The sequence below is a fragment of the Gigantopelta aegis genome, chromosome 15, assembly GCF_016097555.1.
Source record: "Gigantopelta aegis isolate Gae_Host chromosome 15, Gae_host_genome, whole genome shotgun sequence".
In the NCBI taxonomy this organism is placed as follows: domain Eukaryota; kingdom Metazoa; phylum Mollusca; class Gastropoda; order Neomphalida; family Peltospiridae; genus Gigantopelta; species Gigantopelta aegis.
In genome coordinates, this window is record NC_054713.1 from 111785 (window position 1) to 228225 (window position 116441).

Genomic DNA, 116441 nt, shown 5'->3' on the forward strand with positions numbered 1-116441 from the left:
GTTTAAGTTCGATTAGCTTTAGTTAGGTAGACGATACACCCAGTGACGTGTGTAAGTTCTATTAGCTTTAGTTAGGTAGACTATACACCCAGTGACGTGTGTAAGTTATATTAGCTTTAGTTAGGTAGACGATACACCCAGCGTCTTGTGTAAGTTCTATTAGCTTTAGTTAGGTAGACGATACACCCAGTGACGTGTGTAAGTTCTATTAGCTTTAGTTAGGTAGACGATACACCCAGTGACGTGTGTAAGTTTGATTAGCTTTAGTTAGGTAGACTATACACCCAGTGACGTGTGTAAGTTCTATTAGCTTTAGTTAGGTTTACACCCAGTGTGTAAGTTCTATTAGCTTTAGTTAGGTATACGATACACCCAGTGTCTTGTGTAAGTTCTATTAGCTTTAGTTAGGTAGACGATACACCCAGTGACGTGTGTAAGTTCTATTAGCTTTAGTTAGGTAGACGATACACCCAGTGTCTTGTGTAAGTTCGATTAGCTTTAGTTAGGTAGACGATACACCCAGTGACGTGTGTAAGTTTGATTAGCTTTAATTAGGTAGACGATATTTAATGGTGATGTCGTATATGATTTATATGTATATATCGGCCTACTACAACCATCTACTGTAATAATCTGTATCTATAGAATGCTAAGTAATCCTACTTCAACTATCTACTGTAATAATCTGTATCTGTAGAAAGCTAAGTAATCCTACTTCAACTATCTACTGTAATAATCTGTATCTATAGAAAGCTAAGTACGATTATGTTGCTATATCGACGATCAAGTCATCAAGTCTAATCTGTATTTATATACACGCTAACACGAATATTTCCAGATGCACCGACTATACATTTACCAAGCCGGCGGGTCATTGAAGAATTGTCTACCCTAAATATTTCTTGTTCTATCACCGGAAATCCGTATGTGACTTCCAGACGCTACTCGTGGCGCGGACCTCGAGGTTTCACTTCCGCCAAACAACAGCTTGTGATCGACGCCATTCGGCGAGACGAGTCGGGGAACTACACATGCCTGGCGGAGGAATACGTCGACTCTAATGACGTCACACATCATCACTCACTGACAGCTGAGAAGACGGTTTACGTTGACGTCCAGTGTAAGATTTCACAATTTACCTTCCACAAGATCATGGTATGTGTTGTCATGTTTCTTGGAACGTACCCATGCTATTGAGTTGTTTTTTCCCCACTGTCTAAACTGTGTCACGTCTCCTAGTTTAACACGTGCCTTCCTTTCCTTCACTGTCTAACCTGTGTCACGTCTCCTAGTTTAACACGTGCCTTCCTTTCCTTCACTGTCTAAACTGTGTCACGTCTCCTAGACACGTGCCTTCCTTTCCTTCACTGTCTAAACTGTGTCACGTCTCCTAGACACGTGCCTTCCTTTCCTTCACTGTCTAAACTGTGTCACGTCTCCTAGTTTAGCACGTGTCTTCCTTTCCTTCACTGTCTAAACTGTCACATCTCCTAGTTTAACATGTGCCTTCTTTTCCTTCACTGTCTAACCTGTGTCACGTGTCCTAGTTTAACACGTGCCTTCCTCTCCTTCACTGTCTAAACTGTCACATCTCCTAGTTTAACATGTGCCTTCTTTTCCTTCACTGTCTAACCTGTGTCACGTCTCCTAGACACGTGTCTTCCTTTCCTTCACTGTCTAAACTGTGTCACGTCTCCTAGTTTAACACGTGCCTTCCTTTCCTTCACTGTCTAACCTGTGTCACGTCTCCTAGTTTAGCACGTGTCTTCCTTTCCTTCACTGTCTAACCTGTGTCACGTCTCCTTCACTGTCTAAATTGTGTTACGTCTCCTAGTTTAACACGCACCTTCCGTTCCTTCACTGTCTAAACTGTGTCATGTCTCCTAGTTTAACACGTGCCTTCCTTTCCTTCACTGTCTAAATTGTGTTACGTCTCCTAGTTTAACACGTGCCTTCCTTTCCTTCACTGTCTAAACTGTGTCATGTCTCCTAGTTTAACACGTGCCTTCCTTTCCTTCACTGTCTAAACTGTGTTACGTCTCCTAGTTTAACACGTGCCTTCCTTTCCTTCACTGTCTAAATTGTGTTACGTCTCCTAGTTTAACACGTGCCTTCCCCTTCACTGTCTAAACTGTCCTTTCCTTCACTGTCTAAACTGTGTCATGTCTCCTAGTTTAACACGCACCTTCCGTTCCTTCACTGTCTAAACTGTGTCATGTCTCCTAGTTTAACACGTGCCTTCCTTTCCTTCACTGTCTAAATTGTGTTACGTCTCCTAGTTTAACACGTGCCTTCCTTTCCTTCACTGTCTAAACTGTGTCACGTCTCCTAGTTTAACACGTGCCTTCCTTTCCTTCACTGTCTAAATTGTGTTACGTCTCCTAGTTTAACACGTGCCTTCCTTTCCTTCACTGTCTAAACTGTGTCATGTCTCCTAGTTTAACACGCACCTTCCGTTCCTTCACTGTCTAAACTGTGTCATGTCTCCTAGTTTAACACGTGCCTTCCTTTCCTTCACTGTCTAAATTGTGTTACGTCTCCTAGTTTAACACGCACCTTCCGTTCCTTCACTGTCTAAACTGTGTCATGTCTCCTAGTTTAACACGTGCCTTCCTTTCCTTCACTGTCTAAACTGTGTCATGTCTCCTAGTTTAACACGTGCCTTCCTTTCCTTCACTGTCTAAATTGTGTTACGTCTCCTAGTTTAACACGTGCCTTCCTTTCCTTCACTGTCTAAACTGTGTCACGTCTCCTAGACACGTGCCTTCCTTTCCTTCACTGTCTAAACTGTGTCATGTCTCCTAGTTTAACACGTGCCTTCCTTTCCTTCACTGTCTAAATTGTGTTACGTCTCCTAGTTTAACACGTGCCTTCCTTTCCTTCACTGTCTAAACTATGTCATGTCTCCTAGACACGTGCCTTCCTTTCCTTCACTGTCTAAACTGTGTCATGTCTCCTAGTTTAACACGTGCCTTCCGTTCCTTCACTGTCTAAACTGTGTCATGTCTCCTAGTTTAACACGTGCCTTCCGTTCCTTCACTGTCTAAACTGTGTCATGTCTCCTAGTTTAACACGTGCCTTCCTTTCCTTCACTGTCTAAACTGTGTCATGTCTCCTAGTTTAACACGTGCCTTCCTTTCCTTCACTGTCTAAACTGTGTCATGTCTCCTAGTTTAACACGTGCCTTCCGTTCCTTCACTGTCTAAACTGTGTCATGTCTCCTAGTTTAACACGTGCCTTCCTTTCCTTCACTGTCTAAACTGTGTCATGTCTCCTAGTTTAACACGTGCCTTCCTTTCCTTCACTGTCTAACCTGTGTCACGTCTCCTAGTTTAACACGTGCCTTCCTTTCCTTCACTGTCTAACTTGTGTCACGTCTCCTAGTTTAACACGTGCCTTCCTTTCCTTCACTGTCTAACCTGTGTCACGTCTCCTTCACTGTCTAAATTGTGTTACGTTTCCTAGTTTAACACGCACCTTCCGTTCCTTCACTGTCTAAACTGTGTCATGTCTCCTAGTTTAACACGTGCCTTCCTTTCCTTTCTTGATTTCTGTAATTAGTCTATTTAAAAGTATCTCTGTAAATTGTGTGTGCATATTATTGACAGTATGATAATTTTTCAGGGGTTACTATTTTGTTTTAGTCGGTGTAGTGACCTATTGAGCTGTTAAAACCCACTCTTAGTCATTGATATTTCTATTAATTGATAAACCTTAATGAAAGCCATTTTTTTATCGATGATATGGTTGGTCCCGACTAAGATATCATAGAGCCCAATATGGACCGGGGCAGGGGGGGGGGGGGGGGGGGGATTTATTATATTATGTTAGACCAAATTAATTTTTGTAAACTTGACAAAGCAGTAAGTTATGCAGAGGGGAGGTCTAGACTGTGGCAAGTAGAAATTTGCTTTGAAAGGGGGTGTTTAGACCACGCCACCCCACCCCACACCCATGTACACGCGCCTGCAACGTGATTGACAAAAAGGCACTAACGTAAAATATAAAATAACAAGATAATTTATATAACACAAATATTACATTTTTATAGTTGAATTATCATTATTATTATTATTATTATTATTATTATTATTATCGAATACCAGTACATAGTGTTTAACAAACAATTTTGTTGGTATATCAAATGGGCAAGTTACACTTATTTGCGAGTAACATGCTTTTAATTATGGAAAACGTTTTCGAGTTTTCAAACATTACTTTTAAATGTTTAAGCATTTATTAGCTGGAACAACACGCAATGAATAAAGACCTTGGTTCTGCTCATGTAATACGATCAACAAAATGTGTACATACTCTTGAAAATTATATAAATAAAAAAAATTGGAATAAATAAAAATTTAAATAAAGAGAGGCGCCAGTATCCTAAGTTAATTAAATAAACCAGAAATAAAACTGCTTTTCGTTTTGTTTACATTATAATTTAATTCTTATGTGTATCACCACACTTTAATTTTGATTGTCCAGGAATGCATGTCCGGCCCGGACTTGATATTCTGGCAGTCACACCAGTATTCCCAAGGAACGTAAGTCCTAGGACTTACATTCCTAGGTATATTAGACCTAGGACCTGCATTTCTAGGAGATTAAGTCCGGACAGACAACTGTTCCTACGGACTTGTATTCCGTTTACACCGGTACCGGGCTGCGAATCATGTACCTACCAGCCTGTATTTTATGTGGCCTCATGGATGTAAACAATATAATATACAAACCTGTGTCCACACCATCGCCATGTTAAAAGACTGGATTACCGCCCTCGACTGTCCACACCATCGCCATGTTAAAAGACTGGATTACCGCCTTCGACTGTCCACACCATCGCCATGTTAAAAGACTGGATTACCGCCCTCGACTGTCTACACCATCGCCATGTTAAAAGTCTGGATTACCACCCTCGACTGGCCACACCATCGCCATGTTAAAAGACTGGATTACCGCCCTCGACTGGCCACACCATCCGCACTCGACTGGCCACACCATCGCCATGTTAAAAGACTGGATTACCGCCCTCGACTGTCCACACCATCGCCATGTTAAAAGATTGGATTAGCGCCCTCGACTGTCCACACCATCGCCATGTTAAAAGACTAGATTACCGCCCTCGACTGTCCACACCATCGCCATGTTAAAAGACTGGATTACCGCCCTCGACTGTCCACACCATCGCCATGTTAAAAGACTGGATTACCGCCCTCGACTGTCCACACCATCGCCATGTTAAAAGACTAGATTACCGCCCTCGACTGTCCACACCATCGCCATGTTAAAAGATTGGATTAGCGCCCTCGACTGTCCACACCATCGCCATGTTAAAAGACTGGATTACCGCCCTCGACTGTCCACACCATCGCCATGTTAAAAGACTGGATTACCGTCCTCGACTGTCCACACCGTCCTCGACTGTCCACACCATCGCCATGTTAAAAGACTGGATTACCGCCCTCGACTGTCCACACCATCGCCATATTAAAAGACTGGATTACCACCCTCGACTGTCCACACTATCGCCATGTTAAAAGTCTGGATTACCGCTCTCGACTGTCCACACCATCGCCATGTTAAAAGTCTGGATTACCGCCCTCGACTGTCCACACCATCGCCATGTTAAAAGTCTGGATTACCGCCCTCGACTGTCCACACCATCGCCATGTTAAAAGTCTGGATTACCGCCCACGACTGTCCACATCATCGCCATGTTAAAAGACTAGATTACCGCCCTCGACTGTCCACACCATCGCCATGTTAAAAGACTAGATTACCGTCCTCGACTGTCCACACCATCGCCATGTTAAAAGACTAGATTACCGTCCTCGACTGTTCACACCATCGCCATGTTAAAAGACTAGATTACCGTCCTCGACTGTCCACACCATCGCCATGTTAAAAGACTAGATTACCGCCCTCGACTGTCCACACCATCGCCATGTTAAAAGACTGGATTACCGCCCTCGACTGTCCACACCATCGCCATGTTAAAAGACTAGATTACCGTCCTCGACTGTCCACACCATCGCCATGTTAAAAGACTGGATTACCGCCCTCGACTGTCCACACCATCGCCATGTTAAAAGTCTGGATTACCGCCCTCGACTGTCCACACCATCGCCATGTTAAAAGACTAGATTACCGTCCTCGACTGTCCACACCATCACCATGTTAAAAGACTAGATTACCGTCCTCGACTGTTATTGTTACTGACTTTCACTTTGACACTGTTTGCACGTGCCATACACCACGAAGGTTTCAGGCACGCCCATCACGGGATTAGCCTCTGACTTCGCCAGTGACTAAGTCCGGGACAGGAGGGGGGGGGGGGGTGCAGTTTGAGGTGGGCGGAATTTTGAATACCAAAATTAAAACTTAGGTCTGGAACCTAAAGCCAAAATAGAACCTACATTTTACTCATATTTGGAAAAATTAAAAGTCAAAACAAAACTTAGACTGCTCGACCGAAAAACATTCAGGTGATTTGAGCAATTTTGACGAGCTGCCAAAAGTAAAGTACCTCGGACTATTTATATAAAAAAAATAAACATAAGTTAGTGAACACAGCAGCCAAAAAAGTTAAAAGTCAACTAAGCCCTGGATCTGGAATTATATTAACGTGCCCCTATCCACAGAGGTTCAGGCACGCCCACTACGGATTTGGCCTCTGACTTCGCCAGTGACCAACTCCGGAGCAGGGGGGGGGGGGGGGGAGGTAAGTTTGAAGTGGGCAGATTTTGGAAAAAAGCCATTTAGTGAAGTCAACGCGAGCGCGGACCGAATAGCAGACACTTCGCAAACTTGAAGTAACACCGAGTGGGAGCCGTGTTCTGATTGGCTGAATTTCAATTCCTCGGTGAAGCCTGTAATTTACCTAAGTCTACGGAGAGTAACTGCGCCTAACATCATGTCCGGACTAAGAGTTTAAACCCAAAAGTAAGTTTGACTGCTCGGCCGAAACGGTTTTAAGGTGATTTGAGCAATTGAACGGGCGCCAAAGTAAAATGCGTTGGACTATTTATAAAAAAAATAAACATAAGAATTTTGAGACTCGGTCGAAAATTTTAAAGTCCAACTAGCCCAAAAGGAGGTTGTTACCTGTCCTAGCAAAGGTTGGCGTTTAGGGTGAGCCGATGAAGTTGGAGGAGTCAATATCCGTGAAGAAGTGCCGGTATGGGCTGACTGCTAATTGCCTGACCAATGGACGGTAGTTGGCCCCCGTTTATCGTCTTCACGATGCGATGTATTGTCGGGTTGTCCATTTCTTTCAGCAGCATTCCCTGGTGGTATATTCCGGCTTGGTGTATGGTCAGTATACACACCACCTCATTATCACTCAGAAGGGATCTGCTGATGGCGAACTCTCCTTCCGGGCTCCTTGGAAGCTTGACCCAGGTTTTTTGACTAGGGGTCATGTATCGTTTGGTAACGTCCTCTATGTTCATCCGGATGAGGTTGGCATACCGCTGTTGTAGTTTACCCGCCTGCAGAGTCCACTGTTGGGTTTGTGGCTCGTGGGGTTTCGGCGGTTGAAACGGTTGGCTTGGCTTGTCTGGTTGGCCACTCGGGGGAGTGGTTGCCTTCCGTTTCACAATAGCCAATTTTCGGGCCTGCGCCTCAACGGGTGCCGCCTGTATAATCGGCGGCACAACCGGAGGCGCTGAAGTCATGGCCTGTGGAGTTGGTCCAACTGGTTCCATCGTAGAAGACGGGATGTCCGGGGCTGGTGCCTCTTCTGGTCCAGTCTTCTTACGGGGGGCGGCGATGGGTGGCGAAGCAGAAGGAGCCGCTGCCGACGGTTTAGCCGCCGGTTTTGTCTCCCCCTGAACCTTCCCTGGTGCACGTCTCCTCTTCCTCCACCTTCCTTTCTTCGGTGGTACCGGGTCTCCGTACACCAAGGTCACGGTTGCCCGTGACCCGGTGTACGTAATCCGGTACTCTAGCAAAGCTCCATAAGAGACCATCAGTCCCCCCAGGTGGGGGGGTAACTCGAGAGAACATGGACACACGTCTTGTCTCATCGTGATCTATTTGCAACTGCAAGAATGAATGAACTAAGCCCTTACCTGGAAGCAAATGTTAGTTGAGTTCAAATAGTATTAGAGATTGCTATTATTATTATTATTATTATTATCATCATCATTATTATATCATCATCATCATCATCATCATCATCATCATTATTATTATTATTATTATTATTATCATCATCATTATCATTATTATTATTATTAGCATCATCATCATTATCATTATTATTATTATTATCATTATTATCATTATTATTATTATTATGTTATCTTAATGCATGTATCACTGTAATCTGGAGTTAGTAATTAACGTGGCAGTTATAAATAACTATCTAGAAAACAACTGTAAACCATTTGCAAACCCATGTACTCTGCCGTTCGAGAACTAGACGAACACCATCATAACTGTCCAAATGTCAGTCTAGCTCTCGAACGGCAGAGTACTCGGGACACAAACAGGATAGCACTTACCGGCCTCGCTGGTGTCGTGGTTACGCTTCGGACTTAAGGCTGGTAGGTACAGGGTTCGCAGCTCGGTACCGGCTCCCATCCAGAGCGAGTTTTAACGACTCGATGGGTAGGTGTAAGACCACTACACCCTCTTCTCTCTCACTAACCACTAACAACTAACCCACTGTCCTGGACAAACAGCCCAGATAGCTGAGGTGTGTGTGCCCAGGACAGCGTGCTTGAACCTAATTTGGATATAACAACAAAAATAAGCTGAAATGTTTGGGGGGGGGGGGGGGGATCATGAAGTTACGTTTTAGAAATAGAATTTAAATGCAACATGTGACTTAAGAGGACCTTTAGATCTTTCTGTACGTGCCCGTCACTTCGTTCTGTGCGTGTGTCCGTCGCGCCATACGGATGAAATAAGAGCACCTTTACATGTTTCTGTGCGTGTATCCGTCGCGCCATACGGATGACATAAGAGCACCTTTACATGTTTCTGTACGTGTATCCGTCGCGCCATACGGGTGACATAAGAGCACCTTTACATGTTTCTGTACGTGTGTCCGTCGCGCCATACGGGTGACATAAGAGGACCTTTACATGTTTCTGTACGTGTATCCGTCGCGCCATACGGGTGACATAAGAGGACCTTTACATGTTTCTGTGCGTGTATCCGTCGCGCCATACGGGTGACATAAGAGCACCTTTACATGTTTCTGTGCGTGTATCCGTCGCGCCATACGGGTTACATAAGAGGACCTTTACATGTTTCTGTACGTGTGTCCGTCGCGCCATACGGATGAAATAAGAGCACCTTTACATGTTTCTGTGCGTGTATCCGTCGCGCCATACGGATGAAATAAGAGCACCTTTACATGTTTCTGTACGTGTGTCTGTCGCGCCATAGGGGTGACATAAGAGCACCTTTACATGTTTCTGTACGTGTGTCCGTCGTTTCAGACTCGCCGTCCATAGACCTCCCCAACTCCACTCTAGAGGTGAGAGAACACAGCGACCTCAGAGTTACCTGCCTTGTACACTCAAACCCGCAGCCTCGTTCTGTGAGGTGGGTTTCACCAGGTGGCGCCACAATTCCTAGCGCTCGCCTGGTCCTCCCGCACATTGAGCGGCGTCAAGGCGGCGCCTACTCGTGCGAGGCCGTCAATAGACTGGAGGCGCCTGGCTCAAAAGAGAGGAGAACTTCAAAATCAGTCTGGGTTGTCGTTCTGCGTGAGTCTTCATTCACTTTTAATATTAAAACGTCTGGAATCCAATACTATAATATTAATGTACAATACTATATATATATATTACACAATGTATAGATATAATTAATATTTAACTGTCTAGAATACAATACTATATATATTACACAACGTATAGATATAATTAATATTTAACCATCTAGAATACAATACTATATATATATATATATATATATATATATATATATATATATATATATATATATATTACACAATGTGTAGATATAATAATATTTAACTGTCTAGAATACATTACCTATATATAATATACAACATATAGATATAATTAGTATTTAACAGTTTAGAATGCAGTACCTATATATAATACACAACATATAAATATAATTAATATTTAACAGTTTAGAATGCATTACCTATATATAATACATAACATATAGATATAATTAATATTTAACAATTTAGAATGCATTACCTATATATAATACACAACATACAGATATAATTAATATTTAACAGTTTAGAATACATTTCCTATACATAATACACAATGTATAGATATAATTAATATTCAACCGCCTTGACTATTTTAAATTACCTATTATTCTGTATTATTCATCTGTATAATATCTATTATAGATTACAGATTATAGTTCATATAGTAGACATGTATATAACACTATATTACATAGATAGATATTACATATATGCACGTTCATGTATCATAATACAGTGTTATGTACATGCATAATATATGAACTATACTCTATACATGTATATCTATAACAGATATTATATATAGATGTGTATATACATAGTACATGTTTATATTTCTGCGCTTTATTGTACAGCAGCTGAAGGTCATTCAACTGCGGAAATGACGTCATCGGCGTACACTGGAGTGGGTGTCGTGATCGGCGCCGTTCTCGCCTTGATCGTCGTCGCTGCCGTCGTCGTGTACCGCAGGAGGAGGACGTATCTCAGCCCACGTGGTTGGTCATTCTGTGTTACAGACTTCATTGTTTAAAAGTAGAAATATCAATCAAATGTCTTACTATATTGAGTCATGGCGTCTATTGTGTTCTGTGGTATTCTGTCGTGTTGTGTCGTATTGTGTTATGTGCTGTGGTATTATGTCATGTTGTGTCGTATTGTGTCATGTGCTGTGGTATTCTGTCGTGTTGTGTCATATTGTGCCATGTGTTGTGGTATTCTGTCGTGTTGTGTCATGTGATATGGTATTATGTCATGTTGTGTTGTATTGTGTCATGTGTTGTGGTATTATGTCGTGTTGTGTCATGCGGTGTGGTATTATGTCGTCTTGTGTCGTATTGTGCCATGTGTTGTGGTATTCTGTCGTGTTGTGTCATGTGTTGTGGTATTATGTCGTGTTGTGTCGTATTGTGTCATGTGCTGTGGTATTCTGTCGTGTTGTGTAGTCTTATGTCATGTGCTGTGGTATTCTATCGTGTTGTGTCGTGTTGTGTCATATTGTGCCATGTGTTGTGGTATTATGTCGTATTGTGTCATGTGCTGTGGTATTATGTTGTGTTGTGTCGTATTGTGTCATGTGTTGTGGTATTATGTCGTGTTGTGTCATGCGGTGTGGTATGCTGTCGTGTTGTGTCATGTTCTGTGGTATTCTGTTGTGTTGTGTCGTATTGTGCCATGTATTGTGGTATTCTGTCGTGTTGTGTCATGCGGTGTGGTATTCTGCTGTGTTGTGTCATGTGCTGTGGTATTCGGTTGTGTTGTGTCGTATTGTGTCATGTGCTGTCGTATTCTGTCGTGTTGTGTCATACTGTGTCATATTGAGTCGTATTGTGTCTTGTTGTGTCCTATTATGTCGTGCTGTGTCACACTGATGTAGAGGATTTCATTTTTGTAGGGGTAGGGGGTGTTTGAGGCTGATTTTTGCCCGAATTAAACAAACATGCCCGAATCTGGATACTTTATTCTTATTAGCATTATGTGTAACAGAACAATCAACCTCCACTGAGGGGATTCGAACCACGGGGTCTCAGTATGAGAGTCCAGCGCACTACCAACTGAGCTAATAGGGAAATCTCCACTAGCTACTGCTAGTAAGAGCACTTTATACCAACACTACTACATACTCCCCCACCCCACCCCTCAAAAGTGAAGCTACGTCCCGGAGTTGTGGGCCACGGGCAATTGAACTGTTACGGGTCCTGACTGGGTTATAATTGTATTTTTGTGTTAAGAACATGTGGGCTTCAAATGTAACAGAAAAATCAACCTCCACTGAGAGGATTCGAACCACGGACTCAGTACGAGAGTCCAGCGCTCTACCAACTCGACTATTAGGAAATTTCCCACCGCCGAGCAGCTATACAGGGTTGCAAACGAATCACTGCGCATTTTACATGGATTACAACTAACATTGTGGGTAATATTTCATGCCGGCTCATTTTGTCCGTATATCTCTTTCGTTTGTGCCCAAATTTGTGGATTGCCTCCAGGATTGTGGGAGGGGGCAACTGCCCTGCCTCTGTCTCATACACTTATGTTGTGTTGTATTATGTCTTCTTGTACGATATTATGGTGTGCTGTATCATATTATGTCATGTCGTATCGTATTATGTCATGTTGTATTATGTCGTGTTGTGTTATATTATATCGTGTTGTGTCGTGTTCTATCATATTGTATTGTTATATCGTATTATGTCGTGTTGTATTGTATTGTCATATTGTGTTGTGTTGTGCAGTGTTTTGTCGTGTTGTGTTGTGTTGTATCGTATTAGGTCGTGTTGTGCGGTATTATGCCATGTGTTATATTGTGTCGTGTTGTTTCGTATTTTGTCGTGTTGTGTCGTATTATGTCGTGTTCTGCTAATCGTCGACACAAGCATCAGTCGTATACCTATTAAAGTGACATAATAGTAACACACAAATAATATGCATTCGTATGATCACTAAAAATATATATTATTTATAATTTACCATATCATTTAAAGTGTTGACTCTCTTTTCTTATATAGGACAGAGAAACCCATCTTTGGCGGCAAAGGTTATCCGTTACGAACCTACGGCCTCCTTGCGGTCACACGATGACGTCATTTATATGAGTGGCAGACAACACAACTCGTATGCGGATATTGTTTACGTGGACGGGGGTTATATAAACCCAGCTCATGACGTCATTGATGACCACAGGCAACAAAACATGTATGTTGATGTCCCTGATGGTGGATATTCACAACCCAATCATGACGTCACTTCCTTTAGTGAAAGCGCTACCCTGAATCCTCACGTGACGATCGCTGCTTCTCACGGAGGTTATCTGAGTCCAACTCATGACATCACCAATGCCTCTGACGGAGGATATCTACATCCAACTCATGACGTCACTTCCTTTACTGAATGCCCCACGTCAAGTGAAGCAAGCATGGGTGACGGTGACAAGCTGAGCATGGAGTCAACGGTAGAAGTGGGATATCACCAGGACGACCATCCGTCTCTCGATACACAGGACCTCAGCTTGAACCAACATCACCATTACGAAGACCTTGACCTTCATCAAAGTGTGAAGGGAAATAACAGCACTGTTCCAACTGCTGAAAACCACTACAGCGAACCAACAATGTAACAATGTTTTGAACAGTGAATGGTTTAAATATCGATAGACAACCACTACAGCGAACTAACAAGTAACAATGTTTGGAACAGTGAATGGTTTTAATATCAATAGACAATGTCCATGCAACAAACTCAGAAACCAGGCTGCCGAAACACGCAATGCCAAAGCACGTGTTTTTATCTTGGAGTTGAAATCTCCACGCCACAATATCATAACATAATTAATTTTACTAATACAAACTACAAATAGGAGTTTTATTACACTTGTGTGCGATAAATATTGATGTCAAACAATGTACATGTTCGCCATGTTTTTAAAGAATATTCCCTCGCACAAACCAGTAAAACGGCTGCCCGCCTCTCGGTATTACGGTTTGCGTGTCACGTAGACAGCGAGTACACGAGTGTCCAAACAATATCGAAGAATGGTGCGCGCGCTGCTATGAATATGTTTTTGGTCTATTTTAAATTATACCAATTCACTGACACAGCAGTTTTAAGCGTATAGGATCTGCTGTCAAACGCGTCAATCTGGATTAACAGAAAGTGGCCAGCTTTAGGTCAGATCAGGTCAGGTGAGAGGGTTTTACATACACATTCAGAGCAAGCTGTTGTAGCACACGCTTGCCATGGGCGCAGGTGTTGACTCTCGGCGGCTCCTCCGTCCAGGGCAGGAAAGGGTTTGGGGTGGGTGGGAGATGGGGTCGTTACCGGGTGAGGGGTTGGTTTTGGTGCTATTGAATTTGCAAATGTCTCGTAGGATTAAAGCCAACTAAACATTGTTGCGTATTTTCTTGAGGGTAATTTGATGCTTAATTTAGAATGGTTCGCCGAAATTGAAATGGAGCTAATTTGGATGATTCGACTTTGTTGATCGAAAGGTAGCTCGTTGCTGGAACCTTGCCTCCATGGAGGCTGTGGTGGTTTGACTCCTAATACGTGGCCTGTGCCAGCTTTCCTGTGGTCCGGCTCCATATCGTGTGTCTGTGTGTTGATTATATCATCTTCGCTCGCTAAGGTTTCTATTCCGTATGCCCCGTGCTGTGTGTGCGCGTGTATACATACGTCTGTGTATACATGTGCATGTGTATCTTTCTGTGTGTATGCGCGCGAACGCATTTGTGAGTGTTGTGTTCCGGTGTATTGTATGGTGGCCTCAGATCACAGTTATCTTCCCATTTGGAAATATTTCCGCGCAAGTAGTCTGCTGTTTGACTGTGATTAGGCAGACAGCTTTGAAGTAGCAACTAACAGACTGAAGTTGACGGGGAGTGCACGTAACTTGTTCACATTGAAGATTGTTTGGTGGTAATTCCGGCCCATGTAAAAGTAGTGGGGTTTTTATGTAAAACGGGTGTACTCCGGCCAGGTTAGTGGGTGTGTTTGTTTCAACCAAGCTGGGTTGTCCTAATCAGAGTATGTTGCTCTCAGACAGCCAAAGGGGCATACCAAAATGCAAGGGCCTACTGATATTAATAAAAGGGCTATAGCCACTGACGCTATATAGAAACATACAGCGTGAATAATTGTGGTCTGTTTCCATGGTACTCGGTGTTTTCGCATAATAAATGATTAACGATAATGTTCGTTGAATTGATATTGCATAATATACTTATTAAATATAATGTTCATGGAGCTGGCATTATATAATAAATTATTAAAGATAATTCTCGTTGAATTGGTATTGCATAATAACATATTAAAGATAGTGTTCATGGAGTTGACATTATATAATAAATGATTAAAGATAATGTTCGATGACATGGGTTGGTTTTGTGTTTTTTCACGCGTGCTCCACGACTGGTATATAGATGACCATGGTACATAATGATATAAAAAAAAAAAACCTGTCTTCGTGAAGATATACATCGTCATATTCATCTCTCTCTCTCTCTCTCTCTCTCTCTCTCTCTCTCTCTCTCTCTCTCTCTCTCTCTCTCTCTCTCTCTCTCTGACACACAAACGCTCTCTCTATAAACTATCTATTTCTCCTCTCTCTCTCTCTCTCTCTCTCTCTCTCTCTCTCTCTCTCTCTCTCTCTCTCTCTCTCTCTCTCTCTCTGACACACACGCTGTCTATAAACTGTCTCTCTCTCTCTCTCTCTCTCTCTCTCTCTCTCTCTCTCTCTCTCTCTCTCTCTCTCTCTCTCTCTCTCTCTCTCTCTCTCTGTGTCTCTCTCCCTATCTCTCTTTATATATCTCTCTCTCTCTCTCTTTCTCTCTCTCACACACACAGATAGATAGATAGATTATATATATATATATATATATATATATATATATATATATATATGTATATATATATATATATATATATATATATATACTCAACCAAAAATGAAAGTATGCATGTTGAAATCTTGAATTATTTTTTTTACTGTGCCATTTCACCATAATCGAAAACCACTGTGCGTACGTACCACACTATACCACGCATTACACGTGCATATCATTTTGGATTGCCGCATGTCACGTGCTGGAGTGCTGTCACGATCGATTTTGTTGTTCGGCATGCATACACCCGATATTTCACTTGGGTTTCCTCGTGAGTGCACACCTTCGAAAAAACAATAAATAAAGCCTATAAAATACCGTTTGATAATGCCACGCCTATCACAACATGAACGTCAAAGAGCAGTTGGGATGCTTGATGCTGGGCGCATTGTCATTGACGTGGCCAGACGTTTTGGTGGAACCAGAAAGAAAGAAATGTTTTATTTAACGACGCACTCAACACATTTTATTTACGGATATATGGCGTCAGACATATGGTTAAGGACCACACAGATATTGAGAGAGGAAACCCGCTGTCGCCACTTCATGGGTTACTCTTTTTCGATTAGCAGCAAGTGATCTTTTATATGCACCATCCCACAGACAGGATAACACATACCACGGCCTTTGAAATACCAGTCGTGGTACACTGGCTGGAACGAGCGCAATGGGGCCACTGAGGGGGATCGATCTCACACCGACCGCGCATCGAGCGAGCGTTGTACTACTGGGCTACGTTCCGCCCCTGGTGTAACCAGTGTCACTGCACAGATACTGAACAATCGTTTGCAGGCTACTGGATACACCATAGCCCGAGTACTCCGACTGTAAGAGAGCTAGACGGACATTTGGACATAAATACGCTCTCATTACAAGAGAGCGTATTTATGTCCAAATGTCTGTCTAGCTCTCTTACAGTCCTAGTACTCGGGCTAGATACACCAATGACCGCCCTCGGAGCGGCCCTCCACGAGTTACGTCGACTGTGCAGGACCGGTATATCCGAACCACCACTCTCCGGTACCGGTTTCAAGGTTGGACTATACCAATTAAAATCTCATGGCCTAAAATTACTATACACAACGTATCAACCAAGATATGAACCATAGATTTGAATACTACAACACCTCACTCAAAGTAGTGACTGAGTTAAATGGCACCTTTCGTGACTCATTTTCGAGATAACAGGATGTTGTTACAAGCCCCGTCAATTCCGCACAAAATGGTAGTGCTTAGTTTTACAGGCACCCCGTGTATGTTTCAAGCACAAGTGTACCTGACACACTGGTACTGCACAAAATAAAATTGCATGCATTTATTACCAACATAAAACTGTACTTGATGCAAAGCAACCACTGTCACATTTATCACCAATTGCAGGACTCACGGCTTTAACTCCTCCATTAAAGGCGGGTCACTTCGAACTTTGACCCAGCCGAGATGCTATTTGGTGGAGTACTACCTATAAGCAGAACTGCACTGTTTCAGAAAGTGTCGAATCACCTGTTTTTGGTGAATAGCAGGTTCACATGTTTTATAACATAAAGTATTAAGTTGACTGCAATGTCCTATTTGGAGTCCAGCGCTTATGAAAGTGCATATGACAATGTTCGTAACTACATAATAAAATAATATGAAATGTAATGTTGTGTGGGGGGGGGGGGGGGGGGGGGGTTGTGTTCAAGGAGTACAGTTGAAGATAATAATCTGTGTTTGATTATGCATATTATGTGTGATGTGCTTGTTAATCCCAGCACTATGAATGCACCATGTCACCTACATACAGAGACTAGTGAACTATTTTCTCTCGTAACCTAAAAATTAGAAAATTCTGCTACGGGCAGGTCTCATTAACCAACATTTATCAGAAATTGGTCCAGTGTCATGGGTCTTTTCAAATGTGCCAAGATGTACAAGACCAAGCATTGCAGGAATGTAAAAAAGTTAAGAAACAAGGTTTATCACACCTCTAGGTCAGAGATTACTGTTGTGAGGAGTCAAACTGTCAAACAATTAGCTCACAGATGGGTGTCCCTCTCAACATCAATTTAAATCACTGGTAATTAGCTCATCTGCTTAAACTATACTAAAAGCAAGCATGTTGGTACAGTCATTTCACAATTGTTACTTGACTAAAAAATAATCACCTATTGCCATTAGAATATTTAACAAATTTTAAAATGCCGCCAGTGAGAAAAAGTTCAAAATGTGGATTTAAGAAAGGGGACATTCCACACAATATCCAGGAAGTGTGTGAAAGTGGTTACAGGTGTCTACGAAATGAAACGGGCGTCCAGACTGACCAAGTCCGTGACTAAAAACGTTTTGGACATTGAGGCTCATGGTGTCCAAGTTGGACAATTGCCGACGACAGCGCCATACCGAATACTGCGATCTGTGGCAGACCCACTGACTGAAACTGAGCAGTGTTTGAACAGCACCATAGGTTCAAGATAAATGATGCTAATGTACTTAATCTGAATACCCTACATATTCCAACTGACTTCTTACAATAGTTCTTACATGCATGTATCAGGGCAGACATAGGTTGGAAAGGGGAAAAAATAAGAAAAAAGCAATTAAATTATACCTTTTATATGAAAGTTACACATTACATACCTTGTAGCATTCAAATCACATTTTTGTTGGATAAATACACTATTTATGTGATTACAAACACAATCACAAAGAGTCAGATTTGAAAAATATGGCTTGCAAACAATATCAATTTGGCATGGTAGCACTGGTGAAAACAGTCCAACAGTCCAAGGGAGATAATCTATCATGGGCTTATATTTGGGTTTTATCAATAGATCAGAGGCCGACAGATACAGGGTCCTCCACATGGGTAAACTGGAGCAAATGATGAACAGTACGTACAACGACCACCGCACGTTGTCTGCAGAATGTCACGGTCAATTGATGTGGGACTTCCCGGCCGAAGAAGCGTTTGTGCTGTAACATTTGTACATGCCACTCTGGTATGTACAACTTGTACACAGAGGTGGTTAATCCAAAGCGAAAGTGTCCAGGTCGTAAGGCAGCTCAACCAAATGTGTCAGTGCAGATCGGTCTAACGAAAAGCCCATTGGGGTTCAAAACTTCCGGCTTCTGTGACTCTGCATGAACATGTCAGCGCCGTCTGTTGCGGGGTGTCAAAAAACTGCAAACAAAGTATGTGACAAACAGTAACAAAACCGACATGCAGGCTAGGAGAAACAATCTTAAAACAATAAACACTATCAGGGGTTGTCAACCAAATGTAGTAAATTTATAATGTGATGGCATGTACAACAATCCATTATATTCTTGGGTTGGAAAGACAGCAACAGAACACAACACATCACAGAAGCAAGTGTTGGCTATTGCTACAAAAAACAAATTATGCTCCAAACGTCACAGCATTAGTCAATCACATACATGTCTGAATTATCCAACATGCTCTCACAATATCCCAATGACAATGTCCATTGGAGATTAAAAAAAATTGGGCTAAGGACTGTTTAACTGATTTTTAAAATGACGGTCTTGACGTACATTACATGACGACAGACCCGGATGCTAAAGGTTTTAAAGGTGCTGAAGAGTTATACCAGCAAAATGTTACCGACATCGAACCACTAATGTTAATCGACATACGACATGTTTCGGAAAATCATAGCAAGTTTGTTAAAGGTGCCAAATTTGTTGAAAAATATGATGCCAGGACGGACAATATCTGACAAAAAGAAATTACAGATCAAATTATCCAATGACATTGCTTTTATGTGCCAGGCCGAGTATGAACAGGCTTATAGAATACACGCAGGAAACATTCCGAAATTCATGCATGCACTGTCATACGCATCCGATGCCATCGCAGCCTGTTATCAAGGCAATCACAACAAATGTATAAAACATTCATTTGTCTGCAAATCTGCAAGTAAAGATTGGCTGGTTAAGAGTACCTTTCTCGATTAGCATTTCAAAATTGCCACTAACAATGACATCGACTTTAGGAAGTGCATAGACTTTCGTCTCGGACCCAAAATGTTACAAATGACTAAATTTAATACAAACACAAAAAAATCTGGGGCTGTCAATAAAAGCATTAGAAAATCATTACGAAGACACACAACAACGTTCAGCAGATACTTCTCAGGGAGACCACACAGTGCAGTGCACAGCATCAATAATGGGCCTGTAGAGTCATTAGTTAAGTTGTCAAGGGATATGGGATGTTCATTCTCATTGGGTAGTAAGGTCATTTCAGCTTTGCACAAAGTCGAACACAACAGAATTCTGCAACTAAATAGAAAATAATATTATTAAGAAAAGTAGGGGAACCTGAAATATTAATGTTAATATTAACTATTAGACCGAACATACGTTTTGACCACATACATCCTAGTAAAGAATAATATTATTCTTTACTAGGATGTCTGTGGTCAAAACGTATGTATAACCCCTTGCCAAACAATGTGATGACGCCGGTTACACTCGAGAATAATACACTAACTTTTGTTGAGAAATATACGTAAACAAGTTGCATTAAGTTGTGGTATGCATGTAAAATGGCCTGGTCATTTTCAGTCATATCAATGTATTTATAATAAACGATACATGGCAAACATTGTAACACATTTAAGCCTATTGGAACACATTACTAATCAGCGGTCATTGGATGGCAATCGCACAGTTATATCGACACTTGGTCACAGATGAAATTCGCTGTCGCCACATGGCTACTCTTTCCAAATAACAGCAAGGAATCTTTATGTGCACTTTCCACAATCCACAAACAGGATAGCACACACGACGTCCTTTGATGGACCAGTTATGGATCATTGGTTAGGACGGGAAATAATCAAACGGGCCCACTGAGGAGGATCGAACCTTCAGCAAATGGAACCTCAGACAGACGTTCTTTTTACGTTATCGCGGTCATTTGGAGACAAGGACTTTTATATGTAAAATCCGATTTTGTTTTTCTATTTGAACGGAATTCTCAATCCTGCGGGAGGGTCGTCCGACCCCCCCCCCCCCCCCGATCCCCCCGGGCTACGGGTCTGGTTTCAAGTTGACGATAGTCATTAAGGAGCCTAGCATGGTATGGACATACATTGACGTCCATGAGGATGAAACCAGGATCGGGCCTGGTGTTTATAAAACTTTTAAAGTCTAGACTCGAGACTAATAGAGTCTGGGACATGAATGTCATGTCAACGCCATACAAATTGTATGCATGTGACGTCATTAGAGATTGAGTCTGGACTTTAAGGGCCGATTTCATATGTCTGGGTTATCGGTGGGTTTTGGAAACATATGGTTTAAACCTAGGTTAAACCCTGGGTCATGTTTACTGTGCATTTCACATGTCTGTTTTTCAGTAATCCTAGTTTAACACTGGATTACAATTGTATAACTTGTTTAAACCTTCCCTTGAGGTGGTTTTTCGCTGGGTTTGCTCAAAGTAACTTTTCTTCATGGATAATTTAGGCAGCAAAATCGTGTTTTACATCAGTATTGCAGAGCCATGAAATGTGAACGTATTTTAGAGATCATTTGAAGGCACCACAGAAACAGTGGTGTAGCCGGGGGGGGGGGCAGGGGGCCATGCCCCCCCCCCCCCACAATCCCGGCAAAATTAGGGGTGATCAGTGGCGTACTCAACAGCATTGTGTACTTGGCTGCCAGGTGCCACCCCCCCCCCATACAAAATCCTGCCTACGCCACTGTACAGAAACGAATACAGGGTGGGGTAGGGGAGTTCGAACCCCCTCCCCCTTTATACAAGATGCCCGTTTGCCTGGGTTTTTTGTTTAGCACGACTGTATAATTAGATCCACCCCGTCACCATGTTCGTGGCGAATGAAAAACAAAGCGCCTGAGATATATAGAGGATAATAAACAAAATACCAGTTATTATCAAAATTATGTCCCGAATCAAATTATTTTAAGTGTCGCCAGCTTTAGCCAGTGACAAATGAAAAGTATTTCACTCGGGACATACATTGATAATAACTGGTACCGAGTTTGCTGTTCTATTTATTACCTCAGCTATGTTTTCTCTAAACGCCTTTATTTTAGGCGCACATGCACGTACATGTAGGCTATAGAAACAATGTAAACCACTTTACACACTGTTCTGGGTATTGCTATAACTTTGCATTTTAATCACGTTCACAGATAATTTTCAAAAACAAAAGTTATTGTTATTCTGCTAAAAATATAAATAATGATTTGCGTTAAAATGACATATTGTTATAAATTTAATATTAAAACAGTCGTGAACGCAAACTCATTAAAGTACATGACGTCATTTTGTGTGTTTGCCAAATCGCGATGATGTTATATTTAGTACCGACAAAGTTATTGGTTTGTAAGCGTCAAATCATCCAGTAATATTGTATGTCACAACACTGCATACTATTTCTCATTGAGAAAATACGGAAAATATTTTCCCTGTCATGAGTGGTTACTGGCGGTAATAAATATAGTTATTTATTAAATTAGTAAAAAATAAACATTTTCTTCATGGTGTATGAACTGCACGAAAACAGGAAGTACTAGTAATAAAAGTTGATCGGTTACCACCGGTATCAAAGCAATAAACGTCTATCATAGACTGCAGTCTTATAATGACATACTTCCGTGTTTGTCTCGTCTTAATAAAGGGGGAACAAGGCGGTACAGGCCCACAGTTTTGAAAATTTGACCATACGTTATCTCGGTGCCCTCAGGCGTACGCGTCTCATTTTTTTTTTTTAATATTATGTTAGAATTAAAGGGAAATGTATTATTCATATTTGCATTATTACCAACAGCTATGTAGGGTTCTTTAAGCATGTTTGCATTATTACCAACAGCTATGAAGGGTTCTGTAAGCATTTGACATGGATTATAACTGATATTGTGAGTAAAATGATGGAAATACATGATGAAACGTTTTCAGGCCAGCCCATTTTCCCAAATATGTCCATCATTTTCAACAAAATGTGAAGGTTTGCTCCACATTTGGGGGGGGGGGGGGGGGGAGGTAGCTAATCCTCCATCTCGAACACGAATGCTAATAATATACCGGTAACGAGTTTCAACTACTAAGTGATAAAATGTAAGCTATTCCTCGCTTATGTCCCTTTCCAAATCTGCGGGTAACCCATGTAAAAAGCGTGGTTTTGTAAACACGGGTAAAACACACACATGTGAAATACACCACGGGTGTATGTCTTGGTCAGGTTTTTCAGCGTTTTACGTAAACCAGTGTTAAATCTAGGTTTTGATATAACCCGGTGTTTCAAAACCCAGACATATGAAATTGGTCCATAGAATCTGGGACATGAATGTCATGTCAATGCCATACAAATTGTATGCATGTGACGTCATTAGAGATTGAGTCTGGACTTTAAGGGCCGATTTCATATGTCTTTTGACATGAATTTTTAATATTTTAATATCTAGTGATTTCTTCAGATATTTTGAACTATATATAAATTGCTTTGTCAAAAGAGCAATAATGTCAATTATGATATTGTTCTTTGGGTGGCCAAGAAGAAAACTGGTACGAGAGAAGCTAACTATAATGTCTGCAGCTTCTTTTATCCATTGCTTGACTTGTTTAATTAAATTTTGGACGTGTACACAATCAATAATTAAATGCATATACGTTTCAATAGACGCATTACAAAAGCTACAATTTGGGCTGCTTATCACTTTAATATTATAGAGAAACTTGTTTGTAGGGAGAATTCTTTGGATTATTCTATATTGGAACCATCTTAATTTGGTATCCTTAGATATACTGAACACATTGCTGTTGATACTTTTCCACCAAAATTTAATTCTCTTTCCCATTTAGATATATTTTTTGGTGGAGAAAAAGACGACTTTATATAGGTGTTATATATATGTTTTGACCCCTGTTTGTTTTGTATTATGGTATTTATATACTTTGGCCAAAATAGAAAGTCAGCTGAAAGTGATTTGGTGGATAAAAATGTCCATGTATGTAATATTGCAGCCTTTAGCCCTTCAAATGTAGTAAATGGTGGATGAAAGCCATAAAATTCACAAAATCCATCATATTTAAATAAGTTGCCATCTGGGTCATACATATCATGTACGTTTGTTATACCTATTATATTCCAATTCGGGTAATAAACAGGGTTTTTTACCAATTTTAATTAGGGAATTGAACCACAGTGGTTCAGAACTTACATCATTTTTGTTAAGTTCCACTTTCTTTTTGAATAATGCTAGTATATTGAATACCTGTTTCCAGAACATATTTGTAAAACTTTTCCCCACACAGTTTATGGTAATCATCTCCTATATTAGTAAATAAAATATTTTTGTTTGGGAGGTAACATCTAAGGATATGATACCATAATGAATCATGTCCATTTATTGCTCTTCTAATCCATGTTAATTTTAAGGAATTCATAAAATATTCTAAGTTTACCATTTTTAAACCACCATTTTCTATATCCTGCATTAGCGAATTCCGAGAAATTCTATCTATGGAACTCTTCCAAATATATGAATAAAAGATCTTGTTGATTGTTTTTATTATGCCATTATCTGGATTGGGGATACTGAGAATAAGGTGAACAAGTTTAGATAGAGCCAAGGATTTGACAACGGTAATTCTACCCAGCATAGTAAGATGACGTTTAGACCAGGTATTCAGTAACTTTGAAATCTCTTCAATTTTGTCAGTATAATTTAATTGTACAATTTGAATTAACTGGACACTAAATTTGATTCCCAAGAAGGTAAAATTCTTTTGTGACCATTTTAAGATTTTATCTTTACATAGATTATGAGTATTATTTGAATTTGATCCGACACAAATAGCAATAGTTTTTTCAATATTTGGTTTCAATCCTGAGAATTTAGAAAATTGATCTATTAAATTTAATGTGTTCCTTAGTGAAGCTTCTGTCCCATCGAGTGTTATAGCTGTATCGTCTGCATACTGCATTATTTTATATTCTCTTTTTTCTATTACTATTCCTTTAATTGACTCCTCCTTTCTAAACAAATTTCCCATGATCTCAGCGCACAATATAAAAAGATATGGTGCTATTGGATCCCCCTGTCTACATCCCCTCCCTACCGGAATTTTTTTAGTAAAAACACCATTTTGAATTACAGTTAACATACAGTCCTTATTTAATATATTGACCCATTTTATAATGTCCTCGCCACAGTTAAAAAAAATTAAGGTTTTGTTAATAAATCCCCAAGATACTGAATCAAAAGCTTTCTCAAAATCTACTAACAAAAGGAGTGCCGGAATATTATGTTCACTAGTGTAATGCATCAGGTCATATAATAATCTGGTATTTTCGGCTATACACCTGCCTGCTAGAAAACCCTTTTGATTTTCATGAATTAATTTATCTATAGATTGTTTTATTCTATTGGCTATACAGCCAGAAATTATTTTATAAGTGGTATTTAGTAAAGATATTGGTCTCCAGTTTTTTAGAACATCGCGGGGTTTATTTCCTTTTGTTAACAGAATAATAATACCTTGTTTTTGAGTTACTGACAGCTCGCCAATTTCAAACGAATAGTTAATGCTTCGAAGTAAATATTTTCCAACGTCCTGCCAAAAGAATTTAAAAAATTCGACTGTGAACCCATCTGGCCCCGGCGTTTTATTATTTTTCATATTGTTTAATACATACAATGCCTCACTTGCTGTTATTTGACCTACATATTCGCTAACATTTTCAACTTTGGGAATATTTGTATTTCTAAAAACCTCATTTAAATCAATATCTATTAGATATTCTTCCTGTGACATATATAGTTTCAAGTAGTACGATCCGGCTTCTTCCAATATTTGATTTTGTTCAATAATAATGTTACTATCCTCACAAACAAGTTGGCTTATTGTTTTATTTACATAGTTTCTTTTTTCTAGATTTAAAAAATATTTCGATGGCTTTTCTCCGTATTCTATCCACCTAGCTCGGCTTCTTAAAATTAAACCCTTCATATATTCTTTTCTATCTAATTCCTCCTGTTTTTTTTTTTCTTCCAACCATTCAATAAATATCTTTGATTCAGGATTTTTATCGACTAACTCAGTTAAAAAATTAATTCGATTTTCCAGTTGTTTTCTTTTTAATTCCTTTTCCTTTTTAAGAGCTGCACTAAAACTGATTGACATGCCTCTTATTTTTGTAAGGAGGATTTCCAAAAATAGATGGTCACTTATCATAAAGGATATAAGATATGGGTCTGCAGACAACAGGTAATTTCTATCATAGGGAAGTAAAGCATACTCTTCTATTACTGTATAAATAACCGATTTCACGCGTTCGACATACTGAGTATTATTTAATAGGGAGTTGTTAAATTTCCAAAAACCTTTGCCTTTAGTAAATTTAGAAAGTTTTATAAAGATCTCTATGGTCAAGGTCAAAGGGTTTTACGTGCACGTTCAGAGCAAGCTGTTGTAGCGCACGCCTGTCGTGGGCACAGTTGCCGGCCTTGGCCGGCCTCTCTGTCCAAGACAGGAAAGGTGGGGGGGGGGGGGAGGAGAAGGGACCGTCTGCACTGGCAGGTGCAAGGGAGCACCAGCAGTCCGATTGAATCGGTAGCAGGCGGATGGGTTTTGGGTGCTATGGAATTTTGAGTGGAGCGATTTATCAAAAGAGAAAAGGTGCGCAGTTTTGTTGAGTGATTAGGCGCAATTTTTGAACGGTCGGTCGAATGGTAAAATGAGCTAGTATAGATTTTGGAATTCGAGTGTAACTCGTTAGTGGTTCGAGAGTAGCTCGTTATTTCTAGACCTTCATGATGCTGGTTGTCTCCCTAGGCTGTCCATGGGGTCCTTAGAAGGACCTGACCTACTCAGGTCGTGGCATGACAGCTCAGAGGAGACTCGTGCAATTGTGTAGACACTGGTAGGCAAGGCAGTTGTTCCGGGGTGGTAGAAGCGCAGGTGTTGATTTGGTCTTCAGTTTGCTCCTCAGTGACACCAAGTACATTCCAGCAGCGAGTATTTTGGTTTATTGGGGTGGGGGCGGCCGGTATTCTTTTGTTCGGCCTACCCCGGGTGTTTGCAATTGTGTACTCGGAACCGGTTTCTTTTGTCCGGTTCCTTATTTGAGCACGTGCTGGCCATTTTAGTGTTGGGCGGATGCATTGTTATCATTAGTCAATGCATCCTGTGTGCTGTTTGCGGTGAGCATGCTGTCTGTGTGTAGTCCTAGTTTGGTGTTTAGGTTGTACCTATTGTCTTACGTCCCTATTCTAGTGTATCCAACGGTCATCATGACCACCCTTCCCCCCCATGCCTCTGTGTTGGTTGATTAACACAGTGGCTTGGGGGGGGATTAGTCTATTCTGGTTATCTAATTTGAAGGGCACGCCCTTGTAGTGTGTGTATTGGTTAAAAAAGCCTAGTGCCTAGCATATTATTTAACATACAATGAAAGAGAGAGAGAAGAGAGAGTTAGTTGGTTAGTAATGAATAGTCACATACATCACAGTCGTCCTTTTTTGGCGTGCTAGGTAAAAGTGATTTTGTTTGATTTGGTTTCCCTCCCCCGTAATTCAAGTAATTATCGCTATCTATCTATTGGTAACTGTATATTACTTTGTTTGTGGCTAGCGCCATTAACTATATTGATCTTACTTGGCCGGTCTTCTATATTCTGTTCTCTGGTTGTCTTTCAGTACCCTAGTTGACTTACCGCGTCTGCTAGTGTTATTCATTACTAAGTGCATGGTGCAAAATACATAATGTGCGATATATATATAGGTAGGTTTTGTGGCTGGCTGGCTTGGACCCATGGCGGCTGAAAAGGGAGAAGTTGATAATTAGTAGTCCTACCCTGATTGGTACATAGGTTTGGGGTGGCTGGTTACTTTCTTGTTCAGCTGTATTACTGTGGTCACATACGGAATGGTATGCATGATTTTACCAAGTTGTTTTTAGAAGCATAGTTAGTAACCTGTTGTATTGATATATTCGCTACCTCCCCACCTTTGACCACCTATAGTAGAGTGCATCGTTTCCTAGTTCTAAGTGGTAGCAGCTCGTACATAAGGGCTTACAAGCGGGTGGTTTTGAACATTCTTTATGTATAGTTTAGTTAACAGTTTAGTATAATGTTTTGGTTTAGAGGGCCGGGTTGATTGTCAAACCTACTAATAATTTGATAATTTAATATGTACATCAATCTATACTGAAATTTTTTTTTTTTTTTTTTTTTTTTTTTTTTTTTTTTTTTTTTTTTTTTTTTTTTTTTTTTAATTACAACTCTTGTGTAGGGGTGTACAGGTGGTTAGTTTTGAAGATTATTTTATTTATTTATAACTCTGGTTTGGTGGACTGGACGAACCGATAAACTGCTTTGAAAGTTTTATGCTTTAGGCATTTATCCGGGTTTAGTAGAAAGTTAGGCGTTATATGTTTGTTATGGTTATCGGTGATTGATTTTAACATTAGTTGTCTCTGGGTGGTATGTAGCGTGCAATCCAGGAGATAGTGTTTCATATCTTCCCGGGTGCCACAATCACATTCTGGGTTTAATTTAGTAAAGGAGCAGCTGTTTAGTTTTGACGATTGTCCTAGGCGTAGTTTAGTGATTAGCTTATCTACATACGTGTTTTTGTGTTTAGGTCTTATAGAGTTAACTAGAGGCTTGATGTTATAGTGCCATGTGTTTTTAGTTAGGTCCCAGCTAGCTTGCCATTGGTTTAGGTAGTGTTTTTTTGCTTTTGACATGAGCTCTGTTATTCCTAAGGGTAGGTTGGTAATTGTGCTGGTAATTGCAAGTGCTGTTTTTGCTCCATAGTCGGCTACTTCGTTACCAATTATTCCTACGTGGGCTGGGACCCATTCGAAGACTACTGTTAATTTAAGTTGGTTTATCTCGTTAAGTACTTTGTGGATGGCTGCTAAGATGTCAGGCCTAGTAGATTTATTAGTTTGTAGCGATTGGATTGAGCTAAGGCTATCAGAGAAAATGACGCTTTTAGGGTATTGTTTATTTTTAATCCAGATTAGTGCTTCGTAGATGGCTGTCAGTTCTGCTGTGTAGACTGATAAGTTGTCTGACAGCCTGGCGTATTTAACTATTTTAGAGTGTTTAGATATTTTTTCTTCTGCCACTGCAAAGCCAACCCTGCCATTGTCCGGGTTTTTTGATCCATCTGTGTAGACGTGGACGTGTTCTGGGTAATTTTCATTGGCTGCTGCTTCAAACAGGACTTTTTTGAATGGCGGAAACGGTGTTTCGTCAGTGGCTTTTTTAATAAGGTATGGAGTGTGATCTCTATGGCATTATGGTCTGTTTTATACCCTGGAACAATACTAGTTTTTAAGATACAAGATAATAATTCTTCTGTTATCAGGAAAAAATCCAGCCTTGCTTTTTTTAATGGTGATTTCCTTGACCATGTGTATCGTCTACTTTCTGGGTTATTTATTCTCCATGGATCACATAAATTAAATTTATTCATAATTTTTAATATCTCATTACGGGCCTGAGGGTTATTTCTGTGTTTATAGTTATAAGTATCAAACTCTTGGTCAAGTACAAGATTGAAATCCCCACAGACAATATTAAATTCATTATCAAATTCTTCAATCGATTCAGAAACAGTTTTATAGAAATCAGGAGTGTCTTTGTTTGGGCCATATATATTTACAATAGTTATTTTGTAGAAGCTCGTTTCTATTTCAATAACTAGTAAATTGCCCTTATCGTCACATTTTGTTCTACCCAATTTATATTCAAAGTTAGACTTAAAAAGAATTGCTACTCCCCTGGAGTTGCTATTAAACAAATTAGTAAGGCATTCATAACCCCATTGTGCTCTGATATATGCTTTTTGACTGTTTTCGAAATGTGTATCTTGTAAACAAAAAATGGAACAGTCCAATTTTCTAAGATAATTAAAAACATCTCAACGTGTATCCAGGTCACCAAGTCCCTGACAGTTCATTGAAAGGATTTTAAGAGCCATGACTAACTTTATCTAGAGACATGGATACAGAGTCTTTACCTGAAGATAGGCTATACTTGTAAAAGTGAGGTAGTGTTTCAGTGAACAGTGTGTGTATGACCATTTTGATTTTGAAGTCACATGAGATCTCAGACGTGTTGGCATGAAATACTACTATGTGTACATAAATAAAATATTCGTTTATGTGAAAATGGGGAAACCCCCAGCATAAATGCATAAATCAAGCTAATTCTCACCCAGTGTCTGGAGAATTAAACAATACCGTATTTTGGTATTATGAATTACCGCTATCCTTGTTAAAGGACACACAAAGAATAAGAAATATTGTAATAAATAAATACCAAATTGGCTATTATAAATTACTACATATTTTGTAAGGATTACAAGTCACTGTCAAAAGACATCGATAAATAAGGTCCAGCGACAATTGAAATACACCTACACTCACAACTTCGTTGTTACAGTTACAGCGAGCACACAAAAAAAAAAAAAATAATAATAATAATAAAATAAAATTTAAAAAAAAATAATAATAATAATAATAATAAATAAAAAAAAAATTATAAAAATAATAATAATAATAAAATAAAATAAAATTTTAAAAAAATAAAATAATAATAATAATAATAAATAAAAAAATAATACAAAAATAAATAAATAAATAAAAATAATAATAATAATAATAAAATTATAAATAAATAAATTTAAAACAAAAAAATTACAGGACTACCTTTGCAGATGTTATTACAACCCCCCCCCCCCCCCCCCCCCCAAAAAAAAAAAAAATACCCACCAAAACAACAACAAAAACAAACAAACCAACAAAAAAATAAAAAATAAAAAAAATAAAAATAAAAACATAACACCCCCCCAAAAAAAAAATAAAAAAAATTTAAATTTAAAAAATTTAAAAAAATCTAGTGAACAGGTGTCAGATTAATTAACCAAAACAAAATAATAAGCATAAAACAAAACAATAATACATTAATATTACTTATTCTTATGGATGTGTGGCTTTGCCTTGTTCCCCCTTTATTAAGACGAGACAAACACGAAAGTATGTCATTATAAGACTGCAGTCTATGATAGACGTTTATTGCTTTGATACCGGTGGTAACCGATCAACTTTCATTACTAGTACTTCCTGTTTTCGTGCAGTTCATACACCATGAAGAAAATGTTTATTTTTACTAATTTAATAAATAACTATATTTATTACCCCCAGTGACCACTCATAACAGGGAAAATATTTTCCGTATTTTCTCAATGAGAAATATTATGCAGTGTTTGATTTGACGCTTACAAACCAATGACTTTGTCGGTAGGCCCTACTAAATATAACATCATCGCGAATTGGCAGACACACTAAATGGCGTCATGTACTTTAATGAGTTCGCGTTCACGATTGTTTTAATATTAAATTTATAACAAAATGTCGTTTTAACGCAATTCATTATTTATATTTTTAGTAGAATAACGATAACTTTTGTTTTTGAAAATTATCTATTAACGTGATTAAAATGCAAAGTTATAGCAATACCCAGAACAGTGTGTAAAGTGGTTTACAGTGTTTCTATAGCCCAATCTAATTAAAATTAGCTCCACTATTACATGTGGATCTAAAGACAGCCAGTTGGAGCTCATGTCCACCAATCAAAACCTTACTTGCAGAATCCTGCCAGTGATTTAAAAATAATTTGAAAACATTCCGAATTATCCTGAGGGTATACGACATGTTTCGTGTGAATTACGAATGCCTTAAAACGTGTTTTATTTTATAAAATAAATAATTTGTAATGTAAAACTGAAGACTGATAACCCACCCCGTACGTATTGGTATAGTTCGCTGTACTGCGGCCACTAAAATAGACTCGCCCGATAGTTTTAGAATTTGTATGCTCCCAAATAACGTTATAAAAGGCGAAGTGTGATTGGTCAATATTTAAATTATTATTTACAGAAGAAATGTTATCTGGACATTGGGGACTACGCAGTGTTGTTAGTTTTAAATCACTGGTAGGATTCTGCAAGTAAGGTTTTGATTGGTGGACATGAGCTCCAACGGGCTGGTGTTAGATCCACATGTAATAGCATGCCCCCCCCCCCCCCCCCCCCCCCCCGGCTACCCCACTGTTTCTGTAGTGGCTTCAAATGATATCTGAAATACGTTCACATTTCATGGCTCTGCAATACTGACGTAAAACACTATTTTGCTGTCGAAATTATCCATGAAGAAAAGTTACTTTGATAATAACTGGTATCTCGTTTATTATCCTCTATATATCTCAGGCGCTTTGTTTTTCATTCGCCACGAACATGGTGACGGGGTGGATCTAATTATACGGTCGTGCTAAAAAAAAAAAAACAGGCAAACGGGCATCTTGTATAAAGGGGGAGGGGGTTCGAACTCCCCTACCCCACCCTGTATTCGTTTCTGTACAGTGGCGTAGACACGATTTTGTATGGGGGGGGGGGTGGCACCTGGCAGCCAAGTACACAATGCTGTTGAGTACGCCACTGATCACCCCTAATTTTGCCGGGATTGTGGGGGGGGGGGGGCATGGCCTCCTGCCCCCCCCCCCCCCCCCGGCTACACCACTGTTTCTGTGGTGCCTTCAAATGATCTCTAAAATACGTTCACATTTCATGGCTCTGCAATACTGATGTAAAACACGATTTTGCTGCCTAAATTATCCATGAAGAAAAGTTACTTTGAGCAAACCCAGCGAAAAACCACCTCAAGGGCAGGTTTAAACAAGCAATACAATTGTAATCCAGTGTTAAACTAGGATTACTGAAAAACAGACATGTGAAATGCACAGTAAACATGACCCAGGGTTTAACCTAGGTTTAAACCATGTTTCCAAAACCCACTGATAACATAGACATATGAAATCGGCCCTAAAAGTTTTATAAGCACCAGACCTGAAGTACCTGCGTATGGTGGGATGTAGGGATCCAGTATGTGATCCCTGTAAGGGGAAACTGTCATTGTTTCTCTGAGCATGACCTGGAGACTGAGTTTACCAACCTAGCTGGTCCTTCGCCGGACCATCACCCACCTGACACCATAGTAATCATGTTCATCAACGTAGGCATCGTTGTATGCTTCACCAACGCGTTTGTACACTCTGCAACGATGATCAGTAATGTCTAGGCAAAACCTGGATTAAGATCTAACTTCTTCGTTGTTCAAAAATATACGTTATCCTAAACAAAGTTTGAGTAGTGTATTAGAACATGTTAACTGTGTCATAATTTTGAATAGATATGGTGAAGTGGAACCCATACTAACAAATACAGCTTCCGCCGGATGCTTCTCCATCGATTGGTTGCTTGCGAGTCACGTGGTGTAAATATTTCCTCGAAACGTTTCCTGTAATAATCCCGGTCTGTGAAACAAAGATTGTTGGGTACTAACAGTAGTAAATTTCGTTTTACTACTTCAGTGATACAGTTTGAGATTGTGTATGCAAATTAAATTGATTAAATTTTATTCGTTTTTTGTACGATTTTAATCAGTGGTCTTATTTTAAAATAGTCAATAGCGCGAAAACTTGTAAGGACATGTCAGCAAACTCCAAGAAGTCGAAAAGCGTGTTATAAAACTAGTATTTTACATACATCAGCCCTACTTGTTTGTCTGCAGGTGCGTTTGCTAGCAACATTTCCTTATTTTTTTCTTTTACCAGATGTTAAAATTGTCTTATAAACAATGTTTTAGTTTCTAAAGTCTGAATCGGACGTAGAAAGGATGGGAAGGAATCAGGATTATTCATTTATTGTCCGAACCAAATTGTTAACAACTACACAAAATACTCTCCTACCTTTAATTGCCGTTAGATTTCCTCCAAAGTTTGTCCAGACACAAATCGCAAAAAAACCACTATAAATATACAGATTCCACACACGAGACTGCAACGATGTCGCCGGTTTCTAGACGTTTCGTACCCAAACTCGTTCATACCATACCGTTTCGTAACCACTAGCATACCAGTTCGTAACCAATTAAATAATGTCATACATTACACCTAACATTAATATTTTTTTTAAATACACAATTATAATGTTATATTACAAACATATTGTCACATTTAACGAAAAATGTGTTGTAATAATCACTCGGTATCTTTTATAAGCATTAAATGAGCAATTATGTGCTGTGCATCACTGAAGCATGCCGTTTCATAACCATAAAGCATACCTTTTCGTAGCCAAAGAGCAATTCTTTTGTCATAAACCCATTTAATATTTGATTGTATTAACCCGTGTAATAATGGTATGCAAATTTCATGTCATATGCAAATTTAAAAGTTCATAATGCTACTTTCACCTGTTAATAATTGAAGGACTCTGTGCTAAAATAGGGAATAAGTCACATTTTGAAAGTTTTGAGAACTATACCAACATATAAGTTTTTATTAATTTTACATTTATCTTTACCATAAATACAATTGTATGAATGTACTGGGTTTTAATATCTCTATATATAATTATGTTAATATTACTATGTTTGTAAATATTATGTTTGTACATAAAATGTTTTTTGTCATGTAAAAAGAAAAATGTTATGTGTTTGAAATATATCAACAAATAAGCTGACTTCGCTTGACATGATCTAATCACTAATTATTAAAATGCAGTTGGCTTGGATTTTTTTTTTTTTTTTTTTTATTAAATAACATGTACAAATGTGGGTACGAACTGGTATGCCGATGTTCCTCTGGTTACGAACTGGTATGCCTTTGGGTACGAACCGGTATGGTACGAAACAGTATGGTTACGAAACGACCTGATACCGATGTCGCCGATATTGTCTTTGCTGAGATTGCATAGGAAAAAATACATGCAGTTTTCTGCCGTCTGCCATGTTGCTTGTTTATGGAATACTCTTCAAGAGGGATGAAAGCCTCCAAAGTATGTGACACAATTAATATGAAATCAATGATCCTCTAGTGGTATTATTAAAAAATTAAAAAATAAATAATATGACGTCATCACGTTTTCTTTTATATCATAACATGTTATGACGTTGTTAGATTAAGTCCTATCCTTTCACCCCTCTTGAAGAATATTCCATAAAAAGTTAAAATGGCAGCGGGCACACAATTACATGCTTTTTGCCCTATGCGCTCTCAGAGAAGTCAATATAGGTGACATAGTTATCATCTGGTATGTGGAATCTGTGTTATTGTAATGGTTTTTTCAAGATTTCTGTCTGGACAAACTTTGGAGGAAATCTAACAGCAATTAAAGGTAGGAGAGTAATTTTTCGTAGTTGTTAACAATTTGGTTCGGACAATAGGCTATTCACTGAATGTGCGCTTTGCACTACCTTTAGAGTTTAGTAAATTATAGTATTTATAGTTCGATATCAAAATTTTAACAGTACGTTACTCTGTGTAAACTGAAGTGATTATTTACTAACAAGGTGCACCACAATAATTAAATTACTAATATGTAATATGAAAAGTTACGTATTTTATGCTAACCCTGTTCTATGTGTGGTATGCTGCATATAAAAGATATCTTGTTTCTTATTGGAAAGAGTAACCCATTACGTCACAGCAGCAGGTTTCCTTTGACCTACGTCAGCCATGTACATTGCAACTGATTTGGTTGCATATGGCTGATATGCGACAGTTTTTTTCTTTTGGCGACTAAAACATTTCGTACTATCTATATAAAAATACAAGTAGGTGCCATCTGTCTCCTAGATAGAAAAGTTACGTAGAGGCCTGCTACATACATGTGGCCATTAACCATATGTCCGACGCCATTTACCATAAGTAAAATGTGTAGTTTAGTAAAAGATTCCTTAAACAAATATTTTATTTTTCAGTTTGTGCTGCTTATTTCACCCAATTTCATCTTCCACTTGACAATGCTTGATAATGGGATACAAAACCGATGTAAGGAGTTGCTATGGCAACTCAAATGCAAACAGACCGAGTTGAATGGACTGGTTCTTCCTGGTGCTGCTCCTCCTTGTGACAATGTGTACAACACGACACACAATGGACTGAAACCAGTTTACTCGAGACACAAACTTGACAGGTCACTGAGGCTTGTTGCCGGAGACGACGTGCCTACTGCCAGTCAGAGAGACAGAGAGGGCACCAGTCTACGGATTTACGATTCCGCTCCAAAGCCAAAATCAGTTACCATACAGTCAGACTTTGATGATGGCTATGAGAATGATGAAACTACAAAATGTAAACGTTTATTTGTGAAAAGAGACTCAAGTTTAGACCGGACTGAAACCAGTAATTTAAGTGACATACATTCTCATAGTTACACAACTGATGACAATCGGAGTAAAGACCGGTTTGCCTGTGATCAGAGTAAAGACCGGTCAGTTTCTTTTTCTCTCACGCCCAGAACTAGAAGTAGACGGAAACTCATTGACCGCAATGTCAAAGTCGGATCAGGATTGACTGACCTGGAAATCTCTGATAGTTATGATCCATCAAGTCGTCTTAATTTTAGCTACTCTCACGAGGATGAAGCGGATTTCTCTCTCAGATATTCGTACGACCGGGCGAGTACATTGGAACAACAAGCGGATCTCAAAGTTGTCGGGAGGAATCATACAACAGAAAAAACAGATCTTAAAGTGGTTGGGAGGAATTGTCAGGACGTAGAACAAACCACGTTGGAACACCAGCAGATCAAGGCTCATCGGAACCTGGTCGGTACTGTGCGCGAGGCCGGCGACACAATTTCAGGAAAACAGAAAAAAGCCGCTGAGCCGCCACAGAGTGGCATGAACTCTGAGTCGCTGTCTGGCGTGGACGCAGACGTGTATTGTAGAAACCTGCGAGACGACGGAAACAACAAGAGACTCGCGTCACTGCTCAAAGATTCCATTAAGTCGTACAACTTGTCGAGTTCATCACAGTTTAACTTGGTATGTTAGGGTCCAATAAGTCTTACAACTTGTCGAGTTCATCACAGTTTAATTTGGTATGTTAGGGTCCAATAAGTCTTTCGATTTGTCGAGGAGAAGTTCATCACAGTTTAACTTGGTATGTTAGGGTTAGGGTCCAATAAGTCGTACAACTTGTCGAGTTCATCACAGTTTAACTTGGTATGTCAGGGTACAATAAGTCTTACGATTTGTCGAGGAGAAGTTCATCACAGTTTAACTTGGTATGTTAGGGTTAGGGTCCAATAAGTCTTACAACTTGTCGAGTTCATCACAGTTTAATTTGGTATGTTAGGGTTAGGGTCCAATAAGTCTTACGATTTGTCGAGAAGTTCATCACAGTTTAACTTGGTATGTTAGGGTTAGGGTCCAATAAGTCTTACGATTTGTCGAGGAGAAGTTCATCAGTTTAACTTGGTATGTTAGGATTAGGGTCCAATAAGTCATACAACTTGTCAAGTTCATCACAGTTTAACTTGGTATGTTAGGGTTAGGGTCCAATAAGTCATACAACTTGTCGAGTTCATCACAGTTTAACTTGGTATGTTAGGGTTAGGGTCCAATAAGTCATACAACTTGTCGAGTTCATCACAGTTTAACTTGGTATGTTAGGGTTAGGGTCCAATAAGTCGTACAACTTGTCAAGTTCATCATGGTTTAACTTGGTATGTTAGGGTTAGGGTCCAATAAGTCATACAACTTGTCAAGTTCATCACGGTTTAACTAGGTACATAAGGGCTGTTAAGAATGGATCACACCGTGGGAGGGGGGTGTCACAGAATAAGATTTTATTTACATCAGGTTCCGATTTTTGGTACATTCGTGCGAAATTCTTCCAACTGTAATGTATCCAGTCTGTAAACAAAACCAAGACTCCATAATCAGGCATTACATTTGGGGAGAGGGGGATTTTGGCCAGAATCATAAATATGTTTTAATAAAGATATTTGTTGATTCCGCCTTGTAAACCTTTGATTCCAACCTCAAATCTGAGATTCGTGGATACACGAATTCCTGCGAAATTCCCAGTCTAGTATTAAATACTAATAATGGTTGCCGTGGCTACTTGTCTTTGCAGACATGTTGATATCGTTGGTTTGGCCTTGCCACAATGTTAAGATGTGGGATGTGTCGGTGGTCATTAGAGCACTTGTCCATGCAATAAACAAGTTTGTTTTGTTTAATGACACCACTAGAGCACATCGGCTATTGGATGTCAATGTCCATGCAATAAGTCATAGAATTGATCATACTTGTTTCCCATCCCAACCAGTGGCCCACGACTGGCGCATATAACAATGTGGTCCTGTTTATAGCAATGTGCATATAAAAGGCCCCTTTCTGCATTTACAATAAATATTGATCAGGTGTCAAAATAACCATGTGCGTTTAATAACCACAGTTTCAGACTCTGCTGAAGTGGCATTAACACATTCCTTTCCTTTGTTATTATGTAGACTAACAACGCCAGGCCGTCGCTAAGCCGACAGGAGCAGAGGCTGCTGGGATATGATTGGATTGCAGCGCTGCTTGACAATGACTCTAATTTGATTGACGAAACCGAGTCGTTCTTTCAGGACATCAAAAACTTCCGCCGTGTCAACAAAGATCAGTGTTCCAACCAATTCTACATGGAGTGAGTCACATGAATATCTTATTATTAGTCAATTCTACATGAGTGAGTCACATTATCTCTTATTGGTCAGTTCTACATGAGTGAGTCACATGTATCTCTTATTGGTCAGTTCTACATGAGTGAGTCACATTATCTCTTATTGGTCAGTTCTACATGAGTGAGTCACATGTATCTCTTATTAGTCAGTTCTACATGAGTGAGTCACATTATCTCTTATTAGTCAGTTCTACATGAGTGAGTCACATGTATCTCTTATTAGTCAGTTCTACATGAGTGAGTCACATGTATATCTTATTAGTCAATTCTACATGGAGTGAGTTGCACGAATATCTTAGTAGTCAAACTTTGACAGATCTTTTACTTCAGTACCCTGTTTGGTTCTGCAATATGGTTTTGATAGATGTAGTGACTACATACATTGTACATGTAGTATATTTGTTTCTATATTTTCAGCCACTGGCCCAAACTGTCCTGATCGTGTGATTTAAGCCAATTTACTTGTTTACATGTACAAGTAGACCAGATTTCCACTTACATATTTCTACATTGTTCGTTTCAGTGTCGTATATATGTATAGAAAATGATAAACAAGTTACCAGTTATTATAAAAATTATGTCCAGAATGAAATAATTTTCGCTTATCATGATGTGGCATATGAAAATTATTTTATGAGGACATAAATTTGATGATAACTGGTCCTGAGGTTGTTGTTCAATTTACAACCTTAAGTTAGTTTTTTTAATTCTCTGGAAGTTTTATTTTCGATATCCATACAGGTATATGTAAAAACGGTGTGAATAACGTTACACACTATTCTGAATATTGTTATAACTGTGTATTTGTCACATCATGATGACATCACTTTTAGTACCAATAAGATTCTTGGTTTGTAAACGCCAAATCGTCCTATGATATATTGTACGTTTTTCTTATTTTGTGTAACATAAAGTTGATGTTGCAAATAAAATGTAATAAATGTGTGACTGTTTATTTGTTTAACAGAGGACCACTGTCATTGGCTATTGATTTGAAGCCTTCACCAGTTGTCACGGCGATATCAGAGTCCAGTAAGTGGTAAAAGTTATATAATGGGGATGTTAGAGTGGTATGAATATAGAGTTATAGAACTATATAATGGGGATGTTAGAGTGGTATGAATATTTCACGTAGAGTTATAGAACTATATAATGGGGATGTTAGAGTGGTATGAATATTTCACATAGAGTTATAGAACTATATAATGGGGATGTTAGAGTGGTATGAATATTTCACATAGAGTTATAGAACTATATAATGGGGATGTTAGAGTGGTATGAATATTTCACATAGAGTTGTAGATCTATATAATGGGGATGTTAGAGTGATATGAATATTTCATATAGAGTTATAGATAGGGAATAACTGGTTACTGTCTTAAGATATCAGCTTTATCCTGCGAAGGTTAGAGTGGCGAATGCAGTGAGGCTCTGCCAAGCTGCATTCGCCATTCGCCCTGAGCAGGATGAAGTCAATATCCTAAGACAGTAACCAGTTATTTCTTTTATCCTGCAATCCTACAGCAATTTTCAGAAAATCATTATTTATTCCAGTTTTGTGTATGCAAATCAAGTATTGTCAATCTAGCAAGGCTTTTGCCATATGACATCATTATTTGTAAACGCTAGCTACATTCTGTCACATTAAAAAAGCGTTTCTAAACTCTTAATTCATAAATAAATATACAAGTTCTGCACTATTATCGCAAGCTAAAAGTTATTTTCTTTACTGTACTTCAACAAATGATTTAAAGAGTATGTTTATTGAAAATCTACTCTGAAATACTGGAGTCGAGTTAGGCTTATGTCACGTGATCTATATATTTTTTCAGTGACGGAAAATATAGAGATTTATCTAGTCATCATATCGTGCCAATGTATACAGTGATTGCTGGATAAAACTATATAATGGGGATTTGAGAGTGGTATGAATATTTCACATAGAATTATAGAACTATATAATAGGGATGTTAAGAGTGGTATGAATATTTCATGTAGAATATAGAACTATATAATGGGGATGTTAGAGCGGTATGAATATTTCACATAGAGTTATAGAACTATATAATGGGGATGTGAGAGTGGTATGAATATTTCACATAGAGTTGTAGAACTCTATAATGGGGATGTGAGAGTGGTATGAATATTTCACATAGAGTTGTAGAACTCTATAATGGGGATGTTAGAGTGGTATGAATATTTCAGATAGAGTTATAGAACTATATAATGGGGATGTTAGAGTGGTATGAATATTTCACGTAGAGTTATAGAACTATATAATGGGGATGTTAGAGTGGTATGAATATTTCACATAGAGTTATAGAACTATATAATGGGGATGTTAGAGTGGTATGAATATTTCACATAGAGTTATAGAACTATATAATGGGGATGTTAGAGTGGTATGAATATTTCACATAGAGTTATAGATCTATATAATGGGGATGTTAGAGTGGTATGAATATTTCATATAGAGTTATAGATAGGGAATAACTGGTTACTGTCTTAAGATATCAGCTTTATCCTGCGAAGGTTAGAGTGGCGAATGCAGTGAGGCTCTGCCAAGCTGCATTCGCCATTCACCCTGAGCAGGATGAAGCCAATATCCTAAGACAGTAACCAGTTATTTCTTTTATCCTGCAATCCTACATCAATTTTCAGAAAATCATTATTTATTCCAGTTTTGTGTATGCAAATCAAGTATTGTCAACCTAGCAAGGCTTTTGCCATATGACATCATTATTTGTAAACGCTAGCTACGTACTGTCACATTAAAAAAGTTCTGCACTATTATCGCAAGGTAAAAGTTATTTTCTTTACTGTACTTCAACAAATGATTTAAAGAGTATGTTTATTGAAAATCTACTCTGAAATACTGGAGTCGAGTTAGGCTTATGTCACGTGATCTATATATTTTTTCAGTGACGGAAAATATAGATATTTATCTAGTCATCATATCGTGCTAATGTATACAGTGATTGCTGGATAAAACTATATAATGGGGATTTGAGAGTGGTATGAATATTTCACATAGAATTATAGAACTATATAATAGGGATGTTAAGAGTGGTATGAATATTTCATGTAGAATATAGAACTATATAATGGGGTTGTTAGAGCGGTATGAATATTTCACATAGAGTTATAGAACTATATAATGGGGATGTTAGAGTGGTATGAATATTTCACAGAGTTATAGAACTATATAATGGGGATGTTAGAGTGGTATGAATATTTCACAGAGTTATAGAACTATGTTAGAATGGTATGAATATTTCACTGAGTTATAGAACTATATAATGGGGATGTTAGAGTGGTATGAATATTTCACATAGAGTTATAGAACTATATAATGGGGATGTTAGAGTGGTATGGATATTTCGTGTATTTATAGAACTATATAATGGGGAGTTATAGAATAGAACTATATAATGGGGATGTGAGAGTGGTATGAATATTTCACATACAGTTATAGAACTATATAATGGGGATGTGAGAGTGGTATGAATATTTCATATAGAGTTATAGAACTATATAATGGGGATGTGAGAGTGGTATGAATATTTTGTGTAGTTATAGAACTAAATAATGGGGATGTTAGAATGGTATGAATATTTCACAGAGTTATAGAACTATATAATGGGGATGTGAGAGTGGTATGAATATTTCACATAGAGTTATAGAACTATATAATGGGGATGTTAGAGTGGTATGGATATTTCGTGTATTTATAGAACTATATAATGGGGATGTGAGAGTGGTATGAATATTTTGTGTAGTTATAGAACTATATAATGGGGATGTGAGAGTGGTATGAATATTTCAAATAGAGTTATAGAACTATATAATGGGGATGTGAGAGTGGTATGAATATTTCACATAGAGTTATAGAACTATATAATGGGGATGTGAGAGTGGTATGAATATTTCACAGAGTTGTAGAACTCTATAATGGGGATGTTAGAGTGGTATGAATATTTCACATAGAGTTATAGAACTATATAATGGGGATGTGAGAGTGGTATGAATATTTCACATAGTTATAGTTATAGAACTATATAATGGGGATGTTAAGTGTGGTATGAATATTTCACATAGTTATAGAACTATATAATGGGGATGTTAAGAGTGGTATGAATATTTCATGTAGAATATAGAACTATATAATGGGGATGTTAGAGTGGTATGGATATTTCACGTAGAGTTATAGAACTATATAATGGGGATGTGAGAGTGGTATGAATATTTCATATAGAGTTATAGAACTATATAATGGGGATGTGAGAGTGGTATGAATATTTCATACAGTTATAGAACTATATAATGGGGATGTGAGAGTGGTATGAATATTTCATATAGAGTTATAGAACTATATAATGGGGATGTGAGAGTGGTATGAATATTTTGTGTAGTTATAGAACTATATAATGGGGATGTTAGAATGGTATGAATATTTCACAGAGTTATAGAACTATATAATGGGGATGTGAGAGTGGTATGAATATTTCACATAGAGTTATAGAACTATATAATGGGGATGTTAGAGTGGTATGGATATTTCGTGTATTTATAGAACTATATAATGGGGATGTGAGAGTGGTATGAATATTTTGTGTAGTTATAGAACTATATAATGGGGATGTGAGAGTGGTATGAATATTTCAAATAGAGTTATAGAACTATATAATGGGGATGTGAGAGTGGTATGAATATTTCACATAGAGTTATAGAACTATATAATGGGGATGTGAGAGTGGTATGAATATTTCACAGAGTTGTAGAACTCTATAATGGGGATGTTAAGAGTGGTATGAATATTTCACATAGAGTTGTAGAACTCTATAATGGGGATGTTAAGAGTGGTATGAATATTTCACATAGAGTTATAGATCTATATAATGGGGATGTTAAGTGTGGTATGAATATTTCACATAGTTATAGAACTATATAATGGGGATGTTAAGAGTGGTATGAATATTTCATGTAGAATATAGAACTATATAATGGGGATGTTAGAGTGGTATGGATATTTCACGTAGAGTTATAGAACTATATAATGGGGATGTGAGAGTGGTATGAATATTTCATATAGAGTTATAGAACTATATAATGGGGATGTTAGAGTGGTATGAATATTTCATATAGAGTTGTAGAACTATATAATGGGGATGTGAGAGTGGTATGAATATTTCATATAGAGTTGTAGAACTATATAATGGGGATGTTAAGAGTGGTATGAATATTTCACATAGAGTTATAGAACTATATAATGGGGATGTTAAGAGTGGTGTGAATATTTCATGTAGAATATAGAACTATATAACGGGGATGTTAGAGTGGTATGAATATTTCACATAGAGTTATAGAATTATATAATGGGGATGTTAAGAGTGGTATGAATATTTCATGTAGAATATAGAACTATATAATGGGGATGTTAGAGTGGTATGAATATTTCACATAGAGTTGTAGAACTATATAATGGGGATGTGAGAGTGGTATGAATATTTCACATAGAGTTGTAGAACTATATAATGGGGATGTGAGAGTGGTATGAATATTTCACATAGAGTTATAGAACTATATAATGGGGATGTTAGAGTGGTATGAATATTTCATGTAGAATATAGAACTATATAATGGGGATGTGAGAGTGGTATGAATATTTCATGTAGAATATAGAACTATATAATGGGGATGTGAGAGTGGTATGAATATTTTGTGTATTTATAGAACTATATAATGGGGATGTGAGAGTGGTATGAATATTTTGTGTAGTTATAGAACTATATAATGGGGATGTTAGAGTAGTATGAATATTTCATATAGAGTTATATAATGGGGATGTGAGAGTGGTATGAATATTTCATATAGAGTTATAGAACTATATAATGGGGATGTTAAGAGTGGTATGAATATTTCATGTATTTACAGAACTATATAATGGGGATGTGAGAGTGGTATGAATATTTCATGTATTTATAGAACTATATAATGGGGATGTGAGAGGTATGAATATGTCATATAGAGTTACAGAACTATATAATGGGGATGTGAGAGTGGTATGAATATTTCATATAGAGTTATAGAACTATATAATGGGGATGTTAAGAGTGGTATGAATATTTCATGTATTTATAGAACTATATAATGGGGATGTGAGAGTGGTATGAATATTTCATGTATTTATAGAACTATATAATGGGGATGTGAGAGGTATGAATATGTCATATAGAGTTATAGAACTATATAATGGGGATGTGAGAGAGGTATGAATATTTCGTGTATTTATAGAACTATATAATGGGGTGAGAGTGGTATGAATATTTCATGTATTTATAGAACTATATAATGGGGATGTGAGAGTGGTATGAATATTTCGTGTATTTATAGAACTATATAATGGGGATGTGAGAGTGGTATGAATATTTCATGTATTTATAGAACTATATAATGGGGATGTGAGAGTGGTATGAATATTTCATGTATTTATAGAACTATATAATGGGGATGTGAGAGGTATGAATATCTCATATAGAGTTATAGAACTATATAATGGGGATGTGAGAGAGGTATGAATATGTCATATAGAGTTACAGAACTATATAATGGGGATGTGAGAGTGGTATGAATATTTCATATAGAGTTATAGAACTATATAATGGGGATGTTAAGAGTGGTATGAATATTTCATGTATTTATAGAACTATATAATGGGGATGTGAGAGTGGTATGAATATTTCATGTATTTATAGAACTATATAATGGGGATGTGAGAGGTATGAATATGTCATATAGAGTTATAGAACTATATAATGGGGATGTGAGAGAGGTATGAATATTTCATGTATTTATAGAACTATATAATGGGGTGAGAGTGGTATGAATATTTCATGTATTTATAGAACTATATAATGGGGATGTTAGAGTGGTATGGATATTTCACGTAGAGTTATAGAACTATATAATGGGGATGTTAGAGTGGTATGAATATTTCATATAGAGTTGTAGAACTATATAATGGGGATGTGAGAGTGGTATGAATATTTCATATAGAGTTGTAGAACTATATAATGGGGATGTTAAGAGTGGTATGAATATTTCATGTAGAATATAGAACTATATAACGGGGATGTTAGAGTGGTATGAATATTTCACATAGAGTTATAGAACTATATAATGGGGATGTGAGAGTGGTATGAATATTTCATATAGAGTTGTAGAACTATATAATGGGGATGTTAAGAGTGGTATGAATATTTCATGTAGAATATAGAACTATATAACGGGGATGTTAGAGTGGTATGAATATTTCACATAGAGTTATAGAACTATATAATGGGGATGTTAAGAGTGGTATGAATATTTCATGTAGAATATAGAACTATATAATGGGGATGTTAGAGTGGTATGAATATTTCACGTAGAGTTGTAGAACTATATAATGGGGATGTGAGAGTGGTATGAATATTTCACATAGAGTTGTAGAACTATATAATGGGGATGTGAGAGTGGTATGCATATTTCACATAGAGTTATAGAACTATATAATGGGGATGTTAGAGTGGTATGAATATTTCATATAAGAGTTATAGAACTATATAATGGGGATGTGAGAGTGGTATGAATATTTCATGTAGAATATAGAACTATATAATGGGGATGTGAGAGTGGTATGAATATTTCGTGTATTTATAGAACTATATAATGGGGATGTGAGAGTGGTATGAATATTTTGTGTAGTTATAGAACTATATAATGGGGATGTGAGAGTGGTATGAATATTTCATATAGAGTTATATAATGGGGATGTGAGAGTGGTATGAATATTTCATATAGAGTTATGGAACTATATAATGGGGATGTTAAGAGTGGTATGAATATTTCATGTATTTACAGAACTATATAATGGGGATGTGAGAGTGGTATGAATATTTCATGTATTTATAGAACTATATAATGGGGATGTGAGAGGTATGAATATGTCATATAGAGTTACAGAACTATATAATGGGGATGTGAGAGTGGTATGAATATTTCATATAGAGTTATAGAACTATATAATGGGGATGTTAAGAGTGGTATGAATATTTCATGTATTTATAGAACTATATAATGGGGATGTGAGAGTGGTATGAATATTTCATGTATTTATAGAACTATATAATGGGGATGTGAGAGGTATGAATATGTCATATAGAGTTATAGAACTATATAATGGGGATGTGAGAGAGGTATGAATATTTCATGTATTTATAGAACTATATAATGGGGTGAGAGAGTGGTATGAATATTTCATGTATTTATAGAACTATATAATGTGGTGAGAGTGGTATGAATATTTTGTGTATTTATAGAACTATATAATGGGGATGTGAGAGTGGTATGAATATTTCATGTATTTATAGAACTATATAATGGGGATGTGAGAGTGGTATGAATATTTCATGTATTTATAGAACTATATAATGGGGATGTGAGAGGTATGAATATGTCATATAGAGTTATAGAACTATATAATGGGGATGTGAGAGAGGTATGAATATTTCATGTATTTATAGAACTATATAATGGGGTGTGAGAGTGGTATGAATATTTCATGTATTTATAGAACTATGTAATGTGGATGTGAGAGTGGTATGAATATTTCGTGTATTTATAGAACTATGTAATGGGGATGTGAGAGTGGTATGAATATTTCATGTATTTACAGAACTATATAATGGGGATGTGAGAGTGGTATGAATATTTCATGTATTTATAGAACTATATAATGGGGATGTTAGAGGTATGAATATTTCATGTAGAGTTATAGAACTATATAAATGGGATGTGAGAGTGGTATGAATATTTCATGTAGAGTTATAGAACTATATAAATGGGATGTGAGAGTGGTATGAATATTTCATGTATTTATAGAACTATATAATGGGGATGTGAGAGTGGTATGAATATTTCATGTATTTATAGAACTATATAATGGGGTGAGAGAGTGGTATGAATATTTCATGTATTTATAGAACTATATAATGGGGATGTGAGAGTGGTATGAATATTTCGTGTATTTATAGAACTATATAATGGGGATGTGAGAGTGGTATGAATATTTTGTGTAGTTATAGAACTATGTAATGGGGATGTGAGAGTGGTATGAATATTTCATGTAGAGTTATAGAACTAAATAATATAGTATTCGTTACTGGGATTGGCATGTCGGAGAGATGAGTTTCAGTTTAACATGTTCAATCTTGAATCCCATGTATTGCTTCGTGCTTCAATCTACTCGGCAAACATGATAGTGTCAGTAACCAAAATTTAATTTCAGCTGCAATTTTGGAGAGAAAAAATAATGTTCTGGTATATTTATTGTTATTTGATTTATTTCAAAAGTAAAACTGCACATCGTGAATGACTAGCTGTTTACAATTTGTTTCAGAAATGAAACCATACTTAGTGAATGACTAGCTGTTAACGATTTTTTTCAGAAGTAAAACCGTACATCGTGAATGACCGATTGTTTACGACTCCACTAAAGAGATGTCTCCTTGACGATCTAGGGGCCGCAAATGATGAGGATGAGAAGAAGAACGAACGGCAGAAGGAGCCGTGTTACGAGGAGCCGAGATTTGTCAGGTTTCTCGCGATTATCACGTTTAAATAACAGCTACATGTGTATAACAGGGCTAGATTGGGGGGGGTGTCGGGGTGGTGTGTCAGGTTTAAATAACAGAGCTAGATCAGTCGGGGGGGGGGGGGTTGTCGAGTTTCTCACGATTATTACGTTTACAGAGTCAAGGGGTTGTTTGCTGACTCTAAACCAGTTTAAATAACATCTACATGAACAAGGCTAGGTCGGGGGGTGGTGGTGTGGGGTGTCAGGTTTAAATAACATCTACATGTGTATAACAGGGCTAAGTCGGGGGGGGGGGGGGGGGGGTCAGGTTTAAATAACAGCTACATGTGTATAACAGGGCTAGATTGGGGGATGTCGGGGTGGTTTGTCAGGTTTAAATAACAGCTACATGTGTATAATAGGGCTAGATTGGGGGGTGTCGGGGTGGTGTATTAGGTTTAAATAACATCTACATGTGCATAACAGGGCTAGGTTGGGGGGGGGGGGTCAGGTTTAAATAACAGCTACATGTGTATAACAGGGCTAGATTGGGGGATGTCGGGGTGGTTTGTCAGGTTTAAATAACAGCTACATGTGTATAATAGGGCTAGATTGGGGGGTGTCGGGGTGGTGTATTAGGTTTAAATAACATCTACATGTGCATAACAGGGCTAGGTTGGGGGGGGGGGGGGTCAGGTTTAAATAACAGCTACATGTGTATAACAGGGCTAGATCAGGGGATGGGTGGGGGGGTCAGAAAACGTCAAACATTGCATAAACAAAACAATATCATTCATTACATAATATTATTTTACTGTATTAAATAAAAATGTTTCGGTTTTAAAATTTGCTAGTGTGTGCTAGAGTCAGCCCTGTATTTGGTTTGTAGAACTAACAGCTATTCGGTAACTCATAGAGTCAGCTCTGTATTTGGTTTGTATAGCTAACAGCTATCTGGTAACTTGTACAGCCATGGCTGTTTGGTGAACTAACAGCTATTCAGTGACTAGTAAAGCCAGCCCTCTGTTTCGTTGTGTAACTAACGGCTGTTTGGTGACTCGTAGCCCTGACAGTTAGCCCAGTATTTGGTTTGTATAGCTAACAGCTACCTGGTAACTTGTACAGCCATGGCTGTTTGGTGAACTAACAGCTATTCAGTGACTAGTAAAGCCTGCCCTCTGTTTCGTTGTGCAACTAACGGCTGTTTGGTGACTGGTAGCCCTGACAGTTAGCCCAGTATTTGGTTTGTAATGAGAAAAGATTTTTACATTAGATTGCACTTCTCAACTACAGCTGAGTGGGATGGAAACAGTTAACAATTACATGTTCTCTACTGTATAAATCTCCAAATGCAGGTCTAGACATTGTCACCAAATTATCAATGATTATAAACTTCAAAGATTGCACAAAGCCACTGGCTTTTAAACAAAATATCAATCACTGTATTTGTCAAATTAAAATAAAATTCAACAGTTGTTTTTACAATTCGCAATTGGTGACTGGCAGGGCTACCCAACCATCCCGTCTCACCCCCACCCACCCCTGTAAAGCTTGTTTCTCTTCACACAGAGTGAGTATTCCACGTTCTACTCTGGAGACTCCGACACGCATCCAGCCTCATCGACGCAGCAGTTTTGACTCGACAGACTCATGTGCACTCTCTCAGGTGAGCCGACTTATCACAGTAAATTGTCAAACTCTTCAAGTAGTCTCAGGCAGCATGGCGCTGATTAAGGCATGATGGCGCTGATTAAGGCATGATGGCGATGATCAAGGCATGATGTCACTGATTAAGGCATGATGTCACTGATTAAGGCATGATGGCGATGATTAAGACATGATGGTGAAGATTAAGGCATTATGGCGCAAGGCTATTGGTGCTGCACAATGTTCAAACAAGCTAGTAAAAATGCTACCTTTGTATCATTATACTATTCTGGCTGCCAGAAAGTGTCTGTGAAATAAACATGTGGTATGTGCCATCCTGGATGCCAGAAAGTGTTTGTGGAATAACCCTTTGGTATGTGCCGTACTGATTGCCAAAAAGTGTGTGTGAAATAACCTCTGACTGATGCTTGTGAAATAACCTCTGACTGATGCTTGTGAAATAACCTCTTGACTAATGTGTGTGAAATAACCCGATTGTTTAATAACCTCTGACATGTTTGTTTTCAGCACTGTCTGCCAGAAAGTATGTGTGAAATAACCTCTGCCTGAGGTGTGTGAAATAACCTCCAACTGAGGTGTGTGAAATAACCTCTGGCTGATGTTTGTTAAATAACCTCCGACTGATGTTTGTTAAATAATCTCCGACTGATGTGTGTGAAATAACCTCTGACTGGTGTGTGTTAAATAACCTCCGACTGGTGTGTTAAATAACCTCCGATTGGTGTGTGTGAAATAACCTCCAACTGGTGTGTGTGAAATAACCTCTGACTGCTGTATGTGAAATAACCTCTGAGGTGTGTGAAATAACCTCCGACTGATGTTTGTTAAATAACCTCTGACTGATGTTTGTTTTCAGCACTGTCTGCTCGGGTGGGAGAACTCTCGACCCGCCATGATGCCGGCTGCCACGACCGTTGGCCTGAGTGATGCGACCGGTGAACTCAAGTCACGACTCACCACGGTACACTGACTCAATGTTTTATAGACTTACCACTGTACACTGACTCAATGTTTTATAGATATGTCACGGTACACTGACTCAATGTTTTATAGACTTACTACGGTACACTGTCTCAATGTTTTATACTCACCACGGTACACTGACTCAATGTATTATAGACTTGTCACGGTATACTGACTCAATGTTTTATAGACTTACCATGGTACACTGACTCAATGTTTTATAGACTTACCATGGTACACTGACTCAATGTTTTATAGACTTGTCACGGTACACCGACTCGATGTTTTATAGACTTGCCATGGTACACTGACTCAATGTTTATAGACTTACCACGGTACAGTGACTCAATGTATTATAGACTTACCACGGTACACTGACTCAATGTTTTATAGACTTACCACGGTACACTGACTCAATGTTTATAGACTTACCACGGTACAGTGACTCAATGTTTTATAGACTTACCACAGTACTGACTCGATGTTTTATAGACTTACCACGGTACACTGACTCGATGTTTTATAGACTTACCACAGTACACTGACTCGATGTTTTATAGACCTGTCACGGTACACTGACTTGATGTTTTATAGACTTACCATGGTACACTGACTCAATGTTTATAGACTTACCACGGTACAGTGACTCAATGTATTATAGACTTATCACAGTACACTGAATCAATGTTTTATAGACTTACCACGGTACACTGACTCGATGTTTTATAGACTTACCACGGTAAGCTGACTCGATGTTTTATAGACTTGTCACGGTACACTGACTCAATGTTTTATAGACTTGTCACTATACATGGACTCAATGTTTTATAGACTCGTCACAGTACAACGACTCAATGTTTTTTAGACTTGTCACGGTACACTGACTCGATGTTTTATAGACTTACCATGGTACACTGACTCAATGTTTATAGACTTACCACGGTACAGTGACTCAATGTATTATAGACTTATCACAGTACACTGAATCAATGTTTTATAGACTTACCACGGTACACTGACTCGATGTTTTATAGACTTACCACGGTAAGCTGACTCGATGTTTTATAGACTTGTCACTATACATGGACTCAATGTTTTATAGACTCGTCACGGTACAATGACTCAATGTTTTATAGACTTACCATGGTACACTGACTCAATGTTTATAGACTTACCACAGTACAGCGACTCAATGTTTTATAGACTTACCACGGTACACTGACTCAATGTTTTAGACTTGTCACGGTACACTGACTCAATGTTTTATAGACTCTTTACAGTACAATGACTCAATATTTTATAGACTTGTCACGGTACACTGACTCGATGTTTTATAGACTTACCATGGTACACTGACTCAATGTTTATAGACTTACCATGGTACAGTGACTCAATGTATTATAGACTTATCACAGTACACTGAATCAATGTTTTATAGACTTACGACGGTACACTGACTCGATGTTTTATAGACTTGTCACGGTAAGCTGACTCGATGTTTTATAGACTTGTCATGGTACACTGACTCAATGTTTTATAGACTTGTCACTATACATGGACTCAATGTTTTATAGACTTGTCACGGTACACTGAATCTATGTTTTATAGACTTACCATGGTACACTGACTCAATGTTTTATAGACTCGTTACGGTACAATGACTCAATGTTTTATAGACTTACCATGGTACAATGACTCAATGTTTATAGACTTACCACGGTACAGCGACTCAATGTTTTATAGACTTACCACGGTACACTGACTCAATGTTTTATAGACTTGCCACGGTACACTGACTCAATGTTTTATAGACTTACCACGGTACACTGAATCAATGTTTTATAGACTTACACTGATTCAATGTTTTATAGATTTTCAGGATGTATTTTGAGCAGTCAAGTGAGTTTAAATGTATATATATTTACTGTAGTAAAATGAGTTTTAAATGTTTTGACAGTGGTAAAATGAGTTTTTAAAATATATATTTACATCTGTATTACAATTAAACGAGTTTAAACGTGTTTGCAATAGTGAAATAGTTTAAATCATGTATTTACATCAGTGAAATGAGTTTAAATATGTATTTACTGCAGTAAAGTGGACTTAAATATGTATTTGTTGCAGTGAAATGAGTTTAAATATGTATTTACTGCAGTAAAGTGAACTTAAATGTGTATTTACAACAGTAAAGTGAACTTAAATGTGTATTTACAACAGTAAAATGAATTTTAAATTATTCACAGCCATAGATATATAAACTCCCAGTTTTATAAGGGAGCAGGCTGATTTTTGCCCCAATCTGGATTGCAACATTTATTCATATTAATTAGCTTTACTACCAGTAAGCTACATTGTATGTAGAGTTGGAAACAAATCACTAAGCATTTTTACATAAATTACAACTAATATTGTGGGTAGAATGATGGAAATACATGGTAAAAAGGTTTCAGACCAGCTCATTTCGCCCGAATATCTTTATCTTTTTTGGCCGAGGTCAAGGGTTTTCTCCAGGAGTGAAATGAGTTAAATGATGTTTTATTTAGTAAAATGAGTTTAAATGATGTTCTATTTAGTTAAATGAGTTTAAATGATGTTCTGTTTAGTGAAAGGAGTTTAAATGGTGTTCTATTTAGTAAAATGAGTTTAGTGTTTGACATGTTTCTCTACAGACTCTAGCTGAAGCAGAGAGGTTGGCATCGACCTACTCGTGGCCGGTGACCCAGCCAACCACTCACAGGCCCGACCAGTTTCCCACGTGGAGGAAACAGTATCACGACACTGTCATGAACATGACCGCCCCGGCCTTGAAGAATGTAACGTGCACGTCCCACAGCCGACCCGACCGAGAGACGGTGAGGAGAAACACGGACGAGTTGCTCAACTCAACGTACTCACTCATGTATGAGATGGAGCGACTGAAGAAAGAACGAGAACTCAGTGGACAGACGAAAACAGTGAAATAAAGTTTGAAATAGCAACGAAAACAGTGAAATAGTGTTTGAAATATCAACGAAAATAGGGAAATGGTGTTTGAAATATCAACAAAAACTGTGAAATAGTGTGTAATATTAACGAAGACAGTGACATAGTTTTTGAAATATAAACACTGGTTCAGTAAAAACAGTGAAATAGTGTTTGAAATATCAACGAAAACAGTGAAATAGTGTGTAATATTAACGAAAACAGTGAAATAGTGTTTGAAATATAAACACTGGTTCAGTAATATCAACACTGGTTCAGAAATATCAACACTGGTTTTCAGTAATGTCATTAAAAACAGTGTTAGTTTGAAATATCAACACTGGTTTTCAGTAATGTCATTAAAAACAGTGTTAGTTTGAAATATCAATCTTGGTGTTTAGTAATTTAACAACAAAAACTGAAATATTGACACTGGTTTTCAGTAAATTCTATAAAAACTGAAACTTTGAAATATCAATAAAACCAGTGAAATGGTGTTAGAAATATCAATACAAGTTTTTAGTAATAACAAAAATAGTTTCAGAAATATCAACACTTTTAGTAATATCAATAATAATGGTGAAATATGTGTAGAGTTTGAAATAGTTTTATAATATCAAACAAAGTGTTTGAAATATCAGCATAGGTTTTTATAATATCAACAAAAACTGAGAAATAGTGTGAAATATCAAGATTGGTTTTATATCAACAAAGACAGAGAAAGTGTTTTAAATATCAACACAGGATTTTATATCAACAAGCACTGAGAAATAGTGTTTGAAATATCAAATTAGGTAATATAAACTGAAATATATGTAGTGTTTGAAATATCAACACAGGTGTTGTGTATGGTAATGTCAAACCGTGTTTGAAATATCAACACATTTTTGACAAAGTGATGGACACAATCTCAGTTAGGCTACATCAATATCACAAAGTGTACAATGAATTTTATTTCAATTTATTTTTGTGCCGATATCCAATGAAGGTTCAAGCACGCTGTCCTGGGCACACACCACAGCTATCTGGGCTGTCTGTCCAGAACAGTGGGTTAGTTGTTAGTGGTGAGAACAGGGTGTAGTGGTCTTACACCTTCCCACTGAGTCGTTAAAACTCGCTCTGGGTGGAGCCGGTACTGGGATGTGTAACTCGCTCTGGGTGGGAGCCGGTACTGGGATATGTAACTCACTCTGGGTGGGAGTCGGTACTGGGATGTGTAACTCACTCTGGGTGGGAGTCGGTACTGGGATGTGTAACTCGCTCTGGGTGGGAGTCGGTACTGGGATGTGCAACTCACTCTGGGTGGGAGCCGGTACTGGGATGTGTAACTCGCTCTGGGTGGGAGTCGGTACTGGGATGTGTAACTCACTCTGGGTGAGATCCGATACTGGAATGTGTAACTTGCTCTGGGTGGGATCCAGTACTGGGATGTGTAACTCGCTCTGGGTGGGAGTCGGTACTGGGATGTGTAACTCGCTCTGGGTGGGAGTCAGTACTGGGATGTGTAACTCGCTCTGGGTGGGAGTCAGTACTGGGATGTGTAACTCACTCTGGGTGGGAGTCGGTACTGGGATGTGTAACCTGATACTGGGATGTGTAACTCACTCTGGGTGGGATCCGGTACTGGGATGTGTAACTCACTCTGGGTGAGATCTGATACTGGAATGTGTAACTCACTCTGGGTGAGATCTGATACTGGGATGTGTAACTCACTCTGGGTGGGATCCGGTACTGGGATGTTAACCCTGTATCTACCAGCCTTGTCCAATGGTTTAACCCCGAAACCGGTTGTAAATAAAAAGCTATTTACATGTACTTCCATTTACTGATTTATAATGTGTTATGGGTTAACATTGTGAATTGTAAGTCCTAGCTTGCTGTTCCGTAGTGGAGAAGTAATCATGATGGTTTAGTGATACGGTTAACATAAGCTAAACATTAACTAAAGTATATCAACTTGTCGCTGTATTATTTTAGTTTTGTATAGTTACATATAATAAATTATATTTTGAATACTACATGTGTATATATAGTACAATAAATTATATTTTGATAGACATTGGTTACAAGTTGTTTTCACTGGTGCAGCAGGGCTCAGAATATCAGGGGCCCAATTCACAAAACTCCCCTAGGCTTGTTTCAATCATCTTTGCTAAAAAAAATTGCACTAAATACAAAATATCAAAGTTAAAGAGGGTTTCAGAATAATTAAATTTCCATTGCATTCTTTACAATATAACGTCATCCCATTGGTCCAGCCGTAACAGGAGTTTAACTTCTTGATGAACTAAAAATTACTTCATCAGAGAATGTCACGTTATGTTATATTGGTTATGTTATATTGGTAATCGTCTTAATGAGCGTTATTGTTTATGGACCAAAAATAAATGATTTAAATTTAATTATAAGGATTGTCTGTTAATTTCTTTTATGTTCATCTGGGTATGAAAAAAATCCTCCACAAATTTGTGAGAACAGATTCAATTTACAGAATCGGATTGGGTTTTTTTTCAATACCCCATTGAACATAAAGAAATAACAATCCTCAATTGGTTTTGGTGTTTAATGTATCTTTTTGGTGCATCTTTTATAGGACTGCTGCATCATTATGGGGGGGGTGGGGGGGGGGTAATTCATTGGTAAAGATGGCAACATTCCAGGATTGTTTGTAAGATTTCTGAGTGCCAGGAAAGAATTAACACTTAGTCAGTTTGGGGGAGTGTTTCTGCCTTATTAAGTTTATCAGTATACCAGTTTATCATTGCAGGATGCATGGCAATGCACCAGACAATGACTCATGCAAGTAGTCATATTGTCAAAACTCCTTTCCAACGGTCTTGTGAAGAGATACGATTTTTAAGATGTTTCTGTTGTTCAGATACATTTAGAATGCTGTACAAGGTTTTTGCTAAACACCATTTTAATTTTTTTATGCAAAGGTAAACATGGTGTCATATAACAACTGATACTATCCTGTCTGTGGGATGGTGCATATAAAAGATCCCTTGCTGCTAATGGAAAAATGTAGCGGGTTTTCTAACACTATATGTTAAAATTACCAAATGTTTCACATCTGATAGCCAATGATTAATAAATCAATGAGTGCTCTAGTGGTGTCATTAAACAAAACAAACTTTTAACTTGTGAATCATCACACACAGCCCTGTGGTGTAGGGTGTCCATCCATGATGCAATCACGATCTTTCATTTGTTAACACACAGACACAGCCCTGTGGTGTAGTGTGTCTTCCATGAGATGTCCATCCATGATGCAATCACGATCTTTCATTTGTTAACACAGCTCTGTGGTGTAATGTGTCCTCCATGAGATGTCCATCCATGATGCAATCACGATCTTTCATTTGTTAACACAGCCCTGTGGTGTAGTGTGTCTTCCATGAGATGTCCATCCATGATGCAATCACGATCTTTCATTTGTTAACACACAGACACAGCCCTGTGGTGTAATGTGTCCTCCATGAGATGTCCATCCATGATGCAATCACGATCTTTCATTTGTTAACACAGCCCTGTGGTGTAGTGTGTCTTCCATGAGATGTCTATTCATGATGCAATCACGATCTTTCATTTGTTAACACAGCCCTGTGGTGTAATGTGTCTTCCATGAGATGTCCATTCATGATGCAATCACGATCTTTCATTTGTTAACACACAGACACAGCCCTGTGGTGTAGTGTGTGTTCCATGAGATGTCCATCCATGATGCAATCACGATCTTTCATTTGTTAAAACACAGACACAGCCCTGTGGTGTAGTTTGTCTTCCATGAGATGTCCATCCATGATGCAATCACGATCTTTCATTTGTTAACACAGCCCTGTGGTGTAGTGTGTCTTCCATGAGATGTCCATTCATGATGCAATCACGATCTTTTATTTGTTAACACACAGACACAGCCCTGTGGTGTAGTGTGTGTTCCATGAGATGTCCATTCATGATGCAATCACGATCTTTCATTTGTTAACACACAGTCACAGCCCTGTGGTGTAGTGTGTGTTCCATGAGATGTCCATCCATGATGCAATCACGATCTTTCATTTGTTAACACACAGACACAGCCCTGTGGTGTAGTGTGTCTTCCATGAGATGTCCATTCATGATGCAATCACGATCTTTCATTTGTTAACACAGCCCTGTGGTGTAATGTGTCTTCCATGAGATGTCCATTCATGATGCAATCACGATCTTTCATTTGTTAACACACAGACACAGCCCTGTGGTGTAGTGTGTGTTCCATGAGATGTCCATCCATGATGCAATCACGATCTTTCATTTGTTAAAACACAGACACAGCCCTGTGGTGTAGTGTGTCTTCCATGAGATGTCCATCCATGATGCAATCACGATCTTTCATTTGTTAACACAGCCCTGTGGTGTAGTGTGTCTTCCATGAGATGTCCATTCATGATGCAATCACGATCTTTCATTTGTTAACACACAGACACAGCCCTGTGGTGTAGTGTGTGTTCCATGAGATGTCCATTCATGATGCAATCACGATCTTTCATTTGTTAACACACAGACACAGCCCTGTGGTGTAGTGTGTCTTCCATGAGATGTCCATTCATGATGCAATCACGATCTTTCATTTGTTAACACAGCCCTGTGGTGTAATGTGTCTTCCATGAGATGTCCATTCATGATGCAATCACGATCTTTCATTTGTTAACACAGCCCTGTGGTGTAATGTGTCTTCCATGAGATGTCCATTCATGATGCAATCACGATCTTTCATTTGTTAAAACACAGACACAGCCCTGTGGTGTAGTGTGTCTTCCATGAGATGTCCATCCATGATGCAATCACGATCTTTCATTTGTTAACACAGCCCTGTGGTGTAGTGTGTCTTCCATGAGATGTCCATTCATGATGCAATCACGATCTTTCATTTGTTAAAACACAGACACAGCCCTGTGGTGTAGTGTGTCTTCCATGAGATGTCCATCCATGATGCAATCACGATCTTTCATTTGTTAACACAGCCCTGTGGTGTAGTGTGTCTTCCATGAGATGTCCATTCATGATGCAATCACGATCTTTCATTTGTTAACACACAGAAACAGCCCTGTGGTGTAGTGTGTGTTCCATGAGATGTCCATTCATGATGCAATCACGATCTTTCATTTGTTAACACACAGACACAGCCCTGTGGTGTAGTGTGTCTTCCATGAGATGTCCATTCATGATGCAATCACGATCTTTCATTTGTTAACACACAGACACAGCCCTGTGGTGTAGTGTGTGTTCCATGAGATGTCCATTCATGATGCAATCACGATCTTTCATTTGTTAACACACAGACACAGCCCTGTGGTGTAGTGTGTCTTCCATGAGATGTCCATTCATGATGCAATCACGATCTTTCATTTGTTAACACAGCCCTGTGGTGTAATGTGTCTTCCATGAGATGTCCATTCATGATGCAATCACGATCTTTCATTTGTTAACACACAGACACAGCCCTGTGGTGTAGTGTGTCTTCCATGAGATGTCCATCCATGATGCAGTCACGATCTTTCATTTGTTAACACAGCCCTGTGGTGTAGTGTGTCTTCCATGAGATGTCCATCCATGATGCAATCACGATCTTTCATTTGTTAACACACAGAAACAGCCCTGTGGTGTAGTGTGTCTTCCATGAGATGTCCATTCATGATGCAATCACGATCTTTCATTTAACACACAGACACAGCCCTGTGGTGTAGTGTGTGTTCCATGAGATGTCCATCCATGATGCAATCACGATCTTTCATTTGTTAACACACAGACACAGCCCTGTGGTGTAGTGCATCTTCCATGAGATGTCCATTCATGATGCAATCACGATCTTTCATTTGTTAACACAGCCCTGTGGTGTAGTGTGTCTTTCATGAGATGTCCATTCATGATGCAATCACGATCTTTCATTTGTTAACACAGCCCTGTGGTGTAATGTGTCTTCCATGAGATGTTCATCCATGATGCAATCACGATCTTTCATTTGTTAACACACAGACACAGCCCTGTGGTGTAGTGTGTGTTCCATGAGATGTCCATCCATGATGCAATCACGATCTTTCATTTGTTAACACACAGACACAGCCCTGTGGTGTAGTGTGTGTTCCATGAGATGTCCATCCATGATGCAATCACGATCTTTCATTTGTTAACATGCTGTATATTCAACTTCTTTAGCTCATCCTTGGCAAATGTGGAGTAAATAACTTACAAGCAAATTAATATTTTATTAGCGTTAAAAAGCAAACAACTATTACACAGACACTGTAACATTCAATAAAATTACCAATTTTACAACTGTAATAAACATAAACTAATACATCTTACTATCTACAGAATTGATAATGATTAATAACAAATTACAATCATAATAAAAATAAAACTGTGTTTAATGTTTAGTGCACCACAGGTGGAGAACTGGTTAATTTGGTGTGACAATATTCGAGTCAGATTAAATAGTCTTAAACTGGCTGAATACATCAACTACAGTGATTTTATGCAATAACAGCATATTAAATATTTATTTAATAACAGCAAATACTATATGTAATGATTTAATAGCAGAAAATCTATATCAGGCTTCTTCTTTTTTTAACTCTGGTTAAATCTCTATGTACTGGCATCAGAATAAGCTGAGAACATTACTGTTTGACATCCAATAGCCAGTGATTAATAAATCAGTGTGCTTTAGTGGTGTTGTTAAATAAAAGAAACTACATCTTCTGAAATGTTTTATAATTATAACTACTCTGCCAATAACTAAAATATAACCAATAGCATATTAAAACTGGTGTGATGGATTCCTTATCAGCTGCTAATCCGACAAGTTTGTTTTCATACTAAGATCTCCAGTATAGTTTATACTGCATCATATCAAGACTAAATGTGTCACCCAATTTCGTTTGGTGACCTTGTTTTTGTCAGCCACTTGATATACTCCTCATCCCCTTCTGTCATCAAATCAATTACTCAACTTTTATTGCGTATTATTCAGTAATTTCCATTATACTGCCCATTGACTAGATCTTTTAAATTGCCCCAAGATTCCCTTGCAGACTATGTGACCATTTCTGTTTGTCAGGGCTAAAAAAAACATGCCGGAAATAAATAATGGTTCTTTCAAACAGACTATATAATAAAACAAAATCAAATTAACAATGATAGGTCTATATTTCTTTTAAAAACACCAGTATTTGAACAATATTTGCAAACAGTATTCAGTGGTCGATCATGGATTATCCACCAACACAGGCTATACGAGTCCATGGATTATCCACCAATGCAGGCTATAGGACAGTCCATGGACTATCCTATCCACCAAAGCAAGCTACGAGTCCACAAACTATCCACCAATGCAGGCTATAGGAGTCCATGGACTATCCTATCCACCAAAGCAAGCTACGAGTCCACAAACTATCCACCAAGCAGGCTATAGGACAGTCCATGGATTATCCACCAAGCAGGCTATAGGACAGTCCATGGACTATCCACCAAAGCAGGCTATGACAGTCCAGACTATCCACCAAGCAGGTTATATGACAGTCCATGGACTATCCACCAAAGCAGGCTATTAAGTCCATGGACTATCCACCATACCAAGATATATGAGTCCATGGACCATCCACCAAAGCAGGCTATATGACAGTTCATGGACTATCCACCAAAGCAGGCTACGAGTCCTAGGACTATACACCAAAGCGGGCTATAGGACAATCCACCTTAGCAGGCTATACGAGTCCATGGACTATCCACTGCACCAGGCTATATGACAGTTTACAGACTATCCACCATAGCAGGTTATACAACAGTAAACAGACTATCCACAGCAACGGGCTATCTGACAGTTCATGGACTATCCATCAAAGCAAGCTATATGACAGTCCATGGACTATCCACCAAAGCAAGCTATATGACAGTCCATGGACTATCCACCAAAGCAGGCTAAATGCTGTAGTGGTGGTGTTAAATAAACCAAACTGGTGTAGCAGGCAATACACAGGAAATTACGATGGTTGAAACAGGACCAGAGTGTGTCAAAAGTGTTTCAAGTGTACAATGTAGTTTTCTATAGCACTAATCTGTAAAAGCACTTATCATTCTAGCAGTTCACCATGCCAGATTCAGTGTTTATTTTTTAATGTATTTCTAAAGCAGAACAGTAAACAACCTACATGTTGCATGTAAAACAAGGATCACTCTTCACCCAGTTCAAACGGATCCGAATCTTCGCTCATTACCACCGACTGATGTTTGTTTGTTGTTGATTTTGGACTCAACTCTATATCTAGGTCAAGGTCAAGACTGTCACTGTCGGGACACTGCTGATCCTTGCTGGTTTCATTCAGCTCCAAGATTTGTTCATCATTGCTGTCCTGACTTTGGGAACTACGCAGTTTCCTGGAGCTAACAGATAATACCTTCTTACGTTCAGACTTCTTAATATTCTTTTTATCATCATTCAACTCTAAAATCTCTTCATCATCACTGCTGTTCTGGCTCTGGGAACTGCGCAGTTTCCTTGAGGTTTTCTGTTCTGTCTTCTTGTTTATATCATTCAACTCTAAAATTTCTTCATTACTGCTGTCCTGGTTCTGTGAGCTGCGCAGTTTCCTTGAGGTTTTCTTACGTTCAGTCTTCTTGTTTATATCATTCAACTCTAAAATCTCTTCTTCATCACTGCTGTCCTGGCTCTGTGAGTTGCACAGTTTCCTTGAGGTTTTCTTACATTCTGTCTTCTTGTTTATATCATTCAACTCTACAATCTCTTCATCACTGCTGCCCTGGCTCTGTGAGCTGCGCAGTTTCCTTGAGGTTTTCTTACATTCTGTCTTCTTGTTTATATCATTCAACTCTACAATCTCTTCATCACTGCTGCCCTGGCTCTGTGAGCTGCGCAGTTTCCGTGAGGTTTTCTTACGTTCTGTCTTCTTGTTTATATCATTCAACTCTACAATCTCTTCATCACTGCTGCCCTGGCTCTGTGAGCTGCGCAGTTTCCGTGAGGTTTTCTTACGTTCTGTCTTCTTGTTTATATCATTCAACTCTAAAATCTCTTCATCACTGCTGTCCTGGCTCTGTGAGCTGCGCAGTTTCCGTGAGGTTTTCTTACGTTCTGTCTTCTTGTTTATATCATTCAACTCTAAAATCTCTTCATCACTGCTGTCCTGGCTCTGTGAGCTGCGCAGTTTCCGTGAGGTTTTCTTACGTTCTGTCTTCTTGTTTGTATCATTCAACTCTAAAATCTCTTCACCATCACTTTCCTGGCTCTGTGAACTGCGCAGTTTTCTTGAGGTAACTGACGTTTTCTTAGGTTCTGTCTTCTCCATGTGTTTATTATCATTCAATTCCAAAGTCTCCTCTTCATCGTCGCCATCATCATCATCGGTGCTGCACTGGTTCTGAGTAATGCGCTGTTTCCTGGTATTCATTACCTTACATTCCGTCTTCTTTCTGTTGCCATCAGAAATCTTTTCACACGAGTCTGTTTGAGAGTTTGGATATTTACGTTCTATCTTTTTCTTCTTCCTTGTTTTACTATCAGAATTTTTGTCAGATGAGCTAGGGATTTCTATAACATCATCATCAATTTGAGAATTTAGACATTTCCTCGTTTTACTCTGTGGCGAATCTTTTACCATACTGTGATCTTGTGAATTGTTTAACTCAGTAATTTTGCTACTTCTGGACCAGTCAGGTTTCTTAATACTTAGTTTCTTTGACTTCTCCAATTTGGAATCTTCTGTTTCACTTCGACTGCAATCATTTGTAAGATTCTGTCTTTCCTTAATACTTAGTTTCTTTGACTTCTCTGGTTTGGAATCTTCTATTTCACTTAGACTGCAATCATTTGTAAGATTCTGTCTTTCCTTAATACTTAGTTTCTTTGACTTCTCCATTTTGGAATCTTCTTTTTCACTTCGACTACAATCATTTGTAAGATTCTGTTTTTCCTTAATGCTTAGTTTCTTTGACTTCTCCATTTTGGAATCTTCTTTTTCACTTCGACTGCAATCATTTGTAAGATTCTGTTTTTCCTTAATACTTAGTTTCTTTGACTTCTCCATTTTGGAATCTTCTGCTCCACTTTGACTCTGATCATTTGTTACATTCCATTTTTCCTTTTTATCTCGTTTGTCTTCACTACTACCCGTCACAGAGCTGGCACATTTTTCACCATCTGATGTCTTGATTTTTTCCTGTTTCGAATCCTTACTCTTCTTCAGCTTCAGTTTGTTTTTTTCCTTCACATTGGACACCAAATCATCTTTGTCCTTCTCGTTCTGTTCATCTTTCTTGAGTTTGTCTACCTTTTTGCCCTCTACATTGCTGTCTTCCTTTGAACAGCTTTCTTCAGTCCTGTTGAGCTTGGTCGTCTTTTTGCCTTCTATAATTCTCTTTTTTTGTGAACAGCTTTGTCCATCTTTCTTGACTTCATCTGCCTTTTTGTCCTCTGTATTTGTATATTTTTTTGAACAGCTTTGTTTGGTTTTGTTGAGCTTGTTGATCTTTTTATCCTCCATGTTTGAACTGATGTAATTTTGACACGATTTCCCCTCTGGTGTCTCTCTGCTCATCTCTTTCCTGTCTTCTTGATCTTTGTCCTTTGAATCGTCCCTCATAACTATTTCATCTTGTGTCTTTACCACAACAGGTGCAACAAATATTGATACTTTCTTTTTACTACTGCCAAACGTTGGAACAGTTTTTTGCGTTTTAACCGCATCATTTCTTTGAGCCTTGCTGTCAGCAGGTTTTGAGCTTTTCGTCTTCTTTGCTAATTTTGGTTTTGAATTTCCTTGTTCCACATTTTCTTTCTCTTGCTTCTCATACACTTTCTTTTTTGCTGTATTCCATTCAGTTGATTTGGAGGCATCACTTGCAGTTTCACTGTTCTGTATGCTCTTTGGATCTCCTCTGTTTTCCTTGGATTTCTTTTCTTTCTTTTTCCCTTTCATACCAGACCCGCCTTTCATCTCAGATCTGTTCTCAAAGCTCTCTTCATTCTTTCTACTGCTCTTCTTCGGCTTTTTTGTTTTAGGCTCGGCTTCTTCGCCAGTTTCTCGACTTATCTCGCTTGTCGTAGAATCAACATTTCCCTCTACATCTTTCTTTGCAGCCTTCGTCTCTGCAGTTTCTGCTTCCCCACTTTTAGCTTTATCGGCCGGTTTGCTCTTAGTTTTCTTCTTTCCTTTGTGTGGCACGTCTTTTCCCGTCCAATTCGCGAGAGTGGGCTGTCCACATGAACCCATCTCACTGTTGACAGTGTTGTTGTTGTTGTGCAAGCCATCACCCATCTCCATGGTGAAGATGTCGGGGTCGAGCTGCATACAGAGATTGCCAGAACTGTCGGTTGTACTCCGAACCATCTTCTTCTCAACCTCATCTTCTAATCTGTCTAAAATATAAAATAAAATAAACCTAGTTAAAACACTGCTAAAATAAATGCCACTACTTACATGTACATGTACATTTAACCATAAGCATTCTGATAGTGCTGCTAGGCAATGTGTGTCCTCTACCAGACACAAACAAATTTCATATCTCCTAAGTTCAAGGGCAATAACTGCAAAAAATTGGTAAATCGCTATGAAAGTTAAACTTGGTCTGTAATAGTACATGATAAAACTATACACAAAATGACAGCTCAATATCTTGAGGCATTGGGGGGGAAAAGTCGTGAAAACACCTGTCCATATCTCTTAAATTCAAGGGCCATAACTCTGTCAAAAATGGGTAAATCGTCATGAATGTCAAACTTGAACTGCAATAGTATATGGTAAACCTATGTACAAAACTTCAGCTCAATAGCCGAAGTCATTGTGAAAATAATATACATAATAAACGGACAGACTCACTCTAGGACAGAGATGAAAGCTATAGTCCTCTCGGGTTGGAGCGGTAGGGGACTAATAAACCTCAGAAATTGGAAGGAATAAATGTTTTATTTAATGAGGCACTCAACACATTTCTATTAGGGGGCATACTTTTAGTACGTACGCATTTTGGGGGGGTGGGGGGGTTGAAAATTTAAGAGCCATTTTGCGTACGCTTGCGTACGCTTGCGTACGGCGGGGGGGGGGGTGTTATTAGGGTAAAATTTAAATATATATATAGTTAATTTGATTATTTACTGACATTCTAGATCGTCAGCGCCTGTTTTGTTCACCATACTAACCCTTTGCGTCATTCCACTGCATGACCTTTGCGTACATCGTGGACGGACATATTCCCTGGTCGTTTCCTGCCTGCCCCAGTACCAAAAAGGTCTTCTAATTCAGGGCCAGTTATTCCTGATCCAAAAGATGTCCGCCCAACAGATATGTATCCAAATCTATGGGAGAGAATGGCTTTGACATCGCGTGTACCCCAAGTACTCGAGATATACAAGGAGATCCTGTACGATTCATACTGCCCTACAATAATGAAGGACATTGATGGGCGTGTGTGCAAGAAGTGTGGAATCTATTTCCCATCAATAGCGTCAGTGACCAGGCATCGCCGTGGAGGAGGGTGTACGGTTGAAACAATGGATGAAGGGCAGGAAGCCTATGAGGCCATTCATGATGATCCTGAACACCTCAACGGCGACGCAGTCTTAACTGAGGAAGCAGAGCCTGTATTTGCACCGCCGATCTACAGAAATATTTTTGAGGCCCTTGGTGTACCTCGGGAGGCATTGGATGAATAACACTACAAATTTTCTCATTGATCTAGGCAGTCCTATTGTTTATCAATATTTTGTTGTCATGTGCCCCAAAAAGTTGTACCTACTGGTACTAAGTTCCGACTTTTAGGTTTATAGTTCCGAGTTAGTTCCAGTTTTATAGTTTTGTTATTAAATCATTAAACATGATTTGAATTTTTTTGTAATTAAAACAGAGCAGACGTTCCGGTTTATAATACATTTAGAAACATTTTATTCGTCGTCAAGCGTTGTTTAATACATTTGTACAATGAGCAGTATTCATTAATTATAGTATACCATGATGACATCGACGGTGGCATTGTCTAAATTTACTGGTACTGACTGACGATCTTTTGCATATGTACGCGGGGGGGGGGGGGGGTATGGGCACTGGCGTACACATGCGTATTTAGGGGGTGCAAAAAATCGGAAAATTGTGCGTACGTACTAAATGGATGATCCCTTATTGTTATATGGCATGGGAAGGAAGTAAGGAAGAAATGTTTTATTTAATGAGGCACTCTAACACATTTCTATTATGGTTATATGGCACGGGATATGGTTAATGACCATACAGATAATGAGAGGGGTAATCAACTGCCGCCAAGCAACAGGCTAGTCTTTCTGAGTAGTAGCATGGGATCTTTTATATGTAGCATTTCAGACAGGATAGTACATACCACCGCCTTTGTTACATCTGTTGTGAAACACTGGCTGGAAAGAGATATAGCTCAATGGCACACCAATAGGGATCAATCCTAGATCGACTGCACATCAAGAGAGCACTTTACCACTGGGCTACGTCCTGTCCCTCACAATATCAAGGACTTAGATTAAGAGAGGGTGGGACTTGTTTGTATTTAAGAGAGGGTGGAACTTCTTTGTATTTAACACTTTCCATTGCTAACATGCTACTTGTTTGTATTTACTACTTTCCATTGCTAACATGCTGCCTGTTTGTATGTAACACTTTCCACTGCTAACATTCTACCTGTTTGTATGTAACACTTTCAACTGCTAATATGCTGCCTGTTTGTATGTAACACTTTCCACTGCTAACATGCTGCCTGTTTGTATGTAACACTTTCCACTGCTAACATGCTACCTGTTTGTATGTAACACTTTCCACTGCTAACATGCTGCCTGTTTGTATTTAACACTTTCCACTGCTAACATGCTACCTGTTTGTATTTAACACTTTCCACTGCTAACATGCTACCTGTTTGTATGTAACACTTTCCACTGCTAACATGCTACCCGTTTGTATGTAACACTTTCCACTGCTAACATGCTACCCGTTTGTATGTAACACTTTCCACTGCTAACATGCTACCCGTTTGTATTTAACACTTTCCACTGCTAACATGCTACCCGTGGGTATGTAACACTTTCCACTGCTAACATTCTACCTCTTTGTATGTAACTCTTTCCACTGCTAACATTCTACCTGTTTGTATGTAACACCTTCCACTGCTAACGTGCTACCTGTTTGTATTCAATACTTTCCACTGCTAACATTCTACCTGTTTGTATGTAACACTTTCCACTGCTAACATGCTACCTGTGTGTATGTAACTCTTTCCACTGCTAACATGCTACCTGTTTGTATGTAACACCTTCCACTGCTAACATGCTACCTGTTTGTATGTAACACTTTCAACTGCTAACATGCTACCTGTTTGTATTTAATACTTTCAACTGCTAACATGCTACCTGTTTGTATGTAACACTTTCAACTGCTAACATTCTACCTGTTTGTATTTAACACTTTCAACTGCTAACATGCTACCTGTTTCTATGTAACACTTCTCACTGCTAACATGCTACCTGTTTGTATGTAACACTTTCCACTGCTAATATGCTACCTGTTTGTATGTAACACTTTCCACTGCTAACATGCTACCTGTTTGTATGTAACACCTTCCACTGCTAACATGCTACCTGTTTGTATTTAACACTTTCAACTGCTAACATGCTACCTGTTTGTATTTAATACTTTCAACTGCTAACATGCTACCTGTTTGTATGTAACACTTTCAACTGCTAACATTCTACCCGTTTGTATTTAACACTTTCAACTGCTAACATGCTACCTGTTTGTATGTAACACCTTCCACTGCTAACGTGCTACCTGTTTGTATTTAATACTTTCAACTGCTAACATGTTACCTGTTTGTATGTAACACCTTCCACTGCTAACATGCTACCTGTTTGTATGTAACACTTTCAACTGCTAACATTCTACCTGTTTGTATTTAACACTTTCAACTGCTAACATGCTACCTGTTTGTATGTAACACCTTCCACTGCTAACGTGCTACCTGTTTGTATTTAATACTTTCAACTGCTAACATGCTACCTGTTTGTATGTAACACTTTCCACTGCTAAAATGCTACCTGTTTATATTTAATACTTTCCACTGCTAACATGCTACCTGTTTATATGTATCACTTCTCATTGCTAACATGCTACCTGTTTGTATGTAACACTTTTTACTGCTAACATGCTACCTGTTTGTATGTAACACTTACCACTCCTAAAATGCTACCTGTTTGTATGTAACACTTCTCACTGCTAACATGCTACCTGTTTGTATTTAACACTTTCCACTGCTAACGTGCTACCTGTTTGTATGTAACACTATCCACTGCTAAAATGCTACCTGTCTGTATGTATGTAACTCTTTCCATTGCTAACATGCTACCTGTTTGTATGTAACACTTGTCACTGCTAAAATGCTACCTGTTTGTATGTAACACTTCTCACTGATAAAATGCTACCTTTCTATATGTAACACTTTTCACTGCTAACATGCTACCTGTTTGTATGTAACACTTTTCACTGCTAAAATACTACCTCTTTGTATGTAACACTTCTCACTGATAAAATGCTACCTTTCTGTATGTAACACTTTTCACTGCTAAAATGCTAACTGTTTGTATGTAACACTTCTCACTGCTAAAATGCTACCTGTTTGTATGTAACACTTCTCACTGCTAAAATGCTACCTGTTTGTATGTAACACTTCTCACTGCTAACATGCTACCTGTTTGTATGTAACACTTTCCACTGCTAACATGCTACCCGTTTGTATTTAACACTTTCCACTGCTAACATGCTACCTGTTTGTATTTAACACTTTCAACTGCTAACATGCTACCTGTTTGTATGTAACACTTCTCACTGCTAACATGCTATCTGTTTGTATGTAACACTTTCAACTGCTAACATGCTACCTGTTTGTATGTAACACTTTCCATTGCTAACATGCTACCTGTTTGTATGTAACACTTTCCACTGCTAACATGCTACCTGTTTGTATGTAACACTTTCCACTGCTAACATTCTACCTGTTTGTATGTAACACTTTCCACTGCTAACATGCTACCTGTTTGTATGTAACACTTTCCACTGCTAACATGCTACCTGTTTGTATGTAACACTTTCCACTGCTAACATGCTACCTGTTTGTATGTAACACTTTCCACTGCTAACATGCTACCTGTTTGTATTTAATACTTTCAACTGCTAACATGCTACCTGTTTGTATGTAACACTTTCAACTGCTAACATTCTACCTGTTTGTATTTAACACTTTCAACTGCTAACATGCTACCTGTTTGTATGTAACACTTCTCACTGCTAACATGCTACCTGTTTGTATGTAACACCTTCCACTGCTAACATGCTACCTGTTTGTATGTAACACCTTCCACTGCTAACATGCTACCTGTTTGTATGTAACACTTTCCACTGCTAACATGCTACCTGTTTGTATGTAACACCTTCCACTGCTAACATGCTACCTGTTTGTATGTAACACTTTCAACTGCTAACATTCTACCTGTTTGTATTTAACACTTTCAACTGCTAACATGCTACCTGTTTGTATGTAACACCTTCCACTGCTAATGTGCTACCTGTTTGTATTTAATACTTTCAACTGCTAACATGCTACCTGTTTGTATGTAACACCTTCCACTGCTAACATGCTACCTGTTTGTATTAACACTTTCAACTGCTAACATTCTACCTGTTTGTATTTAACACTTTCAACTGCTAACATGCTACCTTCCACTGCTAACGTGCTACCTGTTTGTATTTAATACTTTCAACTGCTAACATGCTACCTGTTTGTATGTAACACTTTCCACTGCTAAAATGCTACCTGTTTATATTTAATACTTTCCACTGCTAACATGCTGCCTGTTTATATGTATCACTTCTCATTGCTAACATGCTACCTGTTTGTATGTAACACTTTTTACTGCTAACATGCTACCTGTTTGTATGTAACACTTTTCACTGCTAAAATGCTACCTGTTTGTATTTAACACTTTCCACTGCTAACATGCTACCCGTTTGTATTTAACACTTTCCACTGCTAACATGCTACCTGTTTGTATGTAACACTTCTCACTGCTAACATGCTATCTGTTTGTATGTAACACTTTCCACTGCTAACATGCTACCTGTTTGTATATAACACTTTCCACTGCTAACATGCTACCTGTTTGTATGTAACACTTTCCACTGCTAACATGCTACCTGTTTGTATTTAACACTTTCAACTGCTAACATGCTACCTGTTTGTATGTAACACTTTCCACTGCTAACATGCTACCTGTTTGTATGTAACAATGCTACCTGTTTGTATGTAACACTTCTCACTGCTAACATGCTACCTGTTTGTATGTAACACTTTCCATTGCTAACATGCTACCTGTTTGTATGTAACACTTTCCATTGCTAACATGCTACCTGTTTGTATGTAACACTTTCCACTGCTAACATGCTACCTGTTTGTATGTAACACTTTCCACTGCTAACATGCTACCTGTTTGTATGTAACAATGCTACCTGTTTGTATGTAACACTTTCCATTGCTAACATGCTACCTGTTTGTATGTAACACTTTCCATTGCTAACATGCTACCTGTTTGTATGTAACACTTTCCATTCTACAATGGGTATATTTTACCACTCATCGATTACTGCTGTGTGATTTGGGGAAACTGTAATCAGGATGGATTAGAACGTTTACTAAAACTGCAAAAGACAGCTGCAAGGATGATATTAGATGTAGATCCTATTACTCCATCTGCCCCACTATTTAAACAGTTAAAATGGATGACAATGGAAACACGAATCCACTATCACAAATGTTTACAAATTTATAAATGTCTATACAATGAAGCCCCAAACTATCTTTCAAACTTATTAATATATGTTGGAGAAAACAATCCCTACAACCTTCGAAATGTAGAGGATAGAAATCTATTAATTCCAAAACCTAAAATGTCTTTATTTAAACATGCTTTCAGTTACTCTGGACCAGTACTTTGGAATAAATTGCCTAAAGCTATCCGATCATCGCCAAATACTGCTGTTTTTAAATATAGACTCAAGAAATATTTTCTAAAATAATATCATTTGTACATATGTTTATTGCCATATATGTATTTTCTATTTGTTCATAAATGTATGCATTGTAATTCTGTATTGTTTGTACCTGAGGGCCTCAGGGAAGATTAGCTTTTGCTAACTGTGTTACCCTCACTAAATAAGGAATTTATTATTATTATTATTATTATTGATAACATGCTACCTGTTTGTATGTAACACTTTCCACTGCTAACATGCTACCTGTTTGTATGTAACAATGCTACCTGTTTGTATGTAACACTTCTCACTGCTAACATGCTACCTGTTTGTATGTAACACTTTCCACTGCTAACATGCTACCCGTTTGTATTTAACTTTCCACTGCTAACATGCTACCTGTTTGTATTTAACACTTTCCACTGCTAACATGCTACCTGTTTGTATGCAACTTTCCATTGCTAACATGCTACCTGTTTGTATGTAACACTTTCCACTGCTAACATACTACCTGTTTGGATTCTTCGTTTCCTAGCCTCTCGTCTCTTTGCCAGCCACTCTCTCGCTGCAGAATTCGTACACTTAGGTTCATATTCTGGATCTATTAAAGAAATGAAAACACAACCCTAGGACATACAAGACAAACTCTGATTTAATCTGACTAGTGCATCATACATCTCTTACTTAAAAAGGAAAATCCTGTTGTTATCTAACTATGCAGTGAACTGTACACGCCTTTATCAAGGAAATTCTTCTGAATACTCAACTATGCAGTGCATTGTACATCACTCACCTAATAAGGACAATTCTAGTTTAAACTGATCAGTGTATTGCATACACTTGCTTAAAATCTTGAATTTTAATATCCTGTACATAAACTGTAGAAATCTTGAATTATAATATCCTGTACATAAACTGTAGAAATCTTGAATTTTAATATCCTGTACATAAACTGTAGAAATCTTAAATTTTAAAGGAAGGGACAATTAAGGCATTTGGCCTGGTATGCATATTCAACGATATATAATGCACATTATTGCTTAATATCAACCAGTATAATCGTATAGTTAATTAATAAAACGGTTAAATGTGACGGCTATTATATATAACGGGCGCAGCCATTTTGTACCATTTCAGTGAGTACGCCCTCTGGCGAGCTGGTGGTTACGTAATACTTAACGCGTAACATCAGGAATGAGCCTTAGAACTAGAGAAACACAATCTACCTGGTTTTTGCGGGATGATAAATAATCATACATTGCAATGTTCTGTAATAATACATATCCCAGTAAGCCAGCAATAAGTATATCCAGCACTATATATATTATTTTTGAATACAAAATAAAATACCATTGTCAAAGTGGCTACACAACAAGTCGAAATAATTAACAATGTTTTGTCCATGCATTAACCTATGTACTGAAATGATACACAGAGTGTTTTCTTAGTTAATTGGTCTATGCTGTTAGTTGCTTCTACCTATGATTCCTGATTGGCAGGTGTGTATTTGATTGGTAACCGGACGAGCCAATTAATTGACGCTGTCTAGACACAAAAATACATACCAGTATTGTGGAATATTACCTGTCGCTGCTAAAATGGTAATGGACATGGTTTATTACTGTAAATAGTTCTGTAAAATTATTGATTAAGTAGACTTTTCCATCTAAAACCACAGAACTGACCAATTACATAGTCCCAAAGAAAAGAAAATTATCATATGGGTATCGTGGGTTGTCGTTTTTGCTTCAACGTAGCATATCAATAGGCCTAATAATGTACATTTTTCCTTTGGATTACTTAACAGAGAAAAATACTATAACCCCATTTTGTTCCGTTAATGCAACTTGAAATATATTTAGTTAAATAGTTTATTATATTATTACGTCATTTATGCTGTTTTACAAGTCAAGTTGATCAAAAAAGGCCTTGTCGAAAATTACTGCTTTTGTTTACACTGTACATACAGGAGATGGTCAGGAGCTGACGTCACTTCGCCCCAAGCTATCCCACCGGACGTCACAAAACAAAATGGCTGCCCCCAGTTAGCAGGAATAATCATGTTTTTTTATTAACTCTAAAATTACGCGTTTTTCATTTGCTAAAGTGTCAGTATGTGTTGGTGGTCCGGGTATGCATCTTTCCAACACATAAGGCTCTTGTTTGAGTTGACCCTACCTTTAATATCCTGTACATAAACTGTAGAAATCTTGCAGTTCAGGTTTAACACTTTCTGCATTTAGTAAATTCTGGTTTTATCTGACACAGGGTACAATATTTCACGGGAACCATTGTTCTGTTCGCGTGTTGGTTACACAGCTATAAAATCACGAGAACCGCCAATCGGTTATATGGTGAACAATTGCATTCTAATACAAAAGTACCATATTTTAGTAATGAAAGTGAAAATCAGTTTGTTTTTAAATACATTTGAACCATCAATGTAGCACAGAACCATAGTTCAAGTGTTTTGGGATTAGGTAGGCCTAACTCATCGGTTACGAGAACTATATTCGCATAACCGAACAATCGGTTACCTAAGTAAAACTGAATTGACTGTGGTTAGCTAAGATTTTGAAATAATGTTCCCTGCTGACATGTATACTATACATAGTGGTGCACTGCTTACTAAAACGTCTGAAGTTTACCTTCCTCACTGTAGTGTGTGTCTGTAGTTTACCTTGCTCTGCGTCACCGTGTGTCTATACAGTGTAGTGTGTGTGTCTGTAGTTACCTTGCTCCGCGTCGCTGTGTGTGTCTGTACAATGTCTGTAGTTTACCTTGCTCCGCGTCGCTGTGTGTGTCTGTAGTTTACCTTTCCCCCGCGTCGCTGTATCTGGCAGGATGTCCATCACATCCTCCATGAAAGACAACATCGATTGTACAGTGTATGGTCTGTAGTGTGTGTCTGTACAGTGTCTGTAGTTTACCTTGCTCCGCGTCGCTGTGTGTGTCTGGCAGGATGTCCATCACGTCCTCCATGGAAGACAACACCAATTGTACAGTGTATGATCTGTAGTGTGTCTGTACAGCGTCTGTAGTTTACCTTGCTCTGCATCAGTGTGTGTCTGTAGTTTACCTTGCTCTGTGTCACTGTGTGTCTCTGGCAGGATGTCCAACACGTCCTCAATGGAAGACAACACCGACTGTACAGTGTATGGTCTGTAGTGTGTGTGTCTGTAAAGTGTCTGTAGTTTACCTTGCTCCGCGTCGCTGTGTGTGTCTGTAGTTTACCTTGCTCTGCGTCGCTGTGTGTGTCTGTAGTTTACCTTGATCTGCGTCACTGTGTGTGTCTGTACAGTGTCTGTAGTTTACCTAGCTCCATGTCGCTGTGTGTCTGTACAGTGTCTGTAGTTTACCTAGCTCCGCATCGCTGTGTGTGTCTGTAGTTTACCTTGCTCCACGTCACTGTGTGTGTCTGTACAGTGTCTGTAGTTTACCTTGCTCCGCGTCGCTGTGTGTGTCTGTACAGTGTCTGTAGTTTACCTTGCTCCGCGTCGCTGTGTGTCTGGCAGGATGTCCATCACGTCCTCCATGGAAGACAACACCGACTGTACAGTGTATGGTATGTAGTGTGTGTCTGTACAGTGTCTGTAGTTTACCTTGCTCCGCGTCACTGTGTGTGTCTGTACAGTGTCTGTAGTTTACCTCGCTCCGCGTCGCTGTGTGTGTCTGTACAGTGTCTGTAGTTTACCTTGCTCCGCGTCGCTCTGTGTGTCTGGCAGGATGTCCATCACATCATCCATGGAAGACAACACCAACTGTACAATGTATGGTCTGTAGTCTGTGTCTGTACAGTGTCTGTAGTTTACCTTGCTCCGCGTCGCTGTGTGTGTCTGTAGTTTACCTTGCTCCGCATCGCTGTGTGTGTCTGTACAGTGTCTGTAGTTTACCTTGCTCCACGTCACTGTGTGTCTGTAGTGTCTGTAGTTTACCTTGCTCCGCGTCGCTGTGTGTGTCTGTACAGTGTCTGTAGTTTACCTTGCTCCGCGTCGCTGTCTGGCAGGATGTCCATCATGTCCTCTATGGAAGACAACACTGACTGTACAGTGTATGGTCTGTAGTGTGTGTCTGTACAGTGTCTGTAGTTTACCTTGCTCCGCGTCGCTGTCTGGTAGGATGTCCATCACGTCCTCTATGGAAGACAACACCGACTCCGTGCTGTTGATAATCTCATCGACGGCCGACTCGTCCAGCAGGTCCAGATCATTGGTCACAGTCGCCCGCATCAAACGTCGCTTTTCTCTCTTCTTAACTTTCCTCGCTGGCTCTGGAATAGAATTACACATGATCAACATTGCTAAAGTCAAACCACTGTTCCATTAGTTTCGAACAGAGAGTTTGACAGCACACATCATTAAATATGGTTACTTGGGCTTCCATTCATGTGGAAGACCTGGTAGCCGAGTGGTTAACATCGCAATGTGAATTGGTGCCGTACTTTGAATCCTGCCAATTAACACTTGGTGTTGTCAAATATTTCAATGACTTATTGCATGTCTTGTTTTTTCTCTTTTTCACCCCCTTCAGTTGCTATTCTATTATTGAAAGGGTTTTTTCTGCACACCATCAGTGACAATACTAAGTGAAGCAGGTTTAAAGAAAGGCAACATACTCCACCTTCAAAATATCTTGAGCAATATTTCTGTAAAATACTAACATCCCTAGCTTGAAACATTATTCTATGCACATTCATGTGCACATTCAGACGTCGTTTTGTTTACAGAGGCTGTAAATGGAAGTCTTACAGATGGAGTTAAGACCATGGAACAAGGTCACACTTCATCTTTAGAACTGACACTCCCCAGTAAGATAACATCCTTCCCACTTCATCTTTGAAACTGACACTTCCCAGTAAGATAACATCCTTCACACTTCATCTTTAGAACTGCCACTTCATCTTTAGAACTGCCACTCCCCAGTAAGATAACATCCTTCCCACTTCATCTTTGAAACTGACACTTCCCAGTAAGATAACATCCTTCCCACTTCATCTTTGAAACTGACACTTCCCAGTAAGATAACATCCTTCACACTTCATCTTTAGAACTGCCACTCCCCAGTAAGATAACATCCTTCCCACTTCATCTTTGAAACTGACACTTCCCGGTAAGATAACATCCTTCACACTTCATCTTCAGAACTGACACTTCCCAGTAAGATAACATCCTTCACACTTCATCTTTAGAACTGCCAGTTGCAAGACTGGTTTCACAAATCTCAGTGAACACAAAGAGAACAGTCAGTATACTGACATATCTAGAACTGACATATCTAGAACTGCCAATCTCAGTGAACACAATGAGAACAGTCAATATACTGACATGTCTAGAACTGCCAGTCTCAATGAGAACAGTCAGTATACTGACATGTCTAGAACTGCCAATCTCAATGAACACAATGAGAACAGTCAATATAATGACATGTCTCTAGTAGGACTGCCAATCTCAATGAACACAATGAGAACAGTCAATATACTGACATGTCTCTAGTAGGACTACCAATCTCAATGAACATAATGAGAACAGCCAATATACTGACATGTCTAGAACTGCCAATCTCAATGAGAACAGCCAATATACTGACATGTCTCTAGTAGGACTGCCAATCTCAATGAACACAACGAGAACAGCCAATATACTGACTTGTCTCTAGTAGGACTGCCAATCTCAATGAACACAACGAGAACAGTCAATATACTGACATGTCTCTAGTAGGACTGCCAATCTCAATGAACACAATGAGAACAGCCAATATACTGACATGTCTCTAGTAGGACTACCAATCTCAATGAACACAATGAGAACAGCCAATATACTGACATGTCTCTAGTAGGACTGCCAATCTCAATGAACACAATGAGAACAGCCAATATACTGACATGCCTCTAGTAGGACTGCCAATCTCTGTGAACACAATGAGAACAGCCAATATACTGACATGTCTCTAGTAGGACTGCCAATCTCAGTGAACACAATGAGAACAGCCAATATACTGACATGTCTCTAGTAGGACTACCAATCTCTGTGAACACAATGAGAACAGCCAATATACTGACATGTCTCTAGTAGGACTGCCAATGACAATGAACACAATGAGAACAGCCAATATACTGACATGTCTAGTAGGACTGCCAATCTCTGTGAACACAATGAGAACAGCCAGTATACTGACATGTCTCTAGTAGGACTGCCAATCTCAGTGAACACAATGAGAACAGCCAATATACTGACATGTCTCTAGTAGGACTGCCAATCTCTGTGAACACAATGAGAACAGCCAATATACTGACATGTCTCTAGTAGGACTGCCAATCTCAATGAACACAATGAGAACAGCCAATATACTGACATGTCTCTAGTAGGACTGCCAATCTCAATGAACACAATGAGAACAGTCAATATACTGACATGTTTAGAACTGCCAATCTCAATGAGAACAGCCAATATACTGACATGTCTCTAGTAGGACTGCCAATCTCAATGAACACAATGAGAACAGTCAATATACTGACATGTCTAGAACTGCCAATCTCAATGAGAACAGCCAGTATACTGACATGTCTCTAGTAGGACTGCCAATCTCAATGAACACAATGAGAACAGCCAATATACTGACTTGTCTCTAGTAGGACTGCCAATCTCAATGAACACAATGAGAACAGTATACTGACATGTCTCTAGTAGGACTGCCAATCTCAATGAACACAATGAAAACAGTCAATATACTGACATGTCTCTAGTAAGAAGAAAAATAGGAAGAAAAAAAAAAAAAAGTGTTTTATTTAACGACGCACTCAACACATTTTATTTACGGTTATATGGCGTCAGACATATGGTTAAGGACCACACAGATTTTGTGAGGAAACCTGCTGTCGCCACTACATGGGCTACTCTTCCGATTGGCAGCAAGGGATCTTTTATTTGCGCTTCTCACAGGCAGGATAGCACAAACCATGGCCTTTGTTGAACCAGTTATGGATCACTGGTCGGTGCAAGTGGTTTACACCTACCCACTGAGCCTCGCGGAGCACTCACTCAGGGTTTGGAGTCGGTATCTGGATTAAAAATCCCATGCCTCGACTGGGATCCGAACCCAGTACCTACCAGCCTGTAGACCGATGGCCTGCCATGACGCCACCGAGGCCGGTCTCTCTAGTAGGACTGCCAATCTCAATGAACACAATGAGAACAGTCAATATACTGACATGTCTCTAGTAGGACTGTCAATCTCAATGAACACAACGAAAACAGTCAATATACTGACATGTCTAGAACTGCCAATCTCAATGAGAACAGCCAATATACTGACATGTCTCTAGTAGGACTGCCAATCTCAATGAACACAATGAGAACAGCCAATATACTGACATGTCTCTAGTAGGACTGCCAATCTCAATGAACACAATGAGAATAGTCAATATATTGACATGTCTCTAGTAGGACTGCCAATCTCAATGAACACAAGTTAGAACTCAGTGGATATAATGACATGTCTCTAGGACTGACAACTTCAAGTGGGTGGTCGTGGGACTCTGGTAGAGAGAAGTCTGAAGGGTCTACTGAATGTGTTTAATGCTGTGGACCATCACACTTAACTCCAGTGAGCACTGTTATCGCCAAGTACATCCCAGCCACGTTGGGTGGTCGTGTGACTGGTAGAGAGAGATCTGAAGGGTCTACTGAATGTGTTTAATGCTCTGTACCATATCACACTCAACTCTAGTGAGCACTGTTATCGCCAAGTACATCCCAGCCACGTCTGCCCAATACTCACACAGAAAGTACAACATGATTGGTCTATTAATACTATTTATTTTACAAGTTGTTTAACCCATTCTCAACTGCAGTCGAAACACGACAGGCCTTCGTAAACACAGCTGTCAAAATTCACAGGAGTTATCTATCTTGATTCTGTGAGTGTTAGAAAAATAAGTAGAATGACAGTCGAACACATCCAGTGTATGTTTTTGACTGGTATTTGTATTTAAGTTGTTATCGCATTATCGAAAAGAAAACAAAAAACAGTCTAAATCTGTGTAAACGTTATTGATGATGTGAAGTGCACATGCATTTGAGTTTTTGCTATTTGTAAAATATTTCTTTAAAATATGTTAGACAATATTATTTAATGAAAACTGAAGATTTGTAAAGAATATATTCGCCAAAAATAACTGATAATACAGACTTTGAAGTACATGATGGATGGGATTACTAGTCATCGACTGAAAGGGAAAATAAACTTTGTGATAAACAATGACATCATACATGTAGATCATGATCATAGGGTTTTAAAAAATATATGTTCTTCTGTAAATTTTATTTGTGTAATTAGACTCACACAAGTCTGAAAAGTTATCTACAACCGGTGCTCTCTCAAATGGGGTGTAAGATACATTTATCTACAACCGGTGCTCTCTCACATGGGGTGTAAGATAAAGTTATCTACAACCGGTGCTCTCTCACATGGGGTGTAAGATAAAGTTATCTACAACCGGTGCTCTCTCACATGGGGTGTAAGATACATTTATCTACAACCGGTGCTCTCTCACATGGGGTGTAAGATAAAGTTATCTACAACCGGTGCTCTCTCACATGGGGTGTAAGATAAATTTATCTCATCACGTATATAGAACAGAGCAATACCTTGAAAGAAAGCTATAAAAGATAGTTCTATTTTTCATGCGCTACCACGTGATTGCACTTGATGGTGATGTGGTCATCTCAGACATCTGACGACACTTTCATATCAATACTTTGTTATTAAAACCTTCATTATAAAAGTTATCCTGCTAATCTGCAGTGTTCAATTATATTTAACACATGAAACAAAACACAGCAAATACGAGTGTAGTTTATTAAACTTTTCAGCTATCTGTGTCTGTTGGTGTAAAAGAATAGTTTATTTACCGAATGGATGAGGGAAAAAGACTTCATCACGTACAGTCATGTTGGATTGAAAAAGTACATCCTCTGTGGAGGAAATTTAAACACAGGGGCTCAGCAAGCCTCATCCCAGGTCAATCATTTCCACCACCTTGGTTGTACTTTTCCTATTCCACATGACCGCATATGATGGAGTCTTATAATCTTTGTCAGCTGTGTGCCTATGTGAGTGAAACGATATGTATTAGCATATATTTTACTTCTCCAAGGCAATCAAATAAGCGTTACTGTCAAACTCTAGCTATAAACATCAAAACAATTACCGTGATTCTCTTCTGTGCTGTAGCCCCACTTCCCTCTAAAGCGAGCTCCAAACCCAAATTTCTTGATTCTTTCCTGAAAATTAATAATTCTAGAGGGTCTCTACAAAAAGTATCAACTAGAACATTTACAAACTAAAAACACTGAATCTTACATTTTTCACAGTAATACCAATGGAATAGTGAATATATTTTTAAGAAGTATATACTAGCCGGCATTAATAACGCAATTTCCTTTTGTCAAAATAATATACGTTCCGGTTGGACTTCGTTGACGCTATTCGTCAATGTACATGGTACAGTGGTACACATTATTTCAGCAGCATGTAAAGGTCGACTTCCGGCCTGTTCCCAACATAAGTGGAACAACGCTAAAAACGCATTATCCGGTAAATCGCGCACACGCAACCACTTGGCGAAATAACACTTTGCACGTGCATTTCCTGATACCCGGGCACACTCAGAACACACGGGTGGCAATGAGTATCTCACTCCTACACGATGCCTCGGTTGAACAACGCCGATCGGAATCAAGCCATTGGCTTGTTGAATGCCGGAAACTCGCAATTGCGGGTAGCACAACGGTTCCACGTGCACCCGTCAACCATTAATCGGCTCCTCAACCGATATCAGACGACAGGGACCGTCAATGACCGCCGTCGTTCGGGCACACCACGCGTAACGACCAATAGACAGGACCGGAACATACGGTTGCGGCACCTGCGCAATCGGTTTTTGACAGCCGCAAGCACTGCCAGGACTGAAGTGGGAACCAGGGGACGACTCATCAGCGCCCGAACTGTCCGGAGACGTCTTGCCGCAGCACGACTGCATTGCCACCGACCCTACCGTGGCCTTATCCTCCTGCACAGACATCGTCAAGCAAGACTCTTATGGGCAGGAATGGTGGGCATTTGCAACCCAGGAGATGGCGAGATGTCATCTTCTCGGATGAATCGAGATTTAACGTGAGTGTCACGGACAGACGTCGTTGCATTTACCGCCGTCGTGGAGAACGTGTCGCGCAGGCCTGTGTTCTGGAGAGGGACCGCTACGGGGGCGGCGGAGTCATGGTTTGGGGCGCCATCAATGCTGACTTCCGGTCCGAACTCGTGGTGGTACAGGGAAACCTTAATGCGCAACACTACGTCGACAACATCCTGCGGCCGGTCCTCCCATTGATGAGACGGCATGGCGGAAACAGGCTCGTCTTCCAGCAAGACAACGCTCGGCCGCACACTGCCAGGCGTACACAGGCGTTTCTTCGTGCCCACCATGTCACGGTGTTGGACTGGCCAGCAGTTTCCCTGGACATGAACCCAATAGAGCACATGTGGGATGAGCTGGGACGTCGTGTTCAAAACCAACCGAATCCACCACAGAACTTCGCTGAGCTGCAGCAGGCATTGCAGCATCACTGGGCAGTCATCCCACGATGTGTGGTGAGGCGCCTGTGCATGTCCATACCTAGGAGGCTGCAGGCGTGCATCGCAGCACATGGAGGTCACACGAAATACTGACCCCCATGACGTTGACATCGCCAGAGACGTTATGTGCGATTCACTGTTGGCGGCTGACGGTGCCAGTCAGATGGGCCAGTGGTTGGTCTCACTGGTGGTATCAGTTTCATTTTTGTGGGATCTCGCATAATAAAATAAACCATGATCATTTCCGAGATTGCGTTTTTATTGCCACCTAGTATAATAGCTGATGTACTAATAATTTCAAAATTTATCCAGGCGTTCTGTGGGTCCGAACATAGGCCCCTTCCCAAAAGAAAGTGGCATTAAAAATTACCAATTTCTATGCTACAAATTCCCAATATATAGTTATATATTTAATTATGTCTGTCCCAATAAATGAATTCAACAGTGGTATATTGCATCATTCTGTGGCCTAAAAAAATATCCCAAGTATGATTTACTGGTGCTAATTTTTTCAATCTCATCAGACATATGGGACAATGGCAAAAAATCTTGGATATCTTATTGTTTCCATGAAATCCCAAGGCCTGATCACCGATTCATTCCTTCATTTTGTGGGCAATACCTTGAGAGAATACTGTAGTGCATAATCAGCATTTTTCTTAGCAGCTGTAAGATCCTTCTTGAACTTCACCATCTTAGACAAACTCTGAAAAATATTATTAGACAAAAACTGAATGCTGGAAAACATTAGGCAAGTACTGGAAACATATTAGACAAGAACTGGAAAACATTAGACGAGCACTAGAAAACATTATTAGACAAGAACTGGAAGACATATTAGACAAGAACTGGAAGACATTATTAGACAAGAACTGGAAGACACATTAGACAAGAACTGGAAGACATATTAGACAAGTACTGCAAGACATTATTAGATAAGAACTGGAAGACATATTAGACACGAACTGGAAGACATTATTAGAAAAGAACTGGAAGACATTATTAGACAAGAATTGAAGACACATTAGACAAGAACTGGAAGATACATTAGACAAGAACTGGAAGACATTATTTGACAAGAACTGGAAGACATTATTAGACAAGAACTGGAAGACATTATTAGACAAGAACTGGAAGACATAGTACACAAGAACTGGAAGACATAGTAGACAAGAACTGGAAGACACATTAGACAAGAACTGGAAGATACATTAGACAAGAACTGGAAGACATTATTTGACAAGAACTGGAAGACATTATTAGACAAGAACTGGAAAACACATTAGACAAGACCTGGAAGACAAATTAGACAAGAACTGGAAGACATAGTAGACAAGAAATGGAAGACAAATTAGACAAGAACTGGAAGACATAATAGACAAGAACTGGAAGATACATTAGACAAGAACTGGAAGATACATTAGACAAGAACTGGAAGACATTATTTAACAAGAACTGGAAGACATTATTAGACAAGAACTGGAAGACATTATTAGACAAGAACTGGAAGACACATTAGACAAGAACTGGAAGACATTGTAGACAAGAACTGGAAGACATTGTAGACAAGAACTGGAAGACAAATTAGACAAGAACTGGAAGACATAGTAGACAAGAACTGGAAGAAATATTAGACAAGTACCGGAAGACATATTAGACATGAACTGGAAGACATTATTAGACAAGAACTGGAAGACACATTAGACAAGAACTGGAAGACATAGTAGACAAGAACTGGAAGACATAGTAGACAAGAACTGGAAGACACATTAGACAAGAACTGGAAGACACATTAGACAAGAACTGGAAGACATTATTAGACAAGAACTGGAAGACACATTAGACAAGAACTGGAAGATACATTAGACAAGAACTGGAAGACATTATTTGACAAGAACTGGAAGACATTATTAGACAAGAACTGGAAAACACATTAGACAAGAACTGAAAGACAAATTAGACAAGAACTGGAAGACATAGTAGACAAGAACTGGAAGATACATTAGACAAGAACTGGAAGACATAGTAGACAAGAACTGGAAGATACATTAGACAAGAACTGGAAGGCATTATTTGACAAGAACTGGAAGACATTATTAGACAAGAACTGGAAGACATTATTAGACAAGAACTGGAAAACACATTAGACAAGAACTGGAAGACATAGTAGACAAGAACTGGAAGATACATTAGACAAGAACTGGAAGACATTATTTGACAAGAACTGGAAGACATTATTAGACAAGAACTGGAAGACATTATTAGACAAGAACTGGAAAACACATTAGACAAGAACTGGAAGACAAATTAGACAAGAACTGGAAGACATTGTAGACAAGAACTGGAAGACAAATTAGACAAGAACTGGAAGACATAGTAGACAAGAACTGGAAGAAATATTAGACAAGTACCGGAAGACATATTAGACATGAACTGGAAGACATTATTAGACAAGTACTGGAAGACATTATTAGACAAGAACTGGAAGACACATTAAACAAGAACTGGAAGACACATTAGACAAGAACTGGAAAACATTATTAGACAAGAACTGCAAAACATTATTAGACTAGAACTGAAAGACATTATTAGACAAGTACTGGAAGACATTATTAGACAAGAACTGGAAGACACATTAGACAAGAATGGAAGACACATTAGACAAGAACTGGAAGACATTATTACACACGAACTGGAAGACATTATTAGACAAGAACTGGAAAACACATTAGACAAGAACTGGAAAACACATTAGACAAGAACTGGAAGACATTATTAGACAAGAACTGGAAAACAAATTAGACAAGAACTGGAAGACATAGTAGATAAGAACTGGAAGACATATTAGACACGAACTGGAAAACAGTATTAGACAAGAACTGGAAAACACATTAGACAAGAACTAGAAGACATATTAGACAAGAACTGGAAGACATTATTAGACAAGAACTGGAAAACAAATTAGACAAGAACTGGAAGACATAGTAGATAAGAACTGGAAGACATATTAGACACGAACTGGAAAACAGTATTAGACAAGAACTGGAAAACACATTAGACAAGAACTAGAAGACATATTAGACAAGAACTGGAAGACAAATTAGACAAGAACTGGAAGACATATTAGACAAGAACTGGAAGACATTATTAGACAAGAACTGGAAGACATATTAGACAAGAACTGGAAGACATTATTAGACAATCAAGCATTAGAAAGTATTGTTTACATCTGTTAATGAATATGGAGCTGAATCTGAGGCAAACTAGTCAGTTTGATATCACTTACTAAAGGCAAACTAGTCAGTTTGATATCACTTACTAAAGGCAAACTAGTCAGTTTGATATCACTTACTAAGGCAAACTAGTCAGTTTGATATCACTTACTAAAGGCAAACAAAAGGAATATTTGTGTAGCAACACCTCAGCTCATTGTAAACTAGAGTTACATGTACAGTGGTGACTCTGTCTAAACCGGACTCACTTCGTACCGTCGAAATAGTCCGGTTTACATAGAGGACCGGTTTAGACAGAGTTCATCCAGAGTTATGGTTCTTGAATGATCGACAACTCGCGATCAACAATGACATTTGAACCCATGGATGGTTGAGAAACACAGTCATACAAGTCAGACTTGCAATCGATTATTTCACAGACATAAAAAATATACCTAAAAGGACATTTCTGAGTTTGCTGCAATTTTTTAGATGTTATCCACTAAGAGAGACTTTTTAACGATTGTAATTACATATCAAATATATGTTTCTGCATAACATATTAGTGGCTGCATATTAAACGTGTTTCTGGTCGTTCTAATATTTATACCAGGTTAAATTTCATTTTATTTCCTAAAACATTTATTCGTACGTACGAAATTATTTGAATACAAAATCCAGATCTAACGGCCTACCGCAATAAGAGTAAACTCCACACGGGTGTGATTACATTTTATATTTGATCTTTGACGGTGTCCTGATTACATGGCAATTGACGATCATTGTTCAACTAATTCAGCAGCCCGTCGTTCAAGTAAAGCCCAGTCCGGTGTATACAGAGGTAATTAATGCATGAACGGTTCTTTCGTTCTTGATTTTTGATCCAGAGTCCGGAGTAGACAGAGTACGGATTAGGCAGAGATTTATACCTAAGAGATAAACGGTAGCTGGACGGGACTTTAGAAATGGACCGGTTTACGCAGAGATCCAGATTACACAGAATCCGGTTTAGACAGAGTCCACTGTATACAGTGTCTACCGGTTGGACCAGTAGTGGACTAATATATATAACAGCATACTTGGATAAGTTCTTAAGTGAATGTTTGACATTTCATATGATCCGGGTATTAAACTAACTTGTTCACTGGGATTTTCACTGTAAGGCAAGAGAGAAGCAATTCGGATCCAAGCTCTCGACACTCTGTCATCGAAGAATACCACGTGATAGCGAACCTGCAAGTAAAACATTTATTTAATACAGAGCAATAATTAGCTAAAATCAGTACAGGCCGGAATTAGATTTGGCAGAATACCTTACAGTAAACTTGGATGGTCACATGGCTCATCTTCAACACACAAAATAAAGAAATGTTTAACAACTAAATGATAGGAATGTTTAACGACTAAATGAAAGGAATGTTTAATGACTAACTGAAAGGAATGTTTAACAACTAACTGAAAGGAATGTTTAACGATTCTGTTAACAACTAAATGAAAGGAATGTTTGACGACTAAATGAAAGGAATGTTTAACGACTAAATGAAAGGAATGTTTAACGACTAAATGAAAGGAATGTTTAACAACAAAATGAAAGGAATGTTTGACAACTGAAAGGAATGTTTGATGACTAAAAGAAAGGAATATTTGATGACTAAATGAAAGGAATATTTAACGACTAAATGAAAGGAATGTTTAACGACTAAATGAAAGGAATGTTTAACAACTAAATGAAAGGAATGTTTAACGACTAAATGAAAGGAATGTTTAATAACTAAATGAAAGGAATGTTTAACAACTAAATGAAAGGAATGTTTAACGACTAAATGAAAGGAATGTTTGATAACTAAATGAAAGGAATGTTTAATAACTAAATGAAACAAATGTTTCTTGACTAAATGAAAGGAATGTATGACGACTAAATGAAAGGAATGTTTAACGACTAAATGAAAGGAATGTTTAACGACTAAATGAAGGGATTGTTTGACAACTAAATGAAGGGATTGTTTGACAACTAAATGAAAGGAATGTTTAATGACTAAATCAAAGGAATGTTTAATGGCTAATGAAAGGAATATTTAACAACACTTCTGCACATGTTAAATTGGCCGTTTGGTGTTATAGTTATTTTGACACTTGAAAGAATAGGAAAGGAATGTTAAGAGTAACAAATAAGACCACTAAACTGACCCTCTCTCTCACTAACCATTAACATAGTGGAGTGGTGTATGATCACTAAACTGACCTTTCTCTCACTAACCATTAACATAGTGGAGTGGTGTATGATCACTAAACTGACCTTTCTCTCACTAACCATTAACATAGTGGAGTGGTGTATGACCACTAAACTGACCTCTCTCTCATTAACCATTAACATAGTGGAGTGGTGTATGACCACTAAACTGACCTCTCTCTCACTAACCATTATACATAGTGGAGTGATGTATGACCACTAAACTGAGCTTTCTCTCTCAGTAACCATTAACATAGTGGAGTGGTGTATGACCACTAAACTGACCTCTCCACTAACCCTTAACATATTGGAGTCGTGTATGACCACTAAACTGACCTTTCTCTCACTAACCATTAACATACTGGAGTGATGTATGACCACTAAACTGACCTCTCTCTCTCTAACCATTAACATAGTGCAATGATGTATGACCACTAAACTGACATCTCTCTCTCTCTCTCTCTCTCTCTCTCACTAACCGTTAACATAGTGGAGTGGTGTATGATCACTAAACTGACCTCTCTCACTAACCATTAACATATTGGAGTGGTGTATGACCACTAAACTGACCTCTCTCTCACTAGCCATTAACATAGTGGAATGGTGTATGACCACTAAACTGACCTCTCTCTCTCTCATTAACCATTAACATATTGGCGTGGTGTATGACCACTAAACTGACCTCTCTCTCTCTCATTAACCATTAACATATTGGAGTCGTGTATGACCACTAAACTGACTTCTCTCTCATTAACCATTAACATATTGGAATGGTGTATGACCACTAAACTGACCTCTCTCTCTCTCATTAACCATTAACATATTGGAGTCGTGTATGACCACAAAACTGACCTCTCTCTCATTAACCATTAACATAGTGGAGTGGTGTATGACCACTAAACTGACTCTCACAAACCATTAACATATTGGAGTGGTGTATGACCACTAAACTGACCTCTCTCTCACTAACCATTAACATAGTGGAGTGGTGTATGACCACTAAACTGACATCTCCATATGTATATCCATATCCGTGCATGGGCAGACCATTGTTCTCAATTCTGCAGTCCTCCATTGTAGACGTTCTGTTAACGAGCTCTGCAAACTTTTCGGTTTTTCGTTAATTGTCTCACGTGAAACGTTTCATTAAAGTGTATTTTTGTTTATTTATTTTCCTTAGCCCTTACTAAGACATACGTTGTTTTGGGGATAATTGGGGTTACGAATTATTTCGCAATGTCTGACACGGTCTCACTTGTTGTGTCAGTCCTGTAGGGCCTGTTCATTTGACCAACAGTGCGAGGTTTGCGCGACATGGCCTTCGTCCATTTGGACGAAATTTCGTCGCCAGGTCCGGGAGGCGGACAGGAAGAGGGATGTTCGTAAAGGAAAGGGAGAGAAGAGCGACGAGGCTTCCGAGAAGTCCGGGGGCACTGTTTGTGCGAGGAAGGGTGGTAGGCGTAAGAACGCCTCCTCTTCACACCGCCATTCGGAGGGCGTTGCTAGTGGTTCAGTGATGCTGGTCAGCGCCACTGGTTCACTAAAGTTCTCTGTTTCGGCTGAAGCAGAGAATCAGTTACCCGTCGGGGAGGCTGCTCCGACGGAGGCACCCGTATCTCCGACGGCGGAGGTGGCATCAACACGGGTTGTGCGCAAGGAGGCTGTGGTGGCTTCTGCCGCCGCGGTTCCCCCTTTTTCCCATCCTGTGGATGGAAGCCGACTGGAGCGGCTCCAGTTTGGTGAGTCGGGTGGCTCGAGGGCGCTGTCCCTCCCATCTGTTTCGGACGGGGGTGTTCGGTTGACAGGGCCGGCGTTGGCTAGCGCCGTGTCAGCCTCGGTCGGTTTCGTTTTTTTATGAAATCCGATGTTCCACTCGTTGCAGGGTGAAGCCATGGCGATGCTGTCGGGCGTGGCAGATCCTCATGTTGCACACTGGGTGCAGGACTCGTTGAGTCCTCCCTATGTGTATGTTTACCCGGAGGGGCCCGTTCCTCCGGCTCCGGCGCTGCTTTGCCTACCTCATCGGACCGAGGTAGAGGTTCACGGCGGTACCCTTCGCAGAGGCGGCAGGAGCCTTTGGTTCCTGTAGATTCTCAGGGTCGGCCCGGAGGTTTTCAAGAAAGTTTGTTTGAAAACTTTCTCTTATGGCTCCGCGCTACGCCGCAGGTGGGACTTGTGTCTCAGCCTTCGACTCCAGCCATGTCGGCTGTTCCGCCGCCGCTTGGTTTTCCAGCGCAGTCGGTGCCTGTTTCCACCCATAATCGTTTTGGCGATGCAGGGTTGACGCATGGACGGAGGTTTGTTCCCGTCCCTTCCCTTCAGGGTCAGCCGCGGTCTTCGGTGCCGCCGGTTTTGAGGGAGGTCTCTTCCGAGGAAGATTTGCCTTCCGGTTCCGGTTTGGAGTCGGAAGATGTTTCGGACGATCCGGATTGCCGAGCGGCGGGACTCGATGCTTCTGTCCCGCCTGCAGAAGATTTCAATTATGCAACGGTTCTGCAATTCGTAAGTAACGAAGTCCAACTTGTATGCGCTGATGCTTTCCCACTATTCAGGGCGTTTCTTTTGGAAATTGATCACTGGTGGTGGAGGCTCCGCGGTCGGAGCTTGGTTTTCCACTTGCCCAGGAGGTACACGAATCCTTACTGGAGATTGATACTTTGATCGCTGGCACCGATCGTATCATGGGAGCGGTGGTGGAAGAGTTTCCGGCGGCTTTACCCATCGGGAAACTCTTACCCGGTACGAAGCTGGTGGCCCCCACTTCATACCAAACGTTGGGCGCATCATTCCTGAAACATGCTGTGGTTGTTTCTGCTCGGGTTAAGACTGATTGTCGTCCGGCGTCTTTCGTACATGTCGCCATCGGAGACCTAGAGATGATGGAGAAGTTATCGAAACTTCTCTTTCAGGTGAACAACCATCTAGGTACCTTCCTTTTTGGGTTGGATAAGGCTGTGGAGAGTCTTCCCCCGATGGCTCGAGGTTGTTTGGCGGCTGCCGCGAAGGCATCGCATCACATTGCCCAGATGTCTGGGCGTTTGTGGGCAGACAATCTCTTGTTGCGACGTGATCATTACTCGTCTGGGCTACGGGCTACCGGTGTTGTGAAAACGTATTTTCGCAGCCGGTCAGTGAAGGAGACCTTGCTGTTTGGGTCGGACTTCGGCCTTGTCATGGATAAGGAGTCTGTCAAGTTCGTTCCCCTGCCCAGCCTAGTAACGCTCGTAAGCACCATTCTGGTGCTGCTGCATTTCGCCCGCCTTCCTCCAAGACACCAGCTTTTCTTGAGGGGGTTCAGAATCCTAAGGTTTCTGCTCCTACTTGGCAATCTGGGACGGTGCCACCCCCCGTCAAACAGAATCGTGCTCATCTGAGGGCAGCACGTTTTCGGGCTACCGCTAAGGGCGCGGCACCTAAGAGTGGTAAGCCACCGGGGTGAGGGTGTTGCGACGACCGGCAACTGTTACCGGAGGTGCCGTTAGCAGATGTTCCCGTGGGTGGCAGGTTACGTCATTTTCTGCCACAATTGCATCTCCTGCCAGACCTGGACCCATGCGTTCTGTCGGTCGTCAAGGAGGGATATCGGATTCCCTTTTCTTCGGCTCCCCCTCTCACTTCTCCCCAGATGCCTCCGATGCCGTCGTCCGACAGGCGGGTTCTGGTGGAAACGATGATTGCCGAGTTTCTCGGCAAGGGTGCCATCCACCAGGTGGATTTGGACTCCCAGGGGTTTAACTCCCATTTGTTCTGTGGCCAAAAGAAAAATGGAGAGTGGAGACCGATTCTCAACCTCAAGCTGCTGAATGCATTCGTGGTCGTTCCTTCCATGAAAATGGAGACGGTGCAGTCTGTCCGGGCTTTACTCCAGGTTGGGGAGTGGGCGGCGTCAATCGACCTGAAAGACGCCTACCTGCATGTTCCGATTCATCAGGATTTTTGGAAGTTCCTGTGCTTCCTATTCGACGGCAAAGCTTACGAGTTTCAAGTGCTGCCGTTCGGATTGGCCACGAGTCCTCACGCCTTTACTCGTGTAGTTAAGGCTCTGGTAGGCCGTGTGCATTTATTGGGCATTCGCATGCACAGCTACCTAGATGACTGGTTGATTCCAGCTTCATCTCAGCAGGCATGTCTGACAGGCGCGAGTCTGGTCATCGACATGATACTTCGCTTGGGATTTATTCCCAACTGGGTGAAGTCGGAGCTGGTGCCAGCTCAGGTTTTCATGTATCTCGGAGTTGTCTTCAACTTTGTGGAGGCATCCGTTCGACCGACGGATGCACGCCTCCACAATTTGACGGCGCTGGCTCAGCGTCTTTCTCGGGAGCAGCGCATTTCGGTGTGCACGCTGCACGGGTTGTTGGGACATCTCGAGTTGTTGGCTGCATTGAATGTGCGGTTCAGACGATTCAAGAGACCTCTCCAGTGGCATCTCTCACGTGTGTGGGACGGACGCTGTTGGGATACGTTGATTCCAGTAGGGCCTTGTTTCGTGCAGACGATCCAAGAGTGTCTGGTCGACAAGTGCTTGTCCCAGGTCATTCCCTTACACCCTCTTGCTCCAGAGTTGGTCCTGTTCACCGATGCTTCCCTAGAGGGGTATGGTGCGCATCTTCAAAATCAACATCTGTCAGGTATGTGGAGTGCCTTCGAAAGGAGCCTCCATATCAATCTGTTGGAGATGGAAGTCGTTCGCCAGGCTTGCCTCCAGTTTCGGAGCATTATTCAACATCGTCTAATTTTGTTGAGGTGCGACAACACAGCAGTCGTCGCATACCTCAATCGTTGGGGTGGCACCAAGTCCGAGTCACTGAGTCACAGGGCCTTGGAGATCCAGGAATTGTGCAATCAGTGGGAGATTGTGTTGATGGCAAAACACATTCTCTCTTCAGTCAACGTCTTGGCGGACGCCTTGAGTCGTGGTTCACCTGTCCAAACAGAGTGGATGTTGCACAAGGTGGTTGCGGGCAGAATTCTGCTATTGTGAGGAAGTCCACAAGTGGATATGTTCGTGACCAGGCTGAACCACCAGTTACCGGTGTTTGTGTCACCGGTTCCCGATACTCTGGCTCTGGAGTACGATGCATTGAGCATGGACTGGACGGGGTTGGATCTGTATGCCTTCCCGCCCCAAGTCTTACTCAGCAAGGTTCTGGCCAAGGTCGGAATGCAACCGTGTCGAGTGACACTCGTGGCGCCGGGTTGGGCAGTCCAACCATGGTTTCCTCAGCTTCTGTCACTGTGCAGGAGCCAGTGCGCTTGACACCCCTTCCGGATCTGCTCAGCCAGCGGCTGCAGCAGCCGGTGTGGCACCCGAAGCCGGAGGTCTTCCGGCTTCACGCGTGGAGGTTGTTGAGTTTTTCCTGCGAGGCAGAGGCTTTTCAGAACGAATCGCTGAACTCGTCTCCTCTTCGAAGCGCCGGTCAACTGAGCAAGTTTACCAATGCCACTGGAGTGCTTGGGTTCATTGGGCAGGTGAACGGGATTTCGATCCCTTATCACCTACTGTCAATGACTTAGCTGAATACTTTCTGGCCTTGGTCCAGGAAAGGAAGCTTAAAGTTCAGACAGTCAAAAGTCATCGTTCTTCCATCTTCACTACTCTCAGGCAGTGTGGTCGGACAGACTTTTCCACGAATCTCGTACTGCATGATTTACTCAAATCGTTGCAATCCATGGTTGAGAGACCTTCCATTTTGCCAAAATGGGACGTCTTTCTGGTTCTTCATGCGCTCAAGGGTCCGCCTTATGAGCCACTGCTGATTGCCACTCTTCGACTTTTGACTTGGAAGACACTTTTCCTGGTCTCTCTTGCGGTTTGTCGCCGTATTGTCGCCGTGAGATTCATGCTTTCTTGCATGATTTGGTCGATTATAACCCTGATGGGTCGGTTACGTTGAGGACTGATCCCATCTTTGTGGCTAAGAACCAGGCGCCAGGAGAGGAGTTTCCTCCCGCAATCATTCAAAGTTTGTCTCGTACGTTGCCTTCTGATAATTCTGACCATCTCCTTTGTCCGGTCAGGGCATTAAAGTATTATCTGCATCGTACTACACTTCTTCATGGTGGGAAGAAGAGGCTGTTTATTTCTTACACTAAACAGCCAGGAGATATTACTAAGAATGCATTGTCTCGATGGATTGCTGCAACCATCAAGCTGGCGTATGAGACGGCAGGAGATCATGTTCTGCAGAACTTCTCAGTTCGACCTCATGAGATTCAAGCGATCTCAGCTTCCCTGAATTTTCACGATTCCTTGGATATTATCAAGGTGATGAATGCAGGAGTGTGGAAGGGTCGACATACGTTCGACCGCTTCTATTTTCGAGACATGGCAGTTGGTTCCGATGGTACTAGACGTATCCAGTCGGTGATTGCTGGTCAGCAGTTTGTTTCTGTACGACGAGCCACGAGATGAGGGAGACCTCTATTCCGGTAGGCAGCTCATACAGGTTGTGTCGGGAGATAGTTGAGCCACCTTTTCGGGAAATGGTGTGGTTGCTATCTGGGGCAGTCTAGTGTTTTCCTTTCACTTGTGAGATGGTTTTGCCTCACGCGGGGGGTGCAAGATGTTTATCAATTCGGGTATTGATAATTAATAGTCACTTAGACTTTTATACCTCATATGTCTTGGTTGCCTTACACCTTGTCATTACTTGAGATGATTCACACTGGTCGAATGGGTAAGTCCTCATGTTTTCTTACCTCCTCCCATTAATGTTGAATTCACGTGCTCTAATGGTGTTAAATCACGTCCGTTATAGCATAGTTGTTGTGCTAGTACAGTAAGTTGAATAAGACTATTAGAAAATTTGTTTCTAATTTTCATTATTATTCATACTTACCTAGTACTAGCACAACAACGGTAACCTCCCACCCGCCCCTAGGAGGTCTTCCCTGGATTCGGTCATTACGGACTTTGAATCGAGGATGATGGTCTGCCCATGCGCGGATATGGATATACATCCGGCAAGGGAAGACAATTCTGCAGTGGAGGAGATGACTCAGGTTGCATAGCATGGTTGTTGTGCTAGTACTCGGTAAGTATGAATAATAATGAAAATTAGAAACAAATTTTCTAATTAACAGGAAACAAAAGACAACTTGGCTTCCTGTGTCTTTAAAATTAGATTTTTCACTGTAAAATGGCTTGAAAAAGTGGTTTTCTCCAAGTATTTTCGCTTGACAACAATGGTGGCATGTCGCTGTAATTTTCAGGGATCGATAGCTGATTGTGACAGCTAATTTGATAATAAATTTGATCGTTTTACCAACAACGAAAATCACCATATATTGGGATATGAATCATAGTTCGTTTTTAAAAAATATTCTGGTCAGAAAGCCACTGTTATTGGGAATAATGGGACATAAGTACTGGACAGCTGGTAACAAATGCCTGTCAGTAAACGCAACTTTAAACATTTTTTGCCTAATTTTAATCAACAATAACTGATCTAAAATAACAAAAATTTGAAAAAAATACACGAAAATAATACTTACCGATTCAAATATGAACTTTATTAATTTTTAACAAAAACCACGTTGAGTGGGTACAAGTTTATAATTTTTACTCACATATATTCACTTAAATGTTTGATAAATACATGAAATAAAGTTCATATATGAATTGGTAAGTATTATTTTCGTATCTTTTTTTGTATTTTTTATTATTTTAGATCAGCTAATGGTGATTAAAATTAGGCAAAAAATCGAAAAAGTTGCGTTTACTTACGGGCATTTGTGGCCAGCTGTCCAGTATTTATGTCCATTATTCCCGATAACAGTGGTTTTCTGACCAGAATGTTTTTTAAAACCCGAACTACGATTCATATTGCAATATTTGGTAATTTTCGTTGTTGGTAAAACGATCAAATTTATTATCAAATTAGCTGTTACAATCAGCTATCGATCCCTGAAAATTACCGCGACGTGCCGCCATTGTTGTCAAGCGAAAATACTTGCCGAAAACCACTTTTTGAACTCAAAATTTCAAGGTATTTTCAATTGAAAAAATCAAAACAAAAACCACCATTTTGAAAAAAATTCTTTTTTCTTTAATTATAATTCCGTTTCCGGTGAGTGTCGTGTGCAAAACGGCGGGAAATATGAATTGGGGAATGCACTGTATACAGTGTACAGTATATTGACTGACGTGACGTCGGGCAAGATATCTCGCCTGCAGTAGTCAGAAGGTTAACATAGTGGAGTTGTTCTCTCACTAACCATAAACATAGTGGAGTGGTGTATGACCACTAAACTGACCTCTCTCTCATTAACCATTAACATAGTGGAGTGGTGTATGACCACTAAACTGACCTCTCTCATTAACCATTAACATTGTGGAGTGATGTATGACCACTAAACTGACCTCTCTCTCACTAACCATTATATATAGTGGAGTGATGTATGACCACTAAACTGACCTCTCTCTCACTAACCATTAACATAGTGGAGTGGTGTATGACCACTAAACTGACCTCTCTCTCACTAACCATTATATATAGTGGAGTGGTGTAAGACCACTAAACTGACCTCTCTCTCATTAACCATTAACATAGTGGAGTGGTGTATGACCACTAAACTGACCTCTCTCTCATTAACCATTAACATAGTGGAGTGGTGTATGACCACTAAACTGACCTCTCTCTCACTAACCATTATATATAGTGGAGTGGTGTAAGACCACTAAACTGACCTTTCTGTCTCACTAACCATTAACATAGTGGAGTTGTTCTCTCACTAACCATTAACATAGTGGAGTGGTGTATGACCACTAAACTGACTCTCTCACTAACCATTAACATATTGGAGTGGTGTATGACCACTAAACTGACCTCTCTCTCACTAACCATTAAATTCATGAGATATGTTTAGAACATGTACTTTATACTTACTGGATGCATACTGGATGTGTAAACTTCAAAATATGTGTCGTAATCAGGATCTACTTCTACCATAGCCGGCCACCTACAACATTTCAACAATGCGGTCAGTAATACATGTAACAAGTCAACCATTTTGTCAATACTTACAACATTTCAACAATGCAGTCAGTAACACATGTAACAAGTCAACCATAGCAGGCCACCTACAACATTTCAACAATGCGGTCAGTAACACTTGTAACAAGTCAACCATTTTGTCAACACTTACATTTCAACAATGCAGTCAGTAACACATGTAACAAGTCAACCATAGCCGGCCACCTACAACATTTAAAACAATGCGGTCAGTAACACATGTAACAAGTCAACCATTTTGTCAACACTTACAACATTTGAACAATGCAGTCAGTAGCACATGTAACAATTCAACCATAGCCGGCCACCTACATTTCAACAATGCGGTCAGTAACACATGTAAGAAGTCAACCATTTTGTCAACACTTACAACATTTGAACAATGCAGTCAGTAACACATGTAACAAGTCAACCATTTAGTCAACACTTACAACATTTCAACAATGCGGTCAGTAACACATGTAACAAGTCAACCACTTTGTCAACACTTACAACATTTCAACAATGCGGTCAGTAACACATGTAACAAAGAAAGAAGGAAATGTTTTATTTAACGACGTACTCAACACATTTTATTTACGGTTATATGGCGTGAGACATATGGTTAAGGACCACACAGATTTTGAGAGGAAACCCGCTGTCGCCACTTCATGGGCTACTCTTTCTGATTAGCAGCAAGGGATCTTATATTTGCGCTTCCCATGGGCAGAATAGCACAAAACATGGCTGGTCGGTGCAAGTGGTTTACACATACCCATTGAGCCTTGCGGAGAACTCACTCAGGGTTTGGAGTTGGTATCTGGATTAAAAATCCCATACCTCGACAGGGATCCGAACCCAGTACCTACCAGCCTGTGGACCGATGGCCTAACCACGATGCCATCGAGGCCGGTCACATGTAACAAGTCAACCATAGCCGGCCACCTACAACATTTCAACAATGCAGTCAGTAACACATGTAACAAGTCAACCACAGCCGGCCACCTACATTTCAACAATGCGGTCAGTAACACATGTAACAAGTCAACCATTTTGTCAACACTTACAACATTTCAACAATGCAGTCAGTAATACATGTAACAAGTCGACAATTTAGTCAACACTTATAACATTTCAACAATGCAGTCAGTAACACATGTAACAAGTCAACCATTTAGTCAACACATTTCAAAGTCAGTAACACATGTTACAAGTCAACCATTTAGTCAACACTTACATTTCAACAATGCAGTCAGTAACACATGTAACAAGTCAATCATTTAGTCAACCTGTAACACTACAACATGTTAACGATTTCGTCAACACCTACATGTTAACAAATTAGTCAATTATACCTACGTGTTAACAATTTAGTCAACACCTACATGTTAACAATTTAGTCAACACCTACATGTAAACAATTTAGTCAATTATACCTGTGCATTAACAAGTTAGTCAACACCTACGTGTTAACAATTTAGTCAATTATACCTACGCATTAGCAATTTAGTCAACACCTATCTGTTAACAATTTAGTCAATTATACCTATGCATTAACAATTTGGTCAACACCTACATGTTAACAATTTAGTCAATTATACATACACATTGACAATTTAATCAACACCTACCTGTTAACAATTTAGTCAATTATACATACACATTGACAATTTAATCAACACCTACATATTAACAATTTAGAAAATGATATCTATAATTTTAACAACTTAGTCAAAATAATTTTATGAGTTCTGAAATCAATTGTCAGGGGTTTTATCAATGGTAGTTTCTTTCAGGTGAAGAGATAACTTTTGGTTTTTGTGTGTTATAATACTTAATTGGTAAAAAACTGCTGTAGGCAGGCTACAAATTTGCCAATAGGTAACAAATTTGTATTGGCTATTGGGCTTAAACATGTGCAGCGATACGACTGGTGAGCTGTGAGGTGGTGCTAGCGGACCTCACCAGGGATAGCCGTCCATCCGGGCCCACACAACGGAGCCCTCCGTGAACTTGGTGAAGATGTGATCCTCCTCGTTGTACTCCTCTTCCGGCTTCTCACAGCTGTTGTACACAGCGTCTGTAAAGAGAACATACAGAGGTGTTTCACTGTGTGAAATACTCACTGTGAGATACTTCTCACAGCTGTTGTACACAGCGTCTGTAAAGAGAACAACATAGAGAGAGGTTTCACTGTGTGAGATACTCACTGTGAGATATTTCTCACAGCTGTTGTACACAACATGCAGAGGTTTCACCGTGTGAAATACTCACTGTGAGATATTTCTCACAGCTGTTGTACACAACATACACAGAGGTTTCACCATGTGAGATACTCACTGTGAGATACTTCTCACAGCTGTTGTACACAACATACACAGAGGTTTCACCGTGTGAGATACTCACTGTGAGATATTTCTCACAGCTGTTGTACACAACATAGAGGTTTCACCGTGTGAGATACTCACTCAGATACTTCTCACAGCTGTTGTACACAACATAGAGGTTTCACTGTGTGAGATACTCACTGTGAGATACTTCTCACAGCTGTTGTACACAACAGAGGTTTCACTGTGTGAGATACTCACTGTGAGATACTTCTCACAGCTGTTGTACACAACATAGAGGTTTCACTGTGTGAGATACTCACTGTGAGATACTTCTCACAGCTGTTGTACACAACATAGAGGTTTCACAGTGTGAGATACTCACTGTGAGATACTTCTCACAGCTGTTGTACACAACATAGAGGTTTCACTGTGAGATACTCACTGTGAGATACTTCTCACAGCTGTTGTACACAGCATTTGTAAAAACAGAACATACAGAGGTTTCACTGTGTGAGATACTCACTGTGAGATACTTCTCACAGCTGTTGTACACAACATACACAGAGGTTTCACTGTGTGAGATACTTCTCACAGCTGTTGTACACAGCGTCTGTAAAGACAGAACAACAACATACAGATGTTTCACTGTGTGAAATACTCACTGTGAGATACTTCTCACAGCTGTTGTACACAGCGTCTGTAAAGACAGAACAACATACACAGGTTTTACTGTGTGAGATACTCACTGTGAGATACTTCTCACAGCTGTTGTACACAGCGTCTGTAAAGACAGAACAACATACACAGGTTTCACTGTGTGAGATACTCACTGTGAGATACTTCTCACAGCTGTTGTACACAACATACACAAAGGTTTCACTGTGTGAGATACTCACTGTGAGATACTTCTTATAGCTGTTGTACACATCGTTTGTAAAGACAGGACAGAGAGAATACTAAACAAGTTCCTGTGTGAGACTGTTTATATTACAACAAGTGTATTTTTAATAGTACATCACGAGCAAAAGCAAGTGATGTATGATTAAAAACACATTCGTAATATAAACGGTTTCACATGGGAACGAGTATAGTATTTTATTTATTACACTGCACATCAATGAATAAAAATCGCACAGAATGATTTCCAAAATAACTAAACAAGACATGAAAATGTACAGATTAAAGACCAGGAAAATGGTGCCGCTTACCAAATTATGTCATTTAGCAAAATGACGTCATATTGTGGTTACTTCATTTAGCTATTTATCAATGAAACTTTGCATTCCTATACACCACACATTTATCAATGAAGTTTACATAAACAATATTATAAACATATTCAATGCTAAACTAAATTATTCAAATATATATTTTGTTAAATAATGCTGCTAACATTAATTATTAGAATTGACAGCAAGTATTTTTCCGATTTAAAAATATGAATCGAAAGAACCATGTGCACACTTTTTTTTGCATAACATCTATGCGGAGTTGTACTGTGACACACGTGATCAGAGGTCATGACCTCTCAAAAGATGTATTTTCATGTGATGAGACGATAAATATCACATGGTTATCACCACAGTGTAATAAAACAACATACATGGGAGGTTTCACTGTGCGAGATACTGTGAATCACAGTTTTTACTGTATGAGATACTCACTGAGGTTTCGCTGTCTGAGATACTCACTGTGAGTCACAGAGTTTTTACAGTATGAGATACTCACCGAGGTCTCGCTGTCTGAGATACTCACTGTGAATCAGTTTTTACTGTATGAGATACTCACTGAGGTTTCGCTGTCAGAGATACTCACTGGGAGTCACACAGTTTTTACTGTATGAGATACTCACTGGGAGTCAAAGTTTTCACTGCGTGAGCTAGATACTCACTGGGAGTCACAGAGTTTTCACTGTGTGACCTAGATACTCACTGGGAGTCACAGAGTTTTCACTGTGTGAGCTAGATACTCACTGGGAGTCATGGAGTTTTCACTGTGAGATACTCACAGTTTTCACTGTGTGAGATACTCACTGGGAGTCACCGAGTTTCACTATGAGATACCGAGTTTTCACTGTGTGAAATACTCACTGTGAGTCACTGAGTTTCACTATGAGATACTGTGAGTCACTGAGTTTTCACTGTGTGAGATACTCACTGGGGTTCATGCTGCACTGCCACCTGCTGGGTAGAGTGAGAGGGTCGGCTACATCTGGCAAATAACGCCATTTCTGACACAACGGATTTCCACACTGAACCCACGTCCCTGTAATTAGCAATAATTAATACAACTAATTAGTAATACGATTTCCACACTGAACCCACGTCCCTGTAATTAGCAATAATTAATACAGGTAATTAGTAATAAGATTTCCACACTGAACCCACGTCCCTGTAATTAGCAATAATTAATACAACTAATTAGTAATACGATTTCCACACTGAACCCACGTCCCTGTAATTAGCAATAATTAATACAACTAATTAGTAATAAGATTTCCACACTGAACCCACGTCCCTGTAATTAGCAATAATTAATACAGGTAATTAGTAATAAGATTTCCACACTGAACCCACGTCCCTGTAATTAGCAATAATTAATACAACTAATTAGTAATAAGATTTCCACACTGAACCCACGTCCCTGTAATTAGCAATAATTAATACAAGTAATTAGTAATAAGATTTCCACACTGAACCCACGTCCCTGTAATTAGCAATAATTAATACAACTAATTAGTAATAAGATTTCCACACTGAACCCACGTCCCTGTAATTAGCAATAATTAATACAGGTAATTAGTAATAAGATTTCCACACTGAACCCACGTCCCTGTAATTAGCAATAATTAATACAGGTAATTAGTAATAAGATTTCCACACTGAACCCACGTCCCTGTAATTAGCAATAATTAATACAACTAATTAGTAATAAGATTTCCACACTGAACCCACATCCCTGTAATTAGCAATAATTAATACAAGTAATTAGTAATAAGATTTCCACACTGAACCCACGTCCCTGTAATTAGCAATAATTAATACAACTAATTAGTAATAAGATTTCCACACTGAACCCACGTCCCTGTAATTAGCAATAATTAATACAGGTAATTAGTAATAAGATTTCCACACTGAACCCACGTCCCTGTAATTAGCAATAATTAATACAGGTAATTAGTAATAAGATTTCCACACCGAACCCACATCCCTGTAATTAGCAATAATTAATACAGGTAATTAGTAATAAGATTTCCACACCGAACCCACGTCCCTGTAATTAGCAATAATTAATACACGTAATTAGTAATAAGATTTCCACACCGAACCCACGTCCCTGTAATTAGCAATTTCTCTTTCAAACTGCCTATAAACAAGTTACCTATATCTTCGATTTCTTTTTTAAACTGCCTATAAACAAAGTTACCTAAATCTTCCATTTCTCTTTCAAACTGCCTATAAACAAATTACCTACATCTTCCATTTCTCTTTCAAACTGCCTATAAACAAATTACCTACATCTTCAATTTCTCTTTCAAACTGCCTATAAACAAGTTACCTATATCTTCAATTTCTCTTTCAAACTGCCTATAAACAAATTACCTATATCTTCAATTTCTCTTTCCTTCATCTTCTCTTTCAGGGATACGTGTTTCTTACTGACAGATTTGGACTGCAGCGATTCCTTCTCTCCAGAGGATGATTTCTTCACTGAAATAAGTTCATAAACACAGTCTCATATACAGAAAGAAAGAAATACTTGTTTAACAGTAAGTCAGCACAATTTAAACTGAATTCCACTTCTACTTTTTAGCACATTGATATGCAATAAGGAAACTGAATTTGGTGTGTTAAGACATATAAACATTTTAAAGAACCATCGTTTGTTCAGCTGGAGTTCAACTTTTACATATATAACCTATTTTTTTCATGCATTAAATTTAAGACATTGTATTATGGCTGTTACAGGTTATGTAACATGAAATAAATAACCTATAATTAATTCAGCTTAACCCACAGATGGTTTCAGGGTTTTATCACCTATGTTTCTAGACTCTGATAATCGGCACCATTCCCCACCATTCCTCAAAAGCTATGTCGTTTTTTTCTTCCCAATTTTGGAGTAAACAATTCCCAATCAATGTAAATAATTCTCATTTTGTATTATTATATAAAGGCATATTTTGAAAGCAATATATAAGACTAGATATTAATTTGAATCAATACAAGTACATGTATATGTATTAGTCTTTTCGATTCCAACAAATCTTACTAAGATATTTTTTAAATAAAACTGAAAATTCCCAAATGTTTGTGCAACAATGTTAAAATTCCCAAAGTCAAAGCCATGGGTGTCAAGTCAAATTTTAGAACTAAAATCCTGGGTTTAGACAAAGATTAAATTCTCAGAAGCCTGTAATTAAGAAGCTTGCCTACAGAATGAACCGTCCTTCGTAAGCTCCAGCCTCATAGGACCCAGGCAAATGATTAAGTAGCATCTAAAGAAAACTTCTCCAGTATATGATGCACATTAACAAAAATGCATTTTTAATAACACAGATGTAAACATAATAAATGTAACCGATAGTAACTTACAGTAACAATAATACCTCAAGGGTGTTATAAATACTGGCCCTAGCTGGTGTTAAACCATCTTTTATTCAAACAACTGGCAGAAGATGCACTGTTACACTAATTTATGTCGACGATACAAAACACTTCTGAGTTTAAAATAAGGTGTGCATGGGAACAGAAGCTTGATCGCACACCTCAGATGTGAAGAACAGAATGAGAGAAATAAGGGTCACCATGTAGTCTACTGTTTAATATCACTGACGAGCAAGTCGGTGACACTCATATCTACAGAATGAGAGAAATAAGGGTCACCAGTCTACTGTTTAATATCACTGACGAACAAGTGGGTGGCACTCATATCTACAGAATGAGAGAAATAAGGGTGACCATCTACTGTTTAATATCACTGACGAGCAAGTGGGTGGCACTCATATCTACAGAATGAGAGAAATAAGGGTCACCACGTAGTCTACTGTTTAATATCACTGACGAGCAAGTGGGTGGCACTCATATCTACAGAATGAGAGAAATAAGGGTCACCAGTCTACTGTTTAATATCACTGACAAGCAAGTGGGTGGCACTCATATCTACAGAATGAGAGAAATAAGGGTCACCATCTACTGTTTAATATCACTGACGAGCAAGTGGGTGGCACTCATATCTACAGAATGAGAGAAATAAGGGTCACCATCTACTGTTTAATATCACTGACGAGCAAGTGGGTGGCACTCATATCTACAGAACGAGAGAAGTAAGGGTCACCACGTAGTCTACTGTTTAATATCACTGACGAGCAAGTGGGTGGCACTCATATCTACAGAATGAGAGAAATAAGGGTCACCAGTCTACTGTTTAATATCACTGACGAGCAAGTGGGTGGCACTCATATCTACAGAATGAGAGAAATAAGGGTCACCATCTACTGTTTAATATCACTGACGAGCAAGTGGGTGGCACTCATATCTACAGAATGAGAGAAATAAGGGTCACCAGTCTACTGTTTAATATCACTGACGAGCAAGTGGGTGGCACTCATATCTACAGAATGAGAGAAATAAGGGTCACCAGTCTACTGTTTATAATCACTGACGAGCAAGTGGGTGGCACTCATATCTACAGAATGAGAGAAATAAGATCACCGGTCTACTGTTTAATATCACTGACGAACAAGTGGGTGACACCCATATCTACAGAATGAGAGAAATAAGGGTCACCAGTCTACTGTTTAATATCACTGACGAGCAAGTGGGTGGCACTCATATCTACAGAATGAGAGAAATAAGGGTCACCAGTCTACTGTTTATAATCACTGACGAGCAAGTGGGTGGCACTCATATCTACAGAATGAGAGAAATAAGATCACCGGTCTACTGTTTAATATCACTGACGAGCAAGTGGGTGGCACTCATATCTACAGAATGAGAGAAATAAGGGTCACCATCTACTGTTTAATATCACTGACGAGCAAGTGGGTGGCACTCATATCTACAGAATGAGAGAAATAAGGGTCACCAGTCTACTGTTTAATATCACTGACGAGCAAGTGGGTAGCACTCATATCTACAGAATGAGAGAAATAAGGGTCACCAGTCTACTGTTTATAATCACTGACGAGCAAGTGGGTGGCACTCATATCTACAGAATGAGAGAAATAAGATCACCGGTCTACTGTTTAATATCACTGACGAACAAGTGGGTGACACCCATATCTACAGAATGAGAGAAATAAGGGTCACCAGTCTACTGTTTATAATTACTGACCTCGCTGAAACACGTTCCTTTTCTCCTCATTCATTTTCGGTTTTTCATTGTGATGTTTTCCTTGAACATTCATTTTCCGTCTGCCTCTCTCGTCTCGACAGGTTGCTTTGGAAACAAACATCTTAGAAACCTTGGCATGAATTGCTGTCGTCAGAGAAAATAATAATAATATTAATAGATTTTTATTTTACATGACTATATAATACAAAATACTATACAAACATGACTATATAGTACAAAATACTATACTACATAAGATAGTCTTAAAATTGTTATCATTTAATAGCCCTTTCCAAAAGACAGGACAATACATGTCTGAAACTTTCAGGGATATTGTTAAAGTAGGAGGCTACATGAGAAAAGTAGGCAGCTATGTATCTACTGAACACAGTGAGGTGTATACTTGTAAGCATGTGAAGTAGGCAGCTATATCTATTGAACACAGTGAGGTGTATAATTGTAAGCATGTAAAGTAGGCAGCTATATCTACTGAACACAGTGAGGTGTATAATTGTAAGCATGTAAAGTAGACAGCTGTATCTACTGAACACAGTGATGTGTATAATTGTAAGCATGTAAAGTAGGTCTAGCTAAATCTATTTAACACAGTGAGGTGTATAATTGTAAGCATGTAAAGTAGGTCTAGCTAAATCTATTTAACACAGTGAGGTGTATAATTGTAAGCATGTAAAGTAGGTCTAGCTATATCTATTTAACACAGTGAGGTGTATAATTGTAAGCATGTAAAGTAGGTAGCTATGTACCTACTGAACACAGTGAGGTGTATAATTGTAAGCATGTAAAGTAGGTAGCTGTATCTATTGAACACAGTGAGGTGTATAATTGTAAGCATGTAAAGTAGGTAGCTATATCTATTGAACACAGTGAGGTGTATAATTGTAAGCATGTAAAGTAGGTAGCTATATCTATTGAACACAGTGAGATGTATAATTGTAAGCATATAAAGTAGGTAGCTATATCTATTGAACACAGTGAGGTGTATAATTGTAAGCATGTAAAGTAGGTAGCTATATCTATTTAAAACAGTGAGGTGTATAATTGTAAGCATGTAAAGTAGGTAGCTATATCTATTTAACACAGTGAGATGTATAATTGTAAGCATATAAAGTAGGTAGCTATATCTATTTAACACAGTGAGGTGTATAATTGTAAGCATGTAAAGTAGGTCTAGCTATATCTATTTAACACAGTGAGGTGTATAATTGTAAGCATGTAAAGTAGGTCTAGCTATATCTATTGAACACAGTGAGATGTATAATTGTAAGCATGTAAAGTAGGTAGCTATATCTATTTAACACAGTGAGGTGTATAATTGTAAGCATGTAAAGTAGGCAGCTATGTATCTACTGAACACAGTGAGGTGTATAATTGTAAGCATGTAAAGTAGGTAGCTGTATCTATTGAACACAGTGAGGTGTATAATTGTAAGCATGTAAAGTAGGTAGCTATATCTATTGAACACAGTGAGGTGTATAATTGTAAGCATGTAAAGTAGGTCTAGCTATATCTATTTAACACAGTGAGGTGTATAATTGTAAGCATGTAAAGTAGGTAGCTATATCTATTTAACACAGTGAGGTGTATAATTGTAAGCATGTAAAGTAGGCAGCTATGTATCTACTGAACACAGTGAGGTGTATAATTGTAAGCATGTAAAGTAGGTAGCTGTATCTACTGAACACAGTGAGGTGTATAATTGTAAGCATGTAAAGTAGGTAGCTATATCTATTGAACACAGTGAGGTGTATAATTGTAAGCATGTAAAGTAGGTAGCTATATCTATTGAACACAGTGAGATGTATAATTGTAAGCATGTAAAGTAGGTAGCTATATCTATTGAACACAGTGAGGTGTATAATTGTAAGCATGTAAAGTAGGTAGCTATATCTATTGAACACAGTGAGGTGTATAATTGTAAGCATGTAAAGTAGGTAGCTATATCTATTTAACACAGTGAGGTGTATAATTGTAAGCATGTAAAGTAGGTAGCTATATCTATTGAACACAGTGAGGTGTATAATTGTAAGCATGTAAAGTAGGTAGCTATATCTATTGAACACAGTGAGGTGTATAATTGTAAGCATGTAAAGTAGGTAGCTATATCTATTGAACACAGTGAGGTGTATAATTGTAAGCATGTAAAGTAGGTAGCTATATCTATTTAACACAGTGAGGTGTATAATTGTAAGCATGTAAAGTAGGTAGCTATATCTATTTAACACAGTGAGGTGTATAATTGTAAGCATGTAAAGTAGGTAGCTATATCTATTGAACACAGTGAGGTGTATAATTGTAAGCATGTAAAGTAGGTAGCTATATCTATTGAACACAGTGAGATGTATAATTGTAAGCATGTAAAGTAGGTAGCTGTATCTATTGAACACAGTGAGATGTATAATTGTAAGCATGTAAAGTAGGTAGCTGTATCTATTGAACACAGTGAGGTGTATAATTGTAAGCATGTAAAGTAGGTAGCTATATCTATTGAACACAGTGAGATGTATAATTGTAAGCATGTAAAGTAGGTAGCTATATCTATTGAACACAGTGAGGTGTATAATTGTAAGCATGTAAAGTAGGTAGCTATATCTATTTAACACAGTGAGATGTATAATTGTAAGCATGTAAAGTAGGTAGCTATATCTATTGAACACAGTGAATTGTATAATTGTAAACATGAACAGTAGATAGTAGCTGTAACACAAATCACCACCTGTCATGTAGTAACAAACACTGAAATACCAGTTGTAGACTATTAGTAATTGGAGAAACACAATGACTGGGGGTCAATCCAACAAACCACTGCATGCTGGGCATCTCTCTATGACTGAGCTACAGGATAGAGAGAGAAATAAACTACATGTTAGCATGTGGCTTTAAAGGTAGTACTAAACCAAATACCTTCTGGCTGGGTCAAAGTTCGAGGTACACCCAACTTTTGATACAGAAGTTAACACCACAAGTCCTGTGATAGGTCATAAATGTGAGTGTAAAAAAAATGAGTTTCATCTGCACAAAAGATGTTTACAATTTTATTTCATCTAATACCACTGTCTCAAGTAGCCATGTGCTTGAAACATGTATGGGGTACCTGTAAAAACAATAGTGCTCAAATTTTGTACGGAACTAGGGTAGTCATAGACGCTATCCATTATCTGAAATGAGCAGCTTGACCCCCAATTTTTTCTGATTTACTTTAAGGGTGAGGGTGGTAGCATTTTTATCTGTAGTTTATGTCGATTGATACGCTGCATATTACATATTACTATTGTTGTCTATGGGATTTGATTTGGTAGTATACACCCTAAAGGCATGCAATAGGTTTAACACAGGATGTTACATGACGTGAGGACACCAAATTCTGTTTCTACAAGTATACTTCCAGTGTGTTCACCAGTAGTCAGCAGAGAGTTTTTTGACACCTATTGTTTTCGCTACTACCACCAATTTTCTATGCTTACATTTATAAACCTCTCTGCATTCAGTTAATATCACTACCTACTGGTATCTTTTCTCAAGCAGCCTCCTATTTTCAAAGATAATTAATACCGTGTACATCTAGCACCTAATATGGGTATGAGGCAGGATGTAGCCCAGTGGTAAAGCGTTCGCTTGATGTGTGGTCGGTCTGGAATCAGTCCCCATCAGTGGGCCCATTGGGTTACTTCTCGCTCCAGCCAGTGCACCATGACTGGTATATCAAAGGCCGTGGTATGTGTTATCCTGTCTGTAGGATGGCGAATATAAAAGATCCCTTGCTGCTAATTGAAAAGAGTAGCCCATGAAGTGGTGACAGTGGGTTTCCTCTCTCAATATCTGTGTGGTCCTTAACCATGTCCGACGCCATATAACCATAAATAAAATGTGTTGAGTGCATCATTAAATAAAACATTTCATTTCTAATGTGGGTAGTAGTCTGCTGGCAAACCAGGCTAACATACATGTATACCATAAAATGGATATTATTCGCACGTTTGTAATTTTGGGGGTTTTTTTGCATTTTAATTTAACCGTGAAAATTATTTACTCAAATAGGCCTAATTACTAAAACAAAAAAACAATAAGGAGATAAATGCAACACAGTACATTTACTCACAGTACCTGTACTATAAATATGGTAAAACAATAACCACAAAACACAGACAACTGCTACAAAACAAATAAAGTTTGTTTTGTTATTGTTCTAAATTAGAATTTGGACATGCTTCTCACTCCGTATTGCTTTCTATTTTTAACTGGCCAATCAAAATAAAGGACAATGTTTTCTAAAGTTCTAATAAATGTCAACCACAAGACGATAGCTCTTTTTCAGTATTGGTGTACAGGAACAAGAGTTGAGACATTTTTAACAAATAGCACAAGTGTTTGTCTTTATTTCTTCACACTCACTGGAGTTGATTGCATCACTTCTGGGATTACATTCATTAATAGTATTCACCATGTGGTCACGTGGATAGGCCTAAAAGACGTGTAACTGCAACACTCATCAGCCGAGTCGCTCAGAATGGGATACTATTACGTGTTAGACTACTAAAAAATTAAAAACTGAAAATTTACTCCCAGGAATAATACCCGTTTTACAGATCTTTGTAAAGTTAAAGTTTGTTTTGTTTAATAACATCACTAGAGCACATTGATTTATTAATCATCGGCTATTGGATGTCAAACATTTGGTATATGCCAGTCGTGGAGCTCTGGTTGGAACAAGAAATAGCCCAATGGGCCCACCAACAGGGATCGATCCTCTAGTCCGTCCCTTCTCCTACAAAAATGTTTTTAGTAAATAATTTCAGTTTGGTTTCACGTAAGGAGATTAAAAATAGTGTTTTGGAAATAACCAAAAAACACTAATAACAATCGGCTCAGAAATAAATAACTTATAGTAAATTTCATAGTGTTGAAAAAAAACATTTCTTGTGGGACAGACTATAGACCGGCCTCACATCAGGCAAATGCTTTACCACTGGGCTTCGTTCCGCCCCTATATCTTTGTAATAATCATGATCAGATCGATCTGTACTGCAGAGATCTGATCACAGAATGAAGATGGTGAAAATGAAAGTGAAACTACACTGTAAGATGCAAAAGGAACGGACGTGAATGCCAATGTTGTCGATCGTGTTTCACTTTCGTTGCAGGTGACTTCTTGCTCTCTGTATGTTTTCTTGTGTCCTCTTCTCCACAGCATTCTTCATTTCTTCTGACAAGCAAAAAAAATGTTTTAATAGTCTTCAGTTTTTTAATTAGGCTAAGTAAAACAAGAGGTTGCAACAAATTTAGAAACAAGCTACCAAATTCCGAAGCTTTCTTAGCACTATATTATCATCAAATGCCATGGCCTACAATGGTTTTACGATATCCTAGTTCTAAGATATATCAAAAATCCTAAGTCCTGATCAAATCCCTAAAATAGTTTCTTACAAAATTTGAGCATTAAACTCAGTGCACATCAGACTAATAGTTTCTGGGACGAATACTTCTGTTGATTTTTTTCTGCCACAAGTCTCAAGAAAATCAATCCTTGGAGTGAGCTTTAACGAGTTTGTTCCTTAAAAATAACCTATTGGCTGTTGATCAATTCACAATCCACTTAATTTAGTCTGCAAGACAAGTGAATATTGACAATAATTGTTTAAACCAGGAATATATGAATACCTCTTCCAGTTAAAAACCACTTGTTCTGTAAGTAAATATTGTTAAACCAGGAATATAGAAATACCTCTTACAGTTATCAAACCACTTCTTAATATGTAAGATGAGTAAATATTGTTAAACCAAGAATATATGAATACCTTTCCTTCAGTTATCCACTTGTTATGTAAAACAAGTAAATATTGTTAAACCAGGGATATATGAATACCTGTCCCAGTTATCAAACAACAAGTAAATATTGTTAATTCAAGGATATACGAATACCTGTCCCAGTTATCAAACAACAAGTAAATATTGTTAATCCAGGGATATACGAATACCTGTCCCAGTTATCAAACAAGTAAAACAAGTAAATATTGTTAAACCAGGGATATATGAATACCTGTCCCAGATATCAAACCACTTGTTATGTAAAACAAGTAAATATTGTTAAACCAGGGATATATGAATACCTTTCCCAGATATCAAACAACCTGTTATGTAAAACAAGTAAATATTGTTAAACCAGGGATATATGAATACCTGTCCCAGTTATCAAACCACTTGTTATGTAAAACAAGTAAATATTGTTAATCCAGGGATATAGGAATACCTGTCCCAGTTATCGATGTCAGTTCCACTGATTACGTCGTCATCTTGTCCATCTTGGATGTGTTGTTCGTCGTCTGTCCCGTGTTCACGCTGTTGTTCATCATCAACATCATCACCATCTGTCCCATCATCATCGTCTAGCTCATTAACTGGTACATCATCATCATTATCAACCACATGTTTTTCATCATCAGCTGCTACATCATCATCATAATCATTTTGTTGATTAGCTGCTACATCATCATCATCATCATCGTTTTGTTGATTAGCTGCTACATCATCATCATCATCATTTTGTTGATTAGCTGCTACATCATCATCATCATTGTTTTGTTGATTAGCTGCTACATCATCATCATCATCTTGATTAGCTGCTACATCATCATCATCATCATTTTGCTGATTAGCTGCTACATCATCATCAGCTGCTACATCATCATCACCATCATCAGCTGCTACATCATCACTGCCATGTTCTGCTTTCACTTCCACGTCAGGTTCTTCCTTAATGTATTGAGCCATTTCCTGTTTAATGCTTTCTGCTGCAAAAACAAACAATGATAAAGATGACCAGATTAATGATGTAGGATATGTGTTCTATTCTGTGAAGGTAACAATGTACAACACGTACTAAAGTTTGTTTTAAAGTTAAAATTTGGTTTGTTTAATGACACAAATGGAGAACATTGATTTATTATTCATCGCCTATTGGATGTCAAACATTTGGTAATTTTCACATATAATCTAAGAAAGGAAACTCGCTACATTTTTCCATTAGTAGCAAAAGAATTTTTATATGCGCCATCCCATAGACAGAATAGCACATACCAGTCGTGGTGCACTGGCCGGAGTACTATTAACACATAGAACATGAATAAACAACGGATGTCATAAAATACTGGGATATAGCAAGGCAGTGACCAAGAATAAACTTAAAGGTACTCAATGTGAACGACAAAACCATTGTTTGTCATCAAGACTGTATCTCTGCACAATGCTGAGTCAAATGGGAGTTTGGAAATAGTGGTTGGTTCCATGAATCTCTATCTAGTGCCTTGTCTACAGAAGAAACCACTCGATCCCGAAGAGATCCTTTACCAGGGTTTGGAAATAGTGGTTGGTTCCATGAATCTCTATCTAGTGCCTTGTCTACAGAAGAAACCACTCGATCCCGAAGAGATCCTTTACCAGGGTTTGGAAATAGTAGTTGGTTTCATGAATCTCTATCTAGAGCCTTGTCTACAGAAGAAGCCACTCGATCCCGAAGAGATCCTTTATCAGGGTTTGGAAATAGTGGTTGGTTCCATGAATCTCTATCTAGTGCCTTGTCTATAGAAGAAGCCACTCCCAAAGAGATCCTTTACCAGGGTTTGGAAATAGTGGTTGTTCCATGAATCTCTATCTAGTGCCTTGTCTACAGAAGAAGCCACTCGATCCCAAAGAGATCCTTTACCAGGGTTTGGAAATAGTAGTTGGTTCCATGAATCTCTATCTAGAGCCTTGTCTACAGAAGAAGCCACTCGATCCCAAAGAGATCCTTTACCAGGGTTTGGAAATAGTGGTTGGTTCCATGAATCTCTATCTAGTGCCTTGTCTACAGAAGAAGCCACTCCCAAAGAGATCCTTTACCAGGGTTTGGAAATAGTGGTTGGTTCCATGAATCTCTATCTAGTGCCTTGTCTACAGAAGAAGCCACTCGATCCCGAAGAGATCCTTTATCAGGGTTTGGAAATAGTGGTTGGTTCCATGAATCTCTATCTAGTGCCTTGTCTACAGAAGAAGCCACTCCCAAAGAGATCCTTTACCAGGGTTTGGAAATAGTGGTTGGTTCCATGAATCTCTATCTAGTGCCTTGTCAACAGAAGAAGCCACTCGATCCCGAAGAGATCCTTTACCAGGCTTTGGAAATAGTGGTTGGTTCCATGAATCTCTATCTAGTGCCTTGTCTACAGAAGAAGACACTCGATCCCGAAGAGAGCCTTGTCAACAGAAGAAGACACTCGATCCCGAAGAGAGCCTTGTCAACAGAAGAAGACACTCGATCCCGAAGAGAGCCTTGTCAACAGAAGAAGCCACTCGATCCCGAAGAGAGCCTTGTCAACAGAAGAAGACACTCGATCCTGAAGAGAGCCTTGTCAACAGAAGAAGACACTCGATCCCGAAGAGAGCCTTGTCAACAGAAGAAGCCACTCGATCCCGAAGAGAGCCTTGTCAACAGAAGAAGCCACTCGATCCCGAAGAGAGCCTTGTCAACAGAAGAAGCCACTCGATCCCGAAGAGAGCCTTGTCAAGAGAGAGCCTTGTCAACAGAAGAAGCCACTCGATCCCGAAGAGAGCCTTGTCAACAGAAGAAGCCACTCGATCCCGAAGAGATCCTTTACCAGGGTTTGGAAATAGTGGTTGGTTCCATGAATCTCTATCTAGTGCCTTGTCTACAGAAGAAGCCACTCGATCCCGAAGAGAGCCTTGTCAACAGAAGAAGCCACTCGATCCCGAAGAGAGCCTTGTCAACAGAAGAAGCCACTCGATCCCGAAGAGAGCCTTGTCAACAGAAGAAGCCACTCGATCCCGAAGAGATCCTTTACCAGGGTTTGGAAATAGTGGTTGGTTCCATGAATCTCTATCTAGTGCCTTGTCTATAGAAGAAGCCACTCCCAAAGAGATCCTTTACCAGGGTTTGGAAATAGTGGTTGGTTCCATGAATCTCTATCTAGTGCCTTGTCAACAGAAGAAGCCACTCGATCCCGAAGAGATCCTTTACCAGGGTTTGGAATTTAGTGGTTGGTTCCATGAATCTCTATCTAGTGCCTTGTCTATAGAAGAAGCCACTCCCAAAGAGATCCTTTACCAGGGTTTGGAAATAGTGGTTGGTTCCATGAATCTCTATCTAGTGCCTTGTCTATAGAAGAAGCCACTCGATCCCAAAGAGATCCTTTACCAGGGTTTGGAAATAGTGGTTGGTTCCATGAATCTCTATCTAGTGCCTTGTCTACAGAAGCCACTCGATCCCGAAGAGAGCCTTGTCAACAGAAGAAGCCACTCGATCCCGAAGAGATCCTTTACCAGGGTTTCTGCGAGAGGCTATAAGGGTACAATTACGTTTAAAATTTGTGGATGTACATGAACTTCCAATTCTGGTCAGAAAAACACAGTTAATGGGAATAATGGCCATAAATACTGGACATCTGGCCACAAGTGCGCAGAAGTAAATGTGACTATAGATTTTTTGCCTAATTTTAATAAACATTAACTCATTAAAATATCATAAAAATTAGAAAAACCATTGAATGTTATACTTACCGATTCACATATATGAGCATTATTTTATATATTTATAAAACTTTTAAGTGAAAATATGTGAGTAAAAGTTACAAATGTGTACCACCTCAACATGTTTTTTGTCAAAAATTAATCCAGTATTCAGGTTAAACAAGAATTTAGACAGTACTATTAAGCATTTGAAGAAGAAGACAGTGTTACTAGACAATAAATGTCCCCAACATATACCAACAAATTTACATATTTCTTAAGTTTATGGGCCACAACTCTGTCAAACAAGGGCAAATCCCCATGAAAGGCAAATTTGATCTGTAACTCTACAAGATAAACGTTTAGATCAATATCTTGAGCCTTTGCAAAACAAATAGTCTGGAAAATAATATGTGGGACAGACCGATAGAAAAACGGAGACAAAGTCTATAGTCTCATCCAGTGGGACTGGCATGGGACCACTACAGGCCATACCTTCTTGTTGAACTCGTTTTGAAACAGCCTCAAATATTTCTCCATACTCTTCATTAGTTAATGACCTCACAGGCATCAGAACTCGAGCATCTTTACGTTTCTGAAAATACATTCTCAGATGTACTTCAACCCTTTGGTTTACATTCATGAACATATATTCTCAGATGTACTTCAACCCTTTGGTTTACATTCATGAACATACATTCTCAGATGTACTTCAACCCTTTGGTTTACATTCATGAACATACATTCTCAGATGTACTTCAACCCTTTGGTTTACATTCATGAACATACATTCTCAGATGTACTTCAACCCTTTGGTTTACATTCATGAAAATACATTCTCAGATGTACTTCAACCCTTTGGTTTACATTCATGAAAATACATTCTCAGATGTACTTCAACCCTTTGGTTTACATTCATGAACATACATTCTCAGATGTACTTCAACCCTTTGGTTTACATTCATGAACATACATTCTCAGATGTACTTCAACCCTTTGGTTTACATTCATGAACATATATTCTCAGAGATATAGTCATATAGTCATTTAACAATACATAACTGAATTTATTTTGTTTTGCTTTAAATACGGCAGTAGTATTGTTTGTGTAAACTTCATTGAAACTTATGTCGCGTAAGAATGCAAACTTTCATTCACTATTATTTGAATCAGGTGATTTTTTGTAAATGACGTCATTTGGTAAATGACCTAATTTTGATGAGCGACGCCATTTCCTCTAGCTGTTGTGCATTTTTATGAATCATTTAGTTATATTGGAAGGAATTGTCCTATTCGTGTTTAGTTTATATTTTATGACTGTGAATGAAGGGAACGTGTCTAACATTAATGCTGTCGGTAGAACCGTTTAATTTTCGCCAACAGCTGTAGAACATCGCTTACAAGTAAGTTACAGGTGTGAAGTTTCCTACATGATTTCTTTGGCCACCGACCGAGTCTCATGTGATGATTAGCGAAGAGGTTGGGTTGTTTTTTGTAAATCAATGCGTATAGATCTACATGTCATAAAGTGTGCACATCGTTTTTTTGGTTCATACTTGCATGAACCAAAAAATAATTGCGGTCAATTCTTAAATGAACAAAAAAAAGTAAGCACCTCTCGACCAATCAGATTGCCGTAAAGTGTATAGACGCAAAGAAAATTTAATTATATATATATATATATAGATATAGTTACATAGTTATATAGTATGAGCTCACTGACGGGGATTGATCCTAGA

The 116441-nt window shown here is 39.0% G+C and overlaps 3 protein-coding genes across 5 annotated transcripts in view; 2 read left to right on the top strand and 1 right to left on the bottom strand.

Moving 5' to 3' along the window:
* Window positions 1–15073, top strand: part of LOC121390244 (carcinoembryonic antigen-related cell adhesion molecule 20-like) — a 15436-nt gene extending 363 nt beyond the window's left edge. Inside the window, exons 2-5 of the mRNA XM_041522024.1 lie at window positions 839–1120; window positions 9453–9722; window positions 10567–10707; window positions 12718–15073. Coding sequence (XP_041377958.1) covers window positions 839–1120; window positions 9453–9722; window positions 10567–10707; window positions 12718–13325 — 1301 coding nt within the window. The 3' untranslated portion in view covers window positions 13326–15073. The remainder of the gene's footprint in view (window positions 1–838; window positions 1121–9452; window positions 9723–10566; window positions 10708–12717) is intronic.
* Window positions 15074–32900: 17827 nt separating this feature from the next.
* Window positions 32901–54437, top strand: LOC121390296. 3 transcript variants are annotated; one of them, XM_041522082.1, is made up of 8 exons: window positions 32901–32975; window positions 35405–36472; window positions 37948–38126; window positions 39130–39194; window positions 47648–47795; window positions 49345–49441; window positions 50300–50404; window positions 53076–54437. In XM_041522082.1, exons 2-8 carry the CDS (start codon window positions 35447–35449, stop codon window positions 53367–53369), a joined length of 1914 nt encoding a protein of 637 aa, XP_041378016.1. In that variant the 5' UTR covers window positions 32901–32975; window positions 35405–35446; the 3' UTR covers window positions 53370–54437. The 3 variants fall into 3 exon arrangements, with proteins under 3 accessions (XP_041378016.1, XP_041378014.1, XP_041378015.1); XM_041522080.1 differs by having other exon boundaries at window positions 32905–33211; XM_041522081.1 differs by having other exon boundaries at window positions 32922–33030.
* Window positions 54438–59597: 5160 nt separating this feature from the next.
* On the bottom strand, window positions 59598–111975 carry LOC121390248 (dentin sialophosphoprotein-like). Its single transcript, XM_041522031.1, has 14 exons — window positions 111897–111975; window positions 111455–111761; window positions 110307–110410; window positions 105190–105333; window positions 102456–102563; window positions 101011–101118; window positions 98489–98603; window positions 96419–96491; window positions 86435–86530; window positions 82708–82791; window positions 80662–80734; window positions 75547–75723; window positions 71965–72054; window positions 59598–64780 (listed from the first exon to the last, which is right to left on the bottom strand). Exons 1-14 carry the CDS (start codon window positions 111973–111975, stop codon window positions 61578–61580), a joined length of 4761 nt encoding a protein of 1586 aa, XP_041377965.1. The 3' UTR covers window positions 59598–61577.
* Window positions 111976–116441: the final 4466 nt, after the last annotated feature.

Excerpts from the sequence above, each read along its gene's own strand:
- LOC121390296 (XM_041522082.1), top strand. The coding sequence starts at position 35,447 with ATGCTTGATAATGGGATACAAAACCGATGTAAGGAGTTGCTATGGCAA. Across the intron at positions 36,473-37,947 it reads GTTCATCACAGTTTAACTTG|ACTAACAACGCCAGGCCGTC; the intron begins GTATGTTAGGGT and ends GTTATTATGTAG. Across the intron at positions 49,442-50,299 it reads ACTCATGTGCACTCTCTCAG|CACTGTCTGCTCGGGTGGGA; the intron begins GTGAGCCGACTT and ends GTTTGTTTTCAG.
- LOC121390248 (XM_041522031.1), bottom strand. The coding sequence starts at position 111,975 with ATGGCTCAATACATTAAGGAAGAACCTGACGTGGAAGTGAAAGCAGAA. Across the intron at positions 96,492-98,488 it reads CGGATGGACGGCTATCCCTG|GTGGCCGGCTATGGTAGAAG; the intron begins GTGAGGTCCGCT and ends GAAATGTTGTAG. Across the intron at positions 64,781-71,964 it reads GAAACGAAGAATCCAAACAG|ACAGATTAGAAGATGAGGTT; the intron begins GTAGTATGTTAG and ends TTTATATTTTAG.